Below are 144,179 nucleotides of genomic sequence, written 5' to 3'. Positions count from 1 at the left end.
GATTTAGAAAATCTAGCAAAGTCGATCCCTGACCCATTAACAAAGATAGAATGTAACATAAATAAATAAATAAGCAAAAGAACGAACGAACGAATGAATAAATGAATGAATGAATAAATAAATAAATAAATGGAAGAATAACTGTTGTGGAATTATGGATAAATCTGTATAACAGCAACATCTGGAAAATTATTGGAACAAAATATTAGGTGTTCGATATGTTGGTACCTAGAAGATAAATAATAAAACCAACCGATATGTTTTTGTCAATAGCAGTCCCATCAACATATTCTAATTGCTGTTTTAGAAAAAGAGTTAGGTAGATCTGGGAAAAGATAGGATTAATTCTGGCTTCAAGTAAGGTTTTTTACACTTTCCTATAAGCAAAACATGATCTGGATGAAATTTAGACAGGGTACATAACTAGTTGAAAACTATACTGAGGAACCTATTGGAAGCTGAATTATCAGTGGCTGCTGGTCCTGGTTTTGTTCAACATTTTCATAAATGAGAGACAGAGTAAAAATTATAATTTATAAAATTACATATGAAAGCTGAGATTTTGGAAACATTTTGAACAATGAGAAAGAAAGATCATTATGAAATAGATTATTATATTGAATGGAATGGAATAGAACGGAGTAGAACAGAATAGAGCACAGCAGAGCAGAGCAGTACATTTGGAAGGGATTTTCAAAGATCATGTAGCCCAACTTCCTGACCACTTCAGGATTAACCCAAAGTCAAGGCATATTAATGAGAGTGTTGTCCAAATGCTTCTTGAACTGTGACAGGCATGCGGTATCAACCAGCTTGCCACAAAACCTGTTCCAGTGTTTTACCGCCCTAATTTTTCCTAATGTCTATTCTGTGTTTCCCTTTGTACTGTGCCATTCCCGCATGACCTGTGCAGAAATTGGAGATTTGAGATCGTTTGTATCACTGTGCAGAAATTCACTGATAAAAGAATACAAAATGTGGAGCTTAAGACGCAGAACTGAAATTCATGAATAAAAAGTGTAGGAAGAAAACTAGGTGTTTATTCAGAAGAACAACGTCTGAATGTCACAGAGGACCACAGACTTTTTGAAAGCTAAAATATGATTATTATTACGACTTTGAAAAAGAAATATCAGATATTATTTCAACTGTTTTAACTAGAATGCCGTAAGCAGTGTTTATAAGTTAATAGTTTTAATCTGCATGGAGTTGATGAGGGCTTGGCTATGAAGTAATGTGTCTACTGTTTGCCTGCACACTTTAAAAGACCTTAAAATTAAAAAAAGAATAAAGAGAGTCTACAAACAGGAGAGGAATCAACTCTTTGAAAGGGTAGATAGCAGCAGGACAAGGGGAAATAGTTTTAAGTTGAGGGAGGGAAGATTTAGGTTGGGTGTCAGGGGGAAGTTCTTTACAGAGGGAGTGGTGAGGTGTTGGAACAGGCTGCCCAGAAAGGTTGTGGATGCCCCGTCCCTGAAGGTGCTCAGGGCTAGGTTGGATGGGGCCCTGGGCAGCCTGGTTTAGTATTAAATGTGGAAGTTGGTGGCCCTGCTTGTAGAAGGGGCCCAAACCTGGCTATTCTGTGATTCTGTGATTCTATAAAATTACAGTATGGTCAGAGGAGAGCTTCAGATTTACAAGAAGTATGGGAATGGGTTGCCATTGTTCCAGGGGAAGCCTAGATTAGATATCAGGAAGAATGTAATGATGGAAAGGATGATTAGGCATTGTAGCAGGCTACCAGAAAAATGGTAGAGTCTACATCTCTGGTGGAATTTAAGAGATGTCTAGATGCAGAAATCATGGACGTGCTTAAGTGTTGGACTTGTTTAGTCTTAGATGATGATTGGATTTTATTTTAAGAGTCTTTTGTAACCTTAATGATTCTATAATTCCATGTAAATTCACTTTTGAGTGGAAGACGTTATTTGATTTTGTCTGAATGGTGAAACACATGATAACAGGCTTCCATTATGTAAAATACTATTATAGAAAAAAAGAAAGATATCCATGTAGGTAAAGTACAAATTATTAGCTACTTATAAGAAAACAAGCAAATAAACAAAAAGCAACAACAACAAAATCAATGCAACCAACCAACCAATCAAAGCCCAGTAATTCAGATTTGCTACTAGAAAAAATAATTTTGTGAATGAAATGCGGGAAAGCAGTAATCAGTAAACTGTGGACTAAACTCTCAACCAACCTTCCTTTTCTATAATCCTTTGCAAAATGCCAAGTCAAAATACTAATTTTGTCTCATTCATATCCTTTTAAAATTTCTATTATTTCAACATCCTCCTTCAATTTGATCTTTATATTTGGGAACTGGACAAGTTACCTCCAATGTGTTGTTTGCCAAATTAATCTATTATTCCAAATAGGTTTAAACATAGAGAGGCAGGGAACAGAGCTACTGAATCAGCTCAGGATGAGTCACTTTCCAGACTGCTGCTATTTATTCCACCACAGATACTCTCTCAGCAGTTCTGCTTGAACACTTTTCTGTCTTGCAGATGCTCCAGATGTGCATATGGAGCACAACAGTCTCTCTGTTGTGGACTGAGAAAATCACCTCTCCAGGCTTCTATTTGGTTATTTTGGGACTATTTGATGGAAATGGCAGCTGCTGTATCTGAACATATCACATCAGAGCTAGCTGAAATCACAGATTTTGTCCCACAGGCAATTCCAGTATTGTGACATTTGTTTTCTATCTATCTTCCTCACTAGATCGGATCCCTCTGTCACATTGGTTTCATTTAGGTTAGACTGCAGTTCTTTATGGAAGATATAACAGGTATTTCACGACTGACTGACAGCAAATAGCACTGGATATTCCATTTGCTTGCATGACTTTTGTTTTGGAATAAGTATATAAGATCTGAGATTATTCTTGATTTGTGTCTGTGTTAGCAAAAGAACTATAAGCATCAAGTTGTGTGATTCAGTGGGAAAACAGAGCTTCATATCATAACTGTTAAGGTTTCTTTAGCAAAAATATTTTCTATATTTTCATTTAAAAGCTGAAAGGTTTATATGAAACATAGGTTGACATGTTTTATTTTGATTGATGACTAAATGCATTTATATAGCCATACTAATCTGAGTTGCTTCAATAAAGGGAAAAAGGGGGAAAAATAAAGAATAGAAAAGACATTGAGGAGCTGCAGTACTGTAATATTTTGTTTAGTTTGCTCTATACAACTGATAGGCAGTACTAACAGGCCTGCAATTTTTAATTTGGATTTTTCTATTCTTTTTGAAGTTGAAATGGTTATGTAAAACCAGTACAAAAAAGACAGGGATCTCTTGGAAAGAGTCCAGCGGAGGGCCACAAAGATGGTGAAGGGCCTGGAGCATCTCCCCTATGAAGAAAGGCTAAGTGAACCGGGTCTGTTTAGCTTTGAGAAAAGAAGACTGAGAGGGGACCTGATCCAGGTTTATAAATATCTGAGGTGTGGCGGCCATAGCGGTGAGGCCAGTCTCTTTTCAGTGGTACGTGGAGACAGGACGAGGGGAAACGGACATAAGCTGCAGCATAGGAAGTTTCGCACGAATGTGCGTAAGAACTTCTTCACGGTGAGGGTGACGGAGCACTGGAACAGGCTGCCCAGGGAGGTTGTGGAGTCTCCTTCTTGGGAGATATTCAAGTCTCGCCTGGACGCCTACCTGTGCGACCTGGTGTAGGGAACCTGCTTTGGCAGGGGGGTTGGTCTCGATGATCTCTAGAGGTCCCTTCCAACCCCTACAATTCTGTGATTCTGTGATTCTGTGATTCTGTAAAAAGCTTGTTTATTTGCTCTTACTTCTGGTAAAGTAGCCACATTTTAACTTTAGTCCATTATACTCTCTTTGTAACAGTTTATTTTTTTCTGAAAAATAAATAGTAGATCTTCATTTCACATTGTTTTCCAGTAGGTTTGCATTAAAGCTGTAGAGTTCCTTGAGAACGTTTAAGTATTTGTAGTTTTGAGGATAATGAAAGAAATCTCAGCAAAAATTCTGTCAATTTAAATGACAACAGTAACCATGTTTCTTCATCCATGTTTTTGTTACTGGTCCAAAGAATAACAAATATAGTTTTCATTATTTACTTATCTTCATTGATTAGTTTTGTGTTTCACTTCTGTTTGAAATATTTCCAGATATTTCACTTATTTGGGGGCATGGGGGAATTCCCAAATCAATCGTATATTCAGCTTACTTTATAACAGTACATAGATGTTCTGATAAGCATTTCCTAGCTTTCTATGTTTTTACTTCCTTTCCTCAGTAGACCTTGGGCAGAAAACCTTGTAGTAGACGTTTTGTAGTAGAGGGATTCTAGAAGTACCCATTTATGAGAAAATCCACTTGAGCTTGGTTCCTTGTCCTGACATTACTGCTGTGACGGTTTTGTTTTTGAAGGAGTACGAAAGGTCACTGTCAGGACATCCTCAGGCCCTATAAGTAGTGAACTAAAATAGGACCACATTATCTAGCAGGTTCTTCCTCCTTTCTGCTCCAGGTAACACTTCTGTCATTTCAACTTGCATCTCTATCTGCCGTATCTAGAACTGGATTTGTTGATCTCCTTTTCGTGGTGAATATCGCACAGCTCTACTTCCAGCCTCCCATCTGGAGAGCTGTTTCTACTATGCTGGTTTCATGCATGACTTTAATACTCCTCAGGGCTTTGGCCCTGCTATTCAGTACAATTACCTATTTTAAGCACTGTGTAACTTCTGGCAGTACCAGTGTATGTAACAGAATGAGGAAAATAATGTTTTTTGATAGCATCAGCAGTTTGCTTTCTTTTTTTCTTTCTTTTTTTTTTTTTTTTTTTCCTTGAAAAAAATGATGTTTTAATTTATTTGCTTGCATTTTAGTTATAGCAAGGTCTTATTAGAGGAAGTTTTATTATACTGCAGCGTCTAGTAAAGCAGACATGACACTGATTAAGTAATTTACTATTTTGCCTTTTTGTTTAATTTAATCTAGAACATCTCAGCTGGACAAAGAATGCTCTTTGTAGCTTTTCTTTATGTCAGCTTGCATATGTGGAAACAACAATAGCAGAAAACAACAGTTAATATGTAACCCTGTTTGAAGCTTATTATGAGCCAGTCTTGTAACAATAACTAAATTCAATATTTAAAACAGCAGTAGGGGGATAGGGCACTTGTATTCTGGACAAATAAAGGACAGTCATAGAAGTGGTTTTGGGTTTAGTTGGAATTAGCATGTAAAAAAAAAAAGAAAAAAGAAAAAAGAAATAGAAAAGAGGCTATTATTATAGATGAAGGTGGCAAAGATGAGGAGGAACTGAGAAAATGGGAACGAAATCAACTTTCTGTTATCAACAAGAAGTTTATGTAGGCCAAGGTATAATATAGGTCAGAACATGTAAGTCTGCTCTGGCCTTTGCAGCTGTAGTAAGACTCAGAGTCCAGCAGCCCTGTGGAAGTGGTGGTTCTTCTTGAATTTTGCTGACACTGCAGCTTGATGGCATTAATGAGCCTTTGGAAAAGGGAAACACAATTTGGCAGGGAGGAGAAAGAAGAGAAAATTTTATCAAAAGCAGGAAAATGAATGAAAGACACAAAGTTGGTAGAGTAGAAATCACAGAGTGGTTTGAGGTTGGGAAGGCATCTCTTCTTATCCTGGGGAGTCCGGAACTGGAAACAGTAATCCATCTGTGGTGTGTGGTCTCTGGACCATACTGATGAGATGATAGGAAGTATATTCAGAAAGTGGAAAAAGGAATCCCCTGAAAAAGGCAGCATCAGAAGCAGAACTAATGTCCAGTTTTTTGATGAGGCCTGGACAAGTAAGACTTGGTAACATGGACCTAACGAGATTTAGCTTGGGTGCTTTCATGGGAAGTGAACAAATTTAGAATGGCTTGTATGATTAAATGCAACAGTTCTCCTTAGGACTTGTCTTTTTTCCTTTGATCAGGAATGCTTTGCACACATTCATATGAATGCATGTGCAGTTTTGGAGAGTGAGCAAATATCTCAGTAAGTACACTAAGGTGTACTTAGGATGTCTCAGCACTCAGAGCAAGTGCATTATGAGTTGGGTTGAGTCCAAAAGATGTGTGCCCGTACTGATGTACTGCTGAGTTTGAACAGGTGTACTTTTTATCTCTAGAGGGCCTTGTTAATTTAGGTGCAGCTCCACGTAAAGCATGTACATCTTGTTTGGCTTGTACAGATAAATTCCTCATTTCCTGCACTGTGCAGACTCATGTGGGTTGTTGCCAGGAGGACTGTAATGTGGCATGGAAACTCTTGACATGGTAAAGACAAGGAAGGAAGCTGGAGTAAAGCTGAAGTGAAGAAGTGCTGCACTCAGTTTTAGTGCTTTGAATTCCCAGGAAAGGTAGTGGAAGAGAGGAAGCAAGATTTTCTTACAGCTTTTAGAGAGGCCAGAAGGGTTCTAAATAGGGGTAATCCTGACTCGTGAAAGTTTATGAGTACAAGTCTAAGAAAGGAGTGGAGGCAGGTGGATGACTGAAGGGAAAGCCTCGGGAAGAATATCAATCAGGATTTCGGAGGCAAGTGAGCACGTAAATGGAAGTAAACTATACGATCACATGAAAGACTATAAAATACACACTTTTTAAGAAGGATGACTGTTTAAATAGCTGGTTCATATAGGAATGTCTGATTCTTCTAAACTCAGAATGTATTGCGATTTACTGCAATTTATTTAATTCACAAACAAGCTGTGATGAAGCAAGGTGCAGTTGGTATCAGCTATTTGTATATTCTTAATTCTATGCAATCAAAGGGCAAAGATATCTCGTTGCTGAAGATTTTTCCAGCTGCAGTTTCTCCTTTTACAGTGTAATCACCACACAGCTGCTTTAGAGCATACTTCAGGTTGATCATATTAATTTAGTTCTGCTGATGGTTGCCCGTGTGTTTTTATTTTAAAGAGCTTACACATGTCATTCAGTAATGGTTCCTATTTTCATCTAAGGTTAGTATGTTTGTGATGGCAAGCAGCTATAAATGGCACCACCAGGTGCAGACATGAGAAATCAATAGAAGAAACTAATCACATTATACCCTCAAGTTTTCACTCTGACTGCAATGCTTCTCTTCTGCAAGATGCAACCCCTAAGTTTCAAATATGTCCTCATAATACCTCTGAAGAAAAGATGCTATACTTCGGCATTATCATTTGTGAGGCTTCTGGTCTTTCATAATGAAAATGTAGAGCCCTTTGCAGGCTCGAGAGATGATGGGGACATGGATGTTGTGGTGCACATAATTTTTTGATGTGATTGAGTAAATATACCAAGTTCATGATAACACATGATGTGTTTATGATAACCAGTGACACAAACTTCCTTTTCTGATCTGAGACAGATCTGACTGTAAAATACAATTCTGACTTTCATGATGCACTAGGCTAAGCAATAGGTAGCTCAATTTCAGATTTGTTCTGTAGTGTAAACAGTGAAGTACATGTATGTTTGTTATACTCTACAAAGTTATCATCAGCCTCCTAATGCCAATCCACCAGCTGCTTTAAAAAAGAAAAAAACAGCAACAAAAAAACCAACTCTTTCTTTTCTTTAAAAAACAAAACAAACAACACACATGAAAAAACCTCTTTTCCTTCTCCTCCCTCAAATTTAGAAAAATGTTTGACAATGATTTGAGAATTATTTACAAATGTGAGAGTAATGTATAGAAAAATAAATGGGAGTGAGGCAGGCACAACATATGTCTTGCTTGAGATAGGTAAAGAAATAAAATACTTCACACAAATACTAAGTGTACCGCAAAATGTACTGCAGGCATATATTGGGTCATATTTAGAGAAAATTTAAATTTTTGGCTTAGAAAAACCTTTGCTTATGTAGATCTTGCATAAATTTAAGCACGTGATATTTTGCTATTCATGATTTTTATGTCTAATATTATACTCATATCCCAGTTCTCTCTTTGTCCCTCTCTGCCCCTCTCCCTCCCTTCTTCTCTATGATTCTATTTTTTTAGTGTTTTTTCCTGACACTCAGTATTTCATGTTGTACAGCAGAGGTCTCCAAGAGTTAAATCTACTACCTGGGACATGATGACTTCCTTTGTTAGAATTGTGTCATTTAAAACCTATGTTATCTCAGTTACATTCCTTCACAAATATCAACACCAATTTTTTCTGTGTGGTGTGCATTTTCTCTGATTTACATATTCTTACATCTTAGAGTTGTCAGTTTTCCTAGGCATTTCAGTGGTATCATTTCTGCTTTGCTTCTGAAATGGTACTGAATGGTATTGCCTGGGCTGTATTGTAAAATACTAGTTTGACATCATGTTGTTTTCAGTGGTGGGCTTTTAAATTGTATCTGCAACGTACAGCTACATATTTTGTCTCAGAAGCAATAGCAAAATGTTACTTTATTTTAAGTACTGTCATCATGGAATTAAAAGAGTATGCATTGCAATTGAAATTCAAATCTCATCTGTCCTATTGCATTTCTTGACTTTTTTTGTATGCATCTGTACTAAGGACAGGACTGTCAAGGTGGCTGGAACTGGATCAGAAACTGATCTGCCTTGACAGTTGTACCATCTGGAAGCTCTTACCTTTTGAAAGTGAAAGATGTGTTTGTGTTTTCAAATAAGAGGTATTTTGATTTGAATCTGCAGCTGTGACCAAGCGGTACTTGGCACATATTAAGTGGTGCATGATGCAAAAATGACTTCAAGGTAGGTTGGTTTCTCACAGAGTCAATCTCTCAGCACAGGTGAAAGAATGTAAGGTCCATGCTCTGACTTGTACTGGTTGCTTAAGGTGCCAGGGGGCTTTCAGGACAACAACAGTTTTGCTTTCTTTTGCCTGGCATTTCTGCTTGATATGTGTTTGCTAGCTGGAGCTGGGGAGAGCTTGATGCAAGCTGTCAGAATTGGAAAGTTGAATACATTTCATCTAAAATTGGGTGAGAATTACTGTTGATCCTAACTGCCTGGAAAGCACTGAGCCTAAATAGGAGTGTGGGCTGTTTGCCCATGATAGATATGGGGGGCACCATAATACAAATCTCATAGATGGACTTTTTTGTTAATGGTGTAGAGCTGCACCCCACCCACAAATGGGCTGCTGTCAAGTGACCTTCAGTGTCACTTAACAGTTTGCTAGCTGTGGTTCTCCTCCAAACCATGGTATACATTTTTCACAACTCATACAGTATCTATTTCAAAGCAGCATGTGAAATAATAATAATAAAACCATTAGACATTCCACTGCTGTATTCACAGAGAGAATGAATGATAGCTGTTGGGTAGCCAGTAAATGGCCCCTCCTGCACCTGTGCAGAGTTTGGCACAGAGATGTGCCAGCTGCCACCATCATCAGATAAAGGAAGAGGTGAGACTGAAGACTTACTAAGCATGTCTGTGGCCCAGCACTGACTCTGCAGGAGTTGCTGCTCATTTTACAGGGGAACCTGTGTGAAAATAATGCGTATTAGAAAATGTAGTAACCAAGGGGTACTAGGCAGAGGGCTATGAGACATTTCTGTGTATTTTATCAGCAACTGACTTGTTTTCACATGCTTGGTTTTGGTTAAAGAAGCTCGTGTCACAAGTGATGAAGTAAAACACAGCCTTAAGTGACATCCTTCTCCCTACCATCCACTAGGACCTGCAGGTACTAAACCAACATGCATGTGGAGTGGCATCACTCAGTCCACATTTGTGTCCACATCTCCACATTTTGTGTGGAAGACTTATACTGAAGCATTCCTTGAAATGAAATGAGAACAAATAGTGGAATCTGGAGTGATTTTTGCAGGTTATGCTTGTTAATTGGCACTACAGCATCTAAGAGGTGTGATAACCTTTAAATAATTCTCCATTATTATGTTAACTAACCCTAGCATATGTATTTCTATGACTGTAATAGGTCTGAGCATCTTCTTCACAATCCAAGTGTTTTTTTTTGCTTTTTGCTTTTTTTTTTTCCTACTTCTAAATTAAGACTGCTATACTAAAGTACTTTCCAGGGGTCTCCTGGCCAGGATGTTACCAAATTTTTAGTTGTGTTGGGCTGTTGTTTTAGTGCTAATAAAAGGAGGAACAACTACCATTTATGTAAGAAGTAATCCAAGTGATGCTTTCAGATAGAAACTGTTTAAGATAAATTGCAAATGGTAATAAAAAGAGCTATCATGAGCTATGTAAAGAAATAAACATGTCCTGAATTCAGTACTAGTGAGTGTTCCGTATCATCGTAACTAAATTGTTATTTTTTATTATCTCAACCATGGAAAGTAAAAACCGAGTGGGGCTATGTGTCTTTTCTAGACTTCTGACTGATCAGATAGAGTTAGTATTATCTGGTTGGAAAGCAAATTGCAGCTACTCTGTAGTATCATGAAGACCAAACACTGTTTGACAATCATTTCAATGGCAGCAAGTTCCAGACTGTTATTCTGTAGCTTTCACTAAAGTTAGTCCTATTTTTGTTTCTACATTATTTTCTTCAATTCTGAACTAAGTTCACTGCATCCATCAATGCTTTGCTGCTTTATTTGGATGCATTTTTCATAGTTATCAACATAGCAACAAAGCTGGCACCACCAAAAAGGAACACCAAACTTCCTTGGAGAGTCAGTCCAGCATTTCATGGTTACTATTTTTCAGGTGTCCATTGAAAAAGGTGAACTCTTAGAAAAGCAGAGTGTAATTCTGCCTTGCTGTCACATTTTGAAGAGGCATACAAAAGGTCAAAGTGTTCCTGCATACCAGAAGCACTGAAAGGCTGATGAAGGACATTGCCTGCATAGACAGGGTTGAGTAATCCATGAGGGAATAAACCAATTAAAGTAGTAGTTTCATAGCCCAGAGGTTGTTGAACTGAACAAAATTGTAACTAGTTAATCAGAACTTAGACATCTCTTATAAACACTCCGAGACATTTTAAAAAACTATGATTTAAGAAAAACACTATTTCCGAAGTATTCTTTTCTGACAGCTTGTCTAATTCATTTTTTTCTACTCTTTCAAATGGTTTGTCATAGTCTCCTAGGATGGGGTATTATGTAAATGTTAGAGTGATGACATCAAAGAAAAATCAAGATTTACAAACACGTTAGTGCTTGTTCGTAGTACTTTGAGAAACCACTCCGATACTGTGATTTATCAGACTAAACGAAAGCATTTTCTTCATCCAGACTGCTAAATACCATTGTGATGGAGGCTGCGAGTAAGGTTGTCCTTCTGCATTGACCTTTCTAAAGCTGAACATGTCAGATTTTCATCACAGATGGCATTGCTTAGAGGTTCTTTGTCAGATCCCCTGTCACTGAGACTGTGTTTAAATTTTGTGTCAGTACAATCGAGACTGATAAGAACTTGAGTTCTTATCAGTCTTATCTTATTTTTAATCTGTGCATTAATTGAAAATGTAACTCTCAAAATCATCTATCATACTATTATGTATCAGAAAATTTATAAAAGTTTTGCCAGAAAAATCAAGTAAAATGAGAACTGTTTTTCCAAATCACTGTTTATAGTTTATTTAAATACTGAAAATATTTAAAAAAGCAGAGTTTACCAATTTTTCATCAAAATGGCAGTAAGCAGTTGAGAAACAGTTTTACAGTGTTGCTCTTAAGCATTTTGCAAGAGTAAACATCTGGTGGGGCCACTTTAATCCCAATTTTAATAATATCCCATTTAGATAATAAACTTCTGACTTTCATGTGCTTCAAGCTAAGCCTTTCCTCATGCGCAAGTCTGTCTGCATTTTTCACACACAAAAGAGGACATCTGGGTCTGGATTTAATTCTAAATTTCCACAACCAAGTGTTGAAAAAACATACACTTAATACTTTGTGAAAACCAGTGTGTTTACAGTTCATATTGGTGTCTATGAGACCTTGAGTGTCACAATCAACACTAAAAGCATTACTTAGCTACATTAAAGTACTGTAAAAGTACTTTAGTCTTTACAGATTTTGTTATAAAGATGGAAAATGCTGAAATGAAAGTCAAGCTATTATTGCTGGAATGAGTTACAGTAGAGTGATAGTATTTAAGGTGTCATATAGATCTGTAGGCTCTGTCACTGATAATAAGGCATAAAAAATACCAGGTAAAAACTGTGCTGTGTGAGACTCCCTGGCTAAATTTAAAGCTCCTACCTAGCTGCCAATTTGTGTCATTTTTAATGTAATGAAAAACCTATGAAGGATATACCATAATAAAACTTGATGCCAGAGTAAACTGAAGTGCAAGTATGTTTTATCAAATTCAAATTATTTTAAACAATAAAAAGGGGGACAAGTACCCGTAAAGGACAGCAAGCAAAGCCAAGTGATAATCATTAAAACATTTTGAAAGAATGAGAAAATTAATGTAGCTTTAGTTAAAATGAATTGTAAATACACTGTGACATTAATATCTCATTTTTATTTGGCTGCAAACACAGTAAAGGCATGTAATATTTTAATTTAATCAGACAAATACCTGTAGAGTCCATCTGCAATTCCAGTTGGAAAATTCATGGTTTTTCCTTTTATTGGTTGATTAACATAAATGGAGAAAAAAAATAAGCAGTTCATATTTGCAGTCACTGTAATGTTTGGTCAGTCATGTGCAACCGTCTGTGAAGATATGTATTTTATAGACCTTCGTATATATTTTATGCTTCAAAGAAGTAATGAATTATGTACGCTATGAAAATATGATCATCGTTTAAAAAAAAATCACTCTCAAAAAAAACCTCAGCAAAACAAAACATAGAAAACAATCCTTCATGACATAACTATCCTCTTGAGTTAGAAATATTTAATGAAGAAATGCTCACAGTACTTTTCCCATATACAGTTCCACCTGACCTACTGAGCTATCCTCCTGAAGAGGCCTTGGTGTGATTTTTCAGGCTTTTGATTTTAGCTAATTTCCAGATTATAATTTGTTGCTTGACACTGAATATATGTTGAAGTCCACTATTTGATTTCTCAAATATATCTGATATATATTTGAGAAATATATGTATATATCAGAAGTATTTGATATACTTCTCTTGCCTTAAATAGCTTAAACTACCATTTGAGGACATCTGAAGATCTGTTGTTCTGTTTATTTTCTGTGTTGTTCTTCTCTCTGTGACATCTACAAGTCTACCACTTTGCCAAAACAAAGTTTTGTGTTCAAAGCAGGTCACAGTGTTTTAAAGATTTGCTGATTTGTATCTCAAGGGTGAATGCTTCCTTTGCTTGCCTGCTATTCTGTTTAGGATTTCATCTTATTTTCCTTGTGTTCTTTTTCTTAATTTGTCTGAGTCTATGCCTTTTAAGCTATTCTTATTCACATTCACTGTAGTATGTGTTGCGTACAATCACTTCTGAAGAAACTGGGAGATATAATGTGACAAAGCAGATTGTTACAAGGGCAAAAGCTGGTAACAGACATCACAAAACCATGTTCTGTTTCTGCATGTCTTTTACATGGATGGAAAAATACTTATCAGCATAGGATATGTCATTCCTTCAGCTTCCACTCAGAAGTATCATAGAATCATAGAATTTTTTAGCTTAGAAGGAACTTTAAGGACCACCCAGTTCCAGCTCCACAGACACAATCAGGGATACCTCCGACCAACTCAGGCTGCCCAGGGCCCCATTCAGCCTGTCCTTGAATGCCTCTAGGGATGGGGCATCCACAACTTATCTGGCCAACCTATGTGAGTGCCTCACCACTCTCTGAGTAAAAGATTTCCTCCTAACACCTAATCCAAATCTCCCTTCTTTTAGTTTAAACTCTTTCTTTCCTTGTTCTGTTAGTATCTACCTGTGTAAAAAGTCAGTGTTCCTCCTGCTTATAAGCTCCATTTAAATACTGAAGGGAAAAGAAGATTGTGATATCTGTTCCATTTAGGAACAAGCTAAATAAGCTGTTTGGATAGCTAGTTAGTAGTGGTCTTTGAAAGCACTGCCATACTGATGGTGCTAAGATGTTACCACATTTTCCATGGTGGTCTTGCAAATTAGGTATTTGCTCATGTTCTTGTTTCTTTGCCATGTTCCCTTGCAGTTAGGGTACAAGCAACAGGCTGAAGGTTTACCATCTGTAACACCTGTGCTACTGTATGCACAGCAAACATACTGCCTGCAGTGGTGGGAATGGCTCCATAAAGAAGAACAGCAGTAGCAGTATGGCTTTGCATTCCCGGTCCTGGGACCAAAACTGCTGATTGCCCTTTCTGTGAAAGAAATTTGCATGTGGCCTAAAAATCTCTTGAGATAACTAAATATTTGATAAAATTTGTTCAATATGATGAAATCCAGGGTAAATTAAAGTTCTGGGGGGATATTTATATATACATTAGCATGGATTTTTGTTTTAAAATAACTATGCCAATATGCTGGAAAAATAATTCATATAATTCAAAATAATTCAAATAATTAGTGTTGGAAGGTACAGCTTAGGACACCAAGCTGAGTGGTGTGGTTGACATGGTGGAAGGAAGGGATGCCAATCAGAGGGACCTCAACAGGCTTGAAAGGTGGGCCCGGGTGAACCTAATGAGGTTCAATACAGCAAAATGCAAGGTTTTGCACTTGGGCCGGAGGAATCCCAGGCATCCATACGGACTGGAAGGAGCAGTCCTTGAGAGCAGCCCTGCAGAGAAGAAGCTGGGGGTCCTGATGGATGAAAAACTTAACATGAGCCAGCAGTGTGCTCTTGCAGCTCAGAAAGCAAATGGTATCCTAGGCTCCATCAGAAGAGGGGTGGCCAGCAAGGACAGGGAGGTGATTGTCCCTCTCTACTCTGTTCTTGTAAGGCCCCATCTGGAGTCCTATGTCCAGGTCTGGAGCCTCCAGTACAAGAAAGACAGACTGCTGCTGGAGAGAGTCCAGAGGAGAGCCATGAAGATGATCAGGGGGCTGGAACATCTCCCCTGTGAAGACAGGCTGAGGGAGCTGAGCATGTTTAGTCTGAAGAAAAGAAGGCTGCAGGGTGACCTCATTGCAGCCTTTCAGTACCTAAAGGAAGTACCTTCAGTACCTCCCACAGGAGGGGAATCAATTCTTTGAAAGGGTAGATAACAGCAGGAGAAGGGGAAATGGCTTTAAGTTAAGGGAGGGAAGATTTAGGTTGGATGTCAGGGGGAAGTTCTTTACAGAGAGAGTGGTGAGGTACTGGAACAGGCTGCCCAGAGAGGTTGTGGATGCCTCATCTCTGGAGGTGTTCAAGGCCAGGTTGGATGGGGCCCTGGGCAAGCTGGTCGAGTATTAAATGTGGAGGTTGGTGGCCCTGCCCATGCAGGGGGGTTGGAGCTTCATGATCCTTGAGGTCCCTTCCAACCCTGGCCATTCTGTGATTCTCTGATTCTGTACCATTAAAGGTCATCTAGTCCAAGTCCCCTACAGTGAACAGGGACACCCACAGCTAGACCGGATTGCTCATAGCCCCATCTAGCCTGACCTTGAATGGCTCCAGGGAAGGGGTATCCACCACATCTGTGGGCAACCTGTGCCTGACCACCTATTCTGTAAAAAATTTCTTCCTTATATCCAAGCTAAATCTCCTGTCCTCCAATTTGAAATAATTTCCCCATTTCCTACCACAAAACATTCTGCCAAAAAGTCTGTCCTCTTATTTCTTATAGCTCCCCTTTAGATACTGACAGGCTGCCATTAAGTCACCTCGGAGACTTTTCCAGGCTGAACAATCCATGCTCTCTCAGCCTGTCCCCATAAGGGGAGGTACTCCATCCCTGGGATCATTTTTGTGGCCTCCTCTGTACATACTCTAACAGGTCAATGTCTCTGCTGTATTGAGGACTCCGCACCTGGATGCAGTACTCCAGGTGAGGTCTAATCAGCACCCATCTATTTTTAGAATAGAGAAATATTCATTTTTTAATATCAAGATTATCTGGATATTTTTTAAAAATAGCTTTAAAAGATAAGGTTTCCTGTCGTTCCCTAACTGAGGGCAGAATTTTACAGGAAAAGAAATGAAGATAATTATTTGTAAGGATTTTACAAGATTTAATTCAAGTGTTCCATTATGAAAAGAGAAACATACAGAACTTGGTGTGTCAGCTGCCCTATGTACCCTACAGAAACAAACAAAATAAATAGCTCATTCTGACACTGGAAGCAGATTTTGTTTTAATTGCATGACAGAATACTGGCTGAGGTTAAATTTGAAGGGATGCATATGTGTCTTCCACCTGTCTGGACCTTATGTATGCAAATGAAGTGTTTATATAAACAATCCTTGAGCCAATTCATTGTCCCAGACTTCAGTAGCAGACTTTTGATACATGTCTCTCAGATTTCTTTTTTCCTTACAACGCAGTTCAGCACTCATTAAAACCAAACAAATATTTTCCAGTCCCTTCCAGCCCTGACTGGTTCATATTAGAGCCTCTGCTATTTTTCAGTTCCTGCTGCTTTTTTTTTTTTTTTTTCATTAGGATTTGTGCTCTGTTCCCTAGAGGCATCAAATATCAGACTTCTTGAACTCTTGTGATGCATATCACTTAAATATACAACTTTCTGTTACAGTAAGCATTACCTCTTTGCTGTCACAACCAGGTGTTTTGTGGGGCTGAGATAAAGTGAGCAGGCATGAAAAAAAACAACTCTGACTAGTGTTCTGAGATCATGACATGGAAAAGTTCAAGTCTGGTAGTTACTGTCATGGAGATTGTTCAAGTATCCCATCACATCCTCCTCTATAAGGAATCATAGTCTCTGAGAAGATTGTTACCTCAAGGAAGAAAATAAAAAAAAGGCCTGTTATAATACAAGACTATTGATAATTCTGCTGCTGTAGCAAAGGTCATAATTCCCATAAATAATTGGACTTTGAAATAAAGAACATCCATTACGGTAAAAAAAAATAAAAATCATCCTGATATCCAAATCGCTGGTGAGAAAAATATCTCATAAAACTGTGAAAATTACTTCAGTAGCTACTTATCCTTGAAATACATTTTTTTCCACAGCATTTTTTTTGAGAAGTAAGTTTATGCTAAGATTATGAATTTATTTTTAGAGAGAGAGATTATTTGCTGAGTGCCATAGTACAGTTCTCAGAATGTGCATTGGAGTAAATGGTTATTGATTTATTGAAGGTGGCAGGTAAAATTCAGTGTTGATAAGGTAATGCACACCAGAGGGATAATTTGAATTTACCACCCATGTTTCAGATTTCCATGTTTATTTTAAACACTTAGGTAAGTGACTTGGGCAATATTTTGGACAGTTCAGCAAAAACACTGCAGGAAAAAGGAAATGCTTGGACATTTAAAAAGCAGAAGTCTTAAAGTTCTGAAATAGTGTCATTAAGCTAATCTTTTACTGTGTTCTTACGTGTTGATTATTAGGTTCTGGTGACTCCATCTCAGGAAATGGTTGGTCAAGACAGAGTTTTGAAAAAGGAGGAGGAAAGATCTGAGAAAGGGAAATCGTTTTCTGAAAGGAGTCTAGGGTCTTCAAAACTAAATCTCATACACTGCTTAATGACTTTGAAGTTCTATCCTTCAGTTTTTGTAAGTTAGAATTTTCCATCTAGTAGCAAACTTGGTCTCGATCTGCTTCTTCAGACTTTCTGACATGGAGAGAAAGCAAATAAAGGTCCCTGCCACTCTCTGAGCCTACATTCACATCCCAGTGTTTGACTGCTACAGGTAACTTTTTCAGCAATATGATTACACAGCTTTTACTATGTAGGAACTTCTTTAAAGTCTTATTCATAGCCATGCTCCTCCTTATAATGCAATTAAAGACCAGCATGAGCACTCTGAGTACATTCTGCAGATTCAGGAAGTTGCCTTTGCACCAGTTTCTGTTCACATAATGGCTGCATTATTAAATCCATTATTAAAGTTAAAAAAGACTTGAGTCCTAATCATACATTTAAAATGCTATTATTATTTTAAAAGCTGATCTCATACAGTACTGGAAGAAAAGGCCAGGAATTTCTTCTTGTTAGTAACATGAAATTCTCATTTAAAGAAGGCTGTGTAACTTTATCGCTTTTCTGAAATTGGATGGTCCTTTGCTTGGGAGAAGGAAGGAAGATTACTTTTATTTTGTGGGTGAAAAATTTCTTAAAAAGAAAAAAACAAATAGACAAACATTTATTAAAAAATTGAACCTTACAATAGGTATAGTGAATGTTTGCTACACAATTTTAAGATGAATGAAGTAGAAGGTGCTTGATAACAATGAAATTTTGTGATGACATTTTTCATGCAGATTTAATCTTCAAACTGAATACAAAAGCCTAGTGTTAGTTTTTATACGTTGGAATTAGAAATGATATCGACACATTACCCAGGATCTAAAATATGCTATAGTTTATCTGTCATATAGGAAAAAAATGAATGTACTATATCCATAATGTCCACCACTTTTCAAGGTCACAGATGGATATAGTTTGCAAGTCTGTTGTGTTTTGGTGTTGGATGGACTAGAACAATGAATCCTAACCAGTTCATTTGGTCTCAGTCATAATTTGTGTTTGTTTGTTCCCTATTTTATCTCAGAGGGTGGCGAGGCCCTGGCACAGCTGCCCAGAGAAGCTGTGGATGCTCCATCCACAGTGCATGTCAGCCCTGCCCATGGCAGGGATGGAATTTGGATAGTCTTTAAGGTCCCTTCCAACCCAAGCCCTTCTATGATTGTATATGAAGGTCAAGCCTGAGGGCTTTTTTAATCCTTTTTTTTTTTTTTTTTCCCCAAAGCAGAAATTACTCTATTCCTTTTCATTAGTAGAACCTAAGAAATGAAATATTCCATTTGTACATTAATGATTGCTAATTCAGTCACTGTATTTTTTCTTGTTGCTGTTGTTTTTGCTGCCTGGGTCTGTTCAAATATGTACACTTTTTTTGGGGAAATTCAGGCTCTATTACTCAATTGGGTTATCCCAGCTCAGATTTTGCCAGTATTTTACTGTAGATCAAGTCTAGATAGTTAATAATAAACTGAAAGTATATGAATATTAAATAAGGTACTGCTTGGGATACTTAAACGTAATGTTTGCATCATACATATGATAATGACATATGAGAATACAGACCTATTATGCTTATTAATTAGAAATTCAATATCTAAAATGTACTGAGTTACTTGTTTAGCATATTATCCTTCTTCACTGAATAGAAGATCATGCCTTGCAGGAAAAAAAAAACAACAAACCACCATGCAAATATATCTTTCTGTGTCCTTTTATGCTGTTGTGATTCTGTTTGCACACTTGAGCAAGAAAAATAATGTACTTATACAAAAAGAACACATATACCTGGAATCTTATGAATGTTACTTGTGATAAGTGTACGGAAATTGTTTTCTTGTAGAAACTTTTTTTTAATATATAAAAGTATAAATAAATCCTAATCTTGCTTTTGGTTGATAGAAACACTTCTGCCAGGTACTGAGCACTCTAAGTATCCACTGGGAACTGTGGCTATTGAGGGTACTCAGGAATTCACAGCATCACATCCTAATTAAGCAAAGCTAAAATTGTTCTATTACATTTTTAAATTGCGATGCACGTGACCATAGCCCATAGGGGAGCTAATAAAAGATAATACCATGGTTTGCTTTGAAGCAATTACTGTGTCCCTTTCTGCCTGCAGGAATCACCTTGTCACATCCCTCACTTGCATCAATCTACCACTTCCCCTTCCCCCATTCTATTTTTGTAATCTTGCCCTTTAACAAAAATAGAGTTTAGAGGATGACATAAAAAGGAGAATTGCAGATGCACTGAAATATATGCAGTCTTTCTGCTACTTGCTAAAGCATTAGAGACAGCTGGTAAGTTAGTGTACTGCAAGCAAAATAGACTTATTTGTGAAATGAAGTATGAGAACTTTTTATGAAGTAGAATGCTAATAAAGCTAGTCTGAGTTGGTCATATTCTGTCATTAATTTACACTGGTTTCATGGAAAGGGAATGTTTAACTTCAGATTTGATATGGTCTTTCTCTACTTTCTGTCTTTTTCCCCACCTTAACATCTACAGCAGAAATCAATTGTGAGTTTCTGCAGTGATTTTGAAGCAAAGATAATGTCTCACTCACACTGAATTCACCTTCTTGCTACTTAAGATTTGAACTCTAGATAGAAAAGCTACTGCGTTGACCTATAATCCATGCTAGATCAGAATTTATAAAAGATATGTGATCGCTGCTGAAAGTGATTTTTTTTTTTTTTTTTTTTGGGTGTAAACTATTTAACCAGTATTCTTGTTACCTCTGCAGCTGTAGCACACTGCATGGCGGCATTCAAACTACATGTACAAGAGGAAAATGTAACAGGTGTTATTTGAATAAATTATCAAAGAGAATTAGTAGAAGCAAGCATGCAAAAATGTGCTAGACTCTGATTGATCCCTAGCATCCCTGTAACAGAGTCAGCTTCTCCCATGGGTGTTTTCTGGAGACCTGGAAATGAAAGTGTGGAACATTCATTATAGATGAACATCTCATGAAAATTCCTTTACTGAAATGACATCTTCAAAACTTGTGTGTAAAAAAACAGAAAGAAGCTGGGACAGAGGACTAGCCTATTTATGTACTGGCCTTTCCTTTTCATTCGTACAGGTTCAAATCAGACAGAGTTACTATGCAGTTAAGTGGATTGTCTTCTTGCAAAACAGGAAGAGAGAGGCAGAAGTTAAAAGTTGTCCTCCTTCCTCCCAGCTGTTCCTAAGAAATTTTAGATTTCAGGGATTATGTTTCCTTTCTGCTCCCTGGTAGAAGGAACAAGATATTTTTCTTTTGAATGATATGTTGTAGTACTTACTTTTTTCTATTATTATTATGCCAGGTAGACTAAATTAAGTCATTTGGGAAACCACAGCATTACTTTTTCTGTTCACTGCATTTTCTTCCTGTTTTCTTCTGGAAAGGGACAGCCTGATATTATCTATAAATAGTGATGTGCCTTATAAAATCCATATTCAACTTCTATTTAAAATTTCTGTAGGAAAACATGAATCAGTTTTTTAAAACAGCCATTACAGTACTGAAAAATATCACATCACAAATCTACCCTGAATGTAAAAAAAAATAAAATAAAATCTAAAATATGGAATGATATTTAGCATAAAATCTTTAAAATCTACATCTTGAACAGCTGACTTTGAAAAACAGAAGACAAATATTTTGAATTTAGAAGTAGTTTTATTATCAGTTTATATTTAAAAGTCTTTTTAACATAGGAAACAAACATATTGTTTCATAAAAGCTTATGGTGCAAGTAGTGACATCAGTAGTTGCTGAAAAGGCATAGAAAGGAAGGAAGGAAGAGTAACATTCAATAAAATAAAGGATCTGCTGAATCAACTGAATAAATTTTCACTAAAGGCAACTTTGCTTTTGTCTTTAGCGAAACCAATTTTTTTAAAAACACAGACATTCAAACATGGCTAGAGTACTGTGATTCATATGCAGTCTTACCTGTAAAGATGCAGTCAAGAAAGAGCCTATGAAGTATAAGCAGTATGTTATTACATTTCTTCTCTTTTGCATCCATGCAGTTTGAGTTGAATCCACAATGTTCTCATATTATTAAGAACACAAGTATCTATATGGGAAAGATTTGAATAGACATTTATGGATACTTCAATGATTAAAATACTGTTTTTCCTATATCTGTAATATGTAAAAATAAATTTGGTGATGAAGAAAATTAAATATGTAATATTGAGAAAAAAGGTTTTGCCAACTCACATTTCCTATAAATGTTTAACTTCTATTACTCCTGTTTCACCAATGTAAACTTAAAACTTCATAAACTATAATAATACAGTTTTATCTAATGGATTCAAATACCAAGTGTCAGATATGATTTGAATAATCATTTCCTCAAAGGAACTTTGCAACTTGACCTTTTGATTTTATTACAGTAGACTACCTTCCCATAACCCATTTATAAAAAGTAGCACAACACCATCTGTTGATATATTATCTATTTATTTATTTCCTATGCAGATATCTTAGAACAGAGTTTTAATACTTTTATTCAGATAATCTGAAACCCCAAAGATCATCTTGTTCTAACACTCCTGCCATGCACAGGGGCACCTTCCTCTAGATATGGTTGCCTTAAGCACCATCTAACTTGACCTCGAGCACTTCCAGGGATGGGACATCCACAGCTTTTTTGGGTAACCTGTTCCTATTGCAAATAGTTAGTTCTTTATATCTAATCTAAATCTAACCTCTTTCAGTTTAAAGCCATTACTCCTTGTCCTATCATTACATTTCTTTGTAAAAAGTCCCTCCCCAGCTTTCTAGCAGACTCCCTTTAGGTACTGAAAGGCTGATATAAGGTTTCCCTTTTCTTCTCCAAGCTGAACAATCCCACCTCACCTCTCTCAGGCTTTCCTGGTAGCAGAGTTGCTCCAGCCCTCTGATCATCCTTATTACTTTCTTCTGGACTCACTCCAACAGCTCCACGTCTTTCTTGTACAGCGGGCATCAGTGCTGAACAGAGGATTCCATAAGTGGTCTCTTGAGACCTCAGGGGGTTTGTCACCTCCCTTGACCTGCTGGTCACACTTCTTTCTATGCAGCACAGGCATCTCAGATGTCTGAGGGACACGACTCATCACTGGTCTGCAACTGGATATTAAGCCCTTAGTGACAACAATTTGAGTGTGACTATCCAGCCAATTTCTTACCCAGTGAATGGTCCATCCATCAAAGTAATGCTTCTACAATTTAGAGACGAGGGAGTCATTTGAGACAGTGTCACATGCTTTGTACAAATTCAAGTAGATGACATCAGTTGCTCTTCCCTTATCCACAACACTTTAATACTTTGTAGAAGGCCATCAAGTTTGTCAGGTATGGTTTGTCCTTAATGAAGTCATGTTCGTTGTCACCAATCATTTCTTTATTTTCCATATTCTTTAGTATAATTTCCAGAAGGATCTGCTACGTGATCATATTAAGCACAGAGGTGAGACTGACTGTCTTGCCTTCCTTACAGTTTTTAAAAATGAGGGCTATGTTTTCCCTTTCCTAGTCACTGGAAATTTCACCAGATTGCTACAACTTCTTAAATATTATGGATTGTGACTTAACAACTTCATCTACTAGTTCACTCAGGACCCACAGGTGTATCTCATCAGGTCCCATGGACTTGTGCACCTCCAGGTTCCTTAGATGGTCTCAAAGCTACTCTTCTCCTGCAGTGTGTGGATCTTCATTCTCCCTGTCTTTGCCTTGGCTTCTGCAACTTCAGTGGTGTGGCTAGAGAAATTGCAAGTGAAAACCAGAACAAAAAAGTCATTGAGTACCTCAGCCTTCATCATATAATCAGGTAACCAAATCTCCCATTTCCTTCTGGAATGGGTTCATGTTTTCCCTAGTATTCCTTTTATCACCAAAATATCTACTGAAACTTTTCTTGTTGCTCTTTACATCCCTGGCCAGAATAAATTCTATCAGGGCTTTGGCTCTCTTAATCTAAACCCTGAAGACTGAGATAATTTCTCTATATTCCTCACAGACTACTTGTATTTGCTTCTACCCTTGGTAAGCTTCCTTTTTGTGCTTGAGTTTGTAGTTTGTCCAGGAGCTCTTTCTTCATCCATGTAGGCCTCCAAGCATTTTTACCCGATTTTCTCATGTGTGTATGTTTATATGTATGTATATAAAATTATATAACCTAAAGCTGTAACCTTGAAGATATGCCAAATAATGATGATTTTTCACCTTTTTTTAATAATAATATACAGTTTCTATTTGTCTGATGTTGATGATGGTGATAATGATTTAAATACTACAAGGAAAAAACTCTCTATTACTGTTGAATCTTACTGATGCAAAGGACTCTTTGGAAGTATGTGACTGACTGCAATGATATTCACAGGGCATAAAATGGTCTCTGATCATTTCCAACAATTTGAGTGTTTGTTACTTGTGAAGAAATCATGAAATGCATTTCCTTTGTTGGTTACTACATATCTGTAAGGGCTTTTCTCTAATCTCATGGAATCTGAAACAAGAAAAGTAAAAATACAAGCAGTTACAAAGCTGTAGGAGCTATGCAGCTCACTGTTTCTTTGACTGGTGTTTAGTTCCCTGCTTACTTTTAAAAATAGTGAAATAGAAGAAATAACTGCACTAAAATATTGTCAAAATAAGTCAAAATAATGCCAGCAATGCATAGATGGATTAGTCTAAAATAATCAGCTTGCAGGTGAGTTAGTGCAAAGCTACAGGGATCAAAGATGCTAATACCAAAGCAATGACAAGGTGGGGTTTATTCTTCAACTTTGCGTAATCTGCAGGAGCGTGATGAGAGAGTCACTTTGAACTCTTGCTGTCCTTGAGACACCACAAATTGACAGTTGCGTTTAGATAGCATTTTATGTGTTCCAAGCCCTGTCTGGATTCTTGCAATGCTGTGATGAGAAAAATTTGAAAGCATTACTTGTACTTATTTTTGCTGCCAAGAAATTCGACTGATTTTCCCGGGAACACGTAACAGGCCTGTGGCTCAACCAGGACTGTTCTGACACCACTCACTGTTTGATATATGCTAGTTACCTTAGCCTGTCCCTTGGTGTTCTGGAACCCAGCTACCTGGATGAACCAAGCAGTTACAAATGACAAGCCTTAGAAATCAGTAAAAAAGAGAAAAAAATCAATTGAGAAAAGATCAAGTATGTTCCAGGTGTGAACCTCTCAGAGAAAAGAGAAGGAGGCAAAAAAAGGAGAGAGAGAAAAGGTTGGGAGGGACAAATAAAAGGACTCTTAGGGACTGGAGGTTACAGGATCCTGTGGGCATTCTCCACACCACAAAAACCGTCTGATGGTTTTCAGAGAAGTAGACTACAATTCTTGCAAAATGTATTCTAGAAAACAGACTGCTTAGCTGTTAGGCAAAAAAGTAGCAAAGTTGCAACCAAGCGCTTCTTTTGTTTGAGATTCATAAATAAAATTTGCTATAGAACAGATAATGTAGAAAGAGAGCTTTATGGAGAATTAAATTCCTGGGACTTTTTTTTTCATCTTTGAATATGAATACTTTCCCCTCCTAATCTTAGAGCATCTACTAGGTAAGTTATTATTTTTAAGCCTTTTTCCCCCTGCCCCCCTTTTCTGTGACTATGAATGACAGCTAAGAATTATTCATTCTTTCTACTTCGTCTTTTTTAAGAGGCTATGTCTTAGTGTCAGCTGGGATGGAGTTGTTTTCTTCAGTGTCTGGTATGATGCCATGTTCTTGGTTCTATAAGAACAGCGCTGATAACAGACCAATATTTATAGTTGCTGCTAAGCAGTGTTGTACAGAGCCAAGTCCATTTTCTGCAAAAGGCCCAATGAGCTGGAGGGGGGAACAGAATTAGGACGGCTGATTTAAACTGGCCAAAGGGATATTTCATATCACGTGACATCATGATGAAGGAGTTTTGAAGGGGGTGAGATTTCATCCCTATCTCTTCTGCTGCTCAGCAGGTGAGCTGGACATCATTTAGCGTGTGGTGAGCGATTTCTCATTTGTATAAGCATATATATATAGTCATAACTATTATCCTTTTCTTTTTCTTTATCTTACTAAATAGTCTTGTCTCAACCCACAAGTTCTACTTTGTTTTTTTTATCCCCAGCTCTCACCTCCATTCCACTGGGAAGGGGGGGACTGAGCAAACAACTGTGAGGTTGTCAGCTACCTGGCAGGTTAAACAATAAAAGATTAAATGACTCGCATCCATTGTACATATTTGGGTTGCTTCAAAATTAATGCTCCCTATTTATTTCCATGGAAACTACAACAGATATAAAGAGCACAATAACACTATTTGATAGAGAAAATTCTTATCTGCAAGACATTATTTTTCAACATAGTCACTGCCATTAGCTATGCATTTTTACAGTGATGAAAAAAAGCCCTCCACACATAAAGATCTGCACCACCACTGCTGAAATGCACCATCCTCCACCTCACTATACTATACGTCCACTGTTCAATCTCCATAAACATTCAGTGAACATCAGTGTATGTCAGTGAGTGCCATTTTTTCCCAATGGAGAAATTCAGTTCCACACCTTTGCTTTATGTCAGATGCCTCTGCTGCTGTCTGTCACACGGCAACAACATGTAATGAAATATTGGTAGAAAGGTTCATCCTCTATTGCCATACCACCATTTACCTCTGGCATCATGGGCCAAGGTAATAAAATAGTAGGTATTACTTTTCGAGCAGTCCTCCTATACCACTAGGTATTATCCTTTTCATGTGACCTTTCATTCTCTCCTTCCTCTAAGTTATTTCTTCATTTCACGTTAATCTAGACAGAATCTGTTTCTGATGAAGGAATTTTACTCTCATTCTTAGTTTGTTCAGAGTAGCACCATAGGAATCTCTTCCTTCTTATAGCAAACTATCTACTTGCTACTGCATGAACACTAATGATTAGTGTTGATCCTTTTTTTGTCCTCATGTTAGGAGTAGTGTGTGTGCCTTATGGGCATAGAGGGCATAGAAAAACAAAGTTTTTCTGTGAAGTCACTTGATCAGTATCTATAAGAATTGCTGTTTTGAATCAGCCTTAGGACACATTTGTGCTTGCACCTATATACTCTTCTTTCTGTGACCTAAACTATACATTTGTTTCAAATGAGAAGTACTATGTACAGTGAAAAAAATTATTATCTTTTTTTCTTCGATCATATGAGAAAGAGTCTGGAATAATTTTAGTTACTACAACAAATCTCAGGGGGACAGGGGAGAACAAAAGAAAGAAACAAACAACAGTAAAAATACTAGTAATTATTTATATGGATTTCTGATCCCTCAGAGATTTTTCCATCATTTCAGCCAGTATGAACAGGATTCTGCAAGTCTTTGGGATTCTTCAGTTAAAAATGGCAGAATTGCAGAATGGTTGAGGTTGGCAGGGACCTCTGGAGCCATCTGGTCCAACCCCTGCTCAAGTAGGGCCACCTAGAGAAGTGTGCCCAGGACTATGTCCAGATTGTTTTTAATATTTCCAAGGTGGGAGGCTCCTCAATCTCATCTACATAGTAAAAAAGTGATTCCTGGGACCTCCAGTGTTCCATTTTGTGCCCATTGCCTCTTTTCCTGGCACTGGGCAACACTGAACAGAGCCTGGCTCCATCCTCTTTTCACCCTCCCTTCAGGTTTTTATTGACATTATTGAGATCCTCTCTATACCTCCTCTATTCCAGATATTCCAGCTATCTCAGTCTTTCCTCACTCGAGATGTGCTTCAGCGCCTTCATCGTCTTCATGGCCCCTGAAGCTTCAGATTTTTCTCTGAAGCAGTCATGGCTTACCCAGCCAGATTATTCAACACAACATCCTTAGCATTGCAGAGCATTTAATGTTTTCAAAGAAGCTGTAGAAATTCTAGTAAGATGTATGGACAGTGTTTCCAGACATACACTGTATGAGGGAGTGTTTACATCTACCAGAACTGTTAGTTTTATTTATGGAAGTGTTTCCACTGGTTTGGATCCTTGCCAGACTTCTCCAGAGATTTCTATTAGTGACTTTAGAAAATTTCCCTGAGAAACTATTGAGTAAGTTTATATTCTGCAGTCAGCAATAAAAATGTATGTATACTATTATGAGTAATGATCAAGGTACAAAGAGTTTTTTTCCAGGGCAAAAATTTGTGTCATAGTCTGTTGTAACACTAACACCTCCCTGTTCAGACACTCAGTAGTGAATAAAGAATGTAACTCCTGCTTTTGGAGCTGAGTAATATCAGACTCCTATTCCAAGTGTAATTCAGAGCCTCTCAAGCACAGCATTACATGCAGATCCTACCTCTTGTGCTTACTGGTTACCTCTTTCATTCCAGTTCTCTCAAGGTACTTTTTTTTTTTTTTTTTTTTTTTTTTTTCCCATGCACAACCATGACAGTAAAGCAAAAGATTTAGCACATCTAAACTAAAATAATAATAATCGTAAATACTGGGGAAAAGCATCATTTTTAAATACATTTTGCCCTTTTACTTGTGCCACTTCTTTGTTTTAGGTTACTAACCAGGCAGACCTGGTTAGTAGGACTAACCTTTTGCAGTCTTGACTTGGCAGTGGAATTACTATTCACCATATACTTCATGAGGAAATTCCACACTCTAATCTCTCTCATGATTTCATATGGGATACATGGGATACATGAACATATACTGGCAAATCTGGTTTCTTATTAAGACATATAATATGGATGTTCAGTTTCCTGTTTTGTAGAAAGAACACGGGAAAAAAACGTAAAAATATGCATACTAAAAGAGTGGAAATTCCTTAACTAAAATGTAATGTAGGTTTAATATAGCTGCAGCAACAGTGAAGTCAGTGAAGTCAGTGTTCTCTGGCTCACTGTGAGCTCAACTCTGCAGCTTTTAGGACTACATCTCAGTATTTACTGTAGTGCGGTCTACAACATATACATATCCTGCAGCCTTCTTCTATTTAAGACCTTATCACAAATCTTTGAATCCATGTTGAAATTGCAGATAGTAACGTGTCTGAGATCATGACAAAATAATATGTGAATTGTTTTTTTGAGTTTTTTTTTTGTCATAGCAATACAGAACAAAAGAAGTGGGCACATTTCTACGTGAGAAAGAGATAGGTCATGTAAAAACTAAATGTTACATGCTTGTGCTTTGTCTTTTCTTTGGCAAGAAGACAGTTGTTGCCACGGCTGATACAGTCACTGTTTGGCTCTCTGGTTGTACATCACAGGGATTGGAGTGACCACACAGCTTGTCATGAGGGTCAGGGCAACCACAGGGCTCATCAGAAGGGTTACAGCAACCACAGCTCCATCAGAAAGATTGGAGCAGACACAGGGCTCATAGTGAGGGTTGGAATAACAGCAGGGCATGTTGCAGGAGTTGGAATTGCTACAAGATCTGTCCTGGGAGTTGGAGCAGTTGCAGGGCCTGCTGAACATCAAACTTGAAGCAGAGTGACTGGAAAGCTTTGTGGCAAAAAAGGATCAGGGGTGCTTGTTGGCAGCTGGCTGAACATGAACCAGCAGTGTGCCCCAGGTGACCAAGACCAATGGCATCCTGGCTTATATCAGAAATACTGTGGCCAACAGGACCAGGGAGATGATTGTCCCTCCGTAGTCAGCACTGGTGAGGCTGCACCTCGAGTACTGTGTTTGGTTTTGGGCCCTTCACTGCAAGAAAGGTATCAAGGCCCTGGAGCATGTCCAGAGAAGGGCATTGAAGCTGGAGAGGGGTTGGGAGCCCAAGTCTTACAAGAAACAGATGAGGGAGCTGGGATTGTTTTGTCTGAAGGAGGCTCAGGGGAGAAATTTTTGCCCCCTCTTACAACAGCCTGAAAGGAGGTTGTAGTGTGGTGGGGGTCATCCTCTTTTCCTAGGTAACAGCGACAGGACAAGAGAGAATGGCCTCAAGTTTTACCAGGGTAGGTTCAGGTTGGATATTAGGAAAAATTTATTTTCTAAAAGAGTGGTAATACATTGGAACAAGCTGCCCAGGGAGGTGGTGGAGTCACCGTCCCTGAAGGTGTTCGGGAGACATGTAGATGTGACACTGAGGGACATGGTTTAGTGGACATAATGGTGAGTTGATGGTTGGACTAGATGATCTTAGAGGTCTTCTCCAACCTTAATGATTCTACAATTCTATTCTATAATTTATCTTGTCAGTCTTTTTTGTAGACTAAGTTAGATTCTATATTCTGAAAAAACACATTGATGTCTTCTGTTAAAAAGAGGAAACGTCATCGGTAAAGAACTGGTGGATACAGAATTAAGAGGTAGAAAATAGCAACAGAAAATTCCCTATACTCTTCTGTGTAAGTACTGAAGTACATCTGGCTATATCTGGCTCTTTACTTATCAAGTAGACACTAAAAAGTCAGCATCAGTTGCAGACATTAGGCCTATAACTAAGACATACTATTAGCTGTTAGAAACTTGCAGCAATACTACATCACTAGAAGGTAAGCATTGTGGAAATGAAAAAATGACATTGATGAATTATTCTTTAGATTCTAATATATTGCATCAACTTCAGCAGTTGTTTATGAATATCATAGTGGTGTTTTAAGTGGTATCACTGTAGCAATAACAAGATGAGATGCAAAATCTGATGCAGATATTAACTCAGAAATTGCAGATTAGAGGAGTATATAATTAATTGGCCCATGTGGAGAAGTAATCTGACTATGCAAATACTAATTCTGGAGTTAGCTTATTTACCCATATCACAGCCTTCAAGCTCTTTTCAAGGTGACATCAGCACTTAAACTGTTAAATTCTGTGCTGTGCAATAAAAGTTAGATTCCTAAATGTGTATTTTCTGAAACATGCATATTGAATTACACAGGCATTTTAAATAATTTCACTTATAGTGTCTTTGGTAGAGACACCTTAAAAAACAGAAGTCAAAACATTTTGAAATTATGAAACCTCACAATTTTACTCAACACCTGTAGTAATTTGGTTTTTATGATAAAATCTGAGAAAGGAACAGGAATACATGAATAATAATGATATGCAACTGCACTATTGAAGATGTTTGTGAAATTGTTTTGATCCATGCTTTCTTAGCTTGTTTGATTTATTAAGCTTTCAGATTTTAGAACATAAATATACTGTAGTTTATACCATGCACTGTCATTTAGTACTAACGATTCATTGATAAATCCTCTTCTATCATAGAAATTACTGAGTTCTCAGATACTCTGATTATCATCATAATAATCTTGCTTCATCTTTAATTATTATATATGTGATTTCTTTGTTCTCAGTAACACTTTAATGTCAACATACTGTTTTAAAGAGCACTCTTCTTTCCTTAACTAGTAAAGACCTGAATGGCTGAAATTCATCAATGTATTTCATACACTTTAAATTAACCCATACTTTATCTTTTAGAGGAAACAAGCATACAGACAAGTGACAAAATTATATCTATTCTGTATCCAGATGGTGGGTATAGCCCAGCGTTCATATCAGATTCAAATGAATTATAAAAAAGATCTTTCTGTCATGGCTGGAAATAGACACACTACAAACAAACAAACAAAGTAGCCTAAGCATATTGGCAATGACATCCGAAATCTGGAAAGTGATACAACACGTGCTGAACACGTGGGTTCTGTAGACTGCTTCAGAATGTGCATATCTCTTACAAACTCCTAGCATCTCTCTAGGTTTCCTCACCTCTGACTTCTGCTTATTTTTTTTTCCCTACAGTTCTGAAATAAGAAGCTGAAATTGTGAGGGAATTTTTCTAATAAAAAACATAATGGTGAAAAGCATGGTTTTATCATTTTAAAATGTCTGGGGAAAAAAAAAAAAAAGAGACATAAACATGAGTTTCAAGAAGTGAGAACAAAATGTGTAGTTTTAAGCTAATTTTATTTCTGTTAATTCATCCAGAAGAATATGTGTGAGTATTCAGTTCCTTCTGAACCTAACACTGTTCATTTAAATTCCAGTGTTTGCTAACAGGCCAACCACGGAAACTAACATACCAATCTAGGGCAAGCAGATGTTTACTAAAGAGAGATTTTAACTTCTAATTTCCTACAGGTTAGTGTGAATAATGAAAAGTCTCTTCTTTATTTTAAAAAGATTGGAGTGACTCACATAAAAAGAGTTCAAATACATAAAAGGCTGCTGCAGAGGGGAAAAGAATAATCAGTTCCCTTCACCTGTAGCAGGTAAAATGAGAAGCTACGGGCTTCTCAACAATTCTACAACAATGGAGGTTCAACTCTGAGGCAAACCGCACAGCAGTAGGATGGGAAAGCACTATAATGGAGAGGGAAGTGATAGAGCTTGTTGTCTTGCAGCTATGTTTTTCTGTGCTTACCATAACAGGGAGGTTACTTGGCTGTCAGATTGCTGCAGGGCAGAAAAGTCTTTCCCAAAAGCTCTACTCGAAGTAGCAGTATTTAATCTTTCTAAACTGCATAAAGGAATGGGAGTTAACACTCATTCTGGAGCCTCTGTGAAGTGTCTCTGTTGACATCCTGGATTTTATGTTAACAGAATTATAGGATAGTTTGGGTTGGAAGGGACCTTAAAGATCATCCAGTTCCAACTTCTTGCTGTTGGCATTGTTGCCACCCTCTGGCTCAGGTTGTCCAGGGCCCCCATTCAATCTGTCTTGATAGGTTATGCACAGCTTCTTTGGGCAACTTTTTCCAATGCCTCATCATCATTTGAGTAAAAAGTTTCCTTCTAACATCTATGTTAGATGTATCTACTTCACTACTTACTTTTACCAAGACAATTTAGTTTCTCAGAGTGACAGATGAATAGCTGGCACTGTGCTAGCATTACTGAAGTGTTTTAATGCAGAGAGACATTTAATTGCATTAGTGAGGGAATGGGAAATTCTTGTGGCCATAGTTTCTTAAATAGGTTGCCTCAAAATTACAAGGATGTGAGAAAATTGTTTTAACTTATTCTCCTACTGTGGCTGCCTCATTCTTATTCTTCTCCTCTTCGTTATTTTCTCCTCCTCTATATTTTGGACTTAAGTTTCTCGTTCATAGTTCCCATCAATTGTACTGTGCACAGCTCTTAGAAGCATTTTTCATTTATTTTGCAGACTGAGCCAAAGACCTTCAAAATCTGGTAGCAGAAGTCTGGAGAGTCTGAGGAATAACACAGGAATCAAATTTGTTGTCTTTTGTTTCATTTCATGATGCATGACAATACAGAACACTAATAGCTTTTAATTGTATCAGGATTTGTTCTCCAAGCATTTACCAGTTACTGGTCTTTGGAGTCCAATTTCTCTGAATTTTTAGAAAAATGAACTTGCTTTCAGACTGTCCTCAAATGTTCGAATATGTAGACTTCTATTTATTATTTTGAACATACAGGCAGTTTGCTCCTTTTATTCAGTGTTAGAATGATTATCAGTTATCCTGTATTATAAGGAGGGAATAGGCTATACTGTCCTTTCTTGCTGTTTTTCTTTTAATTTTTCCCTGTGTCTGCTGCAGCACTGTGCTTAATTGTATTTTGTCCAGTCTTTTCCTTTTCTGCCATGAGCAATACTCCCTCAAGCTCTTTTGTCTGTCACTCTCCTTATGGCTTTTCTAATTTAGATATCCAAAGCTTTAGCTACTGGTAAATTTGGTAATTTATAAGCCCATATCCCTGTTTCCTTCAGAGAGGATGTTTCAGAGTGGTGAAAGGCCTCTCAAACTTACTGAGCAGTTTTCTGTGCCCTTAGCACTTAAACAGAATGTCATGGAGCGTTACTGAGTGTCTGTACACCAAAGTCATGCTGAGAAGGTGGCATTGTTTTAGACAGCAGTGATATGCTGTTCAGAATTATTTTTCTTCCGTAACTCATCATTTGTTTTAATATCACGCTGACATTCTTCTTGACTTTTCTGCACTGACTTGATGAGTCTCAAGATAACCCCAGTCTTAAACGTACTCTTTGTAAATATTAATTCAAAGGAACTCTACATGTTATCCTGAGAGAAACACTCTCTAAGTCAAACTGATCTGTTGCTTCCATTGTCTTTTTTCTACTTATCAAATTGTTCTTGCCAGCCTTCCACCTCTGACTGTCCTTTCAGAGCATCCTCCAATAATGGAAGGAAAAGCAAACTTCCTACAGGAAATGAGAGATAAGCTAAATGATCTGGGTGATGTCACAAAATAATACAAACTGAAAGTTCACAAGTTCATCCTCAAAGCGGAAAAAGCGCAAGTCAAGTGTATACAAAGTTGAATGTAGGTACGGATTGTAGCAATTCAGTTTAATTGGAAATAAGAGCATCATCCTGTCTGTTGAATATGCTTTTTTTCTCATTTCTGAATGGCTCTTGTATATAGAGATAAGGTGAGGGTGAGAGCAGTTAGGCTAAATCTTAATCCTGTCTGTATTTCATTCTTCTGTTGTCTGAACCTCATGACATTTTTGAGATTTTGTGTGTACTGTATGCTGGGTAGGTAAAGCTTTTAAAATCATTAATATCTGAGCTCATAACCTGAAGATTTTCCCTATATCTAGTGCTAGTCTAATCCTTCACAGTGTTCACCTATAATATGTTTTCACTGCACAATAAGGTTAACTATAACAATAGATTGATCCACTTGATCTACTAGAGGTACTTCTGTGGGAAGCTTATTCTTTTTAACTATGTAAAATGGGAGTGCCAAACAAACATGGCTATCTGGACTGGATTCTTCCAGCTAAGCATAAGGTTGAAAACTGTAAAATGCAAAGTTTGGTGTCAGACTGTGTGTCAACTGTGTGTATGAGGCACACGTAACTCACAGTGCACTGTAAAGGGAAAGTAGGTAGATGCAATTTGTTAATAATTCTGGATCTATGGACTGAGATGTGACACAATTGAGAGAGGTGACTAACTATAATTTTCTTTCTATTTATTATTATTTTTTTTTAAGAATGGAAGATCAGACTTACGGGATTGCAGGTGATTTGTTACTGTGGGGAGTGAAATGAAAGGAGTGCAATCTAACTGTAGCTCATACAGTGGCAATATATGTGTGCTTTTCACTACAGTAAGATGTTCCAATCCTTGGATGGGAAGCTAAGACATTTTCAAAGATATATCATTACTCTCATCATCTCAGAAGCCTTTCACTGGCTTTTGTATAGGCTAGATTTTTAGAATACTTAAAAACATTAGGATAACTGCAGCTACTTGTTTGTGAAACATTGCCTCAAGAGGACAGCATGTTTCTGAGAGTTTTCCAGGTGTACTTAAGATATTGGCTTTAATCCATAATGCTTTCAGTTATTTGGACCATGTCCTCTTCCTCTCACTTCTACACAATTAAGATCATAAACAGTTGGCACTAAGTCTGTCTTGATCTGAAGAGAAGGATCCTCTTCCTAGGGAGATTCCTGTAAGTGCACAGACTCTGCTGCTTCCCTGTCTCCCAACCACTTGCTTTGCTTATGAGTATGCAAGTTTTATGTTCCTGGAAAACTGAATCTCTCCTCACTCTCTTTTTTGTGTTCTTTGAGAGAAGATAGCAAAGCAGTGTAAATGTGTGAGAACTATTGTGGATTTATTATAGTTGATGAATATTATTATATACCCTATGTGACATATTTGTGGATTTTATATTTCCCCTGCTTTAAAATTCTTTGAAGTGCATACAGCCAGGAATAGGTGCTTAAGCTGTAACTTCAAATAAATAAATACATTAGAAATATTTGAAGCAGGTAGTTTCAGATAATAAAGGGAGTTGGCTCCTGGGTATAAAAAACTGTAATTCGTGAAAGAACAGAATCTTTATTAAAGAGAAGAAATAAAAGCTATAAAGAATTTCTTCTCTGCAAAAATACCTCCAACAAACTAACAGGTTTTATGCTTGATGAATTAGAAATTTCATTATATAGCATACAAAACTAATTACTGGGGAGCATTTTACTTACCTCTAATTTCTATTTAATAGCCACTGAACTTGTCATTGCGGGGTTGGTTACAAAATTATGGCTCCCTTCCCCCAACTGACCCAAAAATTTTGGGGTTGCGCTCTGCAAAAACCCTCCAATAAGCTATAGCTGCCATGCAGCGTTTTTAGGGGATTAATATGACGGGGAAAATGGACGGGAAAACGATTGAGAAAGTAAAGGGTACTGAACTGCTCTTGACTTTTTTGTTTCGGGAAAAAAAAAATAGAAAGGGAAAAACTTTATGACACGCAAAGTAGGGGGCCCCGAATACCCAAATAGCATTCCATCTTAAGATGGGGAGAAAAAATTTTTTTGTTTCCCCTTGGGTTTTTTATTTTTATCTTGTTCTGCTGTATTTTATGATAGCACGTAGTCAGCTGCCACTGCTAAATTCTTTTGAGCATGGGGTTCAAAATTTTTTGGGGGGAAAAAAAAAGAAGGAAAAGGGTCCAGGGGGAAAATGGAGAACCCCAATCCAAACTGAAAAAAATTTACAAAATGTTTCACAGTGGAAAATCTTTACTCCAAATTTCCCCAACCAAATAGCAAAAAAAAAAAATTAGCACCCCCTAATGGCCCATTCATTTCATGGTTTCCAATAACAAAAAACCAAGTGTGGTCATTTTCAAATGCAAAAAATTTAAATTAATTTTTTTAGCCCTTTGCAATTATAAAAACATGTAAGGCAGGCAGCATCTGTTTTTTTGCCCAGTGTGGAAAAAAGAGAATAAAATTCTTTTCCAAACAACTCTATACTATAACAAATTTTAAAAATGTCCCCGAAGTATTGAAAGAATTTTACTAAGCCTTGAAGTGTTGGGGTGTTTCCCTTTAAAATGCAGTAAGAATTTTCAATGATTTTAAAAGAAGTTACTTTGTTTTAAAAAAAAAAAGTCCCAAAAAAAAATACCCCAAATTTCCCTTTCTGAAAAATGTTCCCCCTATTTCTCTTAATTTTTTTTGGGGGGGAAAAAAAATTCCTTTCCAGCCCCCATCTGATGTGTCATTTTTTGTAATTTTTTTCTAGTAAAGTAGCTAAAAAGAATTTTTTTTTAGTCTTTTACTTTTTTGGGAAGAGACTGCCAAAAATGCTGGCAGAATTAAAAAAACCTTTTTTTTCCCCTGGCACACCCTTTATTGCTTTTAAAAGCAATAAAGCAAAGCAGATTTTGGGGGTGCCCTAAGGGGGGGGGTGTCGTTTTGACATCCCCCCTTTTTGGAATTTAAAGGGCCCTGGAAAAGGCAGGGAAAAAGCAGTGGGCCCCGGAAATCCCTTTCGGGGGAGCTTTGCTAAAAGGGATGTTTATGACCCAGCCGGGAGGGGGGAAAGACTGGGCTTTTTTTACAGCTTCACTGTTTGATCCTTTAGGAGAGAAAGCTACTACACCCCCTGCTTTTAGCCTTATAAAGACACATTTGTGGGGGCTTTGTAAGGGGCAATATTTTTTCCCAAAAAAAAAATAATCTGTTCACAGGTAGAAAAAAAGAGTTACTAAAAAACAGGAAAGGAAAAGTAAAAAAGAGGCCCTCTCTTGCTTTAGAGCATCAGTCAGCAAGTTAAAAAAAAAACAAAAAAAAAAAAATTTAAAAAAAACCCCAAACTTTAATTTAAAAGGAAAGTACTTTATGTTTGCAAGATTTTTCCCCTTTTTTTGATTATGAAACCCGCGGGGGAAAACAACCATGCAGAAATCCAAAGCATGCATTTTACAAGCTACTGAAAACTGAGTTTTCCAACCCCGAGTTTCTTCCACATAGAAAGATAGACTAGCACATAGCAATTTTTTGGGATACATAACTTACGCCAAATGAATTGCATGTTAACATTTGGGGTTGTTTTAAAAAGAGTCAAGCTGGAAAAAGACCCGTTTTTTAAAGACTTGTTTCATTTGCTTTGAGAAGAAAGAAACCCCTTAAATTTAATTTCCCCCCAAATTATCATCATTTAACAGCACTGAATTTTCTTTCATGAAGGGGCTATAAAAAAAGGGAAATATTTTTTTTAAATTTTTTATTTATGGCAGTGTTTTGTAAATTTTTGAAAACTTTTTCCCTTTTGTCTATGAAAAGGGGTTTTAAACCCTCTTTTGGGGAGAAATATTTAAAAATTTAACATTTGTTTCTTTGGGATTTTTTTTTTAAACACAAAAAAAAAAAACTGCACGGGGAACCTCACAAAAACACGTTTTAGTTTTGTGCATACTTCCCTCTCTGGCATGTCTTAAAAAATGATTAAAAATTTCCTTTTAGTCTGCAAAAGAATGAACAATTAAAAGAATTTTTTGTAGAAAAATTAAAGGAATCAAGTTTGAGAAAATTAACAGAGAAAAAACCCCCTGCATCATCATTATCAAATGTCTCCGGGGGGAAGCTTGTTGTTCTGAGAGACAGTTAACCCCCCAGGGGGTACTTTGACATGCATAATTGTGAAAAGTGTTCATTTTCCCCCTTTTCAGTATTCCCTTAATTTTTCTATGTTTTTTTTTTTTTTTCCCGGGGGGTTTAAAAAACCCGTAATATGCTTTTTGCGGGGGGTGGGGAACAATGAGTGGTAGAAATGGATCATTTCATAAAAGTGAAAAAAAAGGGGGGAATTTTTAAGGGAAGTAGTATTACAAACCCAAACCCATTTAAAATACGGGTTAAAATTTGCATGGAATACAACCCCTTTGTATGTGATTTTTTTATATATTAAAAAACCCAGTCAAAAAATCAATACAAAACTTCTGGAAATGGACCCACCCTCGACTTCCTGGGCTTTCACACCCCCCAAAAAAAACCCCTAAGTAGAGAAAGGGTATTTTGTTGCTGTCTTCTCATAGAAAAGGTTTACATTTTTATTTCTAAAATGTGTTTTGCATTTTAGGGGGTACATTTGGAAATTCTTGGTTTAAAGAAAAAGTTGGGATTTTATAAAATGCTAAAAAAATCTTTTCAGTGTTAAAAAACAATTGATTTTTTTTTAAAATTCCCCTTTTAAAAAAAATGGGAAAAGGGGTTTTTTTAGTGCCCTTAAAAGCTTTTAATCAAGTTTTTTTTATACATTTTAAAAAAAATATAATTGCATTTCTCCCCGATCTCTGCTGCATCTACATTAATTTCCAATCACAAAATAAGAAAAAGGGGTAAAATTTTAGCTGCAAAAATTTTTTCAACATCCCATGTTATTTTTTAAAGTTGGGGCTTGTGAAAAAGGTAAATAAAAGGGCTTGTTTCCCCGGGAGACCTTTGGGGAGAACCCTTTTTTAAAAAACATCCTTGGTAACAGGGTTTAAAGTATCATATTTTACTCTTTGACTGCTTTCTATTTCATAAGGGAGTGCCAGTAAGGTCCTGTTTTAAAAGTAAGAATGCAGTTGAGAAGGGTAAAAACATTTTTAAAAAAAGTCTCTTTCTCCTCAAAAGAAGATTCAGGGGAATTTAGTGGTAAACTGTAAAAAAAAAAAATTCCCCAGTTTTTCTAGACATAAAATCAAACCGAATTTTTTTTACTCCTTTTTTTTTTTTCCTTTTTTGGTATTTAGTGTTTTTTTTTTCTTAAAATGCTCCTCCACCCACTCATTAAAACTCCAACAAAACAAATATTTATTTATTTTTAATAAATATTGTACAATTTTGATTAAGGGTAAAAAGGAAAAATGTTTTAAGTATTTTGCAATTTTTTTTTAAGGTTTAAGGGGGGGGGGAAAAAATGAATTTTTCCTTTACTTCCCAAAGAACAAAATATGATTTAAAAACTGAGTAATGGGAATTTTTGCTTTAGCTTTTTTTTTTTTCCCCCCCCGGGGGAACATTATAAATTTTTTTCAAATTTTTTTTTTAATTTTTCCCCTTTTTTGTGAGTCTAAACTGTTTTAATTTTCTTGACATAAATAGCTCTTTAAAATTTAAACTAATGGACCTAAGAAGAATTTTTTATGACATAGTCTACAGATAGAGTACATTTGTCACAAATAACCCCCTTTTTTGAGTACTGATAAAATATTAAAATCGAGGAGCTGGTGCATATCAAAGTTCCACAGGTTTAAAAAAAGTGGTTTAAGCGGCAACCCTTACTAGTATGCAACTTGGAAAAAAAAAAAAATAAAAATAAAAAGACTTTTAAAAAAAATTTTAAAAAAAAGCACTCAAAAACAGGGAAGACATAGATTATATTATGCTAAAAGCAGCTATATTGAGAAGAAAAAAGAAAAGAAAATTTTCTATGTCAATTGCAACCTAGAGGGAAAAGCACTTTATTCACTAAACATTAAAAAAATTTTTAGGTTTTAAAAAAAGACAACAGAAGCCTTCCCCCCCGTCAAAATAAGGCCCCCCAAAATTTAAAGAATTTTTAAAAATAAAAAATGTGAAAATTTAAATTTTCTTCTGAAAATTTTTAAAAATTTGTTTCATTTTTGGAATTTACTGTCATTCTAATTTACTGTAAAAAATTTTTTTTTAAATCCAATTTCCTAATGTAGCTCAATTAGGGTCTGGGGCTTTGATCATTTTAAAATGCAACCCCTTTCCCCCGCACCAAAAAAAGAAAAAACGTTTTTCCTGAAATGTCCCCCGAAAAAGATTTTTTGAAAGCTAGTGAACCCCTTGTGCAAAATCCTCCACTTGATTTACATTGAGATTTATGCTATTTATGAACCACAGTTCCAGTTCTCATTTCACAAAAGGGGCATAAGTGAGAAAAACCCCATGACAACATGGAAAACCCCTTCCCAAAGCTAACTGGCAAGGAAAAAAGCATAATACTCTGGGTAGGTTTAGGGGTGTAAAAAAACAATGGAAAAAAAAATTTTTTCGAGGGGCCATTAGCTAAGTTAAATTTTTAGAGGGGGAAAGGGGGAAAAGGGAAAACAAACCCCTTTGATTTAAAATTATTGTCCAAGAAAAAAAAAAACTGTGATTTATTATGTATTTTTAAAAAACCCTGATGTTTTTTTAAGTGTTTCTAACAAAGTACAGCGGGCTTTTTTTTTGTTGTTATTTGTTTATTTTTTTTTATTACTTCTTTTTTTTTTTTTATGCTGTGCTTTTTTGTGAAGGGGGTACAACTTGCTTTTTGTCATGCGTTTTTTTCTGAAATTTTTTTGTCCAGTTTCAGAAGTATAATATAAATGCCCCAAAAACCCATGGGAAATGCATGATTTTGTGAGAAAAAATTTTTTTGGGAATTTTTAAAAGCTTTGTGATGTCTGAGCCAAAATTTAATTTTTTTTGATAAAGTATTAAAATTTTTTTTTTTAAAAAAAATTTCCCCCAGAATAGAGCCAGGTTTGGTTTTTTGTTAAGATTTGCCCCTATAATTTTCTTTTATTATTTGAGCAAAAATAAATATTTCATACCAAAAAATTTTCGTATCTACTTCAATGAATTTTTTCTTTCTATAATAAATGAGAAGAACCCCCAATAAAGTTGCAGGGTTTTTAAACAAATCTTGGGAGGGTAAATTTTATATACTTTTCACTGTTTTCTTTGCAGACCCCGGAAAAAGATCATTATATTCCTTTTAAAAAAAAATCATTCAGTCAACAGTTTTATGTGCGAGACAAAATCCAAAATTTTCTGACAAGAAATTAAAACAACCCATTTTTTTACAGTTGATAACAGACCAAAATTTTTTTTAACTGTGGTTTACTGTGTATAAATTTTTTTTTCTTCTATTGGACTACTTTATGGAGGCCCCAGCCATCAAACTTTTTTTTGCCCCTGACATTCTGCTATAGGTTTTTTAATGCAATGGGGGTTTAAAATCAACTTCATGGAGTCGCTAAAATTTTTATTTTCCTTCAGGCTGATTTTTTTTAAAAATTTAAAAAAAAGTTTTCTATCCAAAAATAAAAATTAAAAATTTCAAGCTTGGCTCATTTTTAAAAATTAGTGTGGCTGACTTGACTGAAAGTCCATATTCCCCCAGTCTGTCTCCAAAAATTCATTTAGTATGCAAAATAGTTTGTCCTGTATTTTTTTCAGTTACAAAACTTACCCTGTACCTTTTTTTCCTTGAGTACAGAATGGAAAAATCAAAGATTTCATTGGGTTTTATAAAATTTAAAAATTTTTACATATATGGGAATATTTTTTAAATATATATATAAAAAAAAATCCTTTGTATCACAAATATTCTAAATTTTTTTTTGGAAAAAAAAAATTAATTTTTAAAAATCAACAGGAAAAAATTAAATAACCTGGTTTTTTTTTTTTTTATTTGTTTTTTGTTGTTGTTTTTTTTTGAGGTTTTATTATTTGCACATATTTTAAAAAGGGGTCTACATTCTAATTAGATGACATTTCGAGTGATTTTTTTGTCTTTTTTTTAAAAAACTATTGTGTATAAAAATTTTTGAAACATTGCTTAAATGCCCCAAGAGGAAGTAATTCATTCAATTTTGAATATAGAATAGGGATGTCCCATGGGAGAGCTAAAATTTTTAAATCAAAAATTATTTTGTACCCTAAAAATAAACCCAGTAAAATGGAAAAGTAACAGAGGAGTGTGTGGGTTTTTTTCACAAGTAAGGGCTGACTATCATCCTGATGGAAAATTGTGTTTGGGCTATTCACTTCATATAAAAAAATTGGTTCAGCTGATTTTTTTTACTTTTAATCAAGCTAAAAAACCCCTTACCCAAAAAGGGAAAAAAAATTTTGTCAGTGATACTGTTTCTGAAAAAATGTTTCATCTTACTTTTGATAATTTTTAATGTTGGGGGACTGGGGGGATTTGAAGTACTGGGAAAATTTGAAGTATGAAAAATACTGAAAAAAGTAAGCCTTTCTGTGGGAAAAATTTTGCAAACCCAATGGCTGTTTTTGTTTGTGAATTAGACCTTTTTAAATTCATTCTATGAAGAACATTAAATTTTTTCCAGGCAGAATTTTTGAGTTTGATTTTTTCAGAGGTGATTCCCTTTTTTGTGTAGAAAGACAGGGGGAGAGTAATAAGATTTTAATAACTAATAAAAAGTATTAAATAATTGTGTATGTATTTTTAATAGTATTATGAGGGGGGAGGTTTTAATGTTCTGACAGTTGTCTGGGCTCTTTGATTAGAAGAACTTGAGGCTTTTTTAACTAAAATGTCAGTGAGGCAAAATAGAAGGATCATAGAACAAAAAATTGATCTAGTAACTAGTTATTTGAGTAAACCTGTGTGTATTTACTTTAACATCGCTTCCAGTAAGCAAGGCAATAATACAGATCATAATTACCTTGAATGAATGAGAGTAAATTACTACTTATGCACTACTTGTAGGTGTGAAGGCTTTGTTCAGTGGTTATAGCAAAAGAAAACTAGGAAAAACAACAGCAAATAAATTTGTTTCTGAATGTCATGAGAGTAATGAATCTCCAGAATATACATGTCTGGTAACAAGGTATCTTCCTCTTTTTAGCCAGTTTCATGCAGACAAAAATTTTATAGCACTATTTCTTTGGAAAAAGTTAAATGTTTTTGTTGGTTGGGTGTAGTGGTTTTGATTTTTTTTCCATGTTGCTTCAACTATGTGGTTTTTCTTGCAGCTGGAGGAAGAAACCCCGATGTGGTGTGCCCGACCAAACAAGAGGGAGCTCTAAATTTAACACCCCTCGGAAACGATATGCTTTAACGGGACAGAAGTGGCAACACAAAAATATCACTTACGGGTACCCAAAATACTAACATAGACTTATAAATGTCCCTAGTTTAACTGAATTTTAAAAGTAAATTTAAGTTTTTGAACTATATTTCAATATTTCAAGAAGTGTATTGATAATAAAAGTTATAAAAAGGGTGCTTTGAATACTTGGTTAAGTGTGTGTGTATGTTCTACAGAAGAATCAAGTAATTTTTTTTTATCAAAACTCATCAATCGATACATATAGTAAGCAGTGAATTCTCTAAAGCTTTCAGCATCAAATTAACACCCAATATGTCCTTAACTTTGCCTTACAACCCTCTTAACAGCTTCTCAGGGAGCATTTCTCTGAAAGTGGAAGCACTCTAATGAAATTGAGATCTCTAATTTAAGTATGTAAAATATGTTATTGGAGGAAGCCAGTCTCAATAAAATGCTGGGGCCTACAGCATACCTTCAGGTATGTTCTGAAGTAACCATGAATTTGATTACATTATTGTGAGTCACTGACCTAACTTTTTCCTGCTTACATGGTAATGGGCACTGGGATGTGGGGATATACATCTGTGCAATTCCTGAGTCTGGCACATAGCTTACACAGTATGTTGCCTATTCTGTCAGACTGAGCTTTCCAGGATAAGTTAGATGCAAGTTGTGTACTTGCTGGAGCTCTGCTGCCCAAAGTAAATATCAGGTAGGCAACATAGGATACACAGTTTTTCAACAGGCCAATGATTCCAACAAGATTGAAAATTTGCTCAGCCTCACTAGGATTTCTGTAAGAAGAGTGAGTTCAAGAGACAAAACTGTTTTTAAATTCACTGACTGCTGACATTATTCATAACCCTATTTATATATTAAATTTTAAGTCCATAAGCTCTAATGGCCATATAGACTGTTCTTCATATCACAGTGAAGAGAGTTTTATTAATAACTATATATCAATGCTATGGTTTATGTTTTAATTGGAGAATTTTATTTTAAGACATTAAACACTAGTATAACTTCAAGTAATAGATAACTGACTATCTTGTGATTAGCATGTTACACTGACTGATGCTCTTTAAATTTAATGTGGATGGAATACATAGCTGACCAGAATAAGAAAGCACTTTTATCTGAATTCTAAAATTTAAACATAGTGTGCATATGGGCATTTATACAGACTGGAAGGAGCAGTCCTTGAGAGCAGCCCTGCAGAGAAGGACCTGGTGGTCCTGTTGGATGAAAAACTTAACATGAGCCAGCAGTGTGCCCTTGCTGCTTGAAAAGCAAATGGTATCCTGGGTTCCATCAGAACAGAGGTGGCCAGCAAGGACAGGGAGGTGATTGTCCCTCTCTACTCTGTTCTTGTAAGGCCCCATCTGGAGTCCTATGTCCAGGTCTGGAGCCTCCAGTACAAGAAAGACAGACTGCTGCTGGAGAGAGTCCAGAGGAGAGCCACGAAGATGATCAGGGGGCTGGAACATCTCCCCTGTGAAGACAGGCTGAGGGAGCTGAGCATTTTTAGTCTGGAGAAAGGAAGGCTGCAGGGTGACCTCATTGCAGCCTTTCAGTATCTAAAGGAAGTACCTTCAGTACCTCCAACAGGAGAGGAATCAATTCTTTGAAAGGGTTGATAACATCAGGAGAAGGGGAAATGGCTTTAAGTTAAGGGAGGGAAGATTTAGGTTGGATGTCAGGGGGAAGTTCTTTACAGAGAGAGTGGTGAGGTGCTGGAACAGGCTGCCCAGAGAGGCTGTGGATGCCTCATCTCTGGAGGTGTTCAAGGCCAGATTGGATGGGGCCCTGGGCAGCCTGGGCTGGTATTAAATGTGGAGGTTGGTGGCCCTGCCCATGCAGGGGGGTTGGAGCTTCATGATCCTTGAGGTCCCTTCCAACCCTAGCTATTCTGTGATTCTATGATACATTTATATATGAAAAGCATTCAGTATCAGCTAAAAGTATGTGTTTTTCCTTCTCCTTTGTAAACAGTCTGATTTTCTATTTCATTACAGATTTTTTTTTTTTACAATCTATAGTAATTTTTGGTGAATTACAGACCAAAATACACTTAAAGTAGTAAAGCCTTGAACAAGGGTTAGTATTAAAAAAAACAGAATAAATAATACAATACTAATCTTTCCGGATATAGAAAATTTAAAACAACTAAGAGCAATCAAAAAAAAAAAAAAAAAAAAGAGAAATACTTTCTTCCCTTACCCTTTCCTGTGGCTTCATTCTTACAGGCTTAATTCCAGTTAACTGGCTGACATTTTAAGTTGCTTTGTTCCCTAAACTTTTGATCATATCTCTAGCTTTGTGCCTGCTTTATTTTATTCAGTGTCAGTTCTCAATCTCTTTGTAACCCACAGGTTTCCAGCTGCATTTTGCCTTCCTATCTAGTCAAACCTTGTAGTTTGATCTGTGCCTGCTAAGTAGACTTGTAAAGCCTCCAAAATGCAGAAATTTATCTCTAATTTCACATCTCTGAAAAGAACAGAATAGAAACACAGAATAAACAATGAAGAAAAGATGCTGTCTATTGAGGCTATCTTATCATAGACCTGAATTCACTGACTTTTCTAAACAAGAGAAGTCATTGCAAAGAAAAGAGTATGTTGTATGTTAAAAAAAAAAAAAGCAAAAAAGATGTGCAGATCTTGAAAGATGAGCCTTAGCAGCAGTTCATAGCAGGCTTTCTGATAGTATTTGGTGGATTTTTGTTGGGTTGTTATGCTTGTTTGTTTGTTTTTGCCAAGGACTTTAGAACACAGCAAGGCAAACTTTTAAAATGTTAGCTGCTTATTTCAAGAAAATATTTAATGTTAACTTGTAAATGTATAAGATCTGTTGAACTCTGAGAAATTCATAGATGTGGAGCCCTTTCCTGACTCTTCTGTCACTCAAAGAGGTGCAAATTCAGTGCTGAGTAAAGCCCTTTGAAAGAGTTCAACAGCTACAAATTCACCATTTCAAATCTGTCTGGCAAGAGTATATCTTAGATGCCATATATCCTCAGATGCTATATATATGTAATTATCACTTTAGGAAAAATATCAAAACATTGTTAATGGTGAAATAGAATTGCGATCACATATAAATGCATTTTAATCTGTGTCTACTTGACTTTTTAGCTTGGCATTTTCTGTCTATCTTACTATTTTTACCCCAAGTATTGTAGCTGGAACCTGTTAAAAGAGCAGTTGTTAAGAGTGTTTTCCCTGTTAGATTGTCTCTATAATCATAAGTAGGAGGATCAAACCAGACAAATATTCAAATTTTATTATGTTTTTTTTCCTACCTTTCCCTATTTTCAATTTGTAATTTTTCATATTGAGCAGTTCCTCAGAATTTCAAGTTGGAACTTTTTGGCCACATATAATTATCATTAGTTTCAAAAAACTGTATGTCTGCAGTATCACCGTGCAGAATTCTGTTATTTGAAATAATAACACAGAATGGGAATTGTGCTGCATTAGTTATAATGTATCTCCCTCAGGGAATGCAGCTTTCCATTTACTTGAACTGGTGAATAGGTTGTTTGTTAGAACTTCTGTTTATAATGGAGCTACACAGCAATATTAATTCCTGCATCTTTTCTGGTTGGTACAGTTCATGCTTGTATACCTTTTAAATGCTATTTTTACTTATGTATTATTTACACTTCTGTTGTATTTTAATATTATTTTTACTAAAGTAGTAAAAGAAAGTGATCATTTGAACCTTTTTGCCAGCTTGTATATGCAAATGCTGAAACTTATAGTTCAATTACAGAACAATTCAGAAAAAATTAATGATAGTCTTAACTCTTCCTTATGTTTTACACTGCATCAAGTTACATAACAGTTTCTGGCAGAACATAATATAGGTTCAGAGCAGAAATCTGTGAAACCTATAAAGGAATTTTTTAATGTATTTTTTTTTTAAGGTGTAGTTTACCAAGACACAAATCATTCTTGAAAGCAATCACTTCTTTCGATAGGGAAGTAAATCAACTGGTACTTTACAGAAAGGGCAAGATTGTGAATGAATAAAGAAATTAGCTTCATAAAATGAAAAGAACATGAATGTTTATATATCTTTTGTAGACATATAATTAGATAGAGAATTATTTCATACAAAGTCTTCCTCACAAGAAGTCTTGGCAGACAATTCATAATTTTAACTCTAGCACTAAGAGAGTCAGTAACTGGTTTGTTGTTCAGATGATTCATTCCGCAGAACATTTTTCAAATAAAATTAAAGAATGCTATTCAAAAAATCTAAGATTTGCCTTGATTTATGACCATCGCTTAGAACTCAACATTAAAAAAAAAAAACAATTAAAAAGTACTTTAAACACTGTTCTGCAGCTTTATTCTCCCTTCTTGATGAAGAGAAAAATACAATTTGGTTGTTCAGCAATAGGTAGCATTAATTTAATTGATTTATATGTAGATGGCCAATAGCCATCTACAATATGGCCATCTATCAATATGCAAGTTCTCTTTCCATTAAAAGTAAAAAACAGAAATAAGGAGAAATAAGCACTGCCTGTTTTTTATTTGTTTGTTTGTTTGTTTGTTTGTTTCAGAAACGCTGAGAAGTTTCTAAGTTTAATTAATTTGTGAGCAACTGAAATATCTGGTAGTCAGTCTTCAATATGAAGGCAGTCTTCTGTGCTTTAGTTCAGTTATTTACTATTTACTTACACTTCAGTAATATATTTTGAAACATGCTAGAAGAATGTATAGGACTGGGCTGTACCTCATTATCATTTTTTCCCCGCATACATGTGAGGACAGGATTAAGTCAGTGGGAATCCCTGACAATGTGCTCTTGAACCTTCAAATCAGTAGCCAGTTTTGAAGTTTGTATCTCCTCTTGTATCAAGAGTTCATAGTAGCACAGAAAAATACATGCAGATTTATACTGAGAGGTGATACTTGCAGATCCAGAAAGCACGCTGAGTGGCATGGTGAAGAAGTTCTTAGGGTTCTCTGAAAAAACAGATGCTTTTAAAATTACCCACCTGCGAGTTATTATCATTCCTACTGATGTGCTTTGCTGGAACTCTGAGGAGTTGCAGCTGCAAACTCTAGCAAAATGGGGATTTATACTAGGAAGACTAGTTGTTTCCTACAATGCAATTCTTGTTACATGGGAAAGTTTCTGGTGTCTACCTAGCTCTGCTAGGTATACTTTATAGACAAAGTTTATGAATGTGAAGAAAATTGAGAACTTCCATTCCTATATGCTGATTTAAGCATGTATACCCCCTTGTCTCCCAAACCTTAATGCTATCACAAAATCTATTTTCATAAAGGCGTTGCTTGTTCTTTTCTTAAATAACAGTGTTAATATGATTCTGTTCTTCAGCCTTTATAACCTCTGAACAGAAGGAGAAGGAAATGTAAAATATACCTAATAAAAAGTATTTAAATTACACTTTGTTGATTCTAAAATCTCTTTGATTTAAAAAAAAAATAATCCAATGTCTGTATTTCTGAGAGCGGATTCCAACTTAAAAGCCTATTAAATTGATTAAATGTAATTAAAGTAAAAATGCTCTTCATTGTATGAACTTTTAGTATTAGCCTTCTTCAAATAAGATTTATCTCCCTAGCAGAATATAGATTCTCATTTCTTTAATAATTGCTTACTTCAACAATCCTGAAATAATAAAATACTTAAACATCAATACATTTGTCTTGCATTCTATTCAAATTAATTAGTAATAAATTACAGCACGGGATCACATTCCTGTAAAAGGAAAATATTTACTAATCTTGGTTTTGTATCTTAGGAACCTCACTCTTGTCACTTTTCAGCTGCCTTTGAACTAACTTTACAGGGATAGTATTGGCCATAAAACAAGAGTCAAGAGAGTTATAGATTCTGTCCACTGTGGCAACAGTAAGTTGATTCTTAATGTGACCACAGAACAAGAAAATCAAAAGGAATATCTCTGACTTGAGTTTAATCAGCTGGAGCAGGAGCTATATGAATCATGATCACATTTTACATGAGAAAGGTTTTTAGGTTATAGCTACCAAGATGTAGCAAAGCGAGAAGAAAGAAGTGAGAGATTAATGAGGTAACTTGACAGAAAGTGTCTCTAGAGAAATTATGACACAAAATAAAAAATATCTTTGACCAGAGGTAATCATTTCAATAAAAGTAAGATCGGGATCATAAAAAAAAAAGAAAAAAGAAAAAACTTAGATTCAGTTTAGGTTTGATTGACAACAACAGTGATGTTTCAACCAGTTATTTAAATTTAAGCTATATTTCAACTGTTTCCTATCAAGTAAAAATATAGAAATTGTTGATTACTTCATATAGATTACTGACTGCATCTTTTTACCTATTCAGTTGGTTTTCTTTCTCTTTTCTTCTGCGTCTCTTCTTATTTTAGGGTTTCCCATTTACAACTTTTGATCAAGAAAGCCTTGTAATTTTTTAAAGAAATTGAACTATTCTCCAAATTTATACTTAATTGATATATTCTTGTTATAGAAAAGATTGCATCACTATAGTTACCTAGTAATTTTGAAAGCACCCATTAATATCCACTCTAATCATCACAATAGGGTAGTAATCCTGTATGCTGGATAAATTGTCAGAACCAATTTAAAATGTTATTTATTATGTGCATTGAAGAAGTATCGAATTCTGCAGCCCATGGAGGATTCTATCACTGAGTTATTACAACTCTTGTGGAGACTACTACTGCTAGATAACTAGTAATGCTAAGCTTTATGCAAAAGTATTCGGAGCTTTATCTAGCATTTCCTGAACCATGCATTGGGTCTAGTTTGGGTAAGTGGTGTTAATTTTATACACAGGATGTAAACCAATTTAAGAAAAGAATAAATAAATAAATAAATAATGAGCTCTTCCATGGATAGCAAGGTAAAAAAAAAGGAATTAATGAAATTTAATGTCAAGATGTGATTCCCTGTTTAAATTTCGGAGGAGTGATTCTACAGAGCTAAGTGAGGTATATCCTGACAGCCTTACAAGGCTCCTGAAGCTGTTGCAGCCAAAAATGTGTACTGAAAGATGAAGAATTTTTTTGGAGGCTATTTTGAAGGAAGTGGGGGTGGATGAGATGGAAAACCCAAAGCTTTTTTAAAATGAACATGAGGCAGAATTTCAGAAACACAGTCTCCAAAACAAGACTCTTCAAGTATCTGTAGACGTAGTGCTTCTGTGCAAAAAGTTCATATCATGGATGAAATCTTTTTCTTTCTTCTACAGGAGATACATTTAAAAACTATAATGCTATGTTGAAAACCATGTTTGCATCAAACAGTAATAATAACCATAAAATATTGTATTCAGTGCGTACATGTCTTTGATCGCCTAAGAATAACAGCTTTCAAAATCTGTAGAAAACGTCAGTGTACTTGTTTTTTAAAATGTAGAATATGACTAAGTATTTCATCTTCTTCACATTTTGTTTATTAAAAAACTCTGTAAGCTTCTATTGCTGGTCTGCTCAATGTCAGCACTGAAGATTTCTCTCTACAGGCTTTCTTTTCTGTGAAGTGATTACTAGACAGGAAAACAATACTCAGGAAATACCACCTTCTTATTATGATGGGCTTTGTCTTGCAGTGCTACCACCATGCAACAGGAGAGATTTTGAGTCAGCATGTTCTCCAGCTACTTTTATTTGAGATACATTATCTGAACATGTTGAATGTAAGATACCTAGCTCCTTTTTTTATGTTACAAGTGACAGTTACCATTATCTTAGGTGACTGCTATTTTTAAGATGTAGAGATCCATGTAATAAGAAAAGGTATCATTTAAGACTGTATCTGCTACTGCAGTGATATGTCTGAACCAAATTCTTAAAGAGTTGTAGAATTTCTGAAAGCAGATACGCTGTAGCTACTGATTTTGTTACCACACTTTGGAGACTGAGACCATGAAAGAAATGTGAAATTCTTTGGAATTTATATGTTTGTACTGGTGAAATATTCTAAGCAATATTTCCAGCTAGACAACTTCAACGTTGTTGTTGAAAGAAGTGTTAGAATTTGGAATTTTAGGATTGAACATGGCTTGTACTAAACCCATTAAAAGGACAATCATATTCTGGAAATGGGAATAACTACTGATTTGTTTCATTTCTTTCAGAAGCCACATTTTTCATTATAATCTTACTCTCTCCAGAAGGCCATTTTGGAAGCCAGAAATCTGTCTGGTGCTAATACAGAATTTATGCTTTGAAAAATTCTTTTTATTGGCAATGAATCTTGAGGTGTAGAATGCTATTTCAAAAATAAGTCAATAGTTGAAGCCCCTGGAATAGGTCCCCCATCGTATGTAAACACCCATAGTTAATGCTTGTGAAATTAGAACAATGGCTCAATTTTTCTTTTGTAATCGGTGATTAAAACATAATTCTGTGCACTGAAAGGGCAAGAAAATGTAAAGTGATAAGGATTGCAATGTGAATCAATTCCTCTTAGACCTAGAAATTAATCAGTTTATCACCAATACAAATCTCCAATCTGCTTTCATCCAATCTGTTTTCATCCATTTCCTCATGTCATTTTGCAGCTTATATAACCTCAGAGTGTGACTTTGATCCATTACTAAGATTTCCAAATAGAAAACAATAAAAATAACAATAGACTTACCAGGTTAATATTACTAGATAAAAAACAGCTTTTTGCTAGACATACTCTCTTTCCTAGAAAAGCATCCCAATTCATTAGCTGTATTCATTATATGCAGCAAACAACAGAGGACCTAATCCTTCAGTGAACTGCACTTGGGACATTTTATGTGCACACTTCCAGACTAAGACAAAATTCACCAACTTTTCAATTTATACTCTTAGCATAGTGGCATGTTAATTGTTATGAAGTTTTGGTAGTGGCAGTGTGAATGTACTTTTGTGAGATGTTTTCATTCATGTTCGTAAATTATTGTGCATTCTCAGGGCACAGGATGGGTTGGTTACAAACTTTCTGAGGCATCTTAAAATAGTAATTCACAAAAGAGGGAGAGATTCTTCAGGGTCCCATCCTTGGACCAGGGTATCCAGTGTTTTTTAACCACATAAAATAACTATAAGGAAAGGTATTGACCTTTAACCCTTGCAGGCAACTTGGCACTACTAGCCACTCTCTTACTCTCCCAAATGTGATGGAGAACCAGAATGGCAACATGGATTGAGGGAAAAGAAAAAAAAAAAAGAAAAAAAAAAGTTAAAAAGGTAAAGGAAAAGCTACACGTGCAAGCAAAAGCAAAGTCATAAACTATATTTGGAGAAAAAAAACACACCTATATTACATCCTTTGGAGAAGCACTATGTTCCTGTGCCTTTCTTACCTCTCCTAGGATAATTCCCAACTGCTTAACTTTTGCCTTTTTGGAGAAGTTGGTATTGATTCATGAGTTAGAATAATTTGTGAAATTTTTTATCTCTTGTGATTGAGATTGTAATAAACAAAGAGGAATGATCCTTAAGTCCATGCTCTTTTAGAAAGAAAGTTAGGAATTTCTGAGGTACTTAACTACACGTTTCAAGCTATTTACTAGATAGTTGCAGAATGCACATTATGTATGGGGCTTCTTTGAATGTGATGTCTCCTATTTTATTATGCTGGCCTACAGCATCAGAGGGGGATGGTGGTGGTATGACAGTAGAGGTTGAATTTTTAAAATTCCCAAAACCAAAATTTTTTTTTATTTAAAATTTCTTATCTCAAAAATAAAATTTTTCTCAAAAATAACCCCCCAAAAAATTTTTTACAAAAAACTACAAATTAATTTTCAATTTTCCAAACCATTAAAAAAAAATTTCCTTAATAAAAATCCCACACCCCTTTTAAAAAACCCCTTTTTTTTTTTTTTTTTTAATAAATTAAAAAAATATTAACAAAATTTAATCTTTTAAAAATTTCTTTTCTTCACATTAAAACCCAAATTTTCTCCAAAAAAATAAAAAACCCTAAACCATTCCCTCCTTTATTTCAAAATTAAAAAAACCCCCCAACATTTAAAATTCCTATATTAAAAATTAAAAATCAAAAAAACCCCATATTACAAAACATTTTCATCATTTTTCCAACTTCCTCCCTTTAAAAAATTTTTCCCATAAAATTTCCCCCCCCCCAAATTAAAAATCATTTTACTCCAAAAACCAACTTAAATCCTAATCATTATTAAAAAAAATTTCTTTAAAAAAAATAAAAAAAAAATTAAATTTAAAATTTCATAACATATTTCCCCCCCTCCCAAAATTCAAATCACATTTTTTAAAATTCCCCATTCTTTTTAATTCTTTCAACTTTAAATCTTCAAAAAAAATTTTTCCCTAAAATAACTAAAATGAAAATTTTTCCTTAAAATTAAAAAACCTCATTAAACATTTAAATATTAACCATTAAAATTAATTTAAAATTATCCTTTATTTCCAACTTTCCATAATTTTTATTTATTTAAAAATAAATTTCATTTAAATAATATAAATTAAAAAACTAACACCACAAAATACTGGATCCTTTTAAAAAAAAACCAAACTCTTTTCCTAAAATTAAAAATCCATTTAATTACCTTTAAATCTATTCCAAAAAAAAACTTTTCCCCCTTTTAACCTTAAAATTTGGAACCCAGATTCCCCTTATTTAATTTTACTTTTTTAATCTAAAAACCCAAAAAACCCGTAGTAAACAACGCTTTTTATCCAATTTCATTACAAATTACTTCTATTATCTAAAAACCAAAAAAAAAAATTAATTTTATTCCCAAAATACCAAAACATTTTCGGTGGACTTCTAATGTTTTCTATTTTCAAATATTTCCCCCATCTCATTACACCCTGTAAGTCTTTTTTAGCAAACAATGTTGCCCCCAAAAAACAATATAATAAAAAGGTGATACTATACAAAAAAATTTTAAAAAAACAATAAATGCAAAAAGTTAAAATTAAAATTTTAAACCTTCCTTAACGTTAATTTACCCAAAATTTGTACCCCAAAAAATCCCAAAGTCCCAAAATTTAATTTTTCGTTAAGCTTTTGAGCCTTTTTTTCAGAAAGCTTTAAATTTTATTCAAAAATTTTTTCAGGGCAATAATCACTGCCAAGGGAAGAAAAGGAAGTTACTGTACTGTAAGGTCTTTTTAAGAATTTTTCAAATAACTTATCTCCTGTGGACTGAACCCGATTCTTTTGGACAAAAATTTTTGCAAAGTTTTTTATTTTCCCTCCCCAAAAATTCCAAAAGGCAAAATAGAGCTCTTTTTTCAGTTCAATTTCCCAAGCTCAGTCTCGCATTGGGGTTTTTCAAGGTTTTTTTATGGGCTAAATGGGAAAAAAGGCCTAAATTTCTTTTTCTGGAATTTTTTTTAAAAACTTAGGGAAAAAAACGGCATTTTTTAGAAACAATTTCAATAAAATTTAACCCTTTCTTTTCCCCCCCTATGGGAATTTTCGGTATTTTAAAATGGGGCGATCTTTTACTTTTTTTCTGCTTCTTAGAATCTTTAGAGTGCAAAAGGAACATTTTTTAGGGATCTTTTGTGGGGTTTTTTTTAAAAACATTTCTTTTAATTATTGTAAACACTAAGAAAAAAAATGACAACAAAAAGGTCTATTTTTAAAAAAAGGGTTTTTTTGATATCTTTTTCATTTCCCCTTTTTAAAAAAATTTTTTGCTGTGGTCCAAAGAAAGGTTATCAGAAAAAAATTATTTTCTTTCAATAATTTTTTTGAGTTTTATTCTTTTATGAGGCAACTACCCGGGGAATCCGTATCAAGAAAAACCCAAGATAAGTTTAAATGACTGCAAATTTCTGCAAAAAATAAGAAAATTAAATATTTACCAAAAAGTGAGTTTTTCCAAAGAATTTTGGCAAATCCCCTCCCCTTTTATTTTATAACTAGTAAACAAATTTTTCAAGGTCAAAAAAAAGATGTTTTCACCCTGAAAAAAACATTATATTTTTTACATAATTCCTGTTTTCTATATTCCCGTTTCATAAATGGCAAATTTAATGCATTAGCTTAGGTCTGGAAAAAAGGAATTCCACTTTTTTATTTTTTTTGGTGCCTGGAAAAAAATTTAATGGAAAAAAAAAAGATTCCTTGGGGATTACAAAGAAAAACTTACCAGCTCCCTTTTTGGTCCTCATCTTGAACTAACAAGAACTGAAAAAGAAGTTGAAAAAACTTTTCTGACACCATGAATTTTTTCCCAGGTAGGTTTTTTTTTTAAAATTCATTTTGCATTTCTAAACCAATAACATCTTCTGTTTTATTGAAAATTTGAAAAAGATAAAAGTTTGAAAAAAAATTTTTTCGTTTTTTTTTTTTCAAGTAAAAAATTAACCCAAAGAATGTTTTTTTCAGTTTCTAAAAGTTTCCCATTTAATTTAAATTTTCTAATTAAACTGGGGTTTTTTAAAAATAATGAGCCCAGTTATTTGAACAAAATGCAAACAGATCCATTGAAAAGTACTTTCCGACTTTTTACCCTTAATGTTTCAAGAGAAAATCTTGCAAATCCCGAAAAAAGCTCCCAAACCTGGTTTTAACTTTTTAAAAGTTTTTCAAAAACTTTTTTTTCATTGAATGACACTAAAAAAGAAAAAATAAGGGAATATAAAAATAGTATTCTGGGGTTATATTCGGTTCTTTTTTTTATTTTTTTTACTTTACAATAAATTAATGACCTCATCCAAATATTTTTGGTTTTTTTCGAAAATTTGGTTAAAGTTTGTTTTTTCTTAGCCTTTAATTGGTTTTTTTCTTTGGAAAAAATTTTGACGAGAACATTTTTAAATGTTTTAAAAATTTGAGGGCACTTTCCCTTGTTTTTTTAAAGGGATGTTTTTCTTTTGGGTTTTTCAGATTTTTAACAAAAGTCTAAAGGAAGTGGGAAAGGGTCCTTTGTCTTTTGACTTCTCCCTCATTTTGAAAAATTTAGTGTGACTTCTAGAGAATCTAACACCTACTGGTTTAAAAAAGCAAAATAAAAAATTAATGCTTTTTTTTTCGGATAAAATTTACATGGACTTAATCCCCAACGACTTTAAAAAAACTCTTTAATTTTCCCCCATGTTAAACCAGTTTGAATAGAGAACACAGTACTTCTAACTAGATTAATTTAAGATTGACCTACTTACACATGTGTAGCTTTTTAAAACAGAGTGAGACTTAGAAGTAGCTCTTGGGGAAAACAAGGATGTCTTGAGAGCTTAAGCTTCAAGCAGATTAGACATGATGCTTAATGTACCATTTGCTGACTAAAATCTGACTGTGGAAGTGTGGCTTTCAGAGGCAGAAAATGCTTGGCAAAATCTAGGCATAAGCTCTCAGTATATCAGTAGAGTTAGTTTGATATTCTTATCCTCACATTAATGAGGATATTTCCCTGCTGAAAAAGACCTGGAGTTACTGGTGGAAGGGAAGCTGGACATGAGCCAGCAATGTGCCCTTGCAGCCCAGAAAGCCAACCATATCCTGAACTGCATCAAAAAAAGTGTGGCCAGCAGAGTGAGGGAGGTGATCCTGGTCCTCTGTTTTGTGCTGGTGAGGCCTCACCTGGAGTACTGCATCCAAATGTGGAGTCCTCAATACAGGAGAGATGTGGACCTGTTGGAGCATGTCCAGAGGAGGGCCACAATAATGGTCCAAGAGATGGAGTACCTCTTCTATGAGGACAGGCTGAGAGAACTGGGGCTGTAAGCCTGGAGAAGAGAAGGCTCTGACTTGACCTGATAGAAGCATTTTGATATCAATGTGAGCTACAGGAAAGAAGGAGACAGATTCTTCAGCAGGGTCTGTGGTGATAGAACCATGGAAATGGTTTAAAGCTTAGAGAGTAGATTTATGCTAGATATAAGGAAAAAGTCTTTTACAGTGAGAGTGATGAGGCACTGGAACAGGTTGCCCAGAGATATGGTGGATGCTTTGTCACTGGAGTCTTGCAAGGTGAGACGAGATCAGGCCTTGGGCAACCTGATTTAGCTGTGCATCTCCCTGTCCATTGCAGGGGAGTTGGACTAAATGACCTTTAAGGTCTCTTCCAACTCTAAGGATTCTATGATTCTATAACTGCAAGAGAAATAGAAATGGTTACGTGCATGCTTTTTTATGTCTGTAATAAATTTACTATGGCAACTACTACACAATCTTGCAGTTCTGAAGAAATCAGTCTTCTATTGAAACAAAAGAAAACAAAGCAAAACAAGGAAATAATAACAAGAAAAAAAGAATAGACGAAGTTCCATTACAGTAAGTCAAATACTTTTACAGAAGTAATAGATGATATTGGTGTGCATTTTCTTTTAAATTTTGAGGATAATATGTTCGCTGAGTGCTAACACTCATGTGAGATACTGGGAACTTTTTATACATTAATCTGTTTTAGAAGAAGTAAAAATAAAGCACTTTTCAAGGATCTTGTACTTTTTTGCTAACTCTTTAGTACTCCAAATGTAGCGAGTTTTGCAGACTTGAAAATAAACAAACAAAAAAGCCTGCCTATGTGTACCATGCAATTGATAGTTCTTTCATTTTTGCCAGAAAAAAACTTCTTGGGACGTCATGGAAATACACTATCTTGTGTAAGATACTTGGTCTCTAGTTAGTGTGTAGGTTCTGCTGTATTCTGCTGTAAGTTTTGTGTTCAAAGCCAAGAAAAATTTATGAAAATCCTGATCTCTGAACTGCATAGATCAACTTGTAGTAAATTTTTTTGGCTGCCAGTGTGGTTGTCACAGTGCAGCAGATATATGCTGCTGGAAATATGAACCAGTGGAGCTGTGAAAACTACATCTCCTTAGGGAGCTCTGTGTCTCAAACAATGCATGTTATATGCGATGGTTAGATATGAAGCAAGCTGAGTATTTCAGACTAAAGGAAACTCTATTAAAATCTTAGTACTGTTTTCATAACTCACTTGCTTAATTGATCATATATGTTTTAATAAGCTTTTATTGATACTGGATTTGATCTGCAGTCAGACAGTGTGACCCAGCAGTCATTGCATGCTTATTTTTCATTTCTATACTAGGTTTAGTATGTAAAAGCTGCTTGTTGTCTTAGATTTTTTTGTGTCATACTTGTGTATATATTTTTAAACACAGAATTAACAACACAGATTCCCAGAAAATATCCTACTTGTTAATGTAGCTATTAGCTGATACCTAGGGAAGTGGATAAGAGCAGAGCAAGCATATGGCAGCAAAACACTAGCATATTCACACTTAGCTTCCAGCAATCTGTGGCTCATTGAATTTCTGAGCCAGAGGCCGTATTTTTGTGTTTAACAGCTTTGAGGGATTTCCTTTCATGAACTGGTGTAATCTGTTTTTGAACCTGTGTAAGCATTTAGTATCCACAACATCCTGTGGCAATGTGTTCTGTAGCTTAAGCAGATATGGAAAACTATCTTTTCCTGAATTTTGAACCCACCATTAACAAATTCAGTTTAGGTACACTGATACTTATATTGTGGAGAAGTAGTTTCCTAGTCGTTTTATCTATGTCATTAATATTTTTTTGGTCCGCTGTCATATCTTGTTTTCAAGATAAAGAGTACTCGATTTATTTGTTTATATGTTTTTGTAAGGTTAAAGCAGCCCAATTGTGTGCAAAATGAGAGAATTAGCAGTATTATAAATTAGTAGGTGAAAAAGCAACTATTACATTCACAGTGTTTCACAATGATGAAAGTACCAAGATAATATTTAAAAATTGCAAGCTGCAGATGGGTGGAGTAACTTCTGGTTCTTTTCATTTCAACCATTCCCCTTGATATCCAGGAGTCAACTCATATGCAGGTAATGCTTTCTATTGCTAACCCTCAAGGCTTCCGTTATTCAGATAGCAAACCAGTTGTTCCCCAGTTGTAAGTGCATATTGTACTGTTAGGACTTAAGAGGGTGATCTGTCCTGAAGCTTCCCATACTTTACCTGGGTGTGCTTGGTGTGCATACACTCACCTGTTATTCCATGTCACTCCAAGATCTTACATTAAATGGTATCTTTGAAACATTCTGTGTGTATTGAAAAGCATCACTGTGGTATGCAGAGCTGTGAATGTAGAGCTGGACTTGGGAACAGAAAGACCCCTTCTGTTCTTGAAGAGGTGAAGAATGTTTTTAAAAACAACTGTAAGTGGCCATGGGTAGCATGTAAGGACTCAGTCATTGGATGTAGGATTGTACAGACAAGTTAAGCAGGTCTGTCTGGTAGATCCCCTGTACCTTGTGGAAGCCAGATGTTTGAGAATACTAATCACTGCAAAGGTAATGAGCACTTTTTTAAAAAAATTGTTATTAACTTATGCACTTAATGTTGTTGATAGTTTTTTTGTTTGTTTGTTTTTATTTTCATAGAACACCCATCTTTGAAAAAAGAGCTTCCTGGGATGTTGTGGATGCCCCATCCCTGGAGGCATTCAAGGCCAGGCTGGATGTGGCTCTGGGCAGCCTGGTCTGGTGTTTTGTGACCCTGCACATAGCAGGAGAGTTGAAACTAGATGATCATTGTGGTCCTTTTTAACCCAGGCCTTTCTATGATTCTATGATTTATACATAATTAAAAGGTAAACTTGGTCGGTGAATGGCATCTTGTGTACAAATCCAGCCCAGTGTTCTAGTTGTGTTTAGTTGGGCTACTTGTAATATAGCCCGGGGGCTGTGAGAGTGTAATATTATGCTCTCAGCTTTCTTCTCGGCCTAAAATTGTCAAGTGCACCATTATGTCAAATAAAAGAGAGGGTGAGGAGTATGTCAAGGAGATGATCTTTGCAATATTCTTAGTTAAAGCAATGGAAATGTAAACTTGTTAAGCATATCTTACATTATGCTTTGATTATCTACAGATGCAAGGTCATCCTTTCACTGTGGCCAGACAAAAAGAGTTATGATGCAGACAGTAAGCCAAAATGGCAGTGTAACCAAATCCACTAAGTTGCATATTGCTCCCATCACGCTGTAGGCAAAAAGAAACCATTGCAAGCCTATGTGGAGTAGGTAGGGAAACTTCAAACTCAGTTATCCATCTAAACTTCAACTGGAGGTAGTTTCCCTCATACCAGGGCCAGTAGAACAAACTGCTTGGATTTGTCATCTGCCTTGTTTGCTATCAGCCAGCCTGAAACCGCTAATGAAAAGTGTTAAAATTAAACTGGCAGACTTTGCATAGAAATAAATGATGAAAGTTCACATTGTCTGTTATGTCAAATTCATTGCCAAGGAAATGTTTAGCTGACAGGAAGAACGAACTCTAGCAGCCAATTCTGTAACTATTGCAGCTACATTCAAAGAAAGGAGACTGAGCATGTCATTATTATTATGAGTTGTTGTTTTATTTTTTATTTTTTTCAAAGAGGTCTTTGTCTCTAATATATGACCACATAATAATGAAAATTAGACATTACTAATGTCTTCCCAATCTGGATTCACTGGACCAGACAGCAGTATTATTATGTTAAGAATAATGAGCTATTGTGGGGAAACTTAGTTGAAAAAATTTTTGAAATTAAAAATACATTGAAGCTACTGATAGTTCCAAAATGATGATCATGATTTTCTTCTTCAGTATGCCACAAAAGGTCATTGTCAAGGATGTTTTTTTTCAGGCAGATGAATGTATTTTGAATGACTGCATATATAAAATATGGGTCAGCCTCTTCATGATTGTTTTCACAGCCACGTAACTCCTCAAATATGGTTTTTGAGTGGGAACTACTTTGGGAAAAAAAAAAAAAAAAGGAAAGCTTTCTTGCTAAGTGAAGCATGTGAAAATCTATACTCTTAAATGTGCTAGATCACCTTTATTATCACGAATATATTGCCATACATAGAAAATAAATTTTAAAAAAAAAGTTTTAAATCATATTTTTATCACTCTGAGATAGTAGTAGAAATAATTTAGGAAGGAGAATTATCTGTGATCCTCAAACTGCCTGACCAAACAGAAAGTTCTGTTATTCGAGGTAGGCATTGGTCTTGGCCCCCAATTCTCATGTGATCTAAAGAAACCTTTTCTCCAAGACAGCAGCTTTAGAAAATTTGATTTTTTTTCCCTATAAGCATGCTATAGGATATCATTACTGTGCTGACTCCTCCTCTTCTCTATGTTTTCAGGGATTAAATGGAATTTGAAAAATCACATTCCTAATTACCCTGGAAAATATCATATTTTCCTGAGAGAATAAGACAAGAACTTTATAATAAAGATATATTTCTTTACCTACTAGGCAAAATATTATCAGGTTGCTGTTGCAAAAGTAGGATGTAAGCTAATCCTAAAATATAAGGAAATATTACAAATTGATAAAAATTAGTATGATATTCTAATGAAAGACTTTCATATGTCTGTGTTCTCCAATCCAGAGATTAATTTGTGCTTTACTTTGACAATTCTTCATGTCAAAATACTCAAATCATATGTTCTTGAGGCATTTTATTTTTCTTTTTTAATCTATATTTAGACTTCATGAGAGGCTTGGGTTTCAAAAAAAATGCTGAGCAGCTAACACTGGTACCTGGCAACATCTACAGCTAAAATATCTGGTTGGGAAAAAGATGAAAACAGGAAGATCAAAAAGAATGAGTTAAATTAAAAGAACAAGATTGATTTGTGCAAAATGTTTTATTATAGCAGACAAATTTAAGTCTCTAGCTCAAGTAAATGATGAATGTTTCCTGATTTTGTTCACAGAATAATTAAATCTGTAACTTGTACTTTTATAATTAATGTTTTGCCATGGGCTTAAAAACTTAAAAAACCTAAGTCAGAAGCCAGCAGACTTCAGTTGAGAGGAATCAATCTGACCTGAAGTTGATGTTTATGTCTGAGTTAATCTCATGGAATCTCTTTGTAGTGAGAGTAGAGATATATTGCCTGCAGTGTTGAAACCATGCAATTTCAGATGAGAAGAATTGAAGTGATAACTAATTTCAAATAATAGCACTTGTTGGGGTACAAATAAATCTTTCTCCTCAGGAGAGATGTCTGATTTGGGAATGGTCCAGTATTACACTCAGAAAAGGTGGTTACCAGTACACTTTTTCCTGTGGTGGGACAGCAAACAGTTCCCTGTTAGTCTAAATTTGGTAACACACAAAAGAATTGCCATGCTTACATTTTGAATGTGTTGCTGGTAATGTTTTAATATGTAAATGCATATATATATTTACTTTCCCTTACTGTAAGAATAATACATAGCTCCTTTCTACTGATACAATTTGTGAACTGATGCAAAGTAGGAGAATTGAGTCAATCACTGTGTACTCAAAAAACTGAAGTTATGAAAGTAATGTTGCATAGGATTAATGTTGCTGGTTTCACTTCAGCTAGCAATTCTAGAAGAAGAAATAAAAATATTAGGGCCTAAGCTTCAGAAGGATCTAACAGCTGCAACATATACCAACAGCTGTGATATATACTAACAGACAGTCCTTAGCTGGTTTGTGTTCTTAATGACTACTTGTGTTACTAACAGGGCTGGCCATGGTGGCTGCACAGGGGGAAAGTAGTAGTTCCAGGCTTGCTTGAGCACAGAATGTGGTAGACCAGCTGTGGGACCGGTGTCTTGAGTCTAGTAGGGCTCCTTACAAACAGAAGGGAAAGTGAGCTGGGACGGATGGCCATGGTCAGGCTCTGGCCCATCTATCATGCCTGTGTTCAAGTCTCCTTAGCATATCTATGGGCTTTAATCCTGGAGAATGCCCTGCACAGCTGGTTCTCAGGCATCTCCATGCTGATGGCAATACTCCCTGGTGCCAAAGTGTCATCATTCTCCAAGTGCCTCATTTACTCCTCTATCTAAAGTAAACCAAAGAAATATATAGATATATTCATGGATAACAGCAGATTTATCCAGTAGATCATAGCATTTCATATAAGTAAATTTTAACAAAGTAGAAGATTGGTCTTTCTGTCACTTTTCCTATTTTTATGATCTCCAGGTTAGCATTGTCTCAATTTAAAATATAATATATATGCTTGGATCAAGTTTCCCTTTGAAGTCTGCAGGTTTCTCAGAAAACATATCTGCTTCTCAGATCAGAGAAATTTTAATGATTTTTTCCTTCTGTTAATCACTTTGCCAATTAAGATTCAAAAATCCCAGTTCTGTCATCATCTGACCAAGAAAAAAAAAAAATAGACAATCCTATCATGATTTTTTTTTAATGCATATGCGTAAACAATAAAATAACAATGAACTATTCACATAAAATTCCAAAATAAATATGCAATGCTATGTAACTTCATCTTTAAAGAAGTCTAAAGGTCATATAGATGTGTTAGGCTGGGTAGGATAATAACCTGTTTTTGATTGCTTTAGTGTGAATTAAATTAGAGAATAATATAATTGCTCTCAGTAGCTTAACTGAAACTGGGTAAAAAATTATCTCTGCAGAGAGCCAACACAACCTTTATATATAAATTAAATTCTACATCCTCCTATTCTGCTGATTTCAATGATCTGTAGGATCCTTGCAGATTTCTGCCCCATGGCAAGTTACATCTATTGTGAATATTGACAGCATGACTTTGACCTTCCTCCTAGTAATTACATGTATTTTTCTTTTTAGTAGGATACACAGGACATTAGGGGAAATGGAGAAAAAAAGAGTATCTCTTCAATACAAAAGCAGACACTGTGTTAACATGGCATCATTTTAGCTGGGAGGCTTAAAGTCAAAATCTACATTTGTTGTTGTTAAAGGCAAGGATTTCATTTTAACAGGGACTCAATCACAATTAAATCCCTTTTATTTTTATCATCAGTGGGTGGATTTTATCCTGTACTAACCAGCTATAGAAAGTTGTTCATTTCCTTCACGTGAATGACCCTCAAGGACAGGACAATGGAAGAAGTTGAAAAATGTGATACATGCTCTTGTACATATCTTGCCTACCCAAATCTTTGGTCCTAGCATAAGTTCTCATAGCCTTCAGAAAGGAGTTAGTTTTCTGTTCCCACAGCAACAACAACAACAACAACAACAACAACAAAAACAGAAAAAGAGAAGACAGGAAAGATCATTAATAAATAAGATTGCTACAGTATTAGCAGCATTGATACAACTGGGAAAATAGAGTAAAAGTTGTTTAGCAACCTCATCATTTTTGTACTCTTACAAAAATAACCATTGTCGTTTAAAACACTTTCACTGGTGTGACCTTGATGAATGAAATTGGTTTATAAATATTTTTAACTTGCAAAATTCCAATATAATTAAAATGTGGTTATTTTAAAAAATTAGTATCTAAAGGTACTAATGAGCACAGGCAAAATAGAACTTCAGTCTGGTAACTGGTATTGCTTCATTACTGTCTGAATGCAAATGTCATCTGACAAAAGTATAAAAATGCAGTAGTGTACCTGCATGCTGAAGAAACTAGCTGCAGGAGACAGATGGAAATTAATCCCAGGAGATACAGATTCAGCATAAGTGTAGATGTTATTAGTATTTTAGGCTCGCTGTCACAGCAGAGTTTCCTCAAAGTGTGAAATAAAGCCCTAAATTTCATATTTGCAGAAAAAGCACACATATATGACACTTTTCTGGGGAACACTATACTCTTGTGCCTTTCTTACCTCCCCAAGGATAATTCCCAGCTGCTTGATTTTTCCATTTTTGGAGAAATTGGTATTGATTCATGATTCAAAATGTTTTGTGAAGTTGTGAAGTAATTCTACCCATTTCAAGCTATTTACTAGACAATTGCAAAATGTAAATATGTATGGGGGATGCTCTGAAAGTAGTGCTTCCTATTTTATGTTGGCCCATGATGTCAGAAGTGGATGTTGGTAGTTTGGCAGTAGAGGTTGAACCATATTCCATGATATTTTATTGCCATATGACCGATGACAGCAGAGGGGCAGTCTGACCAAATGGCATCTGACATGAAAGTGCATATAAAACAAAGGTGTGTCACTGAATTCCTCCATGTGGAAAAAATGACATCCATTGATTTTATCAATGCTTTCTGAAGATTTATGAAAAACAAACAGTGGTTGTTAACACAGTGAGGTGGTGGGTGCTGTGTTTCAGCAGTGGCAACAGCAACAGTGAGTCACCTGTGCTGGTATAGTTTTTTACAAGCACAGTTTGCAGCCTCTTGTTCGTGGATGGTGAAAATACGTAGTTAATGGTGGTGACTGTTGAAAAACTGTTTTGCAGCTGAGAATTTGCTCTATCAAGTAGTATATTTTTGTTTTTTGTATCTGTCAGAATTTCCATGAAAATAAATAGAGGACATTACTTTCAGAGCAACCGAGAGAGTATAAGTAATAAAGCAGAAATTCTGACCTCCTGCATGTCCTGCCTTCTAAAGCAGAGGCTGACCTATATGTGGGTTCCATTCAGAGATGTTATTGATCAGAGTCCTGACTATATTATACCCACAATATGCAGAACCAGTACAGTACTGGCTGAAAGGGCATACACAACTCACATGTCCTTAGCAAATCTCAGCAATGATCATTGACTGAGTCACTAAGACAGTCCTGCCTATAGAGATATTCCCTTACCAAACTACAAACAAACATTTAAATTTCACAATAATGTATTGGTCTGTTTAAAATAGAATATTTTTAAAAGAAATATACACATGGGTGTAAGTATACTAAATTATACCCTAAGAATTCTTTGTGTATAATGAACTGCTTGTTTCTAAATTACTTGCATCAGTAAATCAATTTTCAAATACTTTGTGATATATATTATATAAAATAATAACAAAGTAAAAGTAATGCGTTTGTATATCACTCATTTTTATCACAGTGGAAAAATGACTAAAAACAGTTGTTGAAAATACATTGTGTGCACAAAATAAGTACATTAAATCCATATAGAAGTTGAATACACTATATAATATGTATTTAAAAAAAAAAAAACTTTTATTTTCTCAAAGACACTACATCATCTCAGCTCTTCCATTTCAGAAAAAAATTCTTCCCCATACAACCATAAAACTACTGAATTTCAATGTCCGACAAAAGTTTGAGATAACATCATGCAACGGCATATGATTTTTTAGGCTGGGAAACGTGGCACCTTTATTTGGGTAAGAGTATGCCTATGATTTATACTTAGGATCATGTATACTCTCTATATAGCATGCATATACTATGTTTATGTAAGTACATACATAATGTATATGCTGTATTGCATTAAGATAAATAAAAATAATCTTTTATCACTGAATGTTGAAATATCACATTCAAAATTCTGTACTGTCTGGAAATAATAACAAAGATATACAACTTCAATTTTTTTTGTATGCATAGTAAGGATCTTTTTCAAAATTTTGCAGCTTCTCAGCAAGTTTGGATTAGTAACTTTTGTTTAGTGAGACAATGGTATGAATGAAGAGATTATTGGAAATGCAAAGTGTACATATTTCAGACAAGTTCATGGGCAACACGTAATATTTTCTGATGAACTACAAAGTTGATTTTGGGGTACTGCCTTGTTCTTAATAGATTCATAACAGAAGTACAGATGAACATTTCATATTCATATGGATTTAATCTGAAATCTTCTATCTGAATCATGTGAAAAATGAAGTAGAATAATCTTTGTAAAAATAACCAAAATAGTGTATAAAATATTTCGGTAGTTTTCCAATTTGTTTTTCATTTGAAATTCAGTTTTTAGATTCTTTATGTATTTCTCTGGATATAGAAGTCTTCAGAATTTAGGTTACATGGCATTTAAGCCATGAGAGCCTTTGAGCTCGCAATATGTTGTAGCGGTTACTGTCACATGCCAAGAAGAACCAAGTGACAAACCCTAGGATGTCATTTAGTGTTACATCAAAAAAAAGGTGGCCAAGAGATGAATCTAAGGGCTGCTAAGCCATTAAGGCATTACTTTTCTAAATTAAGCTCATATACTAATTAAAATAGGAAATAATGTCTCCAGAACTTCCATTTATTTATAGCTTGCTGTGGACAAACATATTGGTTTTATTTTCTCTGTAGACATGAAAAATGGTGTATTAGCTACAGAAAAAGGTTTCTCTGTACACCATGCTCCACAGTGTTGGCTGTTGAATATTTGATATATTAATACATATTTATATTCTCGAGTTTGGGCAGTGATTGTAAAGTCAGGCAGATTTAGTGCCTAAAATAGTTTATAGCCTCAGAGAAAAGTGTCAGTATAAAAATAATCATTTTGCCTTAGTTCCTTACACACAGTATTTTTTTCTTTCTGAAATCAAATCTGAGATAGAATAAGAAAAACAATCACAATCTGTTTGAACCTATACCCTGTCTATTCTAAATCCCTATACTAATAACATAAGAACAGAGATGCAGACATTTCATACTTATGAAATATATTTTGAAATATTTTTCTTCTACCTTGTAGATAAACATAACAAGATGTAACTGAGACTATCACAATGAATATTCACCACTGTATATTCCGAAGTGGCAGTTTTTATTTAAAGCCATCATGGCTGCATGTAGTTTAACTGTTACTCATGACTTTTTTAAGTTTTTGAGACAGTGCTTCATTTTAACAAGTAGACTGGAATATATGTTTTTTACTTGGATAATGATATACAGAATCATTTGTGATTCTCTCATTCAATGGCAAAGACTGGAAATGTTTAAAAAAGGTACCCAATGCCAATATGGTAACAAAGTTAGCCAGAGTTGATATGAATATTCAGTTCATCTTTCTCTGAACACTGACCAAGGAGCTATGTATTTTATCTACCTTGAAGTCACTAGTACTCTTCTATGCAGTCTGAAGAGAAAGAAGGAGTCCTCTCAGTGGTAATAGTAACACTGTGGTGCTCAAGGCAAGTCTGCTTTCAAAATCAAAGGGGTTCTGAGTAATTATTGCTGAACTGTAGAAATCTGATTATATACAAGAGACAAAGGGTAGAAATTATGGCAGTAGTGAGTCTTACCTGCAGTGGTCTCATGCAGCACATCTTGAACTGGTTTAAACTTCAGTTTCAACTGCACTGAGTTATTTGGGTCAGTTTAAACTCAGGATGCCCTGGAGACAATCATGACTCTTGATAGAAATTATTATGAATAATGGGTCTATTTGACTATAAGTAGAAAATATGTTCCTTGTTAAATTACTCTGTCACCCCAGGCAAGAATATTGTTCTCCCAGCTTTTTCCTGTGACCTTCTTCCTTTTCTCCTTATGCGCTTCCTCCAAGGGCTGCTCTGCCTCTGGTTTACCTTGTTTTATAGCTCCCCTGATGTCTACATGTTGCATTGCAGAAGTTGGAAATTATCACAGTCCTTTTTTCCGTTTTGGATTCAGCCTATAACTAAACTGGGGAGGGGAGGAGGGCCAAGCAGATGCTGAAAATTTATTATTTTATTCTTGCTTAATCACCCCACCCAAAAGACGCAGGAAGAAAGATAAATGGCCACCCTTTGTGTAACACCTGTTTTCTGACAGTCCCATTATTATTTAGAAGTAATTTGGAGGTACAAACATTGTACAAACATTACATATCATCCTGGAAAGAATATATGCCGGTAGAATCACTGTGTGTTTTATTTATTTCCTTTTCGTTATATGATTCAAGGGACCTCAGGGTCAGCATGAAACAAGATATAGGAATTCCTGGAGGTCTCTATAAGGACACACTGTTGACTAAGAACCAAAGAATCTATTGGTTGTTCATACATTGCATAAATGGCACAATTAGAGTGAAGACGTAGATGCTTCCAAGGCTATTTTATTAAGTATGGTTTTGTGAAATTTTAGAAATTGTTACAAGTTCACCTCCCAGTCCCTCATGTTGAACAGTAGACTTGAATACTACGTGTAAAACACTCTTTAATTTATTGATATTGACCAGTGTAACCTTGTGGTAGAATCAAATATCATGAAATCATGTGATAATAGTTCAATAAGTAACGTGTGCAACTTATTAGTTTAATTATTAATACAAAGACCAGTTAATATTCTTAATTATAATGAGAGAAACCAAGGTCAAGGAGAAATTAGCTTTTCGCCACACATGATGAACAAAAGGAAGTTCAATCTTACATATACAATTTAATGCCAGACGAATTATTCATTCTAATAAACTTGTGCTGAAACTCTAACTTTCATAAAATTCAGAAAAGAATTGTGAGCCTTGTCATAATATAATGGTTATGGCACAGTAACATCTTCTTCTTTCATGTCTTTTCATAAAGTTATTGTGATTATGGAATTTTAATTATTCCATTGTGAGTAAATTAATACTTTTACAGAGTTGCTCCTGTGTGTCACTTATAATGCTGAGGTTAACTACAGAAGCTGTGGATTATTCATATGAGATGATGTCAAGATCAGTTTTGACTGGATATAGAAGGGCAAATTCAGGTATCAAAAACACTCCTGACAGGGACAGTCAAGATCCTCAAGCCTATTACAACAGTGCACTAAAAATCTTCTTTGCTATATAAAGAGCTGCATCGAATATATATAGATAGTTGAGAAAGTATTTAATCTGAAAACCACATAATTATAAATGATAGGATAAACTCTTCTCATTTCTGAATGCATATTATGTCAGATTAATTTTTGAAAGATGTGATTTTTTTCTACATAGTTATACTGATAAAAGAGCATAAGCATTTAGTTTTCATATTTCTGGATTAAGAATCAGAAAGACATGAAAAGACTGTCAACTAAGAGCAGAGTTTTAGCTATGACTATTTCCATGCTTTCAATCAAATGTGTATTTTACAAACATCAGCATGTCTCCATATATCATGAAGATATCAACTGCCAAGTGTTTCTCCATTCGTATGTACCTGGGAGAAAGTTTATTTCTTCATGTCAGCAAGAGAAAACACTTGAAAAATTGAAATGCTGTCAACTATAACTTCAAGGTTCTATAAATTGATATATAGAGAGAGATTTCCTAAATCCAGTGTTTACCATTATTATTATATTATAATATTTCTTGTTCTTCCACTGCTAGCACTGGAATTCTTATCTACCTCCAAAGATTGTACAGCATGTAGAATAACAGTAAATGTTGAATATTTTCTCATCCTAATATACAGCTCTGTACTAGACCACAGAATAAGCTACTTCCCTATTCATTTTTCACCACATATAATGGCATTTCAACAAGAAACTACCTACTGTGGTTAGGACCCCTTTCACTTATGTCCAGCCTTCTAAAAGTTCAGCATAAGATGGTTATCTAGAAAAATTTTTACGTCAGTTGGTCAGGAACGCACTTCTGAGGAATGATTCCTCCTATTCCTAAGTGATGAAAATGAGCAATACCTTGGATGTGAACAATCTCCAAGTAAACACAGTCTTTCTCCTGATGAAAACACTTTTTTTTCCAAAGTCTGTTACAGATTGACTACAGTCAGAATCTGTACAAAAGACTCATAAAATGATATGTTGAAGATATAATGAATAAAAATGAATACCATAGAGGTCTAACTCTGAAACTTTTATAGAAACAGTTGCACTGACTTTATTTTATTTTTTTTTTTTTCAGAGTTTACGGTAAATCTTCTAACATTTCTAATTTTTCCAATAGTCTGTAATAAAAATTAAATGTAAATTTTTGGAAGGGAAAAACTAAAGTGTGAGATGAGTCTATAACATGAGTCTGACATTTGATTGTTTGGATCTATATATATTCTGTTTTGAGAAGAACAGAAAGACATCCATATTTTCCACATTGGGATTTCAATTATGGTGATTCAGAAGTGGACAACATGTGCAAATAATCAGCAGGGGCCTGACTGCAAGCATTTGAATGACTAAGTTCCCTGTTGGGTTCGTCCCACATAGTTAGTTCTCAGTTTATAAAGTTAACTACACACAGCAGGGATATTTACCTTTTGGAACTGTATCTTGATGCAGACATTTTCGCTTAGGCTAATTACACCATAAACCTATGTCTAAAGTTGTACACAAGACTAGATGCCAGCTATGGCACTTGAACATTGTCCTAACTATGTGCATTAGCTAAATAAATAAGCACATTTATGATATCCATAAGCGTATTATGTATAATATGTAACAACAATAAAAATTAACAATTTTTAACAATTACCTTCATGATTTGTTAGGTATCAATGAGTAAAATCAAATTCAATGAAAATGTCTTTCAAGTGAAGAGTGCTCCACTTGTGTTGTTTCTTTTACTATACTCACAGATTCAAAGACTGTTTCCCTTTCTTCTCTCCATAGGAAATGATCTGTTTCTAGTTGCTGTGCACGAACTGGGACATGCTCTGGGCTTGGAGCACTCTAATGATCCCACAGCAATTATGGCTCCATTTTATCAGTATATGGAAACTGACAACTTCAGACTACCTAATGATGATTTACAGGGCATCCAGAAGATATATGGTATGTCTATTTTAATTAGGAAACTTGAACATTTTCACTTAAGAATGTTTGAGAATCTGCTGTTCACATCATCTCTAAAAAGAAAAATTGTTGGGGCAGCCTCTGCCAGTTGCTGTCCCAAAGTCTTCTTTCTGTGATGGTCAAAGATTATGGTGAAGCTCTTTTACTTGGTTTCTAATTGTTCACAATTTGCATTCAAATTTGCACTCAGTTGGAATAGTAATCTTAAAAGTTCTAAAAGACCATAAGGAAAATATCTGCTAAAGGATTCTGATCTTTTAAAATATTAAGGCATGCAAGTTTCTACCATAGTGAGCTTATTTCCGTAGTACTCAAAACTAATATAGTAGTATGAATTGACTAATTCTTAGTTATCAAATGATTGGGAACAATCATTAATTATAATTGATAATATAAATATAATCAATAATTAAACAGTTCCCTTAATAGATCAATTTTGAGGTCCAAAAAAACCCTTCCTTGTAATAAGTATAGAAATGAATTCTGCATGAACTTGAGAAGGCAAAGTAACTGAAAATTGTAAATGAAACCAAGCCAAAACAATACCATTATTCTGCCTATGGGCTGAATCTAAAATTAATACCTGTATTATTGTTTCTGACATTTCCAAAGCCATAACTTTTTTCCTGATTTTAAAGACTGATTCTGTAGACATTTATTAAACAGTTGGAGGTTTTTTGTTGTTGTTGTTTGATTTGTTTGTTTTAATATACGTTTTCCTACAATGAAAAAACTATTCTGTCTCTATGTATATTGAGATATCTGTATAGTCTATTTATGCCATGCATCCAGTATGTATAATTTGGACCTACCTTATTTAATATTCTCCAATTCATTTTGTATCAGATTTAGTTTTGTGCTCATGGTTATTTTCAGTTATTTTCAGAAGCGAAACTGAATATTATTAGGTCCATTCCTTGCTCATCTGTACTGCTACAAAGGACACCTATGTTGGTAGAGAATAATAGTACTGCTAATTAGAACTTTCCTACCACTATGTTATGTTTTATACTAACAAGCTTTTTAAAAATCATATTAGCAAGCACTGATATATGTTTTCATAAAGCTTAAATAGTAGTTTCAAAATGATTGGCTTACCAAGTTTTTTGTTGTTTTTTCCCATGTGATTAGCTAAAGGGAAGGTTTTTTTCTCATGACCTCAGTTGGTGGTCTAGACTTAAAGGCTAGACAACAATACTTTGCCAAAAACTAACCACTAAGCTCTAACAGCTATGGGCTATACACTAGGAGAAGTGTGTTACCCCTAGGAAGTAATATCTGACATTGCTAGCAAATAGCATATGAAAACTTTGATTTGGGGTTACAATCTTTCCAACATTTGCTACTGCACACTGATTCCTTTGCTCCCTTTAAAATGAAAAGATTAGTGGGAATCATATGCCACAATAAAAATGTCACGCCTATTAAAATAATTACTTTGATCTGCAATTTTCCTCCAAACACCATTATTCACCGTAAATTATAAATGCTGCAAACTTTAAAACTGTGAATGAAATGAATGCTATTAAATTGGATGACAACCAGTCAGGGAGTTTACCATTTCCTTATATAGTCAATATTTTTCTCAAAAAAAACTTTGCTTATTGTGAATAAATATCAGAAATTCAAAGGACATTTATGCAGTTTTAGGGTTCTCTTATTGTTCAAATGTCTTTCTGAACATAGTCATGCAAATTATGTTTATATTTTGAAATCAAAATTGACTGTGTATTTAAATGATTTGAAGACAGAGCAAAATAGAATGAGCCAAATTAGCACATTCATCTTGTTTCCAGAAATATCACTGTTCCAATGGGAACTTCCTATCTCTTTATACATAGAAAACATGAGTAAATGTTGAAAGGGAAAGATAAACTGAAATGAAAGTAAAGCATTATGCCGTTAGAATTATAAAAAGCATCTGCCTAAGAAGGCCATTTGACTTTTGAATAGAGAAATTATGAGTGGTATAGTTATTTGCCATCAATTCCTGTATATTATGAACAAAAATGTGCGTGCTAGAAAAAGGTTTTTAAAATGTTATACAATTAGGTTTTCATTTTAGTTGTTCCTTTTCAATTTATCTTCAGAAATTCTTTTAATTACTAGGTGTCTAGCTTTGTTAAAATCACTGACAAATGGAAATTTAAAATTAGACATAATTAATTTAACTTTGAGGAAAATTTGTGAATTAGAGTCTTTGTTTATGTGGATGCCTATGATTTGAATTCCAGTTTCAAGAACATTTAGACATAGTGAGGAGTATTGTGGAAAGCTAGGAATATATCCTGAAAAAGATACTAATATGCCTACAAATTGGGTCAGCAGTAATTATACAGGCATTTACAGGAATATGTGAATTGATAGGTAGAAGAAAAAAGATGGATTGAAAACATTGGTTGACGATGTTTTGATTAGGAAAGGGTTCATTATTTTATGAAATAGTCAGTGATTTGATCTTAAAAATTCTTATTCAGTTGGTACATGCAATGAATTACTTCTCATCTGAAATGATAGTGGAATGTGCATCCTTTGCAGATTTTTGGAAGGATGATACTGAATAGTGAAAAATAATTATTTTCTTCATTATTGCCTTAGTTCTGTAGCACACCTTCATTATACCCTTCAACAGCATGGGAGTGGCAGGTCACTTTTTTTATTTCCCTTCCACTGCACTGGAGGTTTTACACTGCTTTGTTTCTTTGTTTGTTTGTTTGTTTGTTTTTTCTATTCCTTCTTGAAATGTCACTGATCGGCAAATAAATTACATCTTGCTGCCATTTTTAAAGGTCCACCTGACAGGATCCCACCACCAACAAGACCTCTGCCAACAGTGCCACCTCATCGTTCGATCCCTCCAGCAGACCCACGGAAAAATGACAGACAACCTAAGCCTCCCCGGCCACCCACTGGTGACAAACCTTCCTATCCTGGGGCCAAACCTAACATCTGTGATGGGAACTTCAACACTTTGGCTATTCTTCGCAGGGAAATGTTTGTTTTCAAGGTAGGAGGCTGTGAATATTTCAGTGTTACTTCAAGTGTCTACATTTGTACTTTTTTTTTTTTTAAAGCAAGCTCTCATTCACCATGACTCCACTTTCCCAGCCCTCTCACAGTTAGAAAGTTTGAGAAAGAAATTAAAAAGTAAATAGACACATGGCTTAAACATCTAGCAGACGGCTGCAGTAATGTTCTAAATTGGGAAAATGCTCATGTCAGCAGAAACTGTAATGCCTCAAAATGTAAAGGTAAATAAATGCTGCATGTTATGAAGAGATAAAAAAGCATAACTCATAAGTAGGAGGTGGTAAGAATGACTCTGTTGGGAAAACAGCCATGTTCAGACATATAGTAGATACTGTATGTCTATGTTTTGTTTTTATTTTGACTGTAGATAAAATTTCAGATTTACAGTTAGATCAGTCATTTAAAAAGGAAGTACCTAAATAAAGTCTTTGTCACAAAAATACATAAAAAATTTACTGCAGATATGCCATTGTCTATTTTCATTCATATTCTAGCTCTAAACTGATAAATGTAGTATATGCAACAAACTGAACTAAACAAACTGAACTGAAGAGCAGTCTTTTGATAGAATGTCTTTGCTAGGGCTCATGAACATCAATGCCATCTTAGGAGAATGATCTAGGATATTGTATCCAGAAGGCATTCAGTGTTAAAGAGTAATTACAGAATCCTTATTATTCAGTGTTAAAACAACTTGCTGACAGATTTTGCTGTGCAAACATTCTGGAAATGTGCAACAGTATAATCTCTTATTTTGAACTTTTTGTGTGCCAGATGTGCTTCAGCAATAGGAAGTGTAGGACCTTTGTTTAGTAAATCTGTGACATGATTCAACATGAGTGGGTTGCAATTTTTTCTTCTACAAGCACATATGAATTTGTCCTAAAACAGGAAGTCCAATGTTTTTCTTGATTTTCTGAAGGGATCCATTTCCCCTATAATATGTTTTTTTTTAAGTGCATTATTGCTCCAGATTAATCTCTTTAGCAGTACTGTTTGGGCTCTTACTGTCTTTAGCATACTTCAAAAACATATTTATTGATAGCCTCTCATGAATTCAAACTTATTGAGCTACCTTCACAACTCAGTGAGCAGGACTTTTTTTTTATTTTTTATTTTTTCCCCATGAAGATGTAAGGATTTTTCCATCCCTGGGAATGTCAGACCTTTTCATTTGCTTCATCTTCAAATTCTAGGAGGTCCTGAATCCTCAGTCTTTTATGACTAAAACTCAAAGGTTAAGAAAGAATCTAATTTTCTAACTTGACGTTAAACAGGATATTAAACTACCTACTTCAATCTCATATCATCCACCTCAAGAGCAATAGAAAATCTGTCATTTATTTTAGACATAAATCAATAAATAGTGAAATGCTATCCCACTAACACAAAATTTCCTGTCTAGCCAAGTCTGTATTCCTGGAAAAATAATATTGACCATCATTACTTATCACTCTTTGCTATTCTGATTGAAAAGACTGTATCTTCTTCAAAAAATGTTAGCTGCTTATTGACCTAACACTGTATGTTTACTCTATCACTTATACGCTTACTAGTGTGCAAACTGCCTTTATGTTCTCACAGCTAAAACTTCATTCATGATCCACACCGGAATGAGGAAACACAGACAAATATTAGAAAGAAAAAACCAGAATCAGAGTGTGTACAAGTTTTAAGTTTAGAGACTGACTCCAAAATTAGGTTGTTGTTTTCTTAAAAGGAAAGTGTTGGGAAGAGAAGAAAAAGATAAAATTTCTCCAGATTAATTTTTTTAAGAGTCCTGCAGTCACTTAAAATAATTTCAGAGTATCTGGTAGTATGGCAAGGCTTAACTTGGGTTCTCATGCTAAGCAGTAGGATTTAGTTAAGTATAAAAATCCTGACTTTATAGTCTGAGTGTCTTTGAATACCTGCATTAGTAGGCTTTAACTTTCTGGTTCAGAAAATAATTTTCTAAGGAAGATTTTGGTCTACTAAAGCAGTTAGCTTTGTGGATTTATTTTTCATTTGGTTTGTTGTTTTGTTGTTGTTCTTTTTTGTTTTTTTGTTTGTTTGTTTTTGGTGTTCTGGTGTTTTGGTTTATCTGGTAGATTGTTGTGTTTTTTTTGTTGGTGTTGTTCTCTTGTTTGTTTATTTGGTTGGGGTTTTTTTAATCTGTTTGTTTATTTTGCATGGGGAGAAGCATGGAAGGTGCAGGTAAGGGGAAGAAATTGGATAAGTCAGAGATTGTTCTTATTTTTCTACTTTTCTTTGCAGACGTCAGGGAGAGGGAGAGCAGATTACACGTAAAAGCTCAGCACATCAGGCTGTAGCAGAAAAACAAGAATTCATTTTTAAAAGGTATAAACTGAAATAAGGAATGAATTTAGGGAAAGCATCCAGCAATGGAGAAAGTGAAGCTGGGAGTTCTGTGCTCTAACACAACAGAAAAGATCAACCTCCTTGGCCTTGCCCCTTAATGCAAGTCTGGGAAGACAGGAGAGATGAGCTGAGAGCCAGGTACAGGAGAGGTGGAAGAGAAGCTGGGATTAATGACAGTACTGTACCAGGTGGAAACAATTAAAGAAGAGTTATGACCTCGAGTGGAAGAATTATTGCAGGATAGTTCCCAAATGAGTTAAAATTAATAAAGTTGAAGGCTAATCAAATTATATCCTTTGCTTTCTTCCTCTTTATCCATAGATTTGCAATGACTGTGTAGTTGCAAATTTTACTGCTATCTGAATGGTATGTGTGCTCCGTACAAATTTCAAAATTAAAATAGTGAATATCTCATGAGCCAGTCTCAAGATCAGATGCTCAATTTGTTTAAATAAGCCTTGAAATTGGAAGCTTAGCCATAGAGTTGAAGAATGCAAGCCCTCTGAATAATTAAATTCTAATTTGAACATAAAATTGAAGCAGAGAAGATAACACTTAGAGATACTCTGTGGATTTTTGTAGTAGATGAAAAACAATATTAATTTCTAGAAGACTGCTTTTCTTGACTGTTGAGCTGTTAGGTATACTTAAGTGTATTGAAATATTAGAGACAATTTCTGTATTCAGTAAAATCGATGAACTTAAGAATATCTGATATTCTCCAGTGGATATAGGCAGAGTAAAGCTGAATAACAATAAACTTAAAGAGAAGATGAAATTTACAGACATCCTTCTCTTATTTTTTTGCCATTGCTTTGACAAAAAGGCAATCATAGTAACACTTGATAAAATTTGTGTGTTTTTAGAGAAATGAAGTAAATAGAAATTGTTTTTCATGTAATATTACTGGTAAATACAAAAGTAAAAGCAATCAACTTGTCAAGGATTCCCCAAAGATCAGCAAATAACATTAGAATTTTGCAGATCAACTATCTTGGTAGAAATGATTGGATCTTAAGGAAAAAATATGTTTTCATCAAATATATATGGAGTACTGTCAAATATTTTGTCCCAAAATTACTCATTTTCCTGAATTCTTTAAATTACACGCCCTAAAATTGTCTGTGCTAGCAGTAAGGCATGGGGACAGAGAATGCTAAAACCCAAAAATATTAGTTTAAGTCTATGTATTTTAAGTATTGGCTTTAAGTATTGACTTAAGTGGTATTTTAAAATGTATGGAGTTTGTATGTAGTTCTTTAAATTAATGTTATTGCTTAAAATGTGCTTGAACTGGTGAAAGCTACCATCAGGACAAGAATTTCTATGCCAAAATTCACCAGTGTCAAGTTTTTATCTTGAGATTCCATTTAGCTTCTGTAATTACGCTGAATGCAATTAGTATTAGCTGACACTCTCATTTCCTGTGTTTCATCCTCCAGCATTTTCTCCCCCTTTTTAGTTAGAACTCTCCTGGGTCATAGAAAATGGCTGAAAAATGGAGAAAAACAAATAGGGGAAGTTGTGCAAAGTGGTATGATGCTGCCTGTGTGCCTGCCTTTAGTGGAAAAAAGTTCTCAGCCATTTTATGTAGCAATATGTGGTATCTGACAATCCTGTCTTCTGCTTGAAGTCTCTTGAAAGTACCACTAGGGTTACTGCTTTATGAAAGAAACCCCATTGTTTAAGGACACCAGAAAAGATCCATTAGTGCAGATGTTTACAACATACGTTTCCAATTTCTCCCTGTGTTCTGTGCTTTTCCAGCCTTCTGTAGAAAGAAGAAAAAAAGAGTTTTGATGAATATCCTATCAATAAATGTACTTACATTTATTATATTATTTATTATATACATTAACAACTTCTGATCATTTTATGCAGTTTTTAAAAAGTTTCTGAGGGTCCAGTGGTTGCACAGAAAGTTTTATCTCTCAAAGGAGGAGGGCAGAGCCACACTGCTTCTTTATTCTGTTGTTTTTGAGATGTGTTTAACTTGTGTTTGGCTGTACATGCTGATAGTTACTTGGCAACAAAATTACTTCAGTCATGCATCAACCATTTGTGTAACTGCTGTTAACTTTTTCTTTATGCTTCTTTTAAATTTACGTTAATTTTAACAAAATCCTTAAATGTAACAAAATCCTTAAATGTAACAAAATCCTCTATTCACAAATCCAAGAACAAGATATGTCAAACAAGCAAATTAGAGAGACCAGTTACGTCTCTTTGACAAAGAATTTTGCTTCATGGAAGATATGCATTGATACTTTCTACTTCAGTGCTAACTCTTTAAGAAACAAATTAATGATTCCAGTATAATCTATAATGTTTTTAGTATTCATGTTGGAAAAGTTAACTCATTCCTTCAAGAATAGCATCTTTAACCACTGCCATATGCTAGAGTGTTTGTTGAAATGTTAAGTGTACGAGAAAGAAGCTTGTCCATCAGAGGAAGAACATTTACAGCTCAGAGAAATGTCTTCTCAAATGTTACTGTTACAGATGGTAGAATAGCGAAACAATTTTAGGAAGGCCTCAACAGGCTGTGTTTTACTATTTTACAGTAATTTTTTCACAACTTGCAGAAAATTGTTTTCCAGTTCTTCATTTGCTATGAACCACTGTAAAAACATTTCTGAAGTGCCAAACAAGTAAAGGCAATTAGGCTGTTATTACCGCTTGACATCAGTTTAGGCAGCAGTTTCTTACATATATAACAGTATAGATGCCATTCAATAACCCTTTCGGAATTTGTATTTATATTGAATATGCTGTTAAACACAAAAGGAAAAACAACAACAACAATTGATCCTGTTTCTTGTTATGTGGTAAACACAAGATTATTTTTTAAAGCATTTTAGCACTGACTACTTTAATCATAACTGGTAATCTAATAAAAAATTCTAAGAGACAGAGGGAATGTAGAGACAAAGAAGCAGACATGATACGAGACCTGACTCCACATTTGAAAAGATACTTTTTCAAAGCTGTCCTAGACTGTTTGTGTAGCTGTTTTTCATCACGTGATGCTGTGGATGTCTGGTCTGTCAGCTGCAGCCTGGGAAAGTTTAGCAGACGAAGCTATGGAAGTAAAGACTTGAGGATCTGAGAGGATAAAATACTTGACATCTCAGCTGCAAAAGATTAGGAGTGGGAAGTCAGAAGAAGTTAAGACCGCAGAGAAGAAGTTAAGACTGCAGAGAGTAGACTCCTTTCTCCATGCTTTTCAAGTCATTATGTTAGGAAGAACAATCTGATGGGAGAGGACAGCTTTATTCAGATGTCGAATTCCATGTTGAAAAGAAGGGAAAAAAGAAATGAATATTCAACAGGGACTTCAGTGAATTACAGTAGATGAAGCCCATTGGATGGATGCTCTATGGCACAATGCAAACTGTAGAATATCAAGAAGGACAAAAGCACGGGAATGCTGAAATACCAAATAGTCTTAATTTATGTACTTTGATATATGGGTATTTTAACTGGCTAATGGTAAAATATTTTCCAAATGCTATTGAAACCTTTCAGTGTCCTCCTCTTTCATATAAGCTCCCTTCAAGTACTGGATGGCCTCAACAAGCCTTCTCCAAGCTAGACAAGCCTGACTCCCTTAACCTTTCTTCATAGGAAAGGTGCTCCAGTCCTTTGATAATGTTCACAGCCTAGAATAGTTCAGTTAAATCCCACCCCTCCCTCTCACCTTTAAGAATAATTGTCTTGCTCACAGTTCCTCTAAAAGATGAGAACCCAGTCATAACAACAGTTATTATCCAGAACTTACTAACCTATACGCATATTGTTACACATATAAATATAATCTATAGAAAGATATAAAGATTTACAACCATATATTATTAGGGATTTATTTACAAGAGTGACAGTGTAATATATTTATATGTTATTCAAACTCATAAACAACTTGAACAATCAGTTACAGTAACAGTCTGTACTATCTGGCTAATACCACTCATATTATTCATGTACTGGCCTATTGCAAAGTATGACCTTAGAAGGATGCATGACTCAGTATCTTCAGCAGGGCTTCAGATTTGTCAGACGGAAGAGTATTATTTTTTCCAAGAAGGCTTTGTTTTCATTGGCAAATGATATGGTGTAAAAGGATTTGATCAGCATCAAAGCAGATGGTAGTGAGCTCCTCTCATGTCTGTCATATGTGCTTTGCTTTTAATTAGATACAGTCTGTCCTCTCGGGCCAAACAGTTCCATTACAAATGTAGTTCAGATTTTTTCTGAAGGGCAGCCATCCCTCAGACACTGGTGTCTTTGACTGTGGGCCCCTTGATGGTGTACCACACAATGCTTTCATTCAATGCAAGTGATATTAGCATGTTGTTAACATGTCAGTGTCCATGCCATCTTGCCTTAAATAAACCCTGCTCTGTAACACACGTATTATTATTTCACCTCAAGATATTTTTTGAGTGACACAATGGTACCTGCTGTTTGACCATCTCCTCACCACATGTTTAGATGATGTAGATCACAGTACAGCCCAGGGCAAAGGGGTAGATTTAACAGATGTCCTGAGACATCAGCTTGAACTTTTATTTTCCCTGAGATAAAAACAAGACAGAATGCCTTGTTTAAACTCAAGTTCAATTCAATCTGAACATAGAAAAATTCCTTCCTGTTTTAAAGCCTTACAGAGAATCTGTGGAGCCTCAAGGACTGCTCGAAACCTGACTGGACTGAGCCCTGGGCAGCCAGTTTTATCTGATTCTTTTTTGAGCAAGGGACGGAGTTGGGTCTCCATAACTGCTGTCAGTGTCAGCCCTTCTGTGATTTTATGTAGCAACTGAATTGTGAAGATTACAAAGGAATAGAATTCCAAAATCCTTTTCATCACTTACTTTCCCCCTCTCCTTGAAAACAGGGACTGAGCATTTTTTCAGAAAACCTCCCAAAACCTCTGTAGATCCCTTCCAACCTCAGCCATTCTGTGATGCTATGAATCCACTGAAATGTGGTTGTTTCAACAATCCATGTTCCAGTACCATTTGATCCATCATTTCTTTTAGGCTACAGCCCTTAAAGGGAGTAAGTAGTGAGATTTGGTCAGGAGTCTGATTTTTTACTGATATCTTCGGGTGAGGAGAAGGGGCCAGGGACAGCAGACAAGGATATGTGGCTGCTGTTCATGAGGGGCTCATGAGGGAGGACTGTAGGAAGGAGAAAATCTACCTCCTCTAACTGTGCAAGGCATATCCTCTCCTTTCTCCTTTCCCTGTATCAGGTTTCAGGAGAAATCATCATCCTTCTCAAGGGTCATGCTCTGGCCTAGAACGCTTTACTAAAGGACTAACTGTTTTCTTCTTTTCTCATGATGAACCATTAACATCCACACTTTCTTCACAGCATTTACATATTACAGTAAGAGAATTCTGGGACCCAATTAATTTTTCACTTATTATTTTACTACAACAGAAATCACTTAACAAAAAGCACTAATGGAACAGTAGAATACAAAATGTATTCAATTTTTAAACTTGTCTATTTTCAGAGATTTAATGTTCAAGTGAACCAATGAAAAAAATTTCATTGGCAAGAGAATTGCAAAAAAAGCGTTATTGACAAAAAATATTTGCAAAATCTCAATGCAAGGAGAAATCTAAAATTACATGGAGGCATATCTTCAATTTTGTACCACCAGCAAGTGTTGGAGTATTAACATTACATTTTAATTGGCACTACCTCCTAATGGAACCAAAGGGAATAACTGCAGAAACACTTCAAGCACAAAGATTAATTACAATTTCTTGGTGAATAAAATGGTAGTCTTTCAACTAATTTAAGTAAAGATTCTGGGAAACCATTGTAATGACTTGCAACGTAAGCTTTTCCAAGCAAGATATTGACCAGTCTTGGAAATATTTGCTAAATTTTGATTTACAGCTAAGGCTTTATATTATAAGAAGTATTTATATTTTAGTTATTCATTTACTTTTCTATTTATTGCCTATTCAAGGGTTAAGGATCAATAAAACAAAAGTTTAGTACAGATTAAAAGAAGATAATCTCATTTGTTCTTAGTTGTTTCTTGTGCAAAGTACTGCAATGCTAAGAAGTTGAAGTCTTAAATAATTGAGTGATATCCATTTGTTTTTTTCAGCAGTTCAGTGAAGCACTACTCACAGTTTGAAAATCTACTGAAATATAAGAAAATTATAATAGATAAAATTCTGTATTTTCTTCCTTTTTATAAGAAATCAGTGAAGTGTGGTCTTCTTTGCCTTGGAGTAAATTCTTGGCCCAATTATAAGTAATGAGAAAAAATTCTATTGATCATTGTAGAATCAGGATTTCACCACTTAACTTGAGCACTGAGTAATGGGGATTAGGAAAAATAACACAAGAAGCAGCACATTAGCTTGTAATATTAAGTATATGAAATCAAGAACTGGTTTGCTATATAATATTAAACTTGATCATACTGCCTATCCCAGTCTATAAATTGAAATAGGGCAGGAACAGTTTAAAGTAATGATTTAAAACACATCCCAAAGAAAACAGACTGTATTATTAGGTCATACAATGTAATTGACAAAAGAGGTCAGTGTTTTCCCCTTCTCCCTAGCAGTGTTTTTTTCTCAATTTTACCATGATAGAGCCTTTGCAGACATTTAGTGCTCTAAGTTGTAAACTCCTAACTTATCTGTAATCATATTTAATTTACATTATTGCATATTCACTGTTAGAAAGTCCTTCAATTCTTTTATGATCTAATTCTACTATCTGAGTAAGAACACAAAGACAATCAAATATCCATCATTTTTATATCTGTTTTATCTCAGCTGATGTTGTTGGCTGATCTTTGCTGGATGTGAGACTCTCCATGGTCTGTTTTCCCCTTTGGTCATTTCTGTCAATATCAGTGCTGGATCATTTCAAGAATAGATGTGTTTACCCCCAGACTACAGTGGAAACCTCTGCAGTCTTTTTTCTAAACATTCCCACTTCTATAGACAAGAAGACTTGCTTAGCCTCGCAGCATGGCTCTCAAAGCCAGATCTGGTACCAAGATATATTTTTTGTTCTTGTTGCTAGCACAGTTTCACAGAACACAAGCATTAAACTGAGATCAAACAGCATATATTAGTGTCTTAGCTGTTCAGTGCCTTGAATCCAAAATAATTCCTCTAAACAGTTCCTTACATCACGTCTTCCCTTATTTTCATAAGTTATCAGCTTATCAGAGCTTCATTCACTTAATAAGCAACCTGAAATACTGATTTATAAGAAGCCTGTATTAAATACATATATAATTTTAAAAGCTGAATTTGGTTATGCCCTGGTCTGTATGTCTTGCTCTTTTCTAGTGATTTGTGTAGACCTCTCTATCTCGGTTCATAGAATTGTAGCATCACAGAATGCATTGGGTTGGAATAGACCTTCAAAGATCATCTGGTTCCACTTCCTTGCCATGGGCAGGGAAATCTTTTGCTCAGTCCTACAGTGGTTGCCCAAAGCCCCATCCAACTGTCCATGGATGGGGTGTCCACAACTCCTCTGGGCAACCTGTTCCATTGCCTTATCACCTTCACACTGAATACTTTCTTCTTAGTATCTAATTTGCCCTCTTTTATATTAAAGCCAATACCCCTTATAATATAGTTATCCTCCCTGATTAAAAAAAAAAAGTCCCTCCTGATCTTTTCTGCAGGTTTCCTTTAAGTACCAGAAGGTTAGTACAAGGTCACCCCAAAGCCTTCCCTTCTCCAGGCTGAACATAGCTTCTCCAGCCTTTCTTCATAGAAGAGATGCCACAAAGATGATCATCTTTGTGGCCCTCCTCTGCATTCACTGCAGCAGGACTGTGTCCTTATGCTGAGGGCCCTGGAGCTGAATGCAGTACTCCAGATGGGATCTCATGAAAGCAGAGCAGAGAGGGAGAATCATGTCCCTTGACCTGCAGCTAGTTTTGATGTTACTTCTTACTTCTGAAAGCTATTTCATGATTTACAAACAACTTGTTATTTCAGTACATGTATTCAGTTAGCTAGTTTGTTTCAATCTGTCTCAGAGTCCTTGTCTCCTCAGTTGTTAAATTACAATAACTAGTCTTTGAGGTTGGGATTTTTTTGCTTTTAGAGCATTTCATTAGAGGATTTCCTTGGCCAATGTGAATAATACAAAACAAAGAAATATGCTTAGAAAGAACTTATTTACATTTAGAACGATTGAGGTGCAAAATAAAATGCATTCTTACTTTGTTTACAAGTGTCTTGTATCAAAATGCATTCTCAACTACAAAGATCACTGCATAAAAACAATGAATATTCTTTTAATATATCTATAAAAATATTTGGAGTGCTAATTTCTGTGTTCATATGCTATCAAGAATAAGTTTGTGACAGGTGGTTTTGGTTAACAGTTGGTTAACAGTTGGATATAGTTTTGTGCTCCCTTGTCTTCAAGAGCAGTTGAAAAAATGTGAAACAATAAAAATAAAAATAAAAATAAAAATGAACAATAAAAACATATTATAGAAGAGGCCTAGCAATGTACTGTACCTGGAAATGATGCTAGATGATCTCCCAGACATGTCCTGGTTAAGAAGTCACAGTCTTATTCATGTGGGCGAAAATTAATTTGTACTGAGTGAATCCTTTTGTGTTCTGTTTGGACTTTTCCAGTCTCCTTGGTTTGGCAGTGATAGATAGCTGAGTTACAGAAACTAGAAGTGAGTAATTTATGGCTTTGGCTAGATCATCATTTCTCTGTTTGACTTCTTTCAGTGTTTTCCCTTTCAGCATCTAGAAACTTTGACAAAGCAGATCATGTTGTCTCTTGCATTCTCGGTGAATTTTTGGTTATTTAGGCCCATAGCCTAAATTCCACACAGAATCAATCCCTGTGTTTGGAGGGAAAAAATATGGATTCATTCTCTTAAGGAATTTCTGATATTCGAGAAAAGCCCAATGACTCAGAAATATCTGTAATCTGCTCACTCCTCAGGCAGATGTTGAATCATCATATTACATGTGATAAAGTGATAAGGACAGACAGGTAGAGAAAATCCAGTTATCCTGATTTCATTAGAGTGGTTGATCTCTTTTGACCAGACAAAGATAAGTCTGTCCTGGGCCATTTTACATTATTTTTATGCTATTCCTCGCAAATATGGAGCTAACAATTTCCTACTGGTAAAATATGGTTTTGAAAAAAAAAAAAATTATATTGAAAAATATAGGACAGAAAAAACAAATATTTCTTATTTTCTTCTTATGGCCCAAGATAAACAGCAAAAACAAATTGAAAAGAAATGTGGAAAAATGACCTTAAACTTTCTACCAGAGCTTTCAGGCAGTATGCTTGATCTTCTCTGGCAGATATTTATTTTGTAAGATCTATGCTTTTGTTGTTAAGACAGTATAGCATACTGCTAAGGAATATTGTGCAGCTGGGAACAGAATCCTGAGAATATTTTAATGCTAATATCCTATCTATACAATCACAGAATCACAGAATCAACAAGGTTGGAAAAGACCTTCAAGATCATCCAGTCCAACCATCCACCTATCACCAATAGTTCTCACTAAACCGAGTCCCTCAACACAATGTCCAAGGATTCCTCGAACACTTCCAGGATCGGTGACCCCACCATCTCCCTGGGCAGCCCATTCCAGTGCCTGACCACTCTTTCAGAGAAGTAGTATTTCCTAATGTCCAGCCTAAATCTCCCCTGGTGCAGCTTGAAGCCATTCCCTCTAGTCCTATCACCAGTTACACAAGAGAAGAGGCTGACCTCCAGCTCACTACAACCTCCCCTCAGGTAGTTATAGGGAGCAATAAGGTCTCCCCTGAGCCTCCTCTTCTCCAGGCTGAACAAATCAATGAACAATATCAGACTTCAGTGATGAAGGAAGTTGCAAGATTACTATCAATGAAATCTAAAATAGAAGAGAGGCTCAAGTATTTGCTGGATTTAATCTAGCAATCTGTTATTAAAAGTGCTGGTTATTTAGTTTCCCATAGCACTAGGAGGAGAATGTATCAATGTAAGAGAAGTACCAATAAGTACGTGTTTGTAACTAGAAAATCTGTGACTCATTTAAACAAGATATTCAGCATATATTCTATAATATTTCCAAGAAAATGGTAGTGTGTTGACATAATCTATATAAATGCAGTCCTCACAGAAACACAATTTCCATTCCAACTCAGTTTTGTACTATGATTTGTAAAGTAACAAGAATAGCTACAGAGTAGACATCCTCACCTCATATGCAACAACTAATTAAACCTTTTCATTCTTTAGTCCCTAATATATGCTGACATGCTTTGAATAGTGAATCTATCAATTTTTTGAATTATATTATTTGGAGAGGCATGTGTTTTAATGTAAACATGATACTTTTTTCCATTTGAGTCAACACTGTAAGAATATTTGCAGTTTAAATATAACATATACTTTATCAGAACACTTTTTTTCCCCCAAGACCGAGATATTTTTGCATTTTTGATGACAATTTTATTATTATTTTTATTACGTTAAAATGTGCAGTTCCTTATCTTACTATAGTGCAGAATATTCCATGAACTCCTGAGACTCACTGACTTATATGGGAACTCCCCAAGGGTACAAGCAAAAGAATTGGGTGCAAGACTATTTACAAACTGTTTTGTAGACTCCAAAGTGCAGTCACTGCTGGGGAAATAGCGGCTCTGTTAAGGCCTAATGTTCATTGGATGAAGAGTTTTGTACAGAACTTCATGTACATGTGCTGTAACTTGCAGTGCATTAGAGAGAATGGGAGCTTTCCAAGGATTCCTGGCTGCAAGCCTAGATTTAATGTCTTCAGAGGTTTTTATTGTGCTTCTTTTATGACTGGCTGTTTGTTTGTTCATATTGAATCATCATCATATGGCAGTAGGAACATTTCATGGAGTCAAAGTCTTTTTTACTTTGGACAAAATCAGAATGAACTGAAATGCTGAATCCAGTTTGGAACAGAGAAACCAAAAGGAAATATAGCTGTTTTTGTTGTTGCTTTTTTTTTTTTTTTTTTTCCTTTGACTGAATAATCAAGTTGACAATAATACAAGATTAGTAACATGACTTGTATTGATTTGTTACCATTACTATGTTCTAGAACACATCAGAAAAGCCATTGAACCTATCATCTCCAGTTGCACTATACTGCAAGATCTGGCACTTTGAGACTTGTAGTTGGAATAGGTTAACTGGAAAAGTTCTGGTACAGAAGACTTTCCAGGAAGAGTTAAGTGCTCTCTGAGTATATGATAATGATATTGTTTGTGGTGTTCTCTCACAAAAGGCACAAATCAAACCATTGTGTTGTTACATATCTGAGAATGCTGAATTTCATGTTTAGTGTCATCCATCTGCTGGTGGTAATCAAAGACTCAGTGACATAATTTAAAAGTATTCTACGTAATAGTTTTTCCTAGAACTGAAAGCATTCTCTATATACTCATAGATTTTTTTTAGATTATTTCAAGGTGTCAGGGAAGGTAAATAAAAACAAAGAAGTGTATAAATATCACTGCTACTGTCTACATAGCAAAAATTGGACAGGTGGATATGCATCAAAATATTTTATAAAAAGCTGAAAAAAAATTGATAATGAAAAAATATATAAATTCGAATAAAGCAGAAAGAATTAAAATAATGGATATATTAAAATCACTATTTACTAATGACAATAGATCAGAAACAAAATGAGGACACATTTCAAAATTTAATATTAAGCAAATATTTGAGCTAGCAGTGACCATAAACGCAGTAGTGTGTGCTTGTTGCTAAGAAGACCAATACTATCCTAGTGTGCATTAGAAAGAGCATGGCCAGCAGGTTGAGAGAAGTTATCCTTCCCATCTACACTGCCCTGGTAAGGTCACATCTGGAGTACTGTGTCCAGTTCTGGGCTCTTCAGTTCAATAAAGACAGGAAACTTCTTGAGAGAGTCCAATGGAGGGCTGGGATTTTTCTTCCAAAGCCAAAACATAGCATCATACCAGATATGAAGAAAATCAACTCTATCCCAGCTGAAATCTGGGATTGTCCAGGACAAGAGATGATTAGGAGCCACAGGCATCTCCCTTATGAGGAATGACTGAGCCCTGGGACAGGTCATCCTGGAGAAGACTTAGAAGTGATCTTATCGATGCTTATAAATATCTAAAGAGTGGATGTCAAGGGGACAGGGCTAGGCTCTTTTTGCTGGGGCCTAGTGATAGAACAAGAGGGCAGTGTTCTATCTGAATATGAGAAAGAAATGCACTAATGTAAGGTTTACAGAGCTCTGGGACAAGCTGTCCAGAGAGACTGTATAGTCATTTTCTCTGGAAATATTCAAAACCTGGACACTTTCCTGTGCAACCTACTATATGCAGTCTGCACTAGAAGAGAAATTGGACTTGATGATCTCCAGAGGTTCCTTCCAAGCACTACTATTATGCAGTTCTGTGAATGTGCATCAAAGTGTTCTTAAGTGAATACCAAATACTAGTAGCAGTTTTAAGAGATGCCTCATTTAGAGTGAAATTGTTGATATGGAGTAGTGTAAATTTGTTAGTTTGAATGTAGAGAAGATATTAAAAATATTAAAACTAATAATTAAAACTGCTGCTTTTATCTGAACTGCCAAGGGCAACAGCAGTCATTAAGTTAGAGAATATAACTTAAAAATTGTGTTAGTTACTGCAGTTAGTTAATGCACTCACCTGAGCACAGACAGGGAAGGGCCAAGGCTCTCATGAAGGCATTTGTTTCAAAAGATAACCTATAACTAAGGTTATGGATGCCTCTGAAAATAAGCTATGTTCACTATATTCATTTGAAAAAGTTATTTCTCCATAATTTCTGCATGAATTACGCCAAAACTGTTACATTAATAAACAAACAAGAAACAAAAAAATAATGTAATGCCTCTTTGGGCACTTTTAAAGCACAAGATCTAGTATTTTAAGAGTTTATTTTCTTTTTTTTTAATATATGTATACATATTTTGGAATACTGGGGGAAATGCACAGAGTACTTGAATTCATATTGAGCATTTCAGAGCTGTCATACTGTAGAAAATAGAATTACACCTTTTTTAATGTAAAACACTGCCATAAAGAATACTTCAATTGTGTCCAGTTCACTCTAAAACAGATGAACTTCTTGTCCTACCACTATTATAATTAATGAAATGTAGATCCCACGAAACGTAGTCACAAATGAATAGTAGATGAACAAATGATTCTTCCACCTAATCTTCCATCTGATCTCTCTAAGAGTTTAATACAGAGGCCCACCTGTAGAAATAACTATTTCTTATTATTCTAAGGAAAAAATAATAATAAAAAAACTGATTAGAAAATGTCTTTAATCACATATTATGGATAAAACTGACCAGATACATCAAGGGATGACTTGGCTGCACAACAGATGTGCCTTTGATTTTTTTTATACATTTAAATGGTCACAACAGAATGTCAGTTTCACTAGTTTTTACTTTTTGACCTTCTGACTTAAAGTTTTCCTTTAGGTTTGTTTTGTGGTTTTGTTTTGTTTTGATTTACTTTGTTCTGGTCTGGCCTGCTTTGGTTTGTTTTCAACTCCTTGCTGTTCACAAGGCTGTTGTATGCTTTTTTTCCTCAGTCCTTGGCTGACATGCCATTTTTACCCTTTCTAAAGTATGTTTTCTGAGAGGCCACCACCTTGACTGTCAAGCTCAGCTGTGCCTTGCACTGGTGTTATTGCAGCCGACTGGAACTGGCTGTGAATAGCATGGTGTAGCTTGATCTCTCCTCACATAGGATCCCTGTATCACCTACTGCCAGCACCTGGCACTGACACCGAGTGCAAATGGCCAGAATATACACTTGACAAATTGAAAAATGAAGCTTTTGGATAAAATGAGAAGATCAAAATAGTTTGTAAAATAGAGGACAAAATGCATGTCTTGGATCTAGCATCATGCAGCACTAGAAATGGGAGAACTGGGATGTGGTATTTTATTGAAATTAATACATAAAGTTAGGAGGGATTTCAGAGGATTTGCCAACATTTTGGCTAATTGACCATACTTTAAAATTTGGTTATATTTTTGCATCAGCTTTAGTTGTAGCTTCTTTTATTACATCCTATCTTTCTGGTGCATAAACCAGTAGCAGACTTTGGATGAACAAGAGTGCAGTTTGCAATTTCATTTAGCATCCTTGAAAGAGCTGTATTCGACGTATTAAAAATGAAGGGGAAAAAAAACTTTCTTTTTTGACTAATGGTCTTTCAAAGTATCTACAGAGTGCCCTAGTCTTTTGACTCCTTTGGAAAGAGAATTAGCATATTTTAGTCTCTAATCTTTGAACTCTAATCATTGGATTATCGATCCTCTTTTTAAAGGTACAGCAAGAGACTTCAGCACGAGTTATGAGAAATGGTTTTGCATATATCTCAAATGAGCGAAAGAGGCTATTCGATCTAAAGGTTCCTCAGAAGATGAAGCCAAGAAAGTAGATTTCAACATAAACAGAGCCCATTTTTGACCCTGTGTTTTGGTTTAACCACAAAGTCATTTGCTCACCCTGCCCTTTCCAGTGGGATGGGAAAAAGAATCAAGCAAAAGAAAAAATTAAAACTCGTGGGTTGAGATAAAGCTATTTACTAAGATAGAGATAAGAAAAAAGATAATGGCTATGATAAATATATATATATATATGTTTATGTATATAACAAGTGATACACAAGTGATTGCTTACTACCCCCCAGACTCTTTCCCAGGTAACCCCCAGGCAGCAGAAGAGAGTGAGATGAACTCCTATCCCATTTAATACTCCTTCCACTTTATGTCAATTGTCATGGAATATCCCTTTGGCCAGTTTAAGTCAGCTGTCCTCATTCTCATCCCTCCCAGCACCTTGGGCCTCTCACTGAGAATGGCATTGGCTCTGTACAACACATCTTATAAGCAACTATTAACATTGGTATGTTATCAACATTGTTTTTCTCAAAGAACCAAAACCACAGAGTCATACCAGACACTCCTAAGAAAACAATTAAATCCCAGTGAAACTAAGACAGCCTGAATAAATTGTTTGCTATTAATTTACATTGTCATTTACATAAAAGAAGAAATACTAGAAAAATATGCATGCTACTTCTTAGCAAAGATTTCCTAGGTAAAATCGTTCCATACATTTCATGCTTGAAAATGTACACCAGCGAAGATTTCATGTCAGTGGTTTGGCTGAAATTGAACACTTCATTTCAGGTGAAATGTATCACTTCCCGCAAACAACAAATTCATGACTGTACCCGTACCTTCTACTCTGAGTCACAGGCAGTTCTTCTCATCTTGGTGTTGGTTAGATAAACATATTGTTAAGAAAAGGGGTATGTTCATTACAAACAATGGCTGTGATTTGTGCAGAGGAGTGCTTCAGTGTCTCATTAGCTGATTAGTAATGGGAATTAGCAGTAGTTTACAAGTTGTATCAAGGAATTATATTCCTTACATTCCCTGATATAGGGAAGCATCAGAATGTGAAATGTATTTAATGCTGGTTTTCTGTCTCTTGAGTTGGTCTGAAGTCCACTACAGGATCTCACCATAGGAGGTGCTGAGGTTTTTCTGAGCAAAGTTAAAAGGTTTCTGGGTTCTCACAGTGGTGTTTTAGAGTCCATTTTCACCCCATTATATGGTCATGCTGTTGTCACATATTCATTAAGAGAGATGAATTGGTTTTACTAGTTCAAATCTTCAACTCATTATGCATTCATCTGTTAGAGACTGGATAACAGTCCATAACAGTAGCTATGGCAGATAACAGTAGTTTTAGAGGAGCCTTGTTTGTTCTTAAAGTAAATCAGCTTAATAATAAGATGAGCTAAAGTATTCAGTCTGTATATAAAATAACCCATTTAGTTGTTTCCTAAAATGGGCTAAATTGGTAGCATCCGTTTAATGTCTGATTCCAGTGTCACTAGAACCAATTGTTTTCTTCTGTGTAATTAAGTAGGAACTGAAGTAGGGCTAGTCTATACATTTCTTTGCAAATCCTGTATGTATTAAAATAGTAATAATAATAATGTCAGTACTCATTCTCAAAGCTAATATTTTTTTCTACTTTTAAATTCCTTAGACTGTAACTCTTTCTTCTGCTCCATTGAAATTGTTTTAAAGAAAAATTCTCAAAAGCATTTTATTCTTTTTTCCTATTATGTACAATTCTCTTTTAAGTTAAATGCTATAAATTTCAAATTTGGGATGTAGAAAATGGAGGCTACAAAAGAAATATTGAAATTCCTCAAAATAAGTAGGAACAAAGACTTTAAATCCATATGTTGCAGGCCCAGTAGGCAAATCCTGTTATCCTGCAATCATTGGAATCTCCTGGTGAAATTCAGATGAACTGATGAAGTAGATGTGGAAAAGTGGCTTTTGAAATTATATCAAGATATTATACATTATCAAGATATTCCTGATTTATAACTACTTTGATACAATAAATATAAATAATATTCATCAAAATTCATGGAACTTTGAAATATTCTCATAAAGGTGTGTAGTAGTGGACCTTCATTCTCCCCTGTATCATGTCTCTGGAGATTTTATTCTGTGATGTTTCTTTGTACACAACCCTTCTTTCTGTGTAAGAGAACAATTTAAAATCACTAAAGATCATAGTTCATTATTTACCATGTGCTGGTTTTGCAGTGCTCAGATGGGAAAAGCTTACGATGCACATTTGTCTGATTTTTTCTGTTTGCCTCTCCAGCTTTGCATAGCTTCTGGGAATTTTTGATCTTCTATTGACAAAGGCTTCTTTTGCATGTGATGAAAGGTGGCTTATGGGAAAAGGCATGACCCAGGCTGAAACCTTCATGTATTTTGTCAATACTATTAACCTACAGTATTAATTGGAATTCAGCATTTAATTAACATTGATTTAGGGCAGAAGTATTGCATTTATTTGGCTTTCTGTAGAAAATTAAATTGGCCTAGCGGTGATCTCTGAGGAACAGCCATAAGAAAACTCCTTTCTCTAGCGACTGTAGATACTCTGTTTTTCAGTTTTGCATCTCATTTCATGTTTTGATGGTGGAATACCTTTAACAGCACTATATATATACTTTAACATCACAACTTTTCTTTCCTTTTATACCCACAGCATGTTTTCATATTCTCTTTAAAATCAGCACAAGACCTAATTTCTTCTTAAAGGCAAAATAATTTTCGTTGCCAAGTAGGTGTGAAAGCTATCACAAAAAAGGTTTCCAATTTTTTTTTTTTTATTTTTTTCTAACTCCAAATTTTTTAGAATGTGCATCACATTGGGTAGTTTTCCTGTTTTTAGTGAGTGTTGTTTAGAGCTCAGAGTCAAGGTTGATGTGCTGCATGTCATTGCAAAATTGTAGGTGGAGTTCATTAAGCATAAAATAAAGATCAGAGCTTTAGAGATTTTGCAGCATATTGTTATTTTACCACTGGTGATGGTTACTGGTCCAGAGATAGAGGAGAAAATGTCATGCTGAGATGGAAAAAAAAAGAAAAAAAAAAAAAGGAAAAAAAAAAAGCCATTACTAGTTTGAATTTTTTTTTTTTTTAATAAATTAATTGAGATATCCTCAGATGGTTTTTAATTCTCCTATCATCAGTTTCATCCCTTGAGGAATATGGAAGAAGTTTACAATGACAATAAATACCAGGGAATGGTATGGAAACTATTATGATAGAAATATAAATTAAAAAGTCCATTTAAAAAAATGAAGTGGCAATAATGCTTAACAATGCAAAATAGAAATAAATAAAATAAAATTTTTCTAAGAGTTCATGGAATCAAATATGATGAACACAATTTACCTCAATCATCACTGAAAAGCAAGTTTGTTTATTGTGTTACGTATTCTCATTATGAGCCAGAATTTTTTGCTATAATGCAGCCATCCATTCAAGATTCTCCACAAGGAAATGCTTTTGTGAAGAAGATTTTTGCTATTACCATGCACAAACTGCTACATTTTAATCCCTTCATCTAATCACTCAGCTATATATGTATGGGAAAAATTACCTACAGTGTTTACTGACAGCACAGAATGGTTTATGTACAAGCTCTGTTCAGTTTGTTTCCTCTTAAAAATTTTATAACAGTCAATCTGAGTGACTGTTCCTGCTCCTTCATCCTGCTATTACTCTTTGTCCATAAAAGTATTTCTGAAGTAGCTCACAGTCTGTCCTTACTCAATGCCCATTTTCTGATTCTTATATTGTTCTCTTTTGAATTCAGTTTTGATTTTTAGTTTGTTTGTTACAGTTCCTGTTTTTTGAACTGGGAATAATTGTCCAAATTTAATTGACTTAGTATGCCTGTGGTCATAATATTTAACGATCTATTATTATACAATATCCCAGCTGCACTGGGATGATCCAGGTATTTGGTTGCAGATGCTTACAAAAAAACATTTGCTAGCCAACAAGGAAGGGCACGAAAGACTGTATTTAAGGTTTTTAGGCTTAGGATTGCAATGTATGTGACATGTCATAAATTCAACCTGTCTGGAGGAATTAATGTGTTTTGGGGAAATAGAGTAATTAGAAGTATATTAAACCAATATAGTGGAAAGAAACAGCTTTTCATTGCACAGTATTTCTCAAAAGAGACAAAATTGTGTTTATTTAGTATAAGCAAGTATGCTGAGTTGTGTTTTGTCAGAGAAACCGTTTCAGACTATTTACTTTGAGTGTGAATGAATGAATTCTTGGAGTGAATAAGCTTTCTTTATGACTGTGCCTCTTTCCAATTTCAATAATAGCCAAATTTCATTGTAAATGCATTTTCCAATATTTGTATCTGTTTATCAAAATGCAGATGATAAAAATGCTAGTAAATATAAGTTTGTTAAGGAGAAATTTAGTAAATTTTGTGCTGAAATGATTCATTCTTTCTATAAACAGAGCCTTCCTATTTGATACCTCTGAAAAATCCTTGGCGTATTTCACTGCCAGAGTTTCTCAAACTGAGTTCCAGAGTTTGAACTCTGGCAATCTAAAATTGTTAGGTCTCTTAAGTTCATATAAAATTCAGCCAGGAAAATTCAATTTACATAAACAAATTGTCCTGTGAATATTCACCAGCATCTACCTTTCCATTCTTTTAAATGGTCGAAACTTCCAGTCCAGTTTTCAGACATTGCCAGATACTTACTCTGTCTTGTCGGTCTGCCTCTCTCTGAAAATACATCCCTTGGCAAAAAATGTGATTGTTTCTATCTATTTGTGTAAGAATATAAAAATACTAAAATTATACCCTTCCAAAATTTTATTTCTGTGAAAATCCTTCATCAGTCAGTTCTTGGAAGACTGTAAAGCTGTGTTAGTACAATTTAATGACAGGAAAAATACTAAAAGAATTTAGGAAGGTCAGTGGGGCAGATTCTTTGGTAATGCTGGTGCTGCTCCATTGAATTTTTTGAAGTCAAGGAATTTATACTAATGCACTTCTAAAGGCAGAACTTGGTTTGTTATGTTCAAATTGCTTTTCAGAATGGAGTATTTAGACATTAAGAGTAGTGGCATATGAAAATCATATTTCAAGCTATAGATTCTTCCTTCTTAATATTTGCCGGATATATCAAATTATAGAAAAACCTCCTGAAAACAAATAGAAGGACAAAGATCCTGGATTAGATCTTGCAAAGGGCTGCTGTTGTTGGTGATACAGAAAATGAAAGAAGGTAAATGAAGGCTGAACACCAGCGAGCAGCTGCAACTTTTGCAATTGCTTACAACTTTTCACACTGGTGGCTATTATGTTGTCATACACATTTCTGCAGATGCCTGTGTATCCGTGAGTCTGCATGTGTTTTGAAAGGAATCCATAAAAGTAAAGTGCTATTAATTCATAGAATCACAGAATCATAGAATCACCAAGGTTGGAAAAGACCTAAAAGATCATCCAGTCCAACCGTTCACCTATTACCAATAGCTCCCACTAAACCATGTCCCTCAACACAACATCCAGTCTTTCCTTGAACACTTCCAGGGTCGGTGACTCCACCACCTCTCTGGGCAGTCCATTCCAGTGCCTGACCACCCTTTCTGAAAAGTAATACTTCCTAATGTCCAGCTTGAATCTCCCCCGCCGTAGCTTGAAACCATTCCCTCTAGTCCTATCACCAGTTACACAAGAGAAGAGGCTGACCTCCAGCTCACTACAACCTCCCCTCAGGTAGTTATAGAGAGCAATAAGGTCTCCCCTGAGCCTCCTCTTCTCCAGGCTGAACATTCCCAGCTCCTTCAGCCTCTCCTCATATGGCCTGTGTTCCAGACCCCTCACCAGCTTTGTTGCCCTCCTTTGAACACGTTCCAGGGCCTCAATGTCTTTCTTGCAATGAGGGGCCCAAAACTGAACACAGTACTCGAGGTGCGGCCTCACTAGTGCTGAGTATAGGGGAACAATCACCTCTCTGCTCCTGCTGGCAACACTGTTTCTGGTGCAAGCCAGGATACCATTGGCCTTCTTGGCCACCTGGGCACACTGTCGGCTCATGTGCAGCCGAGCATCAATCAATACCCCCAGGTCCATTTCCTCTACGCAGTTTTCCAGCCACACCGCCCCAAGCCTGTAAAATTCCTAAAATTATCACCTTTGGTTTAGAGTTCTTCTCAACCTCAAGTGGTAGGTGACTGGGAGAGTGTATCAGAGAGTTGTCATTGCATGTTTTCTGCTTTTGTTCCCTTGTTTGTCAATTTGCTGATGCCTCAAGACAGAAGATGCAGGCCTAGTGAGCCATGGTAGTAACTGATACCAGAAAGAAAGGAGTTTGGTTATTTTTTGGCAATTTTGTATGTGCTACCCCTTTCATGACTATATAGCCAGGTTCACATGAGGATGTTTTGAAATTATTTCTAAATTTAAAATATATATTAATTCTAATATTTTTAAGTATATACCTTTTAATCTTGTTCTTTACTTTTATCTGTATTTTAGATTTCATTGTAAAATGTTTAAATTGTGTTAATTTCATGTGAAAAAATTAGTCACTCAATACATAATTCATCAAATTCTGAGAAAAAGTGAATAAATGTAGGTATAATGTGCATGATCCTTAAAACTAGCATGCTTGTGTTAGCAAATATTATATTGCTCCTATGTGGTTTGACTGATGTAAGTGGCAGGTGCAAGAGGCGGAATTAGCCTTGCACTGCACGTTTACCTCCGTAGTGTTCTGTTATCTCCTACACAGTCCATGCTGGAGCTACACAGACAAATCAAGAAAAATATCTCTTAAAATCACATGGTAATCTACAAACTTTACAATCTTCTGAGGTCATGTAACTAGATGTTAAGTGCCACATGCGGCCTGTGGTTTGTGGATTGGACGCGCCTGCTCTAAGCTGTGCCAGTTTCCAGAAGAACACAGATCTCTTTTGCTTAGCAAGCTGATCCATACAGAAGGTGTAAAACACTGGTAACAGATATCTGTCAGGATAGCTCTTTATCGTGTAAGGGGCTTTGTTCTTTTTTTTATAATATTAATACTGTGAAAATGTGAAAATGTATATAAAAAGTGAAATGCATGGCTAGACTACCTGTTGTCAACAGGAACTTTTTGTTGTACCACTTCAGCTTTTATAGCAAAGATGTTTTTAGCGATGCTCACCAAATGAATTACATATTAATTTCTCAACTGAACATTCCTTATCAGTCAACAAGGCGCCTTCCATATAATTCTCACTTAATGCAATAGCACATCTATCCCACAGGGAGAAACCATTTTAAGTGTCAGCAACATAAAAGAGATGGGAATTTGAGCAACCTGGTCTAAAGGCAGGTGTCTCTGTCTATATCAGGGGGTTGGAAATAGATGATCTTAAAGGTCCCTTCCAACCCAAACCATTCTATGATTCTATGATTTGTTGACATACTGGGTTTAACACTTATAATTGGTTATAATATTAAAATTTTTGCATGCAAAGAGTGCAAATCTTCACTACAGTAAAGTTGGGGCTATTATACTAAAGTTATAGCTATATTTATGGACATTGCACTGTTAGCAGCCACTGCAGAGAAACGGCTTGCAGAATTAATTGATCACACATATACATACACCTCAGTTCAAAAGCACTTGTAGTCTTCTAATGTTGAGCATCTTACTGGAATGATTTTGAGAAGATTACATCATCTTATACAATACACTGTGCATTCTGCTGAAGATTATCTGCTCCACAATCAAGTGGGCAGTTTATTCTAACCTCAGGGAACAAGCACTTTTGACACGTTTGGAATGAGAGGAAGTAGCATGGATGCACAAATACAATTATGTGAACACCAAAAGAATCTGCACTAAAAATGCTAGGGTAGGCTGTTCATTATTTCCAGGATATCAACTTATGTATCAGTGCCTCAAAGCATAGTAAGAGACGTGTATTTGGTTTCCAGGATCAGTGGTTTTGGCGAGTCAGAAACAACAGGGTGATGGATGGATATCCCATGCAGATTACCTACTTCTGGAGGGGGCTGCCTCCCAGCATTGATGCAGTTTATGAAAACAGCGAGGGGAATTTTGTCTTCTTTAAAGGTAAGAAAAGTCAGAATTTGTGTAATACTTATGACCGATGATTTTTTTGGAATATATTTACCTATTTTTACTAGCGGTTTGTAAATTATGTTGTAAATTCATAGCTAACTGAAGAGTGCATGAGTTATGTTTTTTCATTCTGTCAACTCAGCTCTAATTTATGGTTACCCTTCAAAGTATCAAATTTTTTACTCTGATAGATGCCATAGAAATTTGGAAGTATAAATTCAACATATTATAATGCAGTGATCTTTTTTTGGACCATTTTGGATCTTTCTTTGGAAAATGTGGATCAGATGCAAGAATACACACATACAATGTATTTTCATGTACTTCTCTTTGTTCTTCTTTCTTATTACAAATGATCTTTGCATTTTTAAATGTTACCTCATCTACATATATCTTACTGTCTACTGTGCTGTATTTATTTGAGTACTATGATGCTAAGAGTTTTAGGTGAGAAATGAATTGCTAAAAAATATATTTTCCATATATGTATCTTCAGTATTTTTGTAAAAGTTTCATTCTAGGCATCAGTGGATCATTAAAATTATTCTAATTCCGATTTTGTGAGAAATTGTCCTGCATGTTAAATAAATACTCATGTAGCAATAGAAGAGTGAAAACCATATAAAATATGTTTGATAATACCTTAAGAGAAGAAATAAGAGACTGCAATTTGTGTTGTGTGTGATTCACTTAACCCCTACAAAAAGGTAGAAAACATGTTTGTTTCTAAATTGTAATGTCAGAAATGAATTGTTTTTTACAAGCAGAATAATTAACAGGAAATATAAGAAGTATTTAATTCACTATGAAAAGGTTATCAACTTTGGAATACTAAATATACTTAAATACTTAATAACATGAAGAAATAGCACATAACAGTGCAAAAAAGATTAATCCTGTGTTCTGTTAATGGGGAACTGGAGGTGTTCAAGGTCAGGTTGAATAAGGCCCTGGACCATCTGATCTAGTACTTCATCTAGCAGTTGGTTACCCTACCTGTGGCAAGGGATTTGGAACATGATGATCCTTAAGGTCCCTTTCAACAAAAGCCATTCTATGATTGTAGGAACTTGTAGGCTTTTTGTTGTGAATTGTAAGATAAATTACATTCCATGCAGTACATATCTATTTACATTACATCGAAACAATGTATGCTTTTACTTGTGCTACCATAAAATAAATTTAATGTCATAAAATCTGAGAAGGTAGTAAGTTCAGGAATCATTATGAAAGTACCTCAAAACTCCTATCCCATTGCTTGATTTTTGTGTCTGTGGGTCATGTAAGGATAGAGGGATTATTCTGTAGGTATTTCTTGGCTTATCATGTTACACAGAGCAAAGGAACAATCCTGTGCATGTCGGAACTCTTCCTCAATAATTCTGGGGTCCGCTGCCTGAACTTCAGACAGAAATTATCCAGCTCAGTGTCAGACTTGCTTTCCTTTCATTTCCTGCCCAGAGATCAAAATTTGTTCTGTCATTATTTAAATCTTCACCCAATGTTGGCTGACTCATGTTAGGCCTTAGAGGAATAGATTGATTCTATTATATGTAATATCATAAGTTTACAAGACAACAGGAGAGGCTAAGAGGAATTTTTTTTAACATGGGAAATTAAATAATCAAGATTAACTAAAGCAAACAGAAACAACAGTTCGTACAAGTCATAAAATTATGTTTTTTTTTCTTTTGCTTTTCCTCAGCTTATGTTCTTTGTGTTCAAATCAGCCAATTTTGTGCCTTGATATCATATACCTGGCTTTTTACTTGTTTTTGTTCAGAGTGCCTTCCTTTGTTTTTCCAGTGATGTTTGTACTGTGTCTTTGTTCACAAAAGTCAAAAGTGCTTACATTTTTTTCTGGACTTTTGCTTCTCTGTTACTCTTTGTGATTTTCAATATCTACCTGATGGTATTTGTCTATCAGTGGAATTCATATTTTCCTAATGCCACAGAACTGATAGGTTCAATTGAGTCTTTTATATGTATAGCCTTGACAACTCCTGTTAAAGAAAGATCTCAGCTGATTTCTGAAACATGCCTGCAGAAGTCTATGTACAATGGCTGCTCTGAAAGTAATGCCTCCTATTTTATTATGTCAGCCAAGAAAATCGGAGGCAGATGTTGGTCATATTGCAGTAGAGGTCAAACCTTTCCACCAATCTTTCGTTACATTTTGTTGCCATGTAGCAGATGGCAGAAGAGGGGCAGTCTGACAAAATGGCATCTGGGATGGAAGTGCATATGAAGCAAAGTTCTGGAATTGAATTCTTCCATTGGGGAAAAAATGGCATTCATTGACATTCGTCGACTTGCTGAACATTTATGGAGACCAGAGGATGTAGCACAGTGAGGTGATTGGTGGTACATTTCAGCAGGAGTAACAGTGACATGAAAGATAAACCATGTTTTAGATGGCCATGCACAGCTGCAACACCATGAAATGAAGAGCTTTTCAATCAGTTCATCCATGCAAACTGACAGATTATAACCAGTGAACTGTATATGGAGCTGAATATCTGCTTCAGTGAGTTGGAAACAGTGGTGGAAGCCTGGAATACCGCAAAGTTTACACCAGGTGGGTCCCACAAATAATCACAGAGAAACAAAAAGACCATTTGCAAGTTTTTCAGTACCTATTGAACCAATATCAGGCTGAAGGGGCAGTTGTCTGGATCACATCATCAGTGATGACAAGTTGTAGTGTCACATCTATAAACCAGAGTCAAAATGGTAGTTGTGGCAATCTGTGAATTCCCCATCAAAGAATACACAGCTTTCAGCAGATAAAGTGATGTGCACTCTCTTTTGGGATAGGAAAGGAGTGATCCTTCTGGAAGTCCTGGAGCCTGGAGAAACCATCAGCTCTGATTGCTACATCAAGTTCTGAGTAAGCTGAAGGCTCAAACTTCCAAAGTCAAGCCAGAGAAGAAGACAATATCCTCACTAATATTCTTCATTTTTTGTTAGCCCTGAAGTAGTCTGGCAGTTGGACTAGATAATCTTTGATGGCCACTTCCAACTCAATTCAACTCAGTTCAATTCAACTCAACTCAACTCAGCTATTCTATTCTAATTTGATTTGTTTAAATACTTGCCTTTTATGACAGAAATCATCAAGTTTGAAATAGTTGACTTAAATGAAAACCGGTTTAAATCTTCATTACTTTTTTTTTTTTTAAATTAATAGTAGTACTAGATTTTTTTCTACTTCTTTGTATTCAGTAGAGCTCAGGATATTAATAGATTTCTGTTTTATAGTACTAGAAATGGAATACAATGCAGGTATAAAAATATTTGGAACAACTTTTTAAAATGGGAACTATATTACAAAATATGAGCCATATGCTCATATTGAGAAGGCAGTTCAAGATGGAATATTTATTTATGATCCTTTGAAACAACTTTATAATTTATTTTTTGCTATGAGAAATGTAGTTCTTCCTCACTTGTCCTATCAGTATGCTTAAAAGCGGTTAGCATTACTCTTCTGAGAATATTTGAGGAGCCTCTGAGACTACACATGATGTGTTAGGTGTCTATAGAAAATACAGTTGCATCAAGTTCAAGACTATTGGATCAAATGTCTTTTTTGGATTTGAAATTTTTGTGGTTTTGAATATTTTTTCATACATTACCATTTGAACTTTTTTTTTTTTTTTTTCCCATTAGTATTTGTTTATACAACGGAAAACATTGTAAAATTTCAGTAGGATGCTTGTAGTGCAAAGCTATAAAGTGATACTTGCTCATTTTGGGTGGCTTAAGATACTTGGCCCGCCTCCTTATGTCTCATAATGCTCATAAAGTACACAGCAATCTGGTGGACGGCTGCTTATAAAAAGCAGCTGTTTACATTCTTGTTACTATTCATTGCTAGTGTTCATGCTGAAAGCTAATAAGAAGATGGCACCAGAATGGTACTCTTTTTTTCCCTTTTTTAATAGAGGAAATGTGAATAGTAAAATTTATTCGGTATACCTGTAGAAATTTATGTGGTGCTTAGAATTAAATTGTCAAGCCATCTGCACTGTTGAATGTTATGGTAAACCAAATGTAGCAATAGAAATGCTGCTGTAAAACTCACTGTACCAGCGCTACCATCATAACTTTCAACTGCACTTATCTCACTGCTTGGCAATTTTATGTTGACTTACTATATTGTCAGATCATGGACCAGAGTGGTAACAGACAAGAATTTGGAAAAAGAGATTAAGAAAAATAGTAGTTTCAGGATATCAGTAAGAAGACGCTTGATTCCGAAACACCAAAGTTAAAAGAAAAGGTGACTGGATAAAAGCTTTCCAGAATTAGATATTCAAATTCTACCTGGCTTCCGGCAAATAGGAGCCATAAAAGCTTTGAGAATTTGGCTCATCATAGCACCTGTAGTGGTTGTGCACTGTATCCTTGCATAAACATATATCATAATTGCATATACCAAGAACAGGAGACTTGATGCTGATAACCCTGGAGCACAAGCACTTAGCATTTGGATTCTAAAAATTAATGAATACAGTTTCTAAAATCTGCACAACTATTTGTAGTTGGCAGTAGGTAGTTAAATAGTCTGGAGACTACCTGGAGTTACATATTTGATATTTTAAGAGATGCATTGCAATGCAGATAGCCTTTATTTCTATTATTTTTTGAGAATGTCAAAGATAGATGCTGAGAAACTTCAAATAACTGCAGTCACAGTTCATCTTTCTCAGTTGTTCCCTTATAGTTATGATATTTAACAGAGCATTATTAAAAAAAGTAAGACATTTTGTCTTTTTTATCCCATTCTTCATTCTCAGCTTGTGACCTTACCATTCTGCTTGTTGTTAAATTAGATCTTACATTAGGGAAAAACTGCAGAGAGATAAAACATTCTAAAGATTGGCAAGAATTCATGAAACATGTGGTGCTTTATTAAACTCTGTGAGAATAACAAACCTACCAACCAAACCTAAAAAAAACCCCACAACTTTGTTGAATAAATAGAGTGCTAATTTCTGCCTCGGATGTAGTGTAGGACACTAACCAGGCACTAGCTATCTATAAGAACGGTGAAACTATGATTATTTTAGTTTTGTCATATATTCTTTAATTCCATTATAATCACAGTTAATGAAGTGCATTGACTATTCACTTGTGGAAGTGACATGTGACCTAAATGAAAGCATGCTAATTTAAAAATTTATTTTTAGTACATTTTAAAATACGTAAATATAATTTAGAAATAAAAGAAGCTAATATTCATTATAGTCAAGCATCATTTGCAGTTCTTTTCAGCTCATTATAATATGTAGTTCAGAGTTTGAATGCTTCTCATTCTTATTGAGACTTTTCTGTAATTTTTATCTGATCAAGAGCCACCTTTCCACCAGCAGGGGACAGAAGCTAAGAAGAGGAAAAAAAAAAGAAAAAAAAAAAGGAAAACCCTCCACACAAACAAAAAGAAAGTAAAAACTGGCAGCCAGATGGAACATTTCAATTTCTTATACACAGACCTTCCCATTCAGTCAACACAGTTGTAGCAGACTAAACATATCTTCCTATGTAAATGTTAAATACAATTTCCTATAGTTTGAATCAATAGAAGCCTTGCCCACTAATGTTAAAGCTCTCAGTGCCCTACATTCTCAATTTTTATACAGATATACTTAAATGTATATTTTTTTCTATTTATCCAAAAAGCATTTGCTTCCTAATAAAAAGTTGTGAAGGATTTAATTTCTCACTTAAGTCTTGTGTTCTCACATCTGTACTTTCTTTATTTGCTTTATCCTACTTCATTATATCTGAATATGTAACAAATACCTTACTCAGTAGTGCTGTCTCTTATAAAGGTGTGTACTCAACTGATGTTTATTTTGCTATGATCTGATCTTGTTAACAGCTGAGTTTGACTTGTTGGGTATGGCTGAAAAAGATCAGTTCCTAACAATTGGCTTTACTTATGAAACACGGAGAAAGGTAATGGCATTACATACATCACAGCATATGCCTCCCAGTGCTGTGCAACAGCTGTCATTTTGAATGATCTTCTGAAACAGAAATGAGCTGGCTCAGTATCATTCACTGGATGCCATCTGTTGTTCATGCTGTAAGTACCAACTAGTAAGATCCAAAACACGTGACTTCTCTTATTGTTGCATTTGCAACTGCCATTAGCATCTGAAGCCTTCTGTGTCCAGTTATCTGAACTGGGAGAAGCTTAAACCTCACGGGAGTAGGAACAGCGAAATACTGAAGATCACCGTCATCATCATCACCTTTAAGTGAATTTTTTAGGGTATCTCAGTTAAGATAAATGTCATGTTAGCACAGGCTTTAGTTCCAGATAAAAATGGATCTTAGCTTTCCATGTCTGTTCTTAGATCTCTGTGTCACTTTCATTTTCAGTACTTCAAATGGCTCTGCACATATTTATTCTTTGAATCCTTTCTTTCCTCAGCTGGCAAGGGGGTGAAGATGAATCTGTTGAGCAAACTGTAGTGTCTGCACTTGGAAGTGGGTGACAAGCAGCTGTAAACAAGCTGATAGACTCTGGAAACCCAGCATGGGAGGCCTTAAACTATATCCGCTCTCCTAATTAAAACTGTGATAAAATGAAAGTGTACTTTCAATCACTACAGTACAAACAGGGTGATTAAAAAAAAAAAAAAAAAAAAACAGATCCCTTTAAACTCATATTTAATACTACTGAGGGATAGCTAAAATATAAAACAAACTGCAAAATAGCTTTTTAGATTTTTCCTCCTGGTGACTGGCATATATCTGATCCTGGATCCTTGGGTTGATATTACATTTTCTTCTAAAATATTTATGCAGCACAGTGCCTTAACATATTAAGTTTGTGTAACAGCTTGCCTAGCCTAATAGGTAAATGTGACTACATTGAATAACATTGATTTTATCTATTAGGATCTCTTTCTAAATGTGTCTAAGGAAAATATATTTTGTCATAGAATGAGAGAATCATGGAATAGTTTGGCTTTGAAAGGATCATGTAGGTTTGAAGAGATCACATAGCTCCAACCCCCTTGCCATGGGCAGGGACACCTTCCTCTACATCCTGCTGCTCAAAGCCCCATCCAGCCTGAATGTGAGAATATTACCTTTTTTCAGCCCCAAATATCTATGTTTGAAAGAAAAGTCTTTGCTAAAAGACACAGATGAGAAGTGGATTTTGAAAAAGAATTACAAGGAAGCAAAAATGTGAAAGTGAGAAGGTGGTTGCAGAAATAGTATGTTGAAAAGACCCTAGGAAAGAATCTGGATGACAACAGAATTATTAAATATCATTAGGTTAAAGGCTTATAATATGAGACTGTAAAGTGAGTGGTATGAGTCATGGAAGTGTACAGTGAGAAAGATGAGCTTGTCTAGGAAGCTAGAACAAACTGGAGTTGTGGGTTGGTGAGTCAAGCTATCTAGTCAGAAGAGAGCACAGGAAAAAAACTCCAAATACAGGTACATTGGAGCCTATACTGGAAAATATTGTTGCCAATTTTGTTTTTATAGACATGCATGCCCATATATAAACAATATATGGAAGTAGTAAAGACAACAGTAGGGGTTCAACTGCTGAGCATTGCTGTACTAAAGGCAACCCTTCATTCATTTCAGAAGCACATGATTTTTACATCAGAACCTCAGTCTGCAGTATTTAGGCCATACTAAGGTTATTAATGTGAATACATGATATGAAAAAATACTGTTACATCTACAGTTACTTCTGAAATAGCCTGTACATTATGAATAAGTAATTTAACTTTTTTTAAGAGAAAGAGAATATGGAGTAATAATAGAATATGGTCAATATAAAAATTAGAATTTATATTTTGTATTTATTTATATGCTTTCTTATCTCATTTTGTCTTACAATTAATTTTCCTCATGAAGGATAAATCTATCTCATGCTATTATTGTAAATATACTACATCACTTCTCAGAGAGCACTTTGAGTTTGATTCCCATATAGGTGGTATTAAAATACTATGTGGGCCTATTGGATAACAGGTGTTCTGTAAATGCAGAGTATCTGTAAGATGTATTTTATTTTGTATTATCTGCAACGATATAACATTTTTCATTTCAGTGTACTTAGCAGAATCTCTGTAGCCCTTATGGGAGTCTTTCTTTAGAATGTGTACATTTCAGTACTGTGAGTTCTGAGGTGTAACAGCCATATAAATATGTGTATATATATGTTTTTGTACAGGTAACAAGTTCTGGGTTTTCAAGGACACTACTCTCCAGCCAGGGTATCCTCATGATTTGGTAACACTTGGAAGTGGAATTCCTTCCCATGGTATTGATTCTGCAATTTGGTGGGAAGACGTTGGGAAAACCTACTTCTTCAAAGGAGATAGGTTGGTATGGGAATTCTTCAAGGAAGCATTTTGGTGGATGTCAACTAAGCATTAATCTTTTGCACTATTTCTCAAAAAAAGTCACCTCAGTATCTTACTTTTTCTGTGGATGAAGTTAGTACCTCTTGCACTGAGGGCCATACTATTTTCAAATTTCTTATATCCTATATTAATGTTAGCATGTTGGAATGTGTTGTCTGTTTCTAGTAGAAAAGTATAATTTAGAAGTCAACAGCCAAGTCAGAGTTGTGGCAAATTTAAACCTAAATACTCCAGGTAATGTAATTATCTTGCACTCAAAGTACAAGATAAAATCTTGGTAAAATCTGAGTCCTGAAACAGACTTTCAGCAGTTACTTAGTCTCTGTCTTCATTTCCCTGTCTGTAAAAATGAGAGAAAGAATTTTTTTCTGCTTTATAGAAATGTCAAGAGAACTCACTAGTTTCTGAAATTCTAAATGTTATTTGAATGGTGGATTTTACCTGTATTTAGGATGCTACAATATTTATTGGTTAGTGTGTTCAGAATACTCATAAATAACTTGCATAATAACTTTATTAGTTTCTTTAATATTTATATTACTATTCTTAATGGTGCAGTTGCTGCTGTTATTGTTGTGTAGTGCTTAGGATTCTGAGACACTGATAGTATAATTGAATATCTCAAGAAATTAATGTAACGTACATTATAGGATAAGATTAGCACACTAGAGTTTATCATCTTTTACCAGTATTATAATATCTCAGTACAGAATGCCACGACCAATTGTACTGTTAAGCTATTTAAAAACAAAAACAAAATAAAAAAAATGTTCTCCGACATTCATGGTAAAGAAAGTAGATAACAAAGTAAAATTTCGTGGTATTTGAAAAATAGATATCATTTGAAACAGGCATTTTCAAAGTGAAGAAAGACATCTGTATAATGTTCTTCATCTTGTTGAGAATAGTTGTAATATTTTTAATGCAAGTTCATTTTCAGATAACAGTTTTCTATCTTCATGCTCTTGGTAAAGTATATGCAGTAGGAACCTTCTGTGACCTCTATTTCCTTCATTCATCAGCATCCTTTTATACTTTCATACACAAACACTTCCTTAAAATACTGCTGGTAATAACAGAAGACTAAATGAAATTTTAGAAAAAAACATGTTGATGAAGAAAATCTCTTCTTAGAGCTAATAAGCACAATAATACTCAATGGAATAAAAATGCATTACAATATGTAAGAAGGTTGAAGAACATGAAACTTGCAAATACAGTTGTTCTGTCACAGGGTATTGATGATCAGTGGAAAAAAAACTCGTGTGACACTAAGCTTCTCAATGTGTATAATTTACATCACAATTTTTTTTCTTAATAAGGAGTTTAATTTCACTGGTTTTAGTAGTATATATACATCTACAATTGGGCTGGTCTGGTCCTGAAAAAAAGTACAGCATAAATGTAGATGAGTGATGTTAGGAGTTAGGAATGAAAGGGAACCAAAACATTATGCCATAATCAAAATAACCATGTTTCTTATATAACTCAGGGATATGTGCATTTGTTTTGACAATAAACTTTACTCAAAGAGCTCCAGAGACGAACCTAAACAAAGGTTAGTGAAAGAAACAGACCAATGAAATATCAGACATGAAATATTTTCTATAATATATAAAAATAAAGAAGATATAGAAGTTCAAATAGTAAATGATATCATTATACACATATGGCTAAGTTAACTTATGTATTAATCATTATTATAATTTGAAATGATCCGTTTAAACACTTTAGATAGTTCTTCCAAATAATTTTATGAAAGCAAAAAAGGGGACAAAAAACTACAGAAAAACATTTTACCGTCTCATTCCTATCTTTAAAATTGAGTAGCATAGAACAAGATGATAACAGCCTTGCTTCACTTCTTGACACATGGCTTTGTTTATGCCTATTTTTTGCACTATTAACTGAATATTTTTTTCGCTTATAAAGCTTAGTCATCTTGTAGTTCAGAGTATTGGAAAGTAAGCAGGGGAAAGTAAATACAGGAAAAAACATGTTTTAGCAAATATTTTCTAAATTTTAATTTTTTTTCCAAAGTCACACAGTTCATTTTCATTTATTTTCCCTCTCTTTCTGTTTTGTTTGCTGCTTAGCACGATATGTTGTCTCTTTCTCCATATACATTCTGAAAGATGTTCCATTCAAATTACAGAGCATTGCTTTGTTGGCTGGTTATTGGTACACATGCAACTATATTAAGAGTTCAGGCTGTAAAATAATGTATGCATTATAGAAAAAAAATTAGTTCTTTGTATAACTTGCCATATTTATGAGACTTTAATTTCACTGGAAGTTTAAATCTGAAGAAATCCCCTACAGGGAAAGACAGAGGAGTTTCATCCATTTGCTTTTTTCGAAAAGGAGATCAGGAGATGAATTGTCTAAGTACTTTCACAGGGATAAAATATCACCCAGTTAAAAACTCTTAAATATATCAGAAAATATCATAACAACTATTTCTAAAAGCTGAAGTGAGATTATTCAAATTAGGAAAAGGTTAAAGATTTTAGCAATGATCAAATTGTCAATGCTGGAGTTATATTCTCTGTTTTTTTGAATGACCGGAAACAGAGTGTAGCTGCCTTTCTAGATGATTTTTCACTTAAATAAAGCTGAATTTGGAAATATAAATCTCCAATAAAATTTAGGATGCTCTAGGTTAGTGAAGCCAATCAAAATATATCAAAATACATAGAGATGGGTGGTAGTATGATATTTCTTAGAATCAAGCCAGTAGATGTGCACAGCAATTCAGCCACCTGCATAAGAACAAAGAAAGTGTCAACATTGTCTGTAAGCAAAATAACGACTGTAAATACTTTTCCAAAGTTCAGAATACTCAGAATTTGCTCAGAATTTGGCTTTTTAAACTGGGGAAGGCTGGCAGACAAAGATGCAGAAAAACTCATTAATTTATTTTATATCTATTTAATGGTTATGTGATAACAAAATATGAATGTATTTTCATAGGCAGTCAAGTTTATCATGCTGGCAGTTTTGTGATTAAAATGTTAGTTCAAATATTCTGCACCTTTTTCATATATGTTGCATCTCACTGTTTCACTGTGCAGAAGTGCTAGACAGCAAAATCGCTGTGACTATTAAGTGAAACACACTTTAATGCAGACGTCAAATGGCAAAAATCTTTTTTTTCAGTTATCTTGTTGACAAATAATTTTACTTTCTCTGTTATCTGGTAGCATTTTCAAAGAAAAGAACTCAAATATTCCTATTTGTGACTACTGGATATAGTGTGTGTTAGAAGTAAAAAACTATGCATTGAGTAAACTGTGTTAATTATCTGCTATGCTATAAATATCTTTTTTTTCCCATTCTTAAAAAAAAAAAAAAAAATTACAGGTACTGGAGGTACAGTGAAGAAATGAGATCCATGGACCCTGGCTATCCTAAACCAATAACAATTTGGAAAGGTATCCCAGAATCGCCTCAAGGAGCCTTTGTCCACAAAGAAAATGGTACGCAAACACATTTTTGTTTTATTAATTTGCTAACAACATTTATGTAAGATACTGTAGTAAAGGAATGAATGAGCATTTATATTAAGCATTGGAGATATTTTTTGAATTATGAACAGAGGAAATATATCCTTCTATAGAACTTGCTCTTCTGAAAAATGCTATGTTTGCATGTACCATTTAACACAGTGATTGGAAAAATCTTTCCAATTTGATGTAGTAAACATTAATTTCTATTCTTGTTTGTTTGTTTTTGTCTGTCCTAATTCACTTAATTATTTGTTCTACATGGAATTAAATTCTCTCTTAGAATGAGTCTTCTAACCACAGAACATCTGTTTTCATTGACAAGTTGTTGGCTGTAGTAGATTAGAAGCTACTACCTTCATTCTGAACAATCAGAACAGGGAAGAAAGATCTTTATCTGAACAGAAATGTCCTTACAAATCTATTTAAATAAAAGATGTTTTAAACCCATGATACAGAAATGTGGGATGTTAGTAATAAATATTATTACCTACATCAAGATGGATCATCACATGCAGGAATCTAGGATCTCAGTTGTCCATGCTTCCAAATGAATGAGAGAAGCCAGAATGTCTTCCATCTCTTGCATTTGTCTTGCATCTCTTCCATCTTATGAGAATTCTTTGCTACTCAGGCTCTGATGGCAGGCTGCCAAGAGAGCCCTCAGTTGCACAGAATGCAGATCCCCTTTTCAGAAATGAAAATAAGCATTTGTCATCATGTATCATTGGGAAAAGTTATATTGCATTTATGATTTATTTAATAGTAAGTTTTGAGTTTCTTGTGCTTGACTGACAGCACACATATGTATTTTCATACTATTTAATTTCATTTTAATAAGATGATAAAAAACATTTCCTTGCTTGGACCACTTCTGTCTACTATTTCAATCTCTAACTTGATTAAATAATGTGCTATGGATTTATTTTATTTTTTTTCCCAGAATTATCTAATTGCTTCCTTATTTTATCCCTGTTTTATCCAGAAGTAGAAATCATCTTTGGATTCTAGTATTTTGGCTAGACTACAGTTTTTTATGTGTTGGTTTTATTTTTCTTATTCTGATTTTACTAGAAAATAGATCAGCCCTATGTATATTACACTCAATAACTTTTAGTAAACATATATATATGGAAATGAGCACAAACATGTATGCACACACACACATAATGGATATAACCTCTGCTCTCTTCCTTCAATTACTTTTTAAGTATATTTCTAAAGCTCTGTATTTAAAAGGAATTATGTATTTGTGTGTATGCATATATGTATTTATATCTTTTTCCTCATTTTGATTGCATTCCTCATAATAAGTTTTCTGTATTGAGCTCAAGTATATGTCTGTCTTTGTGAATGCAAATTATGGAGTCATAGAATCATAGAATATCCTGAGTTGAAAGACACCCATAATGATAATTGAGTCCAACTCCTGACCGTGCACAGGGTGGCCTACAGATCAGACCATATGTCTGAGAGTGGTGAGCAGATGCTGATTCAGCTCCAGCAAGCTTGGTACCATGACCATCATTCTGGGAAGACTGTTCAAGCACCTGACCACCTTTTTGGTGAAGAACCTTTTCCTGAAATCCAGCCCAAACCTCCCCTGTCGCATCTACATGCCATTTCCTCAGCCTCTGTCACTGGTCACTATAGAGAGGTCAGTGCCTGCCCCTCCGCTCCCCTTCATGAGGAAGCTATAGGCTGAGGTCTCCCCTCAGCCTCCTCTTCTCTGAGCTGAACAAACCAAGCAACTTCAGCTGCTCCTCAAATACCTTCTTCCCCTCTAAACTATCCACCATCCTTATAGCCCTCCTTTGGACATTCTGTAGAAGTTTTATGTTTTCTGTGGTGTCCAAAATTGCAGACAGTACTGAAGATGAGGCCACACCAGTGCAGTATAGAGTGGGACAATCAGCTTGATCAGCTAGCAATACTATGCTTGATGCACCTTGGGATATGGTTGCCCATCCTGACTTCCTGGGCACATTGTTGACTCATGTTCAACTTGCTGTCAACCAAGACCCCCAGAGCCCTTTCAGTGGAGCTATTCTTCAGCATCTCACCGCTAGTCTGTATGCCAGGGTTCCAAGTGGGGAATCTGGCACTCATTCACTCTTGTTAAACTTCACGTGGTTGGTGATTACTCAGCTCTCTAATTTGTCTTGATATAACTTATCCATCGATTTGCATTTCATCTATAAACAGTAGGAGGAAATTCATGAGTCCTGGAGGTTTGTTTCTTGACATATCAATGCCAAATAATGAAGTAGTGGAGATTTTTGGCAGGGAGTCAGATTTTTATGGTTTTTATTATTATTGTTATTATTATCATTATTCTAATTTTTTTTTTTTTTTTTCATTTAGGCATGTTAAACATTGGTTTACACCTGAATAATCTAATATCAGTTCTGTGTCGATATTTTAAATCTGCGTACACCATTTTCTCTTGGCAAAGCTGTTTTTCTTCTTCTTTTGAAGTACAGCTGTAAGCTAAGTGGAATTGAAGAAAGACAGTTCTTATTTCTGGCTAGAAACTTATTTCAGTATATTTCTCATCCAGAACTGTTTGGGATGCTTCAAAGTGAATAGACTTGCCCATGATTATTTCAGCTCCAGCTGAGTTTTCAATGAATAAACAAACCAGTTGGACCCTAATCTGTCAAAGATTGTATTATCTGGAATTCTGTTATTGTTTGTGGAAATGGGGGAAAATAAAATGCCCATTTATTAAATAAAAAGATGTAGGATGACAGATTTTCTAGAAATGGAAAAGAAATAAAACTTGGAAAGACTTGAAAGGCCTGTGAGTTAGGTATGTTTCTCATGTATTTTATCTTTTAGTGATAAAACAATTTCATAATGACAGTTTCAGTCATTGAGTATAGAATACATGATTTGACCATGAATAATTTCAAATTTCTTCCTCAGGCTTCACATATTTCTACAAAGGAAAAGAGTACTGGAAATTCAACAACCAGATGCTCAGAGTGGAACCTGGCTATCCCAGATCCATCCTCAAGGATTTTATGGGTTGTGATGGACCAACAGATAGAGACAAAGACCGACACAGCCCTCAAGATGATGTTGACATTGTTATCAAATTGGACAACACAGCCAGCACTGTGAAAGCCATAGCTATTGTCATTCCCTGCATCCTGGCCTTGTGCCTCCTTGTCTTGGTTTACACTGTGTTCCAGTTCAAAAGGAAAGGAACACCCCGTCACATACTGTACTGCAAACGCTCTATGCAAGAGTGGGTGTGATGTAGGGTTTTGGTTTTATTTTTTTCTTTCCCTCCCAGGAGTTTGTGGTAACTTGAGATTCAACACAAGAGCTGTTCTGCAGTTTCCTAGCTAGGAGCAGGCATCTGTCAGTCTGAAACAAAGCTGATCCTTAAAACCCTGGAGGTTGCCTGTCTCGCGCATGAGTGGTGATTCCTCAGCTGGGAAGCTTCCATGATACACAGTATCTGCTGTTTCTTCAGTCCTTTGTCTTTCTTTGTCATTCAATTTAGGCCTTTCCTCTGCACACTAAACGCCAGATAAACTATCAGGATTAAGTAAGGAAGAGGAAAAAACAAAATCTCCAATGTTTCTACATTTTTCCCTTCAGGCCTGTTCCCCTCTGAAAAATTTTCTGCTGAAAGTCAATTTTTTTTTTAGAAAAAAAAAACCACAACAACTCACAGTGGAACTTTCAGGAAAGTGAGAAGACCCAAAACAGCTTTGTCTCCAAAGAGGATTGCTTTCTGTCTGCAATGGATAAAGTCCTATACTCCTACTTCCAGTTTTGTCAGGTGGGAGACCTGGATAACATGCAGGACTTCAGACTGTTCGGACAGCCATTTTCCAACAAACAAGGGGCCAAAATATCTGCAATATAGTAACAGCCTTAATAATACATTCATTTTGTGTTTTATACAGCTGCTCTGGGCTATGTCCTCAATGTTTTAAACTCATTTATATTCATCACTATATTCAAGTGGAATCTTTTTATTGGCTTGTTTGATTTTTGGGTTGGTTTTCCTGCATAATCTTTCCCAAGCTGTACCAAGCCAACTGCCCCAGGCCTTTCACAGGTCTGTCAGGAGTACTCATTCCAATGCATGGTGAAAAAGCAGTGTGTCTCTAAAGTGGATTTCAGTGAACTAAAGTAACAGTGATGCTATAGAGAAACTTGACACTGGTATTACTTTGGTGTAACCCTTTGAGAACTATTGCATCAGTTTTCAGAGTCTGTTGGATGTTAATCAATTTAATGTTGTCATTAAATTACAGGATTGTGTTTGGGAAATAGAAATTTTAAAAGGAAAAAACAGTGGTGGTTTTTTTTTGTTTTGTTTTCCTTTAACAGATTTCCTGTGACTGCAAGTGAATATTTTTAATTACTTGCATTATTGATAGAAAAGCATTTGTAACGTAAAGAGAAAGCTATATTTACCAGCTACTTTCTGGTTAAAGGAACCAAACCTGTTTTAATATCTTCTACCACTTACCAAGGATTTTTCTGAACTGCTTACAGTTTTATAGCCTAGCCTTTTATCCTAAGCATCTTGAATTTCTCTTTTAAACTATGTTGCATGATAATTCAGTTTACCTCTGCAGAGATAGAGTTACAGTTTCAAAGGAAAACTAAAAAGATGACTCTGATATTGCATGAGTACCTTCTGGCGTTCCCCTGCATGTTCTCTATAGTTCTCAAAGGGTTAGTCAAATCTCTGGCCTTTAGCCAAACACAATATCATTAATAGAGCCAAGGGACCACCAAAGCATTTTGTCATTTTGTGTAATTTGTGCGAACAGCAGTATTGTCATTTTCATGTGACCTGCAGAGCGGGTTTGTATCAATATTTTTTTCCTAGAGAAAAGTCAGCAACTGACAGACCTCTTTATTGATTTTTAGGAGCTGCTTCTTGCAGTGATAGGCTTTACAGTCACTGGGCTGTGAACTTATTAAAGATGGTCAGAATGATGCACCCTAAAAGTCAGACATCTGGTTTTTTATGAAAGCCAGAATTTGAGGGGAGTAGCTTTTGCAACAATGAACAGCTTGCCTTGAACTTGATTATTGACCTGTTGACTGTCATTACCAAGTTAAACATTGTCTTCTGTGAACAGCTTCACTGTCTGAATTTCCTTGAAGTGTACTGTCCTATGTCTTTGCTCTTTGACCTTTAACTTGCTAACTGGCACAAACGGAATGGAATCTGGTGTTAATGAACTAAGATGATTTAATTTCTTAAAAGGCTTGATGTACGTTATCCAAAATTAGAGAAGAAATGCTGAAATGTTTTCCTAGGAAAGAAAAGACAGAAACTGAAATATTTATAATAGATCTGTAGAAGGGTATTTTGCTATGTATACGTGCACACTCTAAAAATGAAATACAGTATAAGTGATTTTTTTATTTAACTTGAATACAATTTTCCATATAAAATTATCATTTCTACAAATAGCTAGCTATTAATGAAAAGGTTATAGGAAAGTATTAAAATACTTGAAATGGCCAGTATTGGCTTTTACATAAAATGAGACTTTTGTATTACATTCAGCCAATTTCTTACTGGTTTCTTAATTCACGTAACTGGATCATTTTTTAGAGAGTGTAGGTATATATACATATATATTACGGTTATTATTATTTTGGTAATGGATAGCTTGACTGCCTTGAATTTATATTTATATTGAGCATAGCATGAAAAATAGTATGCCTTTTTGTTCAATTACATGATTTTATATTGATTTGAGAACTTATTTTATGAACATGTGGCATGCTATGAAGCATTGCAAATTGTTATTTCTTAGAGCATAAACAGATATACATATGTAATGGCTAACAAAAATGAAGATTAGAAAAGAAGATATAGTTTTACAGCAAATATGCAATGCAGATGGCATTTTGGAGATGTTTTGTAGAGAAACTGCATACGGTAGGTTAGAATTGCACCAGTATCAACCCATAGCATTATTTAGTAAATCCAGTTCAGTTGTTGGTGAAAATATATATTAATTCACAGTTAAATAACATAGGATACTTACTGCACATCAGCTCATTTGGTGAATTTGGGATTCTGTGCCCGTTTGTTCATTTTATATGGCTGCGTATGTGTGCATGCATTTGGATATTTATAAATGCATGCACACACACACGTACATGCATATATTAACCCATTTTTTATTGTCAACAAACTACTATATTTATTTTCTGTTACAGACAGAACAAATTGATTCCTTACTTGTTCCAATTTAGTCCCTTGGATAGTTGGTGGAAAAATACAAACACTACTACTTACTCCTCATTTGGTTTTCCTTTATTACAGGGGAACTGATTTTATCTTTAAGTAGAACAGCATCACATTTTTATTCACTTGAAACTTTCACTTAAGCTTTGAAGTATCTTTCATGTCAACTTTAACTTTTTGTGCAACTATTTCCCTGAGAGTAATGAAGTGCTGAGCATGTTGACTGTTGTTTTTTGATAAGGTAACCAAAAATGTTTGCATTTGGAGAACTTAATTTTAATTATACAGGAAGGTAAGTGTGATAAATCTAGTGCTTGGTATATGGTACATCATAGATACATGAATATATAAATTGATTGGTTTGTTTTACTCAAAAATGAATAAATATTGTATACAGAGAAAGGGAAAAGTAATATTATATTGGTATATTCATGTCATACAGAGCAAGATTGTGTCAGCAATTCTCTTGTATACTCCTATTTTTAGTCATAAAGGTTTGCTGTAAGTAAAACATGTAGGAGCAATTATGTTCAGTGTAATTTCCAAAATACTTACTGGCTGACTTTATGTTATAGAAGTTCAGAATAAATTAGTGATGTTACCTGATTTAGTTTTGAACTCAAACAAGTAAAAGTTCTAAGACAATGTTATTTTTTAAACAGTTGTTTTTCTACCAGGGCCTATAATTATGTGCACTAACAAAGGGAAAATACCTTGAGTTCTGCAACCTGGGTTCCTGCTCATGTGCCATTACCTTTTTCATAAACTTTTAAATAAAATTTTCCATATTATTACTGTAACAATCTGTACTGTGGAACAATTCAAAAGTGAATATGCATTGTGTTAATCCATTACAGTCTATCGAGCTGGCTATACAGGGTTGTGTATCTTCAGAGTACTATGGTCTGTGTGATGAAGGAGGCCAGAGCAGATGATAGCAGCATTTCCTCTGGCCTTTTAATGTATAAAACTATGAAAAGGTTATTGACTGTACACACAAATTAATTTTTATCAGGAAATGCATTTTAAAAACCGAGTATGTATTTACTGGATAGGCTGAGATGGAGAGAGACTCTAAATGGCTCCAGAGGAGCCATTTCAAGTCTCCTGAATAAATGTAATACAAATTTTATACCTTTGTATGAACTTTTGTTCTTTTTCTGTTTTCAAATTGGGGCAAAGGGAGGGAACAATTGAAAAAATAGGTAAAGGCTGACTTTATGAATGAAAGTTACAGAAAGTAATATACTCAAATAGAAGGGGTAGACTTATGCTTTCCTTTGGCAGTGTATTTCACCACTCAAGACTCCTTTGCTCATAAGCGCTGTTGATTAAAAATAGTATATAAGACTTAATTTTTAATTTTCAGCTTTTTTTCTGCTTTATTTCACAATCCCATTGTCAGTTAAATTTATTTTTTGGCACCAAATTATATATAATTGAATTCTAGCTCATTGGTTAGAAAAGTGTGTAGGGTGCATAGCAGTAGAAGCACTAAATTTCCTATTTTTGTTTGTTTGTTTTGCATTTGAGCCATTGCTAGTGCAACACTTGAAAAAGACACAGAGCAAATTGAATGGTGAATGTTCCAGTAATTGCATTTTCAAGAAAGTAGAAATGCAAGCTATCATTCCATTAGCAGACTAAACTGGAGATAACACAAGGAGATGAATAACAATATGATTGCAGGAGCTTGCACTGTCCTGGCTCACATACCTTCTCAGAATGAGGCCAGAGTTTTATTACCAATTGCAGAGGTGGAGGAAGTCATGTGCTATAGCATTAGGATATTTGATGCAGCCATTACAGGACAGTAGTTCCTTGTCACCATTTCTTGTTGTCAGGACTGTCTTTGGAAAGCTCTATTTCCAGAAGTGTAAATAAATGACTGCAGCCTTATGAGCCATAAGAAAAATCATTATTATCACTGAAAGGAAGAGAAGTCACTGGCCAGCTCAGTGTCCAGCTATGTTCTAAATAAATAATATTGTGTGTGAGTCAAGGAGCAGATAACCTGTTACTGAATACAATGCTATAGCACAGATAAACCAGCGCTGTAACATTAAGTATACTTCCTTAGCTCACAGACTACTGACTGCAGATAGCGTGGTTCAAATAAGACAAGTGTTTAAACATATGTCAGTTACACAACCAGGTGTAAATGAACCATATAACATATAATCATAAAATTAATGTTTCTGGTTTATACATGTAAATTATTGAATTGTCTGTCAATGATCTCATGAAAAAAAATAATGTGTGAGTCCAATCTATATATCCACTCTTGTGACTTGTCATCAGAGATGTTAGAAACTGGTAGAGAACAATATTGTCATCAGTGCCATGAATGCTGAAAGTGTCTGATAGCAGATCATCCCTTAGTGTAGTCTGGCTCCATCTGATCTAAGGTAGACTCTAGTGTTAGACAGTATAGATTCTGTATGATATGATACTTGATATATGTATATAACTAGGAAAGCACAATGATAATCATGAGTTCATTTTTGGAAGGATCATCAGTGTGTGACCACAGCAAGCATTTGTTCTCAAAATTACAAAGTACATAGATAGCATTGAACATATAGCAGGTTTTGTTACTCAGTATTCATAAGCTTTAGCATATCATCTACAAATTATATTCAGTTTGTAGTTGCAGCTGCCTGTTATGTTGTTGAGATATGACATTCTGGAGGATGTGAGAGTATGGTGGCTCTGTGGATAGAGCTTTAAGTATTACTTTGGTTTGCTCACAGTGTAGTTGAAATAAATTTTAAAGACAGATAAGATATAAATGAAGAAATGTTGATTCAAACTAGAATACTAAAGAGAATTTTCTGCACTTGGATGTGCATGCAGCATGGTGCTGCTTGCTATTACATAAAACTACATAAATACTAACCAGTACTTGTGCAGCCATTCATTACGGCACAACGCTTTCCAGTCACACAGCATGGTTTCCTCTGCTTCTGTAAAATCACACTGTCCACAGCTGATGATTATAATAGCCACTACGTAAAGCAAAGTTTTCCATTTAGCTAACAGCCATCTCTACCCTATGAAATTGCATCACATCCTTTTTACAACTACACACTTAATCTTCTTGGCAAGCTCTCAGCATGTCTTAATTCATAGTCTTCCATGCCCCAGAAGAAAAAAAAATTTTTTTTTTGCTTTTGCAGTAAAATATATACTGAGCATTCTCTTCATTTTGCCATCTGGCACTGACACATTAAATAATCAATTTTACTTTGTGCCATGCACATGTTCTGGATCATCCATTTACCCATCCATCATTCTGGGAACTGGGTTTCGGGGAAGTGGGATTAACAACAGAAGGCTGGTATAAAATATCTTCCTGCAGTAACTGCTCAGACCTCAAAAATATGACAGCAGAGTTTGAAGAGTTTTTAGAGAAGTATTATATTACTTATGCAGCGGTAATGGCACATGGTAACTGTGCCAATCAGTGCATGTTGAGACAGGTTCACCACTTACAGAGACTAGTGTGTTAAATCAGAAAATGATGTTTCTAAACTATGTTACCATTCTCACATGCTGGGATAGTTTTAAACTTGGTCTCCGTATGTTTTTATGACTCACATGGCTGTAAATAAAGTTATAAGTTTTGTGGAACTGACAGTGCTTAGGGTTAGCATGCAGTGAGTACTAACTCATGTATAAGATGTGAAAAATCTTTGGTTCCCTTACTATAATTGCACAGCCTCAAAGAGGAAAAAAAGGAGGTTGGTCAGTAGTGTAAAATGATGGTTTAAAATATTCTTTAATTGTCAGTGTTAATAATTACATTATATTACATATAGCCCAAAAAAGCTCTTTTGTACAGCTGATATATTTGAGTTGAAATGCACAGCCCCATATTTATTTAGGCATGCAGTGAGTCTAAACAGAGATGCATATATTACATATGCATTGCTTGCCTATTGCCATAAAACAGACAGTGCACACATACTGATCATCTTCATATTTTATGGGGTCACTATGTTCAAGTCAGGTCTGAGTAGTTTGCTTGAATATAAGCAGAGGAAATTGGTACTTGTGATTAAGTGTGTTTAGAAGACATCATCAGCAACGTACAGCACTGTTTTAGATGATCACTACAAAATACAGTTCATACCCACAACACATAGCTTTGGCTTGTATTTGCATAATTGTGTTTTACCTTAAATAATGACATCTATGAACTCAGGCCATGAAAAATGAGATGGTTGAAAATTAATAAAAAATCTATCAGGACATCAATCGTTAATACTCAACTCACAGGTATACCTGAGGTTCCTATACCCAATACAATTTAATCTTGACTAGGAATCCAGTAGTGAAGGAATGTGTGATGATGTGAATAATCTATTCTCAGTTCTTGCAGTGTAATGCATTTGGTGAAATATTGTCAACTAAGTATATTACTAACATCCATCCTTTGTGTGTTTCTGAAACCAATTGACATCTCTTGCCAATTCATGCTTATGAGTTTGTACTTACAGTGTCATTCACTATTACTATCTTTCTGTGTCTGAATGAAAACCATTTTATAGGATAGATCAAGGACTATGAACCTCCCTTCTTATCGGACAAGTTGCAAAGGCCATCATCTGCTATCAATGTGCATTGCTTTGAAGAGGGTTGTCCTTGGATTACAGTGAAGACAAATGCAGATTTTAGGACCACACCATTAAAATCTTTCTCAGAGGAAACTTAGATAAGTAAAGAACTGTCTTACCACCAATTTTAAAATCCACAGGAGAGCCAACCAGGCCTTTTGATCAAAGACAACAGAAAGACACATAAAAAGCAGTGGAAGGGCATTTCTGTTTTTCATTTCTAGAATAATGTAAGAGAAGGGATGAAAACACTTTGGTTCTTAATTGAAAGTGCAAAAACAAATGGGCAGAATGAACAAAAGATGACTGACACCACAGAAAATTGCATGTATCCACTACCTTAGTTACTGAAATTAAAACAGGAGAGATATTATCAGGAATTTGATGATAGCTTTTAAAGTATTATTGATTTCCCAAAAGAATACTCATTAGACTCTAGAAAGTCCATTGAATTCTGAATTTGATGTCACTGCCCACTATACAGCAGGCAACCAAAAAGGCTCCTCAGTACAGTTGCTCTAAATCTCACTACAAATACAGAGATATAGCACTCTACTTATCTGTAGCAATTGTAAATTTGAGAAAGGATTACTCAAAGCAGAAGCATTCTGAATCGATACTGAAAAGTTATCACAACGAAATGTTCTTAGCTTTTTTTTTTTTTTTCAAAAATTAGAACCAACTAGTTAATTGTCATTTGAAGAACTGCCGGATGAGACATGAGCAAAAAGAAGCCTTTCCTTACATTAGTCCAAATTCTGTTACATATCTCCATAATCTCTCAGTCCTGAAGCATTTGATATAATAGAAACAAAACTATGACCTCTGGACTGTCCATATATTATTTATTTATTTAAATTGATAAATAACTTCAATCTTCTGATCCCTCTCCCCTTCTTTTCTTTTTTTACTTTTTCCACTGTGCCTTGACATGTTTTCTGGCTGATCCAATTTGTAATGTATTTTGATCTTAGTAAGCAGGTCAGAAATGGTCTATTTACTCTACAAACAAAAGAAAAAAGAAGTTGTACATCTCATTAATCATGTAAATTTTTACATGCAGCTTTTTTGTCTATGGTGAAAAGGTAGTGTCTTCTAAAAAAGATGTCATTTTCACATTTGAGGAATGTAGTATGTATCTTTCACTAAATCTTGTTCATTATCCAGTCCCTTAATAGCTGAATTCCATGTTATTGACTTCAGATTTCTGAATTCTCTGACATCCATTGACACAGCCATCCTTTAACTCTTTTAAAATGATGTGACACAGCCAGCACTGATCATCATAGGATCCATATTTGCGTCTCATGGCTGTTCCACTGGTAATTTGTACAATAATATAACAACAATTTACATTCATGCTTTCTGTGTGAGATGAGCAGTCTAGAAATCTGTGTTTTTTTAATGTTTTGGTATTATTTGCAGTGGTTCAAATTTATCTTTAACTTTTTCTCTTTTTTTTTTTTTTTTCTTTTCATTCCAAAGTCTGTGCTATATGTGTGGATATTCCAACAATAACTGTAGGGTTGGACTCCTTTCTCTACCACGAGTCAATTCATACACAAGAATCAACCATCAATAAATTATTGCTGTTACACAACAGATTGTTGCATGGTAGAAAGCTTTCCTACTTGCATTAGCATCTTAAATTTTAGGCATAAAAAATAACATATTTATGAAGAGCTCTCTTTTTCATCTGATATTGTTGGATGGGAGTTGGATTAATTACACAGTTCAGTCACAACTCGCAGAGAATCATAGCATCAAAGATTTGTAGGGGTTGGACGGGACCTCTGGAGGTCATCTAATCCAACCCCCCTCTTAAAGCAGGCTCCCTAGAAAGGTACTTCTGTACGTTTGCTGCACATGATTAGTGTTCCTATATGCTCAGAAGATGTTTGAAGGAAGTGAATTTTCCCTGACAGTCCAGCAGTTAATATAGTTAGCAAACATGTATGGCTGTTTTTATCTGTACGTAGTCAGAGTTTGATATGGTTATGTACAAAAGGGTGCATTTTTAGCATTCTACATACACATTCTTGTTTCCATTACTTTCCAAACATGCACTTTACTTTCCATCCAAGTGCTATAATTTTATATCTACCAGAGCACGATTTTTTCTTTCTGTCTGCTGGGCGTTATTTGTGATTGTAGCAGCTGATTCAATTTTCCATCTAGTTGCCATTCTTTCCTCTACCTAATTCCCTGTAATTCCAGAAGTAACTGATCTGATTCCAGTATGTTAGCTAGCACTTAATACATTTATGAGACTCTTCTCACTCCTCACACCGTGATGTTTCCTTATCCTCCACCTCTGAGAAAGAAGAAACAAACAAAAATTTTGTGTAAAGAAAAGGTACAGTTGCTAAGATATCTTTGAAAGTGGTTTTATTCATACCATGACTGTAAAACCCACACATTGTTAAACAGCACACTTTTTCCAACAACCCAACAATTGCTCACTTAATTTAAAAAGTGTATGAAATGTCACTTCCCTGTCTGATGTAAATTCCTCAACTCTTTTCCTTTCCTCTGCATAGCCCCATACATTTCATGTCCATGTTTGCTCATTAGAATCGTATGTTATTAACAAGATAACTGGAGCATTTATTTTTTCTGCAACTAAATTTCATGTTATTATTGTTATTTTATTTCATTTTATTTTATTTTATTGGCTCACACAGCATTCTACACAGTAACCTTTTTATAACTGACATATGTTATTCCTTCAGGTAGCTTCTACTGACAAACACAAAGCTTGTTTGTGTGCAAATGCAAGGCTGACTAAATGGTGCTAAAGTGTATTATGACTGTCAGATATTATCAGGCAAAATTTTGTGGTGCTTAGACTGATTTTTTTCATTGTTTTTATTGATCAATGCATTGAACAGTGTTTTATTATACACAAGTTGTCTTTTATTAGTAAATCAAGACCTCATATTGCATTGTTAAAAAAAATGGGTTAATTAATCTACATAACATCTCACCACGCTATTATCTCTTTAACTTCTTATAATGTTGTGTCATTAAAGGTCAAGGGGTCATGAATAATCTCATTGCTGTAGACCATTAACAAGACTGAACATTTTCAACAAAGTACTTATGTTTACAATGCTATAACCCTTTGACTGCTGCGGCAACCTTTAACCACAGAAAAGTCACATGCTGGAATCATCATTATGGTTCTTGCCATGGCAATCAAAGAGTTAAGGGCTGTGCAGTGATTTGTTTTATATTTATTAATTTATATTTATTTTGTTTTCATTTGAGAAGGGGGGAATTGGGGTGGGGCAGTTCTTGTCTGCTGTAAGTGTCTTAACCAAGGGAAGGGTTAAAATGGCTTTTTATACTATTGCATCTTATGTACTTACCATGGTTTCATTGTGTTGTAATTAAAAAAAAAAAAAAATCTGTCAATAAATAAGAGAACAGAAAAAAAAAAGTTTCATAAAGGCATTGTGGTTTACTTGGTATAAATTACTGTAAGAATTATAGCTGCTGCTCTTTAGATACAGTAGAACATTACAGACAACTTTAGCTTCAGAAAAGGAATTCATAACAGATACTGATAATATAGAGAAATATTATCTGTATACTAGCAAGGTATAATAATAATAATAATAGTTAATTTTTCAAATAAAAATAGAATGGTCAAAACTAATTTGTGTGAAAAAAAGGTAGAATGGTAGTGGACCTAATTCTGTATTGTCTGAATGCCACTTGTTAGGGTTTACTGTCACTGTCACTACAAACAAATGATATGAACAGGAGTCTATTTCTTCTCATGTGTAAAAAAAAACATGAAAAGTATAGTGTAAATAAAACACAAATCTACTCATTCAGCCTAGAAAGTATTCCCCATTTATCTTTGTCTGCAGGTAATTGACACAAAACACTAGTTCTGAATGTGAAGATTTAGAGTATCTTAAATATCTTAGTGTCTTAAGTTCAAGGAAGTGTGTTATTTCTGAAACATAAGAATTTAAAAAAAAAAAATCCAAATCAATCCATTTCTATTATATATCAATCACTTCATAGGTGAAGATGCAGAAAAAATTAGAAAACTTAGTTAACATCAGCTAAACATCTGGACTTCAATAATTGCCAGTGGAATTAAAACTTAATAATATACGACGTATGACTTTCTTCACTTCAAAACACCATATTATGGCATGACATAAACTTGTTTCCCACTCAAAATAAACTAAGAATAAAAGAAATTAGTATTTTACAGATCACCTATTAAACCAAATGGCAAAACTCTGAATGTTCACCAGTCCTGAAAACTGAACTTTAATGAACATTTATCAGCTCTAAAGTTTACAATACAGAATGCTTTTTTATCCATGGATATTGGCAATGTATATTGGCTGCACTGGTAAAACTGTGAATTTTTTAATGTTAGTAAAGAGATTTTTTTTATATAAGACATGTAAGACTATACATTTGAACTGTGCTTCAGTAAGGCAAAAAGGCTGATCAGTACCAAACCAACATTCACCTATGCCATTTTCAACTCAAAATAAGGTAAACTGTGCCCTCTGTACAAACACTCAGAATGCAAAGAGAAACACATTTGCTTATTTCAAGAAGAAGGGTCTGGGGAACTTCTCCTCAGTTGCTGGGAAAGGAAGTGAAACAACTAATCCTGGAAACCATTTCCAGGGACATGAAGGAAATGAAGTAGTCAGTATGGATTCTCCAAAGGAAAGTTGTGTTTGACCAGTTTGGTAACCTGCTACAGTGAAGTGACTCGGTAGATACTCACGGGGAGAACAGTAGGTTTTGCTGATGTGGTCTTCAGTAAGGCCTTTGATACTGTCCCCCATAAGAAACATATCAATATATGAGGTGAAAAAATGCATTTTTCAGGCAGTGAGGAGGATCACAAACTGGCTGAATGGTCACGCTCAGACAGTAGTTGTCAGTGGTATAAAGTCTAGTGCAGGCCAGAAATGAGCAGAGTATCCCAGGAGTTAATATTGGTTCCAATCCTGTTCAACAATTTCCTTAATGATCTTGACCTACAGCAAGTTTGCAGATGATACAAAAGTGAGAGGAGTGGCTGACATGCCAGAGACAGATGGACCAACAGGTACCTCAAGAAGTTTAATAAGTATTGTGAAGTCCTGGAAAGGAACAACCCCAAGTACCAGGGATAAAAGCAGCTATGGAAAATAGTTCTTCAGAAAAAGACCGGGCGATCCTGCTCAACAGCAAGTTGAACAGGAGTCAGCAATGGGGCATTAAAATATCTAACAAAATTCCTGGCTGCATTAGGAAAAGTATCTCCAGCAGTTCAAGGTAAATGATCCTTCCACTCAATATTGGTCAGGTCGCACTTGGAGTGCTGGATCCATTTCTTGGGGCCCTCAGTACAAGAGAGACCTGAGAGAGACTGGCAACACCCCAATGTGGGGCTACAAAGATGATTAAAGCATGGCTTTGCGATGGGAAGGTCATGCCTGACCAATCTGGTGGCCTTCTGTGGCAGAGTCATGGCATTGGTGGACAGTGGTAAGGTATGTCATCTACTTGGACTTCTGCAAGGTATTTTACATAGTTCCCCACCATATTCTTAACTCTAAATTGGATAGGTATGGATTTGAAGGGTGGACTATTTGGTAGATAAGGTATTGGTTAAAATGTTGCAGACAGAGTGTTGTGGTCAATGGCTCTATGTCCAGGTGAAGGCTAGTAACAAGTGGCCTACCCCAGAGGTCTGTCTTGGGCCAGGTACTCTTTAACATCTTTATCAGTGAGATAAAGGATAGGATTGAGTGCACCCTCAGCAAGTTTGCTTAGGACACTAAGCTGAGCGTTGCAGCTGATTCAGCAGAAGGAAGAGATATCATCCAGAGGAACCTGGATAAAGTTGTAAATTGGGCCCTTGTGAACCTAATGGGATTTAACAAAGCAAAGTGCAAGGTGTTGCACTTGGGTTGAGGTAATCCCAGATTCTTATACAAGCTTGGAGAAGGAATCCTTGAGAGTAACCCTGCTGAGAAGGACTTAGGGTCCTGCTATATGAAAAACGAGAAAGCAGTGTGAGCTGGCGGCCCAAAAAATCGATAGTATCCTGGGTTCCATCAGAAGAGAGGTGGCCAGTAGGGTCAAGGAGATGATTTTCCCCTGCTATTCTGCCCTTGTGAAGCCCCAGCTGGAGTACTGCATCCAAGTCTGGGGCCCCCAACACAGGAAGGATGTGGAGCTGTTGAAAAGAGTCCAGAGGAACGCCAAGATGATGATCAGAGGACTGAAGCAACCTCTGCAATGGAGATAGCCTAAAGGAATTGGACTTGTTCAGCCTCGAAAAGAAAAGGCTGCAGGGAGACCTCATTTCAACCTTCCAATATTTAAAAAGAGCTTATAAAGATGAGGGAAATAAACTTTTTACATGGGTAAACAGGACAAGGGGGAATGGTTTTAAGCTAAAGGAAGGGAGTTCTAGATTAGATGTCAAAGGCAAGTTCTTTAATGAGAGATTGGTGAAGTGCTGGAACAGATTGTCCAGCGAGGCTGTGGATGCCCTGTCCCTGGATATGTTTAAGCCAGGTTGGATGGAGCCCTGAGCAAGGTGATGTCCTAATGCCAGGACAAGAGGCAAAGGGCACAAACCAGAAAGCAAGAGGCGTTACTGTGTAGGTGACTGAGCAATGGCACACATTCTGCAGATAGTTTGTGGCGTCTCTCTTCTTGGACATACTCAAAATCTATCCACTCATGGTTGTGGACAAGCTCTTCTTGTCCCTGCTTGACCAGTGTTTGGACCAGATGGCCTCCACAGGTCCCTTTCAATCTCATCTACACAAATTTTCTATGATTCTGTGATTCTATGATTCAATGTTTGTCACATTAAATGCATTAAATAGGCATTTTCTCTTAAGTACCTCTTTCACCAAAGATGTTTTTTAGTCCTGATCTGAAATTTTCAAGCTATAACTGAGGAAAACTAGAATGAATGAGCTGCACAACCAAAGCAGCTTAAACGTATGTTTTTGTATTAGTATTTAATTTCTGGAAAGCTCCCAAGCTGAAATAGGTATTGCTACCACACTAACAACATTCAGTATAGTGATGTGAAGTTTGGTTTGTAACTCATTTAATCCTTCACAAGTCACTGCAAGAAACAACTCCTAAAGAGCATGCTTAATTGTCCAGATGTTTCTGTGAAATTACTGTCATTAATCACTGTATTGATTCTTTTCTCTTTTCCAGGATTCTTCTATTTTTAAATATTCCCCTGAAGTGACATGTAAAGGCATCCCTGTTACCCATGACTTGCTTTCCTGCTAATTGCTTGGTGAAAGATTTATTGTGCAGTGCTTTTGTTATATGGTTCATAGGCTTTTCTTTTCTTTTTTTTTTCCCCATCATCTGACAATCTCACCATGATATATGGTTGTAGTTCCCTACACTGAGTGCTTGTTACTTGCATATCTTTGCTCATATTTTCATTAAAATAGTACATTCAGCTTGCAAAGTCTAAGGAGTGTTTCCATCTGCGGTTGCTTTTTATTTGTTTGTTTGTTTGCTTATTATTGTGAAAGAAGATATAGGGTATCTGAATTCTGTTACAGCATCAAATAATTTAGATCCCAAATGCCTTCTGGTTCAGTTTCCTTGACTGTTCACTCTGTGTGTGCATTGTAGTTTCTCTTTTGAACTTCACCAATTCCATCTTTCAGAAACAAACAAAAAACAAAAACCTGTTTTCTTTTGGAGACAGTAATTCCAGGAACCACTTTGACCTAATGGACAGGGTAGCATAATTCCTTCTATACGACCCCCAAAAGTATAACATTTTCTGGAATAATGTATCTTCTGAAAATACCTAAATTAGAAAAGAAACAGAATTAGTCCACTCTGTGTTCAGTTTATTTACAAAAATGTTGAGTTTGCAAGCTTTTTTGGGATACAGCTGACATCCAGTCATGCACTGTTTAAACTTAGAACGATACCAAATTGAGAGATAAAGAAAATTTAGATTTTTCACCAAGGCCAGAAGATCAGTTTAAGATACAAGAACCTAAAAGTCCCTCATGAGTCTACAATAAGACATAATAGTCCTTAGCCTGAGCCTAAATTAAGCACACTGAGGCAATAGCTGATTATTATGGATTTGTGCTTTCTGAAGTTGGTTCCTTTCTCATGAATAGATAGCAAAATATGGAAGTTAAGAGTGCTTCTTTCAAATAAGGCATGCAAGTTAAATAAATTGTATCCCTTTCATCTCTCTGATCTGCCCTTCTGACTACTATCCACTATTGATAGTACAGGCTGGCAGTGAAGAAGTTGGTAAGAAAAGCCTGAAGGCTATCAAAGATGACTTCATGCGACTGGGGCGGGTAGTTGAAGGAACAGATGTGCAGGTGGTTATTACATCTGTACCTTCAGTGGCAGGAAACGATACTGGGATGAACCTAAAAACCCATCTCTTGAACAAATGGCTTAGGAGTTGGTGCAAACGCAGGAGTTTTGTTTTTTTTGATCATGGGGCAATTTACTCAGCACCTGGCATGATGGCTGCAGATGGATGCAGCCTGTCTCCACGGGGAAAGAAGGTTCTAGCTGAGGAACTGGCGGGACTTATTGACAAGTGTTTAAACTAGGTATGAAGGGAGAAGGGGACAAAATGAGGACCGCTGGGACTGAGGGGGCAGTTCGAGGCTCCAAAGACAGTGGAGTTCAAAGGCTTGGAGAGGGGTGGAGGGATGCTGCTTCTCTTAAGTGCCTGTATACTAATGCGCGTAGCATGGGGAATAAACAGGAAGAGCTGGAGTTCTGCGTGCGGTTGCTAGGTCATGATCTCATTGCAATCACAGAGATGTGGTGGAACAGCTCGCATGACTGGAATGTTGTCATGGAGGGCTATGTGCTTTTTAGGAAAGATCGGCTGGCTAGGCAGGGTGGTGGAGTTGCTCTTTATGTGAGAGAGCAGCTAGAATGTATTGAACTTCACTTGGGGGAGAGTGATGTAGCAGTGGAGAGCTTATGGGTGAGAATCAAGGGGCAGGCTGGTAAGGGTGACACTGTTGTGGGGGTGTACTACAGGCTCCCTGATCAGGATGAGGAGGCTGATGAGGCCTTCCAAAAGCAACTGGATTTAGCGTCATGTTCCCAGGCACTGGTGCTTATGGGAGACTTCAATTACCCAGATATTTGCTGGACGACCAACATGGCCAGGCACGCACGCACGGTCCAGACGGTTCTTGCAGTGCGTTGAAGACAACTTTCTGATGCAGGTGGTGGAGGAACTGACGCGGGGAGGGGTGTTACTGGACTTTATTCTCACCAACAGGGATGGACTTGTTAAGGAAGTAAAGGTGGGGGGCAGTTTGGGTTGTAGTGATCATGAGATGGTGGAGTTCAAGATCCTGAGTGGAAGAAGCAAAGCAATTAGTAGGATTGCTACCCTGGAGCCAGCTTAGATCTCTTCCGGGACCTACTTGGAGCTATCCCGTGGGCTCGGGTGTTAGAAGGTAAGGGGGCCTCTGAGAGCTGGTCAGCATTTAAACAGCTCTTCTTCCAAGCTCAAGATTGGTGCGTCCCTGTGAGCAAGAAATCGGGAAAAGGTGGCAGGAGACCTTTGTGGATGAGCAAGGAGCTCATGCGCAAGCTCAAAGGAAAGAAGGTCCATGAAATGTGGAAAAAGGGTCTGACCACTTGGGAAGAATATAGGAATGTAGTCAGGGCCTGCAGGGATGTGACGAGGAAGGCTAAAGCCCGCCTGGAATTGAATCTGGCTAAAGTGATAAAGGATAATAAAAAAAAGCTTCTTCAAGTATGTTAACAGCAAAAGGAAAACTAGAGAGAATGTGGGCCCCTTACTAAGTGAGGGGGGGGTTCTGGTAACGGGGGATGCTGAGAAGGCAGAGATACTGAATGCCTTCTTTACTTCCGTCTTCAGTGAAAAGGCTCTCCCGCAGGAATCTCACACCCTGGAGGTTAGTGAGAGGGTCTGGGGAATGGGAGACTTCCCTTTAGTCAGGAAAGAGGACGTGCGTGAGCGCCTAGGCAGTACTAAGGTCCACAAGTCCATGGGACCTGATGGGGTGCATCCACCTGTGCTGAGAGAGCTGGCGGAGGTCATTGCCGAACCGCTCTCCATCATTTTTGAGAGGTCTTGGACAACAGGGGAGGTCCCTGAAGACTGGAGGATAGCCAATGTCACTCCGGTCTTCAAAAAGGGCAAGAAGGAAGATCCGGGTAATTATAGGCCTGTCAGCCTCACCTCCGTCCCTGGAAAGGTGATGGAACAGCTTGTGCTGGATACCATCTCCAGACAAGTGGGAGAAAAGGAGGTTATCAGGAGTAGTCAGCATGGGTTCACCAAGGGGAGGTCGTGCTCGACCAACTTGGTGGCCTTCTATGATGCTGTCACATGCTGGGTGGATGGGGAAAGAGCGGTAGATGTAATCTACCTTGATTTTAGAAAGGCATTTGATACTGTCTTCCACGACATCCTTATAACAAAGCTGAGGAAGTGTGGGATAGATGAGTGGACAGTGAGGTGGGTTGAGAACTGGCTGACTGGCGGAGCGCAGAGGGTCGTTGTTGGTGGCGCAGAGTCTGGCTGGAGACCTGTAACCAGTGGTGTCCCCCAGGGGTCTGTGCTGGGTCCGGTCCTGTTCAACATCTTCATCAATGACCTTGATGAGGGGATAGAGGTCACCCTCAGCAAGTTTGACGATGATAGGAAGTTGGGAGGATTGGCTGAAGGCTGTGCTGCCATTCAGCGAGACCTGGACAGGCTGCAGAGCTGGGCAGTAAGAAACCGGATGAGGTTCAACAAAAGCAAGTGTAGGGTCTTACACCTAGGGAGGAATAATTGCATGCACCAATACAGGCTGGGGGGTGAGCTGCTGGAGAGGAGCTCTGCAGAGAGGGACCTGGGCGTCCTGGTGGACAACAGGTTGGCCATGAGCCAGCAGTGTGCCCTCGTGGCCAAAAAGGCCAATGGCATTCTGGGGTGCATTAAAAAGAGCGTGTCCAGCAGGTCGAGGAAGGTGATCCTCCCCCTCTACTCTGCCCTGGTAAGGCCTCATCTGGAGTACTGTGTCCAGTTCTGGGCTCCCCAGTTCAAAAAAGACAGGGATCTCTTGGAAAGAGTCCAGCGGAGGGCCACAAAGATGGTGAAGGGCCTGGAGCATCTTCCCTATGAAGAAAGGCTAAGTGAACTGGGTCTGTTTAGCCTTGAGAAAAGACGACTGAGAGGGGACCTGATCCAGGTTTATAAATATCTGAGGTGTGGCGGCCATAGCGGTGAGGCCAGTCTCTTTTCAGTGGTACGTGGAGACAGGACGAGGGGAAACGGACATAAGCTGCAGCACAGGAAGTTTTGCACGAATGTGCGTAAGAACTTCTTCACGGTGAGGGTGACGGAGCACTGGAACAGGCTGCCCAGGGAGGTTGTGGAATCTCCTTCTCTGGAGATATTCAAGTCTCGCCTGGACGCCTAGCTGTGCGACCTGGTGTAGGGAACCTGCTTTGGCAGGGGGGTTGGTCTCGATGATCTCTAGAGGTCCCTTCCAACCCCTACAATTCTGTGATTCTGTGATTCTCTCAGCCAGAAGAACCCAAAAAGTAACAGTCAGAGATACCACATAATAAAAGGAAATAAGGCATCAGGACTGACAGGAATTACTGTACAGAAAAAAAAAAAAAGAAAAAAATGTTATAGAAAAGTAGCTCAATACAAGGTTTTTTATGCTTAAATGTCTGACATACTTGCATACTTGACTGTACTAATACAGCAGACAACAGCCAGACAACAGTAGAACCAGAGTTTCTCATTTACAAGTGTCAAGTGGAGTCATGTTCTTTCCAGATGTACCTTTTTCTCATATTATTATTTTTAATTAACTATAATTTGGATATAAAGTCACTTTTATGACCTACAGAGAAGGTTCCTCAACTGACTCACTGCTGAAATTTATGTGTGTAGCAGATCTTTAGAGCACTACAAACTGCACAGAGAAGAAAACATTCATTGAGCTATCCAGCTATCCTTTATGGTCACTGATTAACAGGACATATGATGATAGCAAAAAGAGGCCTTCTAAAGGCAGCAGTGTTGGTTATACCTTCTGACTGTAATGCTGAATGCCACCTATTTCTTTTCTACATCCAGCTTTGTGTATGGTGCTTTGCTTATCATGGAAACATAGAATATTCCTAGTTGGAAGAGATCCATAAGGATCATTTAATCCCTCTCCAGTTAAGCCTGGGTTCTGATGATATTTCCATGCAGCACAGTATGCTGAAAACTGTTATGTTAAAATGGCAAGGTGGGATTTGAGGTGGAATCAGATGGAGAATGCCAGTTATGATGCTATGACAAACTGCAAGCATATACTGGATCATATTATACAGAACAAACCTTATCTTGCTGAGAAGTATTACAGAATCACAAAAAAATCACTGAATTGCAGGGGTTGGAAGGGACCTCAACAGATCATCCGGTTCAACCCCCCCTGCTAAAATAAGTATCTTACAATGAGTTGCACAGGTAGGCATCCAGATGGGTCTTGAATATTTCCACAGAAAGAGACTCTATAACCTCTCTTCCAGTGCTCTGTCACCCTTACCATAAAGAAGTTCTTCTGCATGGTTTTATGGAACATCCTATGTTCTAGTTTTACTACTACACTGCACACCACCAAGAAGAGCCTGGTCTCATTCATTTGCCTTCCACCTCACTTTAGGTGTCTATAATTATATTCAGATATTTAGATATATAATATAATATAATATAATATAATATAATATAATATAATATAATATAATATAATATGTATTATAATACCTTTAGATATTTAGATCCCGTTAGGTATAATTTAGATATACTGTATGCACTCAGCTCTGTAAGAGGAAGAGGGAGCAGGAAAGTGAGGATACAGAGCATATTACCAATGTTTTACAACAATGGAAATGGGGGAAAGATAAAGAATCTGTGAGAAACAAGAAAAGCAGTAAAGAAAAGAGTGTTTAGAGAAGATAGTTTTGAGTTTGGCTTTATAAGATATGGAAATTAGTTTAGACAGTAGAATTTCTATTTACCTTTTGGAGAAATCTGTACATTTTCCTGGTTTGGTTACTTATTAAATTCTGATACATTAAGTAGGTAAAGAGAAAACAGTAAAATAAGTCCAGAGAAACTGTATGAGGAAAGTACAAGATGTCTGAATGTGAGATGATTTTTCAAATCCTTTGATATGAAAGGAACATTTCCTAATTCCATAATGTCCTAATGACCTTTGAAAATGCAAACAGGGAACAGTAATCTAATTTAAATGTTAATTATAAGAATTGAACCTAAGTGGTTCAGAGAGACAAGAAATTTAAAGTTCTGAAGATTAAATTACTCCTTTGATAGACCAAACTGCATGGGGTTGTGTAGTACATAAACCTCTGTTGATGTGGGCTGCTGGAACAGCTCCTTGAGGGACAAAAGCTCTATTCTTACCTCTCCCACCTTTGTCCAAATTAAACTGACACAATCAGACATGCCTATTTATCTCAGAAGCTTTACAGTCCTTCTTTATACATAAAAGTAATTATTTTAGAATTGGTAATCTTATTCCCCTATGTCTTTTCTTTCATACTCTTTTCATGGATTATTAGAGCAGTAAATCCCAGTTTGCAGTCCACTCACATCTGGGGTTCCTCTAAGGCTGATTCTGCATGGCCTGCAATGTATTTTTGGATCTGCTCGTGTAGTCTTGTAGAGCACAATAACCTAGGTGATGGCAATATTACCCCTACTGAAATAGGATTTAACTTCCCAGAGCAGCCAGAGATTAATTCTTTGAGTCTTGGTAAATCACACAATCACCATCGTCTAGCTGCTGAAATACTCTGTATTTATTATTTAGTATTTAATATTCTGTATTTAGCAATTTAGTGAAATGTCCATACCCTGAGCACTAAAAATACAATCCATAGCAGTCAAGGTGACATTTAGGGTGCAGGGGGAAGTCACACTGCTTGTGCCTTAGCCACCATCCTAAAGCTAGGTACATTCAGCACTCTGGGGCTAAATATTTCATTTCCTAAAATGGGTAAATTGCATATTTGGAGATGAGGATTCAAGTATCATCTCTGGGATGTGGAGGATTCTACACTCAGAGTCCTGTTTGGCTCAGGGGGATTTGGCTCCTCTCGGGAATTAAATGGCTTTCATTCACCTTAGCCTACTTTTTTCCTGTGTCTACAAAGGAGTAATTTAGGTATTTAATCTCCTGAGTGCATTTGTCATTCATATACTTAAGCCTGAAAAAGAAGAACAATTTTAAATACTTTGTTTCCTCAGTATTTCTCAGTATTGTATTTGCCTCAGCATTAATTTAGGAAATATTATGGGAATTGCTAAGAATCTGATTCTGAAGTGCCACTCCAGTAAATGCAGAAAGCGCTTAAGCACTAGCTGGGATATATGTATGAGCAAAGACTCTTTGCAGTGGGTCTCTTAAACTTAGGGCAGGTCACTCTGGTAAATTCTGTGAGGATTTTAAGGTTCAATTTGTTAGCACAAATCTTCCCAAGGACCCACTGGTGGCTTACAGGCCAATAGTTAGTCAGTTTTGTGTGGGCATCATGGTGTCAGTGCAAGGTGTTGTCACTGGGGGCTGCAGGGCATCTCTGTGATGAGAGGCTGGGGTTGCTCTGTGCCATTGACAGCCGGTTCCAAAAGGTTCTAACTGGCTCCAATTTCCTCACTGCAGGGCACAGCTGAACCCAGCAGCCAGGATGGTGGTAAATGGTAAATGAGGGCGTAATCTGAGACAAGGATTATTGTACATCATATTCTGACTGTCTCCCTGACACAGATCTTTACATCATCAAAATTCCCATTGGACATGCCTTGCGTGTGTTATTACTCAGCATGACTCATGAGAAGTCTGACTTGGCACAGTGAGGCCAACTGATGTTTTTATATTAAAAAAGAAATATTGATACTTGGAATAGTTCTCACATACTTGCCTATCCTGAGCATAGTAAATTAATCAGTATAATTCTTTGCACTCAACCTACTCCGAAAAAAATTCAGTATGGGTGTGTGAATGCAGGTGTGTATATGCAAACTGGAAAGTTAAGACTATGATGTATGGTTTGCAATGAGTGAGTGATTCATCCTACTTTCTAAATAGAATTTTTTTTCCCCAAGGTATAAGAAAATAATTCAAGATATGAGATGTGAAATATGTCTGATTAAGGAGAACATTCTCAGAGGACTTTCTCAGAGATCATCACTTTATATGTAAGTTTAAAAGCAAAATTCCCTTGCTTTCAATGGATTTAATGCTTCTTTATGGATTTAGTAATTGTGATAAACTGTGACCAGCATATGACCAACTGTGACCTATCTTGTTTGGGAACAAGCAAGGTAACATAAGCAAATCCTGCCTCATAATTTTGTCACCAGGTTTTCTACAGTACTTGCTTTCTATAGTAAACAGCTGTTCAGTTTTTTCATAATTATTCATAAACAAATAGACAATGGAGTGTCATTATGATCTTGGGTGTGAAGGCCATTTTTAATCCAAAAAGAGTTAATTTTGTCAATCAAATGCAAATTATTTCCTTTCATGAAAACTTAAGAGTTTATTCTGATGTTTCATATATTTCCTAATGTTTTGAGTGAGGCCAAGGAAAAGCAATTTGGTGAGCAAACTACGTATTAGTTCTACAGATACAAAATAAAATAAAAATAAAATAAAAATAAAAACAAAATGAGAAAAAAATTGCTGACAAGAGAAATAGCACTAATATTGTCTTCCTTCCACCCCCTTTTCTGCCATTTCACTAACCTGGAAGGTAGAAAGAAATAAATTCTTTATTGATAACATTTGGCCATGAATTTTTGATACATCACAGCATATTCCACTGCATTTTCACAGTTCTATATTGATTCTCTGCTTAGAGTTTCCTCTGGGCACTTTCATGGACATGAACGATTTTTTCCCTTCGTACTTGGACAATTGTACATAAGAATTATATTTCACCTTATTTTAGAGATTCAGAAAAATTCTGCTAGGTATAGGACATGGGAAAAGATTCATTTCTGCTTTTAGTAGTGCAAGTGAGTCTGTTCGTTGTCTATTTAATGCATTTTTAACATGTGCTCCGGATCAAATCAGCTGTCAAATTGGAGATGAAGAAAGATTTGCATTTGCTTCCAGGTCAAATTCACAGCAACTGGTGGCTTTTAGAGGGATTTATTTGTAGCACATGATATTGCTCTAGACTCTTTTGAAGGAGTTTTCACCTGGGTATCATCCTGTTGGGGCAAGAATGAGACCTTGACACCTTGATTGTGGTACCTATCCTCTGTTGTTAGTGTTCTCCATACAAGTTTGAGGTTTGGATTCATGATCATGGAACGTTATGGGAGGAAGAGGACAGAGGCTGTTTCCAAAATCTATCACCTTCATTAATACTCCCTCCTTCTTCATGCTGTGAACCTTAGGTGCAATTCAGATGGGACTGTGAGTTTCCCTGAGCATCCCTTGAGGGTGTCAAATTTGGTAAACTTCAGGACCTAAGCATAATTCCCAGCCTACCACAGCTGAAGATCCAGAGAAGTCCTGGCCCAGTCTCCAAGAGTCAGGCTGTGAGTTCCTGACCCTAGGTCTGGGCAGTAGTGAGGCTGAACAAAAACCTCTGACATGCATGGATGCAGACAGGCATGTGTGCACTCTTACAATCAATCAGCAATAGACAGACAGGAGAGCAGTGCCCACAAACAGCATTCCCAGAAATGAGAGTCATACCAATAGCCTGATCCTGTTCTCACTTGAACGCTAATTGGCTTCAAAGGTTGCTAACAGAGCTCATCCTCATGCACACACAAGTAGGACTTTCTGGTAGGTGGCCCTGAACCAGAAACCCTCCAACAGTTCCCCAACAGATCCCCAGTCTCCACTGAGTCTGGCCCCAGAACAATGTCCTCTCCAGGAGGATTCATTAAGGGGCCAGACCAGCAACTTGTTTATGAGCTATTTTCTTTGACCCTTCCCTTAAATGTCTCATAATAAACCTCACAATCTCACAAGCCCCATCACGTATCCCATAATAAGCTTTATCTTTCTCATGAGACATGAGATAATCCTATTTCCCTCTTCTTATCACTTATAAAATGTCTGGATGTCTGGATGAACCTCCTCCAGGCCTTGAGAGGTTCTACCAATGGCACATTAATCAGGCACCCAGAGGTCTGGTCTTTGATACTGCTCTTATCATCTGTGGCTCATTAGGGCATGTGCTTCTGGGTGTTTAATTTATTACTTCTCCTGACTCTTTTCCTAGTCTCTTGTGCTGAGTATACACTAACAAGATATCCTCAGAAAACATATAACCTTACATTACATATATTCAGTAACATCCACACACATTTATTTTATTGCTCAGTTTAATTAGAGGATATTAATTAAGTTTATACATGTTCAGGAGAACTTAGCAAAGAAACTGTGTCAAAAAATTACCATTGCAAAACTTCCCCCTTTCCAATTCTGCTGGTGAACACAGGTACCAGCAAAGATTCATAGAACACTGATTACATCTAAACATTATAAATGTCATAATCAGTTAAAATATCCTCAAATTGAATATGTTTATGGTTCAATGTACTTTAATAACTGTGCAAGAAGACCTGTATATCTGTGCTTATAAAGGGAGATATATTTCTGACATATACACTTATAGTAATCTCTTCTATCTCCAAATGTGTAAGACATATAAATAGACGGACTAAGTCCTGTTCAGCAGGGAAATCATGCTTATATGCCTGTGTATACATAAATACTTTCCTAGAGGGAGACAGGTTGCTGAGTTTTGGCCCACTTGCCTGAAGTTATACTGGAGGGGACTGATCAACTATAAAACAGCAATAACAGCCATGATACACAATGTACTGAAAATAATGATCATCTCATAATCACCCAGAATCTATTAGTAGAATATTTCTTATGAATTAAAATTCATAAAAGTAAAGTAAGGCAAATACCTCTTCTGAGAATATTGTGTACCAAACACAAGTAATTATCATAGTGTTTCTTTGAGATAATTATGTTAGAAACTCTAATTCTTTCAGAATGTTTTCTTTTTTCCTCACTATATACATAAATTCCTAACATTAAATTGCTAAATGTATTGAAAGATAGCATCACTAGCTTTGCAATTTGTCTGATTTGGGAGATATGCAAAGTAGAACAATTAAGAGAAGGACGAGAAGGACTCCTGTGCTACTCTGGCAACTTCTCTCTTCATCTCAGTGGTGTGCTTCATATTACATTAGATGAACAAGGAAATTGCTCACTAGAAGCAGAGAAGCAGAGTGGACAGATTCTTTCATTTGCTCTTTTTTTTTTTTTTTTTATACTGCTATGGCTGAAAGGATTGATGTAGAGAAAATCCTTCTTGCTGTCTTGCTTTCTGCACGGAAGGGCCTGCCTACTCTGAGACACAAAACTATCATAGAATTATAGAATCATAAAATAACTTGGAATGAAAGGGACCTCAAAGATCATCAAGATCCAACCCTCCTGCCTGCCACAGGCAGGGCCACCAACCTCCAGATCTGGTGCTAGACCAAGCTGCCTTGGTCTTGGACATCTCCAAGGAAGCAGCATCCACAACCTCTCTGGGCAGCCTGTTTCAGCACTTCACCACTCTTCCGTAAAGACAAAATCTGATATAAACCTTCCCTCCTTGAGCTTGAAATCATTTCCCTCCTTTTCATACTTTCCTTTTTAATACTGGAAGGCTGCAATGAGGTCTCCTCACAGTCTTCTTTTCTCCAGGCTGAACAAGCCCATCTTCCCCAGCCTGTCTTTGCAGGGGAGGTGCTCCAGATCTTTGATCATCTTCTTGGCACTCCTCTGGACTCTTTTCAATAGCTCCACATCTTTCCTATATTGGGGGCCTCAAACCTAGATGCAGTACTCCAAATAGGGCCTCAGGAGGGCAGAGTGGAGACAATCACCTCTCTGCTGGCCATCCCTCTTCTGATGGAGCCATTGGCCTTCTGAGATGCAAGTGCACATTGCTGGTTCATGTTCAATTTTTCATCCACCAGGACCTCCAGGTCCTACTCCATAGGGCTACTCTCAAGGAGTTCTTCTCCCAGTCTGTACACGTATCTGCGATTACTCCGACCCAAGTGCAAAACTTTTCACTTTGCTATGTTGAACCTCATTAAGCTCACATGGGCTCACCTTTCAAGTTTGTCAAGGTCCCTCTGGATGGTATCTCTTCCTTCTGATATGTCAACTGCACCACTCAGCTTGATGTCATCAGCAAACTTGCTGAGGGTACGCTCGAGTCCATTACTGATGTCATTGATGGAGATGTTGAAGAGCACCACTCTGGCTAAAGTGATAAAGGATAATAAAAAAGGCTTCTTCAAGTATGTTAATAGCAAAAGGAAAACTAGGGAGAATGTGGGCCCCTTACTAAGTGAGGGGGGGGTCCTCGTAACGGGGGATGCTGAGAAGGCAGAGATACTGAATGCCTTCTTTACTTCTGTCTTCAGTGAAAAGGCTCTCCCTCAGATTTCCCATACACTGGAGGTTAGTGAGAGGGTCTGGGGAATGGGAGACTTCCCTTTAGTCAGGAAAGAGGACGTGCGTGAGCGCCTAGGCAGTACTAAGGTCCACAAGTCCATGGGACCTGATGGGGTGCATCCACGTGTGCTGAGAGAGGTGGCGGAGGTCATTGCCGAACCGCTCTCCATCATTTTTGAGAGGTCCTGGACAACAGGGGAGGTTCCTGAAGACTGGAGGATAGCCAATGTCACTCCGGTCTTCAAAAAGGGCAAGAAGGAAGATCCGGGTAATTATAGGCCTGTCAGCCTCACCTCCGTTCCTGGAAAGGTGATGGAACAGCTTGTGCTGGATACCATCTCCAGACAAGTGGGAGAAAAGGAGGTTATCAGGAGTAGTCAGCATGGGTTCACCAAGGGGAGGTCGTGCTCGACCAACTTGGTGGCCTTCTATGATGCTGTCACATGCTGGGTGGATGGGGGAAGAGCGGTAGATGTAATCTACCTTGATTTTAGAAAGGCATTTGATACTGTCTTCCACGACATCCTTATAACAAAGCTGAGGAAGTGTGGGATAGACGAGTGGACAGTGAGGTGGGTTGAGAACTGGCTGACTGGCAGAGCGCAGAGGGTCGTCGTTGGTGGTGCAGAGTCTGGCTGGAGACCTGTAACCAGTGGTGTCCCCCAGGGGTCTGTGCTGGGTCCGGTCTTGTTCAACATCTTCATCAATGACCTTGATGAGGGGATAGTGGCCACCCTCAGCAAGTTTGCTGATGATACGAAGTTGGGAGGATTGGCTGACACGCCTGAAGGCTGTGCTGCCATTCAGCGAGACCTGGACAGGCTGGAGATCTGGGCAGGAAGAAACCGGATGAGGTTCAACACAAGCAAGTGTAGGGTCTTACACCTAGGGAGGAATAACTGCATGCACCAATACAGGCTGGGGGATGAGTTGCTGGAGAGGAGCTCTGCAGAGAGGGACCTGGGCGTCCTGGTGGACAACAGGTTGGACATGAGCCAGCAGTGTGCCCTCGTGGCCAAAAAGGCCAATGGCATTCTGGGGTGCATTAAGAAGAGCGTGTCCAGCAGGTCGAGGGAGGTGATCCTCCCCCTCTACTCTGCCCTGGTAAGGCCTCATCTGGAGTACTGTGTCCAGTTCTGGGCTCCCCAGTTCAAAAAAGACAGGGATCTCTTGGAAAGAGTCCAGCGGAGGGCCACAAAGATGGTGAAGGGCCTGGAGCATCTCCCCTATGAAGAAAGGCTAAGTGAACTGGGTCTGTTTAGCCTTGAGAAAAGAAGACTGAGAGGGGACCTGATCCAGGTTTATAAATATCTGAGGTGTGGCGGCCATAGTGGTGAGGCCAGTCTCTTTTCAGTGGTACGTGGTGACAGGACGAGGGGAAACGGACATAAGCTGCAGCATAGGAAGTTTCGCACGAATGTGCGTAAGAACTTCTTCACGGTGAGGGTGACGGAGCACTGGAACAGGCTGCCCAGGGAGGATGTGGAGTCTCCTTCTCTGGAGATATTCAAGTCTCGCCTGGACGCCTACCTGTGCGACCTGGTATAGGGAACCTGCTTTGGCAGGGGGGTTGGTCTCGATGATCTCTAGAGGTCCCTTCCAACCCCTACAATTCTGTGATTCTGTGATTCTGGTTTTCAGATTTTTCAGCTTTTATTTTTCTTGTGGGCATGCCTATGGAAGGTGTGCTGTCCGGTACAGGCAGAGCCATGGGTTCCACTGGATCAGACCTGGCAATGTCACACCAGCTCTGATGCTGATCTTTTCTCTCCAGAATCTCTTCTCATCATAAAATTTTCATATTTCTCTCATACTTCTTTTTGAGATGACTAATCTTATGCTTTAAAAGATAATTCCCTGGTTACTGTTTAACCTTGTTTTCTGTCATCATCCTTTTTACAATGACCAGTCTGGGGTGAAGGCACGTGCACAGTTACACCTATATTTTTGTCTTGTTGCCTGCACATTTTAGGCAATGTGCACACCATTATGAGCACCCCAAGAACTGAAATAGCTTACAACTCATATGAAAACAAATTATAAACCACGTTTTTTTTTTTCTCAACCACTCCCCCTGTTAAGATTTTTTAAATGAAACATAAAACAACAAAGAAAGACAGGAGAAAGATTTGTATATATTAATGTATAGAATAATAATATGCAAGTTATACAATACATGAATTAAAGATTTATAGAATAACTGAATATTTTCCATATGTATATGTTTTTGATCTCTTGCAAGTTATATCTTGGAAATATTTTGTGTTCCTGTAAAGTTTAAACTTCAAATTTAAACATTTTATTCAAATATAATTAGGCAGCCAATGAATCTGCTTTTGTGAAGAATATGCAAAAACTAATTTTCCTTCTTATGCTGCATTACTTTGAAATTTCTTGGAAGCTGAAGGTGTCTGGGCCTCTGAAACTCATCATAAATTTAACAGTGACACATTTAGTCTAACTTCCCCTCTTGGAGCCTCCTCAGTTAACAAACATCTTCTAAGCCTTCCTAGAGCATACA

At 36.0% G+C, this 144,179-nt stretch overlaps 1 protein-coding gene across 1 annotated transcript; it reads left to right on the top strand.

Annotated features, from left to right (window-relative positions):
• The first annotated feature begins 71,054 nt into the window (after positions 1-71,054).
• Positions 71,055-118,829, top strand: MMP16 (matrix metallopeptidase 16). Its single transcript, XM_019614366.3, has 6 exons — positions 71,055-71,346; positions 74,157-74,374; positions 99,172-99,310; positions 107,535-107,685; positions 111,091-111,206; positions 114,162-118,829. Exons 1-6 carry the CDS (start codon positions 71,070-71,072, stop codon positions 114,494-114,496), a joined length of 1,236 nt encoding a protein of 411 aa, XP_019469911.2. The 5' UTR covers positions 71,055-71,069; the 3' UTR covers positions 114,497-118,829.
• The last annotated feature ends 25,350 nt before the right edge of the window (positions 118,830-144,179 follow it).

Source organism: Meleagris gallopavo, chromosome 3, assembly GCF_905368555.1.
Source record: "Meleagris gallopavo chromosome 3, MGAL_WU_HG_1.1, whole genome shotgun sequence".
Taxonomy (NCBI): domain Eukaryota; kingdom Metazoa; phylum Chordata; class Aves; order Galliformes; family Phasianidae; genus Meleagris; species Meleagris gallopavo.
The sequence above is the reverse complement of the archived record's forward strand: the minus strand, read 5'-3'. Positions and strand labels throughout refer to the sequence as shown.

Coding starts and splice junctions, on each gene's coding strand:
- MMP16 (XM_019614366.3), top strand. CDS start 71,070: ATGAGTAAAATCAAATTCAATGAAAATGTCTTTCAAGTGAAGAGTGCT. Junction 71,347..74,156: donor GGGCATCCAGAAGATATATG/GTATGTCTATTT, acceptor CCATTTTTAAAG/GTCCACCTGACAGGATCCCA. Junction 74,375..99,171: donor GGGAAATGTTTGTTTTCAAG/GTAGGAGGCTGT, acceptor TTTGGTTTCCAG/GATCAGTGGTTTTGGCGAGT.